The sequence below is a fragment of the Elgaria multicarinata genome, chromosome 1, assembly GCF_023053635.1.
Source record: "Elgaria multicarinata webbii isolate HBS135686 ecotype San Diego chromosome 1, rElgMul1.1.pri, whole genome shotgun sequence".
NCBI classification, from domain to species: Eukaryota; Metazoa; Chordata; class Lepidosauria; order Squamata; family Anguidae; genus Elgaria; species Elgaria multicarinata.
In genome coordinates, this window is record NC_086171.1 from 190,930,970 (window position 1) to 191,075,148 (window position 144,179).

Sequence of the window (144,179 nt, forward strand, 5' to 3'; positions counted from 1 at the left end):
AGGATATTTCTCCTTGATGGTTGTGGACACAGCAGCATGCGTGTTCATCCTTCCTGATTGCTCCCACTGTGAGCCGAAGTGGCTAAATAAACCAAGGACACTCTACCCCTGGTTGTTTCCTGTGATATGCAAACTTAAATTCTCCCTCCCTTGAAAAGCCAAAATTCCTGGTTCACACATCACAGCAAATGAGCTAGGGCCACTCACAGCGAGCGTGCATTACTAAGCATACACACTCTCCCAGGGTTTTTTTTTTAATGGATTGTTTTGATGTGCAAATCGGGCCAATGTGATGGTGTTTCTTTTATGAGTGAATACTAAATTAAGCCACTTAAGTAGTAAGGGTGCAATCCTATGCATGTTTAGATAGAAGGAAGTCATACAGTTCCTAGCAGGCAGCCATGCTGGCTGGAGAATGCCGTGTGTGTGTGTGTGTGGTGTGTAGGACTTTTTTTTCTGGCCAAACATGCATAGGATCGTGTCCTCAGCCAATAACGCACAAGAGTTATCCTGTGAAGTGTACTTTGCTCATACTATGTTTAAAACTTTTGACTGCAGCCAGGGCTGTGTGTATAGCACAAACTATGGCACCGGGGACTGAACAAGCAGTTCTGCTGGACCACCATGCCCTTGAGGTGTTTTGGACAGCCAACAGCCACCGGCAGCATGGTCAATGAGCAGAAATGCTGGGCATTTTAGTACAAAACATCTGGAGGGGCCAGGTTGGGGAAGGCTGAGTTAGGCCCATCCTGACTTTGTCCCTTCCCACTCCTTCAGGAACTTCATTCATAAGGAATATTTTTTCCTACCTAGGCGTTGCAAAAGTTCCATCTAGAGCTTCAGATTTTTCATTCATTCCGTTTTATATTAATGCCTGACTAGGTTAGATCAGGTAGCCGTTTTACTATTGAGGTACTTTTTGTCCTCATCTGATGCAGCAGTGTGCCTTCTACAAGCAGCAAGAAGAACCAAGCTAGCTGCCTTCAAGAAGAATAGGAATTCCTTTATCACCAATATCAGAAGGACAAATGGAAAGATTTCCCAGGGGTGGAGGGCAGTCTTTCAACTTCTGCCATTAGCAAAATCAGCATAAATCAGGAGAAAAAAATATTTATAAAGGTCACATTAGCTGGCTTAACAGAAGGGTGGTTTTTTTTGTAGCATACAATATGGCCAGCCTAATTGTTCCCCCCCCCCACATTTGTGATTGGTGAGAAAACACTACAGTCTAAACCAGGCTTCCTCAACATGGTGCCCTACAGAGAGGCTTGACTACAACTTCCATTCCCAGCTTACATAGCAATGCTGATTTTATTACATTGGCATTTTCACAAAGGGATGGAAAACACCTAGTATTCACTGCTGCCCCATTACTTGTCATTTCCTTTTTAAAGTTCGTAAGAAGAGCCACTTCATTCACCTCATACTGTGGCATTAGACTTCCATCACTAAGTACAAGGACTTAATGGATAATATAGCACACTGGTACAATCTTCATCCTTTTCAGTTAGAGGAAGACCAGTTTTTCCAGCTTCACGTTGACCCTGTTCAGACAACATGCTAAGCCATGGTGGTTAAGTATTTTGAGCTAAACACTATGGCTCAGTGTGTCATGTGAACCATTTCTAACCATGGTAGCTACATAACCAGTTTAAACGCAATCACTAACCATTTGCTGCAAAAGGGTTAGCAACCTAAACATGGCTGAGCATGTTGTCTGAACAGGCTCATTACTGAAATAGGTTTACACTACAAGGTGGTTCCTCAGCTATCACCATGAGCAGCCATTCTAATGGACTGGACAGAAAGAGATGGAAAGGAAAGCAAGGCCATTCCAGCAGCCCTGCTGAAATACTTCATTTTTTCCTCTTCCCTCTCCATCCCTTTTCCCTTTTGTGTTACAACTTTTCAGATTGTAAGCCTGTGGGCAGAGACTGCCTTGAGACACTGATTGCATGTAAGCTGTTGTAGAAGCCTTTTTGACTGAGGAATAAACTCACTTTAATAATACTAACACCTTGCCCTGGTAATGCATACATTGTAATTCGCATTGGATACCAGCTCAGTATTAAAGTGACAGGTACCTGCACTTTACAGTCCTTGTACATACTTTGGAGACCAGCTTTAGCCAGCAATGTTATTTGCTGCCAAGATGTAATTCAGCTATCTTCCCAAATGAAAATGTGAACTCTTTCCCATCATTTTACACATAGAAGTGAAATTTATGGGACAATTTACTTAATAGCTAAGAATTCCTAAAAACAAACAAAAAACCCGTGGTGTCTCCTTTGCAGCTCCACAAGGAATTAACAGTAAATACAATCTTGGTAATTTCTACAGGAGTAAGCATTCTGTAGAAAAAGGTGTGTATATGTGACCAAGTAAAACAAGTAGGAGAAAGTTGTTTTTAATCAGAAGAGTCATCAATTTAAAAGTAACGAGCTACTTTTATCATGCAATATAAAAACCTGTTGCAAGCGTCAGGTATGTGTGCTTGGTACATTCTATTAATGTCTGAAAAGTATTGGGTCTACTGAAGCCAGAAGTGTGGTTGCTATTGCCCTTTAGAGTGCAATCCCACGCACATTTAGACAGAAAAAAATGTCCTACAGCTCCCAGCATGGCCCAGCCAGTATGGCTGACTGGGGAGTGCTGGGAGTTGAAGGACATTTTTTCCTGTCAAAACATGCATCGGCTTGCAGTTATACAGTGGACAGTGAAGAAACACATCTAGAAAAGGACACGAGGGTTGATGAAGTGAAGCTTCAGCTCTTTATCAGGTCAACAGCAGGAACAAATAAAACATTGTTACAGGCCCCAGTAGTGTTTTATAATTAAGGCTACTAAAAATGACTAGTACTGAGAAATTAACTTTTGGAAAAAATATATAAATGGAACCATATTGTTCCACTTCATTCTCTTATTACATTGCCACAATATGTCCCCCACCTCCTAAAGTTGCTAGAAGAGCACTCATGTGAATATTATACATGTATATATTTTAAACGTAAGTACAATGTTTGTGGGAAAGAAAATTGCAATGGATCTTAAGTGCACAAAAGAAAGTGTAATTTAAATAGGGCTAGATTTTTGCATAAAGAACTGGATTATACACATAGGCAAAAGCAAAATAAATACTTTGACATTATAGAGGAAGCATTTCTGCCTTGGTGCGTCACGCTCTTCAGCAGGGTGGTCCACTTTCTTTTTTCTGCAAACACACACTTTTTAAAGCAAATGGAGAAATTAGGGTTAACTGCTGTCCTTACAAACTGTTATTGTTCTTTCTAAATTCGGGTTTTTAAGATATTGCTGATGTGTCTGTTTGCCACCTTGAGCGTCCTCCCTGGGGAATTATATTTCAAAGCATATAAATCTAAATTAGAACACCCATATAGGTATCTACCTAAACCGGGTTTCCCAACCTGTTGCCCTCCAGATGTGCTGGTCTACAACTCCCATCACCCCCAGAAAACTGGCTTGTCCTGACTGGAGCCCTCCATGTTGCACTTAGCAAATAAACAGGGTTGCAGTTGAGGAGAGCGTGCATCTAGTCCCCTGTACCCATGTTTCAGGATGCCCCCCCCCCCCAGTTCCCCTTTTCCCTCAAGATGACTAAAGCGGCTTCTATTTTTTCGAAACAGAAACAGAGAGAGAGAGAGAGAGAGAGAGTTCTTTGTCATCAAGTGGGGTGGGGATGGTAGGGTTTAGTCCACTCTTAAAAGCAAGGGCATCCCACTGGGAAGTGGATGAATTAAAACATTTCCCCCCTCCCCCATGATGGGTTGGCATGTCCTACGAATGTGCCCATTGCATTCAAAGGACATGTAACTGAAATGACCACGTGTTCTCCCTCTGCACCCATATCTCTATTCCCCCCCTTTTCGTCTGTCGTTTTTCTAGGCCTATCTTAGACCGTAAGCCCTTTGGGATAGGCAGGCGCCTATCGCACCTGTTCTCTATAAAGCACCATGTACATAGTTGGCACTATATAAACAATAATAACCACGTTATGCCCGTCCAGTTCTTCCATGCCCACCTTGGTCACTGGAGGAATGCTGCTGAGCCACTCTTACGGGATACTTCAGAGATCTGGTGCGCTTGCAGTACAGCAACCGCTTCCTCAGTCTAACAAAAACAAAACCCAAGACAAGACAGTCATTTAGTACAGCCAGATGTACCAAGATGAACTCTGCAAATCAATACAAAGCCCCATCTTCAACCCTAGAACAGTATCCTTCCTGAAAAGGATGTTTCGGAAAGCAGAGCTGCTGCACAGGCAACTTTGATTGAGGCGAACCATGCCTTTAAGTCTCTTGCCGTTTTCACATCCAACGAATCTGGCACACATTCAGGACCAAGCCGTTAAAGGAAACTTTACTTGAGATTTGCTACCTGTAGTCTATTCAGGCAATAATGTTTACCATTTTTGAGGGTTGAGGATATCCTGGTCCCTATTTTTACAGATCTGGGGAGAAGCAACAAGACTCTCGTCGCTTTACATTTCTGATTCTTCATCTCTTTGCCTGTTGGCTCCATCTTTGTTTGATCCAAAGCCTGCTTTCAGAAGCTCTCTGCTTAGCAACCTTGCTGTAAAAGTCTTGTTTGGTTTCCAAGCCAAATTTGAAGTGCTGGTTTTGACCTTTAAAGTAGGGGTGTGCACGGACCCCCCGCTCCGCTTCACTTGCAGATCCGCCATTTTTCGGAGCGGGTCGCTCCGCCCCGCCCCCGCTCCGCCCACTTCCGCTCCGCTCCGCCCGGAGCTCCGGATCGGATCCGGAGCTCCGTTTTTGCCCCCCCATAGGCTTGCATTGAAAGCTAAAAAAGTAAACAACTTTTTTTCCGTTGAAGTTAGAAACCTCACGTTTGGCACCATGACACCTCATGGGCGTATACACACACACGCCAAGTTTCAAGGCAATCCCATCATCCCCTGATTTTTGGCGAATTTTTGAAAATCGGGCACCCCATTCACACCCCTTGGGATAGCTCCGTCAATTTGCATGTTACAAACCTCAAACTCGGCACCAGGGCAGCTTATCCATGTGTCCACATGCACGCCAAGTTGCAAGCAAATCCCATCATCCCCTGATTTTTGGCGCGGCTCTACCCTCTAACGCACCTCCCATAACCCTAATTCACACCCCTTTAGATAGCTCCGTCAATTTGCACGTTAGAAACCTCAAACTCAGCACCATGATAGCTTATCCACGTGTCCACATGCACGCCAAGTTTCAAGGCAATCCCATCATCCCCTGATTTTTGGGGAATTTATGAAAATCGGGCACCCCATTCACACCCCTTGGGATAGCTCCGTCAATTTGCATGTTAGAAACCTCAAACTCGGCACCAGGAGAGCTTATCCATGTGTCCACATGCACGCCAAGTTGCAAGCAAATCCCATCATCCCCTGATTTTTGGCATGGCTTAACTCACCCCAAATTGTCCCATTCTACAACTACGTCAATTTGCACGTTAGAAACCTCAAACTCAGCACCATGATAGCTTATCCACGTGTCCACATGCACGCCAAGTTTCAAGGCAATCCCATCATCCCCTGATTTTTGGGGAATTTATGAAAATCGGGCACCCCATTCACACCCCTTGGGATAGCTCCGTCAATTTGCATGTTAGAAACCTCAAACTCGGCACCAGGAGAGCTTATCCATGTGTCCACATGCACGCCAAGTTGCAAGCAAATCCCATCATCCCCTGATTTTTGGCGCGGCTTAAACTTTTTAACTCACCCCAAATCAAGTCCCATTCTACAACTACGTCAATTTGCACGTTAGAAACCTATCCTTTGGTCCCATGACAGCTTACCCATGTGTCCCCATGGACACCAAGTTTCAAGGCAATCCCATCATCCCCTGATGTTAGGGGAACTTTTGAAATTTGAACACTCCAGTATGTCAGGGATTTAAAGTTGCAATTGCAGACAGCTCAATGGGGCCAGTTCCAAGGCAATCCCAACATGCCACGAGATAACCCTAAATCTTCTGGCACATTTGAAAAAGGGATTATTGAATTTGATAAAGTCTAAGTGAGCGCAGGAAGGACTTCTCCCCTTAGTCAAAGCAAGACACATACACCATCGCTGCAAGGCGGGAAGGGGAGAATTATTATTATTATTATTATTTATTTATATAGCACCATCAATGGAAAGCAGGCAGGCAGCATGCATTGTAGTGCCGCAAGGATGGCTTGAGCACTAACGCATAGCAAACCAACCCATAAGTGGGCGCAAAGTGAGGCAAAGATGGCTGGTTGTTTCTTTCTAAGCCAGCAGTTACGCCTTGAGGGGCACAGAGGAGGACGATTGGGAGCAAACCAGGCACCAGGCGGGCAGAGAGGCAGGCAGAGTAGGCGAGGAGTCAGTCCTGGCAGATGCCCCACCACAGCAGCACCCCGGGGGAGGCGGGCAGGCAGGCAGGCAGGCTGCGGGCATTTCTGGGGGCACAAGGAAGTGATGGCTGGTTTCTAAGCCAGCATTGCAGTTAGTCACGCATTGCAAACGCAAACCATCCCAGCGAGTCGGTCACCGAGGAGGACAGGCTAGCAGAGGGGCAGGCAGAGTGACATGTCATAGATCTAGTATTGGGGAGGAGTCAGTCCCGGCAGATGCCCCAACACAGTAGCACCCTGGGTGGGCATTGGAAAACGCCATCTTGTGGGTCAATACTTCCCCCACCCCATGTCCTGCAGGGTTGCCTGCCTAACCCTTGTGGGGATGGGAGATGGAGAGCTTAGAGTGGCAGTGCCAGCAGCAGCCTTCGGCTTTCCCCTGGAACCAGTCGCCTTGCCCGCCTCTTTCCCCAGCAAGATCGCCTGGTGCTGCCTATGAAGATGCATCTTCATGCTGCTGGTTCCATAATGCCCTGTCGATGAACCCCTGCTTAGGCTGAGTTTGCAGTGGCGACAGACAGCAAAGCGGGGATCCGCTCCCAACTCAAAGTGGTCCCACACGATGCTTGTCTTTCGTTTCTGTGGTGACACCACCAATTGCCCGCCTGAGCTCTCTGGTGTTGCCACAGAAACAGGGGTGTGGGATGAGACTGGGGAGAGAGCCTCGGCCTGCTGCTGCTCCTCCTCAGCCCCCACATCCTGGAGGCCCACCGCCTCCTCCTCCTCCCCCCCCTCCACTGTGCTGAGGACCTCGTCTAGGTCCATCAGCGGGCTCGTGGGCTGAAAGGAGAATGAAGGAGTTGGGGATACTCCTCCTCCTCTAATGGCACTGCTGCCACGTGCCTCTTGCAAACGGGCACTTTTCCCATTCCCACCCTCAAAAAGAGAACGCCGGGCACAAGTTGCAGAAGAGAGTGGCTCTGCCTGCTGCTTGTCCTGCTTCTGTTTTGGAGCAGTCAGCCAAGGAGTTGCCCGTTTGAGTTTCACAGGAGGAGAGGAAGCCCTGCTGGCAGACTGAGCCTTGCTGCTTTCAGCACGCCTGCTTTCTCTTTTCATGATGACTAACAAAATATTAATACTACTAATACTATGTATAAGGTACTACTAAGAATATGTATAAGAAGAATATAATATGTTTAAATGTAGGGAAATGGGACAAGAACAATAAAATATACTACTACTAATATGTATGAGAATATACTACTAAGAATATCTACAAGAATATAATAATATGTTTTAGAATATTACTAATAAATGTAGGGAAATGGGACAAGAAATGGGACAACCACTACTATAAGAAGAACAAAATATGAATACTACTACTAATATGTATGAGAATGTATACTAACAGACTACTAAGACTATGTCAAAGAATATAATAATAATATGTTTAAGAATAGGGAAATGGTGTGCGTATGCTTTCCCCAAAATGCTCAATCTGTGGCTGCCTGTTGAACTTGACAAAAGCAGCCCACTCCGTCGAAGTTACACAGAGAAGAAAAAGAGAATCCAATTTTTTTGGTATATTTGGTATATAGAAGATAGAAGGAAACACAATCAGGATTTAAGAGAGGGGAGGGGGAAAAAGAACCAACCACTACTATAAGAAGAACAAAATATGAATACTAATATAATATGTATGAGAATATATACTAATGGACTATGTGAAAGAATATAATAAAATATGTTTAAGAATATAAATGTAGGGAAATGGGACAAAAAGTGTGTGTATGCTTTCAAAAGAAAGCTTTCACAAAAGCAGAACAGTCAGGCTTTAATACAGGGAAGGGGGGGGGCAACCAACCCAACCACACACTCCAAAATTCAAAAATAAAGTTTATATTAAATCAAAGTAAGGGGAAAACACAGGGCAAACTAAGCTACAAGTCAGAAAGAAGCAAACAAACACACACACGCGCCAAACTAAACCTATATTAAATTAATCTATCTCCAAAGCAGGAGCACTAGCTAAGTAAGTGTTCCCTCCACGAACGCCAACCCACAAAGAGACACAAAACAGAAAGTTCTCAGGGTGGGTCTGCCTTAGTCCCCCCTCCAACGCTGGGATTGGAGGAGGATGCTTTCTGAGGAGATGAATTCTCATCAGGATTGGGAGTTGAATGTGCCTGTCATCGCTTCCAAAAAAATAATAATAATAAAAAAAAAAAACCCAAACCCCGATTTTTAAAAAAATATTGCACGTGAACCACAGCACGCAGAAAGTTGAGAGTGGTCTCAAAATGACCCCCATCCACGACTCTCTGTGCACAAGAATTTTCAGAACGATAGCTTAAACCCCCCCCCCAGTTATCCCCGATTCTTTCCCTCAATGCAATCCTATGGGCGAAAAGCCGAAACGCCGTTTGAGCCCTGCGGTTGACCCGATTTTTAAAAAAATATTGCACGTGAACCACAGCACGCAGAAAGTTGAGAGTGGTCTCAAAATGACCCCCATCCACGACTCTCTGTGCACAAGAATTTTCAGAACGATAGCTTAAACCCCCCCCCCAGTTATCCCCGATTCTTTCCCTCAATGCAATCCTATGGGCGAAAAGCCGAAACGCAGTTTGAGCCCCGCGGTTGACCCGATTTTTAAAAAAATATTGCACGTGAACCACAGCACGCAGAGAGGTGAGAGTGGTCTCAAAATGACCCCCATCCACGACTCTCTGTGCACAAGAATTTCCAGAACGATAGCTTCAAAAACAACGTAGTTATGCGCGATTATTTGCCGCAATGCAATCCTATGGCGAAATGTTTTCAAGATGGCGACCGGAGCGCTCCGACTGAACTCGGAGCTCCGAAAAATGGTCGCTTCTCTTCGCCTTGCTTCTAGGGGGTCCGCGGTCCGCTCCTACTCCGCCTCTGGGTAAGGCGGAGCAGGCCAATCCGCTACTGCTTCTACGCTCCTAATCGGAGCGGAGCACATCCCTACTTTAAAGCCTTAAAAACGGTTTGGGACCAAATTACTTGAAGGACCACCTTCGCCCATATCATCCAGCCCACATTTTAAGATCAGCCAGAGAGACCTTTCTCACTTCCTTATCTGTGAGGACAGTTAGGAGGCAGGTACATGAGAAAGGCCCCATATTTCAGGAATAAACTGCCATCGGAGGTCTACCAGGCTCCTTCATTGCAAGCTTTAGGGATGACCTTGAAAACCTACTACTTTACTCTGGCCGTCTCCTGATTATGTTTATCGGACTGGGTTGTAGTTGCAGCTGTAAGTGGTAGGTTTTATTTTTACGCTGGTGTTTGCTGTTTTTTAGGGTGTTTGCTCCTGTTGATGTTTTACTGTTTTTATTACTGTATCGTTTTTTATTATGCAAGTTGTATTATTGTATGCCATGTTGAGGGGGCTCCTGCTCTGAAAAGCAGCCAATAAATAAATGAAATTGGAGCCCCTTGAGCCCAAAGGAGTAACAATTCAACCCAGAGCCACAGAATCATTAGCATGAGCTGCTATTTAAAATGCAGTATATAAGCTTTTGTGATACACAGAACTCTTCCCCATGCCAGGGGAAGATGGGAGAGAGAAAAGAAACAGATGTTCCCCAGCTCAAACATAAGCAGCCCAAGTTTCTTTTCCCAACTGGAAAAAAATGACAGAGAAGGAAAGCTCTTGTAAAGGATTAGGTTAAGGCCAGGTCATGAGCTAAGGTGGTCCATTTTTCATTCCAGGACGCAGACCTGTAGCTTGCCGACCCCACTCTGCAACACTGATACAATAATAGTGTTGGGCTAGTTTAAAAAGAAAATGAGCGTCATCACAAGGGGAAATCGTGTTTCCTTACCGTCGCTTCTCCACCCATGCATTTCCCCCTCATTATTTCCTCATTCTCAAGGGAGAGGAAACACAGCAGGAGTTAGGGGCAAGTTCCATCTCAAAAAATAAATCGGATTTACTGGGGTGTTTTTTGTCGTGTGAAGATGCTAGAAGGGGCGGGAGGCAGACGGCATCGTGAGAGGGACCCGCGAAAATCTGTGAGTGCTCAGTAACGAGCGTGCAATAAAACACTCGTCTGATGGAGCTGAAAGACTGCAGTCAACTGCCTTAATGTGCATTTAACTGTTTCTTTGGCTTCCTACCAATTTTGAAAGCAATTTGCAATACTATCCCCTCTACACCTTCTTGCTCCCCAGTTATAGCTATTCTCCAAGAACATTGCCCTCTTTTATCACAATATCCCCACGCTCCCACTTCTTAAAACAATAACAGCAAACAAGTGTCTATATAGTTCCTCCAATATTAGAGATAAGAGGTAGAATATACATCTCGGTATCAGTTGCTGGGGAACGCTAGTGGGAGGGTGGTATTCTGCTCATGTCCCCTTGTGGGCTCCCCATAGGTATCTGGTTGGCCACTGTGGGCTGCTGGACTAGTTTGGCCATTGGTCTGATTCAGCACAGCTTATCTTATGTTCTTTTGGGATTCCGGTACCTTAGAGTGAAGAGACTCTGATGACTCCAGCATAAGCAACAGCTCAGAGTTATCTATCTCCAGCAGCATGCCCGTGATCTTCCCAGCCATGGAGGGGTGCATTGCCTGAATTAGAGGGTAGAGACGTTCACCTGGGCATAACAAAAAAGGACAAGAGCAGGCATTACCTGGAGATGGGGAATGACAACTTGTGAATAAAGTCCTCCTAAATGAGACTACACTCTATTTTAGGTCCAACGTCTCCAACCAGCACTCTTAAGCAGCTAGTGGGGTTCACCAGTGCCAGTCCCGGGCCCACTGAGCCAGATGGCTGGATCCGAGAAGCCACCTACCCTGTCCCAAAGCACCTGACATCGCATCACTGTGGGAGATTTGGGGAAATGTTAAGGGGCAGCTTCCTAGCTGTCCACTGCTGACTCCAGTTATGCTATTTTGGGCTGCATTAATAGAAGTATAGCTTCCAAATCACGTGAGGTACTGGTTCCTCTCTATTCGGCCCTGGTTAGGCCTCATCTAGAGTATTGCGTCCAGTTCTGGGCTCCACAATTCAAGAAGGACGCAGACAAGCTGGAGCGTGTTCAGAGGAGGGCAACCAGGATGATCAGGGGTCTGGAAACAAAGCCCTATGAAGAGAGACTGAAAGAACTGGGCATGTTTAGCCTGGAGAAGAGAAGATTGAGGGGAGACATGATAGCACTCTTCAAATACTTAAAAGGTTGTCACACAGAGGAGGGCCAGGATCTCTTCTCGATCCTCCCAGAGTGCAGGACACGGAATAACGGGCTCAAGTTAAAGGAAGCCAGATTCCAGCTGGACATCAGGAAAAACTTCCTGACTGTTAGAGCAGTGCGACAATGGAATCAGTTACCTAGGGAGGTTGTGGGCTCTCCCACACTAGAGGCCTTCAAAAGGCAACTCGACAACCATCTGTCGGGGATGCTTTAGGGTGGATTCCTGCATTGAGCAGGGGGTTGGACTCGATGGCCTTGTAGGCCCCTTCCAACTCTGCTGTTCTATGATTCTATATGAGAGGGGATTTCAAAAATAGCAATCCACTCCAACTACTACAAGTACTAATACTACAACAACTTAACATTCGCATTTCATTTCATTTCATTCATTTATTATATTTCTATTCCTCCTCATAGCTGAAGTTCTTTGGGCTGTTCACAAAACTTTAAAACCATTAAAATACATTATATAAAGTATATATTAAAAAATTGTGTAAGTATAGATAACAGATAGCACACACAACAACAACATAATCCTAAAACAATTTAAACCAATAGGCCAGAGGCAATCCAAGACCAGATCAAACACTCATTATTTGCTGCCAAATGCCTGAGGGAAGAGGGCAATTTTAATCTAGCGCCAAAAAAATAATAAAAATGTGGCCATAGCAATTTCAAGTGTTCAAAGCCCTTCACATGTGTTATCTAGTTACAATCCTTACAACCATCCTGTAAGAGAAGTCACTATTATTGTCCCCTATGTTGCAGATGGAGGCTGAAAGTGAGAGTGAGACTGTGTGTGTGTGTGTGTATGAGAGAGAGAGAGAGAGAGAGAGAGAGAGAGAGAGGAGGAGGAGGAGGCTTGGTTAAGACCACCTTGAAGTTCATGGCTGAATGCAGATTCAAACCGAGGATTTCCCAGTTCATTCGTTCAGTCTCTTAATCTCTATGGGCTTCCTTAGATTAAAGGAAAATCACGGTCGCTTATCGGAGCTTTGCTTCCTGCTTCTCTTGCACAATTATAATGATCTGAATTACATGGGAGGAAAGGGGCAATCACATGGTCTTAATTGAAAACTTCCCCTCCTCTCGTTGCTCACAGTATTGAATGGAACTATGCCCTCTAGTGGGTTTTTGTAGCGCACTTTTGGCTGCACATGGTAGAAATCCCGAGATATTTCAAAAGAATCGGGATATCCAAGGATTTTTTTTAAGCAGAATAACTGAGGGAAGGAGTGGAAGACATGCAGGAGGCTCATGACATCATCAAGATGACCCACAAACTTCCGTGAGTGGCCAGTCATGATTGTGGTACAAATTGCTCATTTAGAGAAGCCCTATGCCACACCTGCCCTCTTGCTAAATCAATTTCAGTGGACAACTCAAACATATGGCATCCTCCAGGAGAATTCGCTCTGTCTCTTTCCAACATATATTGCTATGGCAGAGCCCTCTTTAGCATGCCGCACACTAAAGAGGCATGATAAAGGTCGCAAAGCTATATCAAAACAGTTCCAGTCATTATTATTATTATTATTATTATTTATTTATATAGCACCATCAATGTACATGGTGCTGTACAGAGTAAAACAGTAAATAGCAAGACTCTGCCGCATAGGCTTACAATCTAATAAGCCTATGCGGCAGAGTCTTGCTATTTACTGTTTTACTCTGTACAGCACCATGTACATTGATGGTGCTATATAAATAAATAATAATAATAATAATAATAATAATAATAATAATGATGACTGGAACTGTTTTGATATAGCTTTGCGACCTTTATCATGCCTCTTTAGTGTGCGGCATGCTAAAGAGGGCTCTGCCATAGCAATATATGTTGGAAAGAGACAGAGCGAATTCTCCTGGAGGATGCCATATGTTTGAGTTGTCCACTGAAATTGATTTAGCAAGAGGGCAGGTGTGGCATAGGGCTTCTCTAAATGAGCAATTTGTACCACAATCATGACTGGCCACTCAAGGAAGTTTGTGGGTCATCTTGATGATGTCATGAGCCTCCTGCATGTCTTCCGCTCCTTCCCTCAGTTATTCTGCTTAAAAAAAAAAAAAAAAAATCCTTGGATATCCCGATTCTTTTGAAATATCTCGGGATTTCCTACCATGTAGGAAAGTCACTAGCTTTTCTCCTGATGGTGGCTGGGGTGTCTCATCTAGAAGTTCTAGGGGGGAGGGGGAGGGGTCTGACTCATCTATAAGTGCTGGGGGGGGGGGTGAAGGGAATGAGACAACCAGGCGGAGACTCCAGGATTCAGCAACGCCAAGTAGCAGCCTGGGCAAGAGTGGAAGAGAGCCAAGATTGCTGGAAGTAACCGGATAACAGTACCCACCTGTTGCAGTGGAAGAGCAATATAGGAGTACATTGTAGACCTTAAAAGGAGGCGAAATATAGCAGGGAAAAAGAAGTGCTTGGAAAATGCAATTCCCTACCGACAGGATGCCACCTCTAGGTTCAGAGGCAGACAGCATGCTTCTGTATACCAGTTACTGCCGACTATTGCCTTCATGAACTGCTTGTGAGCTTCCCAGAGGTATCGAACTGGCCACTGTAGGGTACACCAGTGTGGTGCAGTGGTCACAGTGTTGGACCGGGACTCGGGAGATCCGGATTCAAGTTGCCCCCACTCAGCCGTGAAGCTCACTGGGCGACTTTGGGCCGGCCACAGACTCCAGATTAGACCAGTCAGTAAAATAAAATATAGACATAGAGTTGTGGGGAGGGGACTGAATCAAGCTGCACAGGAGCCACGAATCCAGTTCAAAGTACTGGCTGGGGTGAAGGTGGGGGTGGGGGGATTGACCCGAATAGTTTCAAAGCCAGAAAAAAATGTTAAAAAAAGGGAGGACCCTTCTTCTATCAAAAGGCAAAAATCAAATTTGGGGCGGGGAGGGGGGGGAAGCCATCCAAAACAACAAAATCTGCTAACAAAGCTCAGAGCTGAACAACATGTAAAGATCAAGCATGAAAGAGAGGAACAAAGGTGAGTTTCTCTAGCAGGGTGCAGTTGCTTTTTGATCCACGGACACCCCTCAAGTTTTCTGCTTGGCCCATTTTTCCTTCTCCTTAGTTGCCAACTGGAAAATTCGGTTTTGGATTGGTGAACTGTTTGGGGGCAGAAACCTGCAGGGGCAGTTTTCCATTCTTTTAGAGGTTGACATAACCCTAGGCCTTAGCATACAGGGGGACACTCTAGACTCACAGAGTTGCTGGACACAGGGAGTAGCAAATGTTGCAGCAACTCATACTAGTCCATTGTTCCATTGCTTGACTACAGTTTTGTCAGTGTAACAGTCTGCATCTCAGACCCCAGGCAGCAAAACTTTCTGCCCTTAAGGAAAGCCAGACCTGCTTGTGAACCAAAGTTTTACTCCCATTCCATTCCATGTCTTCCTTATAAGTGCTTTGTTCCCAGCGGCTGAACCCAAAAAGGGACCGCAGTAACAAACAGCACTTAATATAACACTATATCAGCCATCAATGTCCTTCTCCATTACCAAGACAAGCCTTCTATAATGTTTGCTCGTAAGTAAGTTCCATTCAGTATAGATCATTTCCAATGTTAATTAGAAGCTTCTTGTTTTCAGTCCCTGCACATTTTATTATTTCTAATATGTATGTGGAGAAGGTAGGTAGCTTATGGATGTCTAAAATGCTCAAGTGTCACTAGTGAGTGGGGTGGAATGGGGATCCAGTCTGCCCCTTCTTCTAGCAACCCCTGCCTAAGAACCATAAAATAAATTAACTAGCATCCAACATCCAAAGACCAATATTGCAGCTTTCTCCAACCTGGTGTCCTCCAGATGTGTTAGACTAGACGAGGTTGGAGAAAGCTGATATATTACTTCCCCTGAAGTCTCAAGTAGTGAAGTGAACCATCCCACTGTTTGGAGAAATTTAAACTAGGCAAATATGGAGAACTTATTATTTGTTTCAGAAATTAAGCTCCAGAATCTGCCCTAAATGCCAAGGTTCAGTTCTGAAGCATAAGCAGCATCTGAATATGTACAGAATGCATTGCCAACATTACTAAATAATTACAACCAGAGACAATGAGTCTGGGAGAAACCAGGAAGGGCTTTGCAAGCTAAGGAGTGGCAACTTTAAGAAATTAAGTTGGATTGAAACTTTTGCCCAGAGATCTCCCTAGATGAACAGGGCAGCTCAGGTGGGCACAACTTACTCAAGGTGGACTGGCCACACTCACCAAGCATTTGTTTCTGCTCTTGAGGAGAGGCTGCAGCTAGTATGGATGCTGTCAGTGGCTCCTGCCCATTGATGTGAACAGCTGGTTCTACAACCTAGAGACCAAGAAACAGAACACACCAGTAGTAGCACCTCTGACCCAGTTGTTCCAAGATTAATACCTTTGATGGTACTCTGTGGAACATCTTCTATTGACCGCAACTCTTCCTACTTGGGAACGTTTCCAGTGCCGTCTATACGCCAGCAGGACCCACCACCGACACAATAGGAAGCTAGGGCTTCCTAAACCAACACTCATTTCAGGAATGGAACAAGTCAGGGAGTTCCATGGACTTGTCCCATACCAGAAACAAGCATTTTAGTTCATTCTGGGGTTGCGCTACGAAGCATTAACTTCCAGTTGTGCCGGCAGTGCGCCCTGCTGGAGCAACACAATCAGCAGAGGACGCATTGGATGTACTGACCTCGATCTGAAACTCCCGACAACTCAAGTGGCAATTTTGGCATGGGCGCAACAAAGCTCATCAAAAAGTAAGGGGTTTTCTTCCCTCTCAGCCACAATGAGGCAGAAGGAGAGAATATTGTGTCTTTAACTTCTATGTACTCCGTACTGCCTAGAGTACAAGTCAGCAATTCATATTAAGTAGCAGTAGACGAAAACGTGGAGGGGTGTAGCAGCCATGAAATAAGGGACGTAACTGGAGTTGCTGGGCTCTATTTGGTGTCTACATTGAGACCATTCCCACACCAATGACCAGAGCCCACACTCACCTTTACTACATTTGCCAAACACAACATGGCACCATCACAAAAACCTTTGGTGTCCAAGTGCAGCTGGAAGAAAACATGGCCTATTGCAAGGTTCTGTTCTCTATCGTTGTTGCTGTTTTAAGGATTTCACAATGGAAGGGTTGGTTACCTGCTGCATTGGTATGGGTGTTACTGAGCTTAAGGGCTGGATGTTCCTTACTGCTGAAGAGTATTTGTACTGCGAGATGCCACGTGAGAAGGTCGGAGAGGAGGGTGCCCGAACGCTGACCGTCTGAGTCCCTATGTTGGCTGGAATGAGAACAGGAACATTTTGGAAGGCTGGCCTTCATGCTGCACACTTTTAAAGGAGCTTCTAAAAATGGTGTCAAAAGAAGAGGGGTGAGGGTGGGGAGATAATTGCAGCCTCCAAGTGCATCCAGGATCTGGGTCATACAGGCCTGTGAAATCTACCTAAGATCTCCATTGCATGACACGTTGAAGTCAACCTAACTGGGTGGTCTAAAGATCTCATCATAAGCACAGAGGCTAAACCGGACATCAACCCTTGGTCTGCAGGAGGCAGGGTAGGAACAGGGTTTGTTCCCAAGTACTCACTTGATTCCCAAACTGCAGCCAAATGTCATTTCAGAGAAGCTTATAGGGGCCACATTCCAGAGGTAGGTAGGGCCAAAGGCAAAGGGGGACGGGGCCAATATACCCCAAATATACCAACAATGGTATGCTGGTATACCAGCATTGAGCAGGGGGTTGGACTCAATGGCCTTATAGGCCCCCTCCAACTTTACTATTCTATGATTCTATGATTTAAGTATAGAGCTCCTACTGCCAGTAACGAAACCACAGGAGAGGCATTTCAACCTTTCAGAACTGGGGTGGGGTGGGCGACTGTACAAAGTCCCAGAAATCACCGCATGATCGCTGGTTGGGGAAAAGGGGGGTTAGGGCAAGGAAAGGGGGAACCCTGGAAGGCTGGATTTCATCCCCGGGCCTGAGGGATTGCATCCCTGCTGCCAGGTACCATAGAACTCAGGGACTCCCACTAAGCCTGCTCCTAATTCCATAGCTCAGTCCCAAGTTCTATTTCCTGGGGATGCTACATTGTGACAGATCCCAAGAATGTTGTTTTTTTTCTGTAGAGAAATTATGAATAGCATATTCTCTCTGTAGTGGCACCCACCCTCTGGAAAACCCTCCCTCGTGCAGTCTGAGATGTGGAAAATGTTAAATCCGACAGGCTTTCCCTGGACTATATTTTGATTCTATATGGTATTTTTAAAATTTTAAATTTTAACGTTGCATGTCATGGTTTTAATTGCATGTCAGAGAGCCTTAGCTATTGGGCAGTATAAAAATGTAATAACAATATATTGCACGTTTGTATTACAAACTTTTAGGGTCAGTTTGCTGCCTCCATCCAAGCAGTCAGCTGTGCATTATCAAAAGCCAAGCAGAAACCACTCACGTGTGTGTGTGTGTGTGTGTGTGTGTGTGTGTGTGTTGCATCCCATTGGTGGATGAGCCATCAGCATTTCCTAACTTACCTACTCTCTGGGCATTGGGCAGTACCCTGGGGACTTGAGTAGATGCTTGCCTCATCGTGCTGACGTTGGACAGCAGGCGCCTAGGAGGTGCGCTAGTTCTCAGGATCGGGCTGGCTGAATGATAGGATGCTAAAGACATTAAATACTTTTGTCAGGAAATGTATTTATGCTGGAATTCACAGCACAAGCAAAGAAACCTGCTTAGTTCACAGTGCAGAAAGCTGACCCACAAACCAAGGGTGCTTTCAGACGAGGGTTTTAATCGTGCAATCGCTGCGCCTCATTCACAGAATGGTAAGGAGGGGCAAGACGTTTGTCGTCTTCCACTTGTAACCTTTCCTGTGTTTTCCCATGGCTTCTTCTGACTTCCCCCCCCCCTTTTCTTTCCACAAAATAATCCATTCAGGAGGAAAAAGGCAAATTAGTTGCACAACACCTTTCGATGAGTAGCACAAGGAGCCCTCTGTCTGGAAGCGATTTCAGACCACCACACATTGCTCCCACCATGATGTCTGAATTGGAAATTGGGTGCTGCTTTCAGGAAAATACTTAATCCCAACACCAGTTAACAAGAGGATGAAGCTTCACACCAAGTGCAGCATTACCCACTTCAGAATTCACATGCTGCGTAACTCACTGGGAGGCCTGGAGGGTTGAGCATTCCAACGGGGGGCAGGACGGACTGGAGCCACGGGGCTAGGACTGTAGAAAGTAGTTCTGGTTTGTGGCTATAAAAAAAAAAGAATGCAAGGCAATCTGTGTAAATTTCATGAGGTATGTGACTATTCTCTCATTTCATGGTGAAATACAGGAGACCTGCAAGTTCTGTTTTATGCAGCTTCACTGGCACCATAATGTGATAATGAGGGTGCTTCCAGATGATGCTTTTGTCATGCCATCACTCTGCAACATTCACAGAACTTTACTGGGGAGGGTGGTATTGTCTAGATGACATTGTCTCCCACTCGTAGCTAGGGATGTATAGATTGTGTAAAAACTGTTCTGTCTGCATTTTGTGGATCTATTTATTTATTTATTTATTAAATTTATATACCGCACCATAGCCGAAGCTCTCTGGGTGGTTTACAAAAGTAAACTGCCCAGAGAGATGCTTGGCATCTTTCATTCCATCATCCACTCATCCACCGAACTGTTTTTTTTAAAAAAAAAGTTTATGAATTTGCGCAAATTCCTGAATCCTCCCCAAACTAAAAACTTTTCTTTTTCTTTTTCCTAAAGCTTTAAAACTTGATGTTGTGCAGACTTCTACTGTTACTTTCTACTGTTAGTTTTTCCCTACCCTGTGCCTGCTTACCCTTCCCTGTACCTGTTGGCATTCTCTTCCCCTCCTTATTGTTTTACTATGATTTTATTAGATTGTAAGCCTATGCGGCAGAGTCTTGCTATTTACTGTTTTACTCTGTACAGCACCATGTACATTGATGGTGCTATATAAATAAATAATAATAATAATAATATTAATTATTATAATTAATAATAATAATAATAACAAATACGCAAATCTCCCCAAATGCACATTTTCATGCTTTAGCCTATGAGGGAAATTCACATTTCAGCCAGTTTTTTAAAAATTCTGCATATTTTTCTAATTCTGCATATTTTACTATTACTAAATTTTTACAAAATTCCGAAAAGTTAGAAAGATGGACCGCACATCCGCAACAATTCCTGTCATTTCCATATTTGAGGCAAGCCATAGTTCCCTGATTTATCCAAATCAGCAAACCATAGTTTACAGTGCAAGTGTAAGTCGAGACTGAAAACCAGAGCAAGTATAAACCACCATTGCCGGGGTCAGTCAAAACAGCAGACTAGGATGTGACTTAAACCAGGAAAAGGAAGGAGGGAATTCCCACCCACAGAGAGAGGAGAGAGCACTTGAACCTGAGGCTCCTTGACTGTTCATTCATGTAGCAGACCATGGTTTGGTTTCATGACTTATCCACCTCCAGATGATTACAATTGTCACACACACACACAAGCAAGTCAAGTGTTTGAACTGGGCATATTTAAGCTCCAGAAGAAGAAAATTAAACATGGGGTGGGGTATACTGACTGTTCAGAAGAAGAAGGAGGAGGAGGAGGAGAAGGAGAAGACTGAAAACAGCAAGAGGTCATTTGTGAGTTAGGACAGGGGAAGATGAGTTTCAAGTCACAAGAATGTAGATTTAGATCCAACTTTTAGAAAATGCTTCATGGCTATAATTTATTTATTTATTTATTACATTTATATACTGCCCCACAGCCAAAGCTCTCTGGGCGGTTTACAACAGTTAAAAATGGTAAACATTAAAAAGTATACAAAATTTAAAAAACATAAAAACAACAGTATAAAAACAACAATCATGAATGAATTAATGAATGAGTAAGTTGCCTATAGAAGTAGGAAATATGATACCACGAAAGATTCTCTCAGAGGAAGACTGGACACTACAAGCATTTCTCCCTATGACTCTACATGCTAAAATGTTCACAACCACAGTGCAGTGCTTACATTCAAGGCTCTTTGCCCCTCCTATTTATTAGCAATGCCATCCAGAGCACAGCAGGTCCTGACTCAGCCCATATGCTACCACTGAGCTTGGGGCAAAAGAGGGAATGACTGGATGATCAGCCAGGCAAGCAAAATGCCTCTTGAACATATGTCTGAGCAGATCAGGTGACAAAGCCAGGCCCTGTCAAAGCTTCTGAGTCAGGCTTGTTCATTGCTCCAAGCAGCATAGGGAGTCAGCTGCTGCTATCTGGCTTCTTCTTTGCAGACTGGATTGGAAGGCTACTTTCAGCCCTCGACTCCCTGAAGGCCAACCTGCGATACTATCGGGGCAGAGGTTGGGGGCAAACCCCCAGGGCCAGCCTCAGCAGACTGAAGAGGGCCCGCAAATGCAGTAGGGCCTGCACACCACATTTAGAAGGAAATCAAGTAACACACGTGAACATCTAAGGAATGCCCACCCACTCTGGCCCCAAGACCAGTATAGAGTCCAAAATTACTGACCTATGCCACTGAGGCCAATTCATACATGATGAATAGCTCATTATTCAATCAGTTAGGATAAAGTACAGACATAGAATCATAGAATAGCAGAGTTGGTAGGGGCCTACAAGGCCATCGAGTCCAACATGACAGGGGAGATCCATGTCAGAATTTACACACACACATACACACAGAGGCTGGGTTCAATGTTGTTGAACCATGGGTTATTGTGCTTTCTGAACACAGCACATTTTCCACAGGACGGGTTATTAACCATGCACCTGAACAACCCAAAAACAAACTATGGGTTGCCAAGGTGGCTTGTTTGAGAAAAACAACCCACGCTGCATGGTTAAGAAGTCACCCTGCGGAAAATGCCCTGAGTTCAAACAACATGCTAACCCACATTTCAACAAACAACTCACGGTTCAACAACAACCCACACTCAACCACTGAGTGTGGGTTAGCATGCTGTGTGAACCCACTCACTCACTTTACAGCAGCTGGGGGAGCTACACGTTTGAGTGAAGCAATGCCACTGGGGGAGGGGATGTTCAACAACCCCCCCCCCCCCACACACACACCGCCCCTGTGCTGTGTCTCCAATCCGAGGGTTAAATCCAATGTCATGCTAATGGAGGTCCACTAGTGACTCTCTCCCTCTATCCTTCTGCACCACGCAAAAAAATGCTGCGGGGGGGGGGGGATAGCCATCTCTCAGTTTCACTGATGGAAGCAGTAGAATAACCCTATTTCATCCAGCCTTAGATCACCTCTTTGGCAAACCTATTAGACCTGCAGTAAGAGAAGGGATTGGAGGTGGCAGTGAGAGAGGCAGGCAGCTGTTGAGCCTGTCTTTATTTCTGCTGTGGATCCATGAGTGGCTTTTGAAGGGGGTGGCCAGGGAGAACATCACAGAGGAAAGGGTTGAACACTTGCTTCCCCAGGACTGCTACCCCACTGAGAGCTGGAGTCATCCTGTTTCTTAATTCTTAGCATCTGCCCAGCTGCCTGAGCCATAACTTTGCACCTGGCTCCGGTTGGTGGGTCTTGGGATTCTAGTAATTAGATCCTGCAAGCCTGAAGTTTGTCTGCCCACCCATCATTTCCAGCACCTTGACTACTGTTGGTGCTACCAAAAGAATGGTTTGGGTGAAAACGGGGACCAGATTCTTGTGTGAAAGAGCTCTCGTGCTAATCTACCTATACTGAGGGACATGAGAGGGGGAAGCGGGGTCATTCCATAAGCCTTGCTGAAAAAAAACTTAGAGAGCAATCCTGCAGGCCCTAGAGAGGATCATGCAAAAGCGACCTCAAAGAGGAGATAAAGAGGCCATGCCAGTGGATGGGGAGGGGACTGGGGAAGCTGGGATACAATGTATCCCAAGGTCTCCCTAGCCTCCTTCCCTCCCGGCTCTGACACACCCCAGCTAAATGGGTGAAAAAGACCATCTAGCCAAAATGCAGGGTGCTCATCCCGCTGTGAATTGGATTCCTGGAAACATCCATGTTCAGAGGCTTAAGAGCATCATCATCATCATCATCATCATCATCATTATTATTATTATTATTATTATTATTATTATTATTATTATTACTATTTTATTGCATTTTTATACTGCCCAAGCTCCCTGGGTGGTTCACAAAAACTAATGTATTTCTTCAATTGTAAGATGCCATCGATTGTAAGACGCACACTAATTTCAGTACCACCAACAGAAAAACCTAAGACGCACCCGCGATTCTAAGACGCACCCCATTTTTAGAGATGTTTATATGGGGAAAAAAGTGCATCTTAGAATTCAAGAAATAGGGTAAAACCATTCAAAGTATAAAACATATAAAAACATGATATAAAACACACATTAAAAACTGATTAAAAACATACCATACATGATTAAAACATCTTTAAAACATTCTAAAATTTCACTGGATAGGCCTGCCGGAATAGATCCGTCTTTATTGCTTTTTTAAATTGGCATAGGATTGCGCCTGTTCCCCCCCCCCCCTTCCCTCCCCATTCCTTTTTCCTTGTACGTCATTTTAGTTTGTAAGTCTGTGAGCAGGGACTGTCTTGTTTTACTGATTGGATATAAGACACTCTTTGGCTGAAGGACAGGATAAAAATACTTTAAATTAAAATAAATTGACCTAAATGCGTAAATGTATTTAAGAGCGGCAGCCTCTGCATGGACCTTACCTGTGGAATGGAGGGTAGGAAGTAGCCGGGAGGCGGCTGGAAGGAGCAGAGGAGTGGGCCAGGCAAGGCCCTCATGGTAGCCAACCTCTGCATGTACTGGTTGGTGAGAATGGCTTTGCGTTCCTCTTTCCTCTGGGCCAGGGCGACATACAAAGGCTTGGTGCTGACTATCCTCCCATTCATTTCAGTCACAGCCTTTGTAGCCTCTTCTGGGGAGGAAAAACATACAAACCCAAAACCTTTGCTGTGTCCACCCTCCGTCATCACCTAAAATCAAAAATTAGAACAGAGGCCACTGAGTGCACAGCGCAGGAGAGAGAGGAACGGATAAGCAAAGAAGGGGACCCAAGGGCAGCTTTCCCACCACAAGGGCCTCTCGGCTTATGAAGCACCTGGTATAACCCCAAGGCCTTGCTTTCAGTTCGAGGCTATATTTATTTATTTATTTATTTATTCATTGCGTTTTTATACCGCCCAATAGCCGAAGCTCTCTGGGCGGTTCAAACAAATTAAAACCATAATAAAACAACCAACAGGTTAAAAACACAAATACAAAATACAGTAATAAAAAGCACAACCAGGATAAAAACCACACAGCAAAATTGATATAAAATTAAAATACAGAGTTAAAACAGTAAAATTTAAATTTAAGTTAAAATTAAATGTTAAAATACTGAGAGAATAAAAAGGTCTTCACTGGCGACGGAAGGAGTACAGTGTAGGCGCCAGGCGGACCTCTCTGGGGAGCTCATTCCCTTTATTTTATTTATTTATTCATTGCATTTCTGTACAATGTACAGAATGTACATTGCATTTGTACATTGCATTTCTGTACAATTTCTGTACAATAGCCGAAGCTCTCTGGGCGTTTCACAAAAATTAAAACCATGATATTTGCATTATTCCATTATTCTTCGGAATGTGTGGAGCTCATGGAAGCCCCACCACGAGTCTACGTTCAATTAATCAAAAACATAGCCTTGTTTCTTCTGATAGAAGAATCCGGCATCTGGCTGGGCTGAACTCTGTATTCATCTAAGCTGTGCAGAAAGGCCACTCATGTGGTACGCATTACTTTTTAATGATAATTTTTTATCTTCAGCCATTACTTAAAGAAAGCTTAATTTATTATCTTCTGCTATAAAAGCAGGGGAGACCTACATTGGTATATGCCCCGGGGGGCTGTACAAAGTTGTGAAACCACAAAACAATCAGTGGTTTTGGGGGAAAGGGGCGTGGCCCTCTGGACTGAGACCCCAGGAGGGCCGGATTTGGACCCTGGGCCTAAGGTTCTGTGCCCCTGGTATATGCCTTCAAAAACAACCAACCAACCACAGTACCAGAGATTGGTAACTTTGATGGCTCCCCTCCTTGTCAACTGAGTACTTGCAGAGTTTCTGCTTAACTCTATCAACAGTCACACATCTATGCAATAGCCCAATGCTTTCACCACCTCATTTCTCTGCACACTATAGTTGTTCAATTTAAAGGACAGCAGCCTGAATTCCACTCTAAGAGAGTGTCATCAGATGAGGGTTTTATAGTGTGCTCGTTACTGGGCACTCATGGATTTTCGCGGGTCCTTTTCACGATGCCATCTGCCCTCCATGTGCCTCCTGCTCCTTCTGGTTGTTTTCCCATTAAAAAAAAAAAAGACCTCCAAAATCCAGTTTTTTCTCCTACTACAAAATGTGCCACCATTTCCTGCTGTGTGCAGGGAAAGCAGCACGATGAAAACGCCCACCGAATGGGTCTTTCTTTACTTCCTCTTTCTTCAGCATGTGAAGAAAGAGGAAGCCCTTTCCTTTTGTGGGAAAGTAGCATGAGGCAAAGCGACGGGGGGGGGGATGTGATTCTCCCCATCCCCGCAACCCCAGTCTGAAGCTCCAAATTACTGCAGGGAAGGCAAGGAAGAGAGAATGGCAAATCACTGGATTATCCCGCAACAGTATCAGGGGGAATCCGCACGTCGTACCGAGACCGCTTCTAAGCGACCCCAGTGCGACCCCAAACCAATTGTCTAGCTTACCTTTGGAAGAGACGAGGAAGAGGCGTCGTTGCCAGCGCCACCACCCACCTCCCTCCTCGCCCGCCGGGACGGAGAGCTCGGCGGAAGAAGGCGGGAAGGCGGGGTGGAGAGCGGAAGCTCTCCACCCCGCCTTCTTCTGCCGAGCTCTCCGTCCCGGCGGGCGAGGAGGGAGGTGGGTGGTGGCGGCGGCACCTCTTCCTCGTCTCTTTTACAGGCAAGCTACACGATCGTTTTCGGGGTGCACTGGGGGCGGATGGAAGTGCTTTCAGTACGACGTGCGGATTCCCCCTCAGTTTCACATTAGACAGAAGAGGTGGTAAAGCTGTTTCTGGACTGCAGCATTTTAGACTTCTGGTGCACCAATTTAAAATAAATTGTACGATTCCTGTACTTTTTTTAAAAAAAAACACACACACTACACCCTCGTTTTCCAGGATGGGTGGGTGGTGCAGGCAAGAAAAGGGGACAATTCAGGGCTTTTCTGCATGAGTCTTTTAACTCACAACTTTACAGAAGCTTCTACTTCCAGATTCTTTGCGGGATTAAGATCTGCTCCTTTATATGTGTTCCCCCACCTCACCCTCTGGATTTTCTTTCTCTGCCTTTCTATATATTCCATTACACAATCACTAGGTAACACGGTGGTATAGCTGAATTGCACAATTACATGAGGCTTCTATAACACCATTGAGAAATATAGATTTTCCTCATTAGGAAAAAACGTGATAATGGTTGCAATGAAAGGGGCAGGCCCTGGAGGATGCTGACATCATGTAAAGGACCAACAAACTACTGTGAGTGAGCAATTATGAGTGCACAATAAAAGTGTGTAGAAAGGCTGCCAGAAACTTCTTCAGCTGATGGGAACAAGGGTTAAATTTCCATTATTAAATGGCACAAAGATACTCATATTTAAAATGGAAGAGCCTTACCTTGGCGCTAGTGATGGTTCCATACGGAGAGAATTCCTTCCTCAGCCGCTCATCGTCAATCCCATCATCCAGGTTCTTTACATACAAGTTGACTCCCTAGAACCAAACAGGCACAGCCAGCTTCCCTATCATTCTGGTTTATTATTTGTACACGTATCTCCTACCTTTCTATATGAAATGCCCCATAAGAGTGGCTCTAACATGCCACTACAAAGCTGGAAGGGAACCAAATGCCACCTAGACCGACAACCATACTGGCTGGGAATGATGGGGGTGTAGTTCAATACATCTGGAGGGCACCAGATTGGGGAAGGCTGATCAAGCCTGATGAAGAGCTCTAGATAAGTCAAAAGCTTGCAAACTATTTGGTGACATTTTGGTTGGTCCTAATAAAGATACTGCCCAATATGGATTTTATAAAACTTTTACATCAATGAATCAGCTCTTGACAAGTACATATCAGAACATTCAGGACATGGGGCAAGCAAGCTACACTATTTTCATAGTGCTGTTTGAAGGATCCATTGTGCTTTAAGTATAGGATGCCATATTGCCTGCTTGACCAGGTTTTACTCAGATTCTAGGTATGTCACCCATTAACTGGCCGGAATTCCTAGCTTTCATTTAAGAAATAAAAAGGAAAAACAAGTCTCTACCTCTAGTGAAACCAAAGATACGAGGCAAAATGCACAGGCATAATTCTGTGCAATCGTTTGTAATCTCGCAACCACTTTTCAGTGGTTTTAGGCAATGAGTGAAGTCACAGCTGTGATTGACATTCAGGGTATCATTGATAGTCATAGAGAAGTCAAGTGTAGGGTGAAGCAAACTTGTGGAAAAGGGACTTCCTGGTTCATTTTGAATCCCTTTCTTTTAGTCAACCATGGTGGTGAAGTGACTGCTGCCCACCAAAAAGAATGGAGAAATCCAGAATTTTAGAGCAGCTGTGATTAAGTAATAGCATATTTGGCCCAACCATGAAAAGTAGCCCAGTGTTGTACCCATATACCACGGGGGGGGGGGGGGGATGACAACCCTGCAGGATAGCCCAATGTTCTGATCCAGTTGTTTAGTGGTTGGGGGGGGGGGGATGAAGTCTTCAGCATTTGTGAAGTTGATTGTAGAAGGAGCACTAGGACAAAGGCATGAACAGTTGTTTTTTCATCCATGAGACAAAATACAGGGACTGTTCCGCATGGTGGGTTTTGATTACAAAAACATCCCAAAGAGAAAGCGCTGAATGATCCCTTCCCTCGTGTCACTTCCACAACCAACTTTGCAACACCCTCCTGGATTTCCCTTTAAAAAAATAAACAAACCTGAACATGTAGTTTGAGCTTCAGGTCATTAAACAGAGCATTAAAATACTGCAGTACGTAAGAACATAAGAAGAGCGATACCGGATCAGACCAGGACTCCATCTAGTCCAGCATTCTAATGTTCACACAGTGGCCAACCAGTTGACCATGAGAAACCCAGGAGGAGGATATGAGTACAATAGCACTCTCCTGCCCATGTTCCCCAGCAACTGGCGTACATAAGCATACTGCCTCTGATGCTGGAGGTAGCATAGAGCCATCAGGACCAGTAGCCATTGATAGCTACAAAGGAATAACGGGCTCAAGTTAAAGGAAGCCAGATTCCAGCTGGAAATCAGGAAAAACTTCCTGACTGTTAGAGCAGTACGACAATGGAATCAGTTACCTGGGGAGGTTGTGGGCTCTCCCACACTAGAGGCATTCAAGAGGCAGCTGGACAGCCATCTGTCAGGGATGCTTAGGGTGGATTCCTGCATTGAGCAGGGGGTTGGACTTGATGGCCTTGTAGGCCCCTTCCAACTCTGCTGTTCTATGATTCTCCTCCAGGAATTTGTCTAGTCCCCTTTAGTAAAAGGTACCACCACTATTCCACTATCCTGGCTGTCACTTGCTGCCAATGGCTGGTTTGTCTTTCAGCCAAAAATACCTCATCCCAACATACATCCACACCCAACACACACTGTACACCTCCAGTCACACTAACTAAAGGTCAGCTTAGTCCAACTCCCCCCCCCCCCCCAGCTCTGTCCTGCTTTGAATCTGGCTCCTGCACCCTCAAGCCCTGGTATAACAGCATATTGGAGTTCTAAGACAGCATGTGGGATTCTTAAAGTCACAGGTCCTTTATGCCCCTTGCCACACCCAATCGGCTGCCTTTTCTTTGTTTCACATTACCTGGTATCTGTTTACTCTTTCCTGCTTGATTTGCTCAAATTTGCGCTTCAGTTCACTCTGACGTTCTATCCTCTTCTGAGCTCTGCCAACATACACTATTCGGCCATTGATTTCCTTCCCATTCATGTCATCAACAGCCTGCCAGAAGAGTGGAGGTCAAGAGAGAGGCTTGCGCCCAGGAAGAAGTTGCAGTGCCAAGTCTCATCCTCAGCAAGGGAGACATCTCTCACATGAAGATGCCCTCTACTAGTTTTAATTTTTATTGCAGGCGTGTTGAACCTCTGTCAGCCCGAGGGCCGAATTCAATTTCAGAGAAGCTCTCAGGGGCCGCATGCTAGAGTGGAGTTGAAGGTAAAAGAGGTAGAGCCAGAAATACCAGAGTATTTCAGCTTAAAGCTCTTATTGCCAGTAATTAAGAGTAAGAAAAAGCATTTCACCCTTTAGGGCCTGTTCAGACAACACGCTGAGCCATGGTTAGGCCACTAACCCTTTTGCAGCAAACGGTTAGTGACCGTGTTTAAACCGTGGTTATGTAGCCACCATGGTTAGGAATGGTTCACAAGACACGCTAAGCCATTGTTCACATGACATGCTAAGCCAAAATGTTTAGTGTGTCATCTGAACAGGGTCTTAGAAAGTGGGAGGAAACCCCCCGCAAAATTTGGTAAACCATCAAAAGATCAGCAGTTGCGGCAAAGCGACTGGGACCAGAGGAAGTGGCTGTGGCCTTCTGGGGAACCCCAGAGCTCAGATTGGGCTCACCGGCTTGAGGTCCAACACCTCTGTTTTATCGCCTTTACTAAGTCCTGCCTTCCGAGATATCCCAGGCCATGAAATTCCACCCCTCACCCCTGAAGGGCAATGTACTTGGTGTTGAAGGCATCACACATTAGTTGCACATGGAACAGCTTCATCACATAATAGCTTGGTCCGTGAAGAGGCATCAGTGCACGTATCTTACGTGTACACATAGTCCCAGAGTCAAATCTCTCCCCCACCAATAAGCCTTTCATCCAGGTTTTGAGTGGTATACTACTTAGAATAAGAACAGGCAAGTATTAGGCTCAGGTAGAGAGAACAAAAAACATCTTGCCTTCTGAGCATCTTGATGCTTCTCGAAGTTGACAAACCCAAACCCTTTCGAGCGGCCTGCGTTATCCACCATGACCTTGACACTCAGCGTCTTCCCTGGAAGCAGAACAAGCAGCTTTAGGCCAGTGTGACAGTCAGCAAGGACTTTCAAAGGAGCTCAGGGGCCACAAGTTATGCGTTTCACCTCAGAGCGAGGATAATATTGATGCCAGGCAGGTGGGACTACTCTTGACCACAGGGATGGGGAACCTCCAACCAGCAGGCCTAATTCAGCCCATGGAGGTTTCTTAACTGGCCCCATAGAGGGTTATGCTCCATCCATGAGTTCCATCCTCCCCAAGCCCCATCCCCTGGCCTGGAAGCTACTGGGGAGGAGGTTGGGAGAGGAATCCCCTTGTTAGTTCCAAGCTCTGATCAGAGAGAACAAGGGGATTGTCTTGCAGCACAAAAGGCATCATCCCCTGGTTATCTCCAATCACAGAGGAGATAACAAGGAGATTCTATTGGGAGGGGGAAATGGCACACCCAGCTTGTAGGGAGACTATAATTACACAGACTTTAACTTACACATATTTGCTCTGGAATGACGCATTGTTTGCTGCCTCAAAGCAGACTCTCCATTTTATCTTCCAGTTTAGTTATAAAACTGAGCAGTCCTGACTACAAGTAAAGTTTTCTGCCCCGATAAGGCTAGCTTTCCTTTCCTGCCTTTCACACTCTGATCACATTTCATTGCCTGGAATAAGTCCCTTATCCTATATAAGCAGTAGATCTGTTAGACTAGAGAAATTAAGAGGGATAAATCAAGTAGAAGGTCTGCAATTGATCAGGCAAGTTACTCTCAACTCTGGAATCGTTAAAAAGGGGGAAACCATTCCTATTTCTAAACCGGTTTCCATGCTGAGATGTATCCTTAAGTATACTCTTATGGTTGAGGGAAGGTGAAGGGATTTATAGCCTCAGTTTACTAGAAGAGGGGTTTTGTTTGATTGGCAATATTGTCTCAGACTATCACAATGCTGGTTGTGACTTCATCTATTTGAAAAGTCAAACAATGGAAGCATCATCAAAAGCATTAAACAAAACTAGTCAATCTTCCTTGCTCAGTTTCTTCTTACTCACACAGTCTTAAGCTCAATATCCATGACTCTACGGACTGTACTTTTAAAATCTGCACTCACCAAATTCTGAAAATATTTCCTGCAGCCTCTCATCATTCATGTCGTCTCCAAAGTTCTTGATGTAGACATTGGTGAATTCCATTGCCCGGGCTCCATATTCTGCCTCCCGCTCCCGCCGAGATTTAAAGTGGCCAACAAACCTGCAAAGAGTAAACAAGGTATGTGTGAAACCACTTTATAAAGGCGTTGCATATAGAGCAAGCAAAAGGAAATCACCTGTTCTAAGTGGACAATAAAGCCTGCTCCAGACTCTTGCCTGAAAAATACTTTTCACCAAACACTAGTTACCCTGAACTGCCCACTGGTATCATACTCTGAATGAGAAATGCAGGGATAAATAGCCGAACTCTTGGATAATCTTATGTAAACCACCCAGAGAGCTTCAACTATGGGGCGGTATAGAAATGTCAAGATGATGATGATGATGATCAAAATGAGGGTGAGAAGAATTTGGAAGCTACTCTAGGAAAAAATGGAGAGAAATTCGTAATACTTCTGGCCTATATATATATATATATATATATATATATATATATATATATATATATATTTTCCCCCCCTAAATGAAAAACATTTTCTCTGAACAATGTTCAATGCATAATTTGCTCTTGAAGTATATTCGGAAAATAAAAGACCTAACGGCTAAGTTTCATCACACTGTAGAAGTCATACTCCAATCCGTCTCTGCAAAACTCCACTTACACCTTACGGTCATTGAGAAGCATCCCATTCATTATGCCAATTGCTCTGTTTGCTGCCTCATGAGTCTCAAAATGAACGAAGCCATAACCCCGGGATCCATTCTCATCACAAACAACCTTTAAGACACAGTGGAGGAGGAAAGTTAGAAGAGTAAAAAAAGCCAGAAACACTGAAACAAAAAAGGGCCAAAGATGGCCCATTATTCCCAAATTGCATGCATTTCTGTTCAATAGTTGTAAAGCCCCCATATAGGGCCGGCCTTACCATTAGGCAGAATGAGGCAGTCACCTCAGACAGGGGATGCTGGGAGGTGGCAGCAAGGTGTTGGAGAAGACAGCTGTGAAGCACGTAGCCTGCCTTAGACCTCCTGTTGTAGCCTGCTGCCTTCAGGTACAGTGATGGACATTGTCCTACTGTCAGTGTTGATAGTTCTTAGGGGGTTTGTACATGGGAGTGGGAATGAGCACCATATTATTCTTCACCTCAGGTAGAAAAGTGTCTTGGGGCATCTCTACCCTCATAACACTATAACCCAGCATTTCTCAATCTGGTGCCCTCCATATGTTTTGGACAGCAACTCCCATCACCCATGACCAGGGTCCATTCTGGAAACATCTGGAGGGCACCAGGTTGGGGGGAAGATTGCTGTAGCAAGAGATATCTCTATGCACCCACACGCAATGGGGTCAATTAGCAACGAGCAAAATTCCTAGTCACTTTAGGGAAAGGAGGTAGGTCCTTGCCATGTTTCAAAGTTGTGTGTATGTGGGGGGGGGGGGGATATTGGACTTGAATTAACTCAGTATGGGCTGAGTATTCAATATTTAAGTGCTGCTTCCTTGGGCAACTGGAGAAGTTTTGACAGCAAGGTAACCCTCTCCTCTTGCCCCATCCTAGGAAGATGCTGTTGGGTTGCAGGGAGCGAGCAGGGAGGGATCACCTAATATGTTTTGCCTAGGGGCAGAAAAAGGTTGAGGGCAAAGTAGTAAGACTGTTTGGAGAGTTCATTCCTGTGGAACCCAATAAGTGCAGCTAGACTACATTTTAAATTGTTGCTCCCCAAAAGATATTAAGAAAGAGTGACGTTCAGATGCCTACGTTTTTAAGACCACTGGTTAAAAATGACACCTGTCACAACGAGAGAATCCTAACGTTGGCAGAAGTACAACACTTGACATAACTACCTTACAAGAAAGGATATTCCCAAAAGCTGAAAATGTGTCATACAGGGCTTTGTTATCAATGGAATCATCCAGATTCTTGATGAAGATGTTTCCAACACCCGATTTTCTGAGTCCTGGGTCTCGCTGGGACCACATAATGCGAATGGGCCGACCTTTGATCACTTCAAAATTCATGGTATCCAAGGCCCGCTCAGCTGGTAGGAAGAAAAGCACATTGACTTACACAAAAAAACTGGGAGGAAAGGGGGAACTGAGGCGCAGTCTAGCATCTAAGCTTTCAAAAAACTGTACACACATACATCCAGTTCACTACTATCAACAGAGATAATACTCTTCAAATCTTGCAACAGGGTGGGAATTAAGAAACTGGTGTAAGAAGAGAAGCTGGAAGCTTTTGGTACAAATAATTTCCTATGGAATAACCGTGTCTGTAAATGGGACCACAGTGCATGAATTTAGTGATAATATAAGCAAAGTCAGATGTGCTGCTGCTGGATCTTCTCTGTAGGGTCACAGATCAAAGGTAACAGTCAAGATTACGGGGGGGGGGCAATTAGAGGCCAAGCCCCGCCCCCTGGAACAATCCCTGAAGCTACTGCAAGCTGGATGGGGAACCTGCGCTCCCATAGTACATTTACAATGGCTAGCCTTAACCAGAGCAGTCTAGCAAGGTGGAACCAGGGGGTGGGGTGGGGAGTCGAGACTTCCTTTCTCTCCGGATTAGCTCCCCAGAGAGGTCCGCCTGGCGCCTACACTGTATTCCTTTCGTCGCCAGCTGAAGACCTTTTTATTCACTCAGTATTTTAACTCTTAATTTTAACTTAAATTTAAATTTTACTGTTTTAACTCTGTATTTTAATCTTATATCAATTTTGCTGCGTGGTTTTATCCTGGTTGCGCTTTTTATACTATATTTCGTAATTGTGCTTTTAACCTGTTGGTTGTTTTATTGTGGTTTTAATTTTTGTGAACCACCCAGAGAGCTTCGGCTATTGGGCGGTATACGACATTAGAACAGGAATCAATACATCTTAAACATTCTTGATTTTACATTGATCTGGATAGGCCTGCCGGAAAAGGCTAGTCTTTAAAGCTGCCTTAAAATCACACAGAGAGTTAATTTTACGAATCTCCTCCGGCAGGCCATTCCACAATCCGGGGGCGACAGAAGAAAAGGTCCTCTGAGAAACTGATGTCGTCCTAGTTTTAGCTGTCTGAAGTAAGTTCTCCCCAGAGGACCTGAGTGTGCGGGGCGGACTGTATGTTACTCCACTTCTGAAATCTCTTCATTGGCTTCCAATTCACTCCAGAATCCAATATAAACTTCTCCTGTTGACCTACAAAGCTTTTCACTGTCTAGCTCCTTCCTATCTCTCCTCTCTCATCTCACACTATTGCCCCGCTCGTGCTCTTCGCTCCTCTAATGCCATGTTTCTCACCTGCCCAAGGGTCTCTCCTTCCCTTGCTCGGCTTCGTCCATTTTCTTCCGCTGCCCCTTACGCCTGGAATGCTCTTCCAGAACATTTGCGAACTACAAGTTCAGTTGCCGCTTTTAAAGCTCAGCTAAAAACTTTTCTTTTTCCTAACGCTTTTAAAACTTGATTTTGTTCTGACTTTTATACTGTTAGTTTTACCCTACCCTGTGCCTGTTTGGTGCCTTCTCTTCCCCTTCTTATTGTTTTATTATGATTTTATTAGAATGTAAGCCTATGCGGCAGGGTTTTGCTATTTTATTGTTTTACTCTGTACAGCACCATGTACATTGATGGTGCTATATAAATAAATAATAATAATAATAATAATAAAAAAATGTAATAAATAAATAAAATAAATAAATAAAGTTCATCAGCTACCTTGCAGATATCAAAAATCGTTTAGAATGCAAAAAGTAGCTTGCTGCTTAATTTCCAAATTGGAGAGCTCACCATGGGAGATCAAAGTGGCGATTACAGTGCCAAAGTGACCATGTAGCAGCCTTTCAGCAGGGTTCTAGTTATGTTTTTCTCAATGTAGGGGACGGGCACAGACTCCGTTCTTTCCCCAAGGAAAAGCTTAAATAAGGCAAAGCAAATTCTCCAATATGGATTCAATGCAATATTTGAGGGGTTAGATGTTATCTTGCTGGGAAACAATGAAAGAGTCAAAAACTAGGAAGGACAACAAATTCAATTTGGACTAATTTAAGGAATTATTACAAACTGATTAATTGCTGGTATTTGGCACCACTAAGAATAATGCAATCCATAAGGACAACTGTGTGTTGGCATTGTGGATTTCAAACAGTAGATTACATGCACAGGTGATGGTTGTTCTCCAAATATCTACATTTTCTGGAAACAAGCTAAGGGAGACATAAACAGGTTGGCTTGATATGGCTTAACTTTTGACCTGAAAACAATGTTACTGAAACTTTTCCATTCTTACATCAAACAATGATATCTAACTTCCTAACAGCAGCAAAGACAATAATTGCTAAGAATTGGAAAAATGCACACACAAAAATATTTATGTCTAAACAATGGATAAAGTTTGGCAATTAGTGCCATTATAAAAAATTAGCGACACAAATGATAGACAGCTGAACCCAAAATTTGTGAAACACTAGAGCTCTTTGAATGAATATTGAAAAATAAATTATGAGGTGTAAATTGATAGGTATGCATCAATATAATAATCTAAGTAGTTTCAATGATATTTTTGTATAAATCATATATGAATGACTGCAGAATGATCTTTGTGTTTTATAACGCTAATAGGGTGCAGATTATTGTATTTGTATACCAATATAGGAAAGAAAGAAAGAAAGAAAGAAAGAAAGAAAGAAAGAAAGAAAGAAAGAAAGAAAGAAAGACAGGTTCTCACTTACCATCAGCAGGCTGCTGAAAATTTATATATGCGTAACCCAGAGATCGGCGTGTGGCAACATCTCGACAAACTCTGATAGACATGATGGGTCCAGCAGGCGAAAATTTCTCATACAACATGGCTTCAGTCACATCTGGATGTAAATCGCCAACATAGAGAGAGGCTAACGGATATCCTGGGCCACTAGCGTTCATGGTCAATGATGCAGTGTAACTTTGGAAATGAAGCAAAACCTACTTACTCCCATGGAATGCAAAAGGGATTTTTGAGATACAAAAACAGCAGAGCTTTGGATCAGATATGGCAGCCTCCATCGAATCCTCACAGTCACCAGTGCAGAAACTGACTGTAGTACAGTGAACAAAACCCACATGGTATCAGTGGAGAATTCTTAAGGCTGAACTGCCTCCCAGCAAATGCATTTTCACCCAGATGTGCCTGTATGCCACATGTACATGTAACCCTGCTAAAGTTGCTTCCATGTCATCACCTGTAAAGGTGGGTGGGAAGGAAATACCTGTCAGCCCAGCCTGCGGGAGAAGGCCTGAGGCCTACTGACTGAGACTTGTCCCTAATTTCACTATGTGGGGTCCCAAATCAGTAATCTCCTTGATAGGAACTATTATTAGTGATGTTGTAGAGAAGGGTTTTATAACCGTGTTATAAAAGTGCAAATACATGAGAAGAAACCCTACGCAAGGGAGGCCTGCAGCCTGGAATTTATGTACTGAGACTTGTCCCTAATTTTACAGATTACAGGTCCAAGATGCAGTACTAGCAAGAAGAGGCCTCTTCTGCATCTCCGTGAGAGAAGAGGGCTAATACTGGGGATCTTTAAAGCGTTTAGTGGATTTTTGCTTTGTTGCACTGGTGGATTCCACACCCTTAATTTGTATGTAGTGTACTCTCTTGAAGGGGTACTGAAGAAACTGCAACTGACATTGCAGGTTATTTAGTTTTACAAATTTGTGACAAAATACCTCTTTGAATATTAGATCTGTCTAATTTTATTCCCTTGAAGCAACTTTATGATTTGAGAGGCACACAGGATAAAATATTTGAACTAAACTGTGATCTGTGTTAACCAGTTGGCAGGGTTACATATGCACATATACTTCACTACATCTCCTTTGCCCACTTGACCCCCCCACATCCCCATTCCATAATACACATGTTGCAGTAATACCAGAAGAGAGAGTAGTGTATCTCAGCTCCCTGTACACAGAATACAAACAATTATCATGTACACAGAATACAAGCAATGTCCACCAGCAGGTCACATAGACCAGCAGTAGATGCTCAATAGAGAGGAGCATAAATGCTTTGGACCATACATTATAATTTCTTGGATTCTATGTACAGGGAGCCAGTTTCTGTAACTCCTTTTTCTGGTATGCCTTCATCAGATTAATCTCAAAACGTTTTTCCGTCCAAAGGTGTTAAGGAGACCTATAAAGACCTAAGGTATTAAGAGACTCAGAGACCATCAGAATAGTCCATAGAATTTGGAAATCAGTTGTAGAGAGTCACGCTTGTGCCTCTACTTCCACAAGTTCACTTTTTAGTTCCTTCTGTTTCAGCTATTCTATATGGCCACCTCTCTTCCACTTCCCAGCAAAACAAGAGCACAGAATGTCCCAAAAAGTAGTCATTGCAGTGTTTTTTTAAAAAATGAGAGATGCAATGCAAGACCAGTTTCTTATTTGCTTTACTGTCCAAAACCACATCAGAATTATAACTGACAATGTATTTAACCCATCCAGGAAAGATATGCAAAAGCAGCTTCAGATTCTGAGCATTTTCAAAAGGATTGAGTTCAATGGTTACTTTTTCCAAAAGAACTATACATGTGCAATTTTGTAGTAGAAACAAACCATAAAAGCATTCCTTTTCAACTCCCATCATTCCTGACCATGTAGGCTGGGGCTGATGGGGGTTGTAGTCCAAAATACCTAGAGGGATGTAGGCTGGGAAAAGCTGCTTTACACCCTCAGCTGAATATTTGCTTTCAGATGGAAGCCATTTTGATAGAAGCTCTTGCTGTTTTAACCCTCTACTGTCCAAATTAATTAACCCAGAAGGGACCCTATGAAAAAGAGCCTAAAGTGCTCATAGAATGAAAACCCACACATACCAGTTCTCACGATACCTCAAACCAGATATGTTCCATTACTGCTAAAAACAATTGTAGAGAGAGAGGCCAAAAGCAAATAACACAACCCTCTTGCAATGTACTTCTAACTTTCCCAATAAGAAACTATTCTCTTTGGGAGGCATGAGTGATGTGGTGCTTTGTTGCTGACACCAATACTTGATCTGTTCAATTAAAGGAAACATTTAATTCTTTTTGAGGCTTAAAACACACAAACACACCAGTTTACCTGGAAAGGATAAAGATAAAAGATAGGAAAGCAAGTATATGCCTTTCCCACACTCAACCTATTTGAAACATCATTATAATTAAATAAGTTTTCCTATCCTACCCTTCAAGTTATTTTCACAACAACCCTGTGAAGTAGGCTAACTTGAAAGATAGGCCAAGGTTACATAGCGAGCTTTGCAGCCGAGCAGGAATTTCAACCAGTGCCTCCCTCCAGAGGGGACAACTTGTGGCCTTCCAGGTATTTTGGCCTACAACTCCCATCAGCCTGCATCATCAATGATGAAAGATGGTGGGAGATGAAGGCAAAAACAAAACATCTGGAAGGCCACAAATAACTCACCCCTTTCCTAGCCACTGCACCACAATGATGTTAACTGAAGAGACAGGCACATCGCAGGAGGAGTAGAACTCTACCAAGGTAGGAAAAACAAATATTCACAACCCTAACTCCAAATATGACCTTGAGTTAGACCACTGTTGGAGCACTACTACACCAGCCCATCATGCCTCTCTCCTTCTGACTACACTCCTATGCACACTTACTTGAAAATAGGTTTCCACCACCACTATGACCACCAAAGTGGGAGGGCTGTCTGAGTAAATATGCTTAGGACCCAGGCTACACCTGGAAGAAAATACTCCCTTAATAATATCCCAATCCCTGCCATCAGCCAGCTTTCCCCCAACCCATCAAAGACTCACATGTGGCTGCATACAAGACCACCAGCAAAAGCTCACTTTTGGCCCAGGCGCTCTCTGATACGGGAGTAGCTCTCAGAATGCCATAGCCCCGCCCCTTCCCCTCACAGAGCAACAGGTGTGGCCACCCAGTTTCCTGTTCCCACCACCAGCTGCTCTTTCAGCATTTTAGCCATGCTGACAGTTCAGCCTTCTCCAACCGGGTGCCCTCCAGATGTTTTAGACTTCAACTCCCATCAGCCCCAGCTATCATGGCCAATGGTCAGGAATGTTGGGAGTTCTAGTCCAAAACATCTGGAGGGCACCTGGTTTGGAAAGTCTATGCCAAGTGAAATGTGCAAGAGAAGACAATCAACCCAGCTCCTTTTCTCAACGACAGAAGGATAGAAAACATTTTGGAATATCCCTAAACTAGCTGGAAGCTAGTTTAATCACTGTTGCCAGTTAGGTCACGGTCCCTCGTTGCATAAATATAAACACGAAGAGCTTAGGTTTGTCATCCACTGATTTCTGAGACAATTTATGAACTCCATAAAACTCTGCAAAACGTAGACACCTATCCTTAGCACTGGGCCTGCTCCTACATTTACTCTGCAGGGGATTAATTTTTAAAGAAGGTTCTGGAATTCAACTCTGGGCCACAAACATCACTTCTAATACTTTTTTTGGGAATCAGTAGCTGTGGCTGTCCTAACCCTGGTAGTCTGCACACACTTACAGCCACACTCTTCTTTGGTACTACTTTACATTGAGTAGTATGGGTACTGGGGGCTGAGTCTGGCTTAAACTAAACAATGTTAAAACCTGTATACCAGGGCTGTTGAACCTCTTTCCGCCCCAGGGCCAATTTTCATTTCAGAGATGCTCTCGGGGATTGCATTCCAGTGGTGCCTGGGGCAAAATACCAAAAATGACCACTCCACCACCAAACCCCACGATATCGCTGGTGCAGGGTGGCGGCGAGCAATACATACCGAGGAGACAGTGCAGGCTTTCCAGCAACCATTAGGCTTGCTGGGTCCACCCCCTGCCCTCTGTCCAGGTGGACGACGACCATCCTCCTGGCCACGCCTCTGTTGAGACTCCGCAGTGAGGATACACAGCAGATGCACCATACTCACCTTGCTCCAGAGAAAAAAGTCAGGGTAAGTCCCCAGCATTTTTCCTTCGCAGCTTTGCCGGAAAGCCCTGGGGTAGGTGCGTGGTGGCTGCTGCATCGCATAATCAACGCAGCAGCACCGCGCACCTGCTCTGGGGCTTTCTGTGCATTTAGACAGCCCCCAGCGTATTTTAGCTTAAAGCTTGTACTGCTAGTAACGAAGCTTTAGGAGAGGCATTTCAAACTTTTAGAATTTGGGAAAAATGATTCCCAAAATCTGGGTAACTACCAACTGATTGGTAGTTGGGGGCAAGGTTCATGGCTATTTGGGGAACTTGCACCTCTAATAGCAAACTCATTCTCCAAGTGCTTGTTCTTAGCCAGTATTGCAGCATCCACACACAAGAGTGAGGTATCAGCAGGCTTGAGGGAACCCCAGGTTTTGGAGAAGTACAGAAAAACTTGGAAAAGGGGGATGGGGGAACGAAACAGCTAATTGGAGACGGAAGATGCGCAATGGACAGAGAGTGCTCATCCACTGTTTGAGTGGGTGGGAACAAGAGTACGTGAAATGGAATGGGGTGTGCTAGCATCCTGAAAAGGAGTACTCCAAGATGGCAATACTATTTGGAGCAAGTCCTACTTGCTAAACTAGATTTCCCAACTCTACCTACTGAATATGTAAAAACCCTTCTCCTTCACTAGGTGTAGCAGACAATGTCATGCAACTAGTAAAGTATATAGAGAGCAATGGCAATTTAAAAATTCTGATATTTGGGGACTTGTTTTGGTTTGTGGTATTAAAATAGCTACACATTTTCTAGGAGTTAGGGACATGCACAATATGGATGTTAAAAGTGGAAATAAAAAGAAATCTCTGGATAAACATTTCAGTCTACCTAGGACTCTAGAGAGGTCTACCCATGGGGCAGGCGATTCTGCCCTCCACTCCCAGGGAATGGACTACAGAAAATTCAAAAGGGTGTTTTGGGATGTCGTATGTGAAATTCATATGTGTGTGCTTGTGTAATGGAAAGTTAAAATAAAACTATGGAAAGTGTACTGATGAAATTAGAGACAAGAATAGCTGTGGATCTTAAAAAGACGTTCCTGTTAAAATTTTAAGTTTCTGCTACTCACTGAGCCCTGCAACCCACCCCTGACCCCACCTACCAAGAGCTCTCCACTCAGCAAGAACTGGCTGGAATGCTATTATATCAAATATTCTCCTCTTCTACCAATAGTATTCAAGGGCTGGATGTGTTTTAGGCTGCAGACACAGCCAACGAGAAACTCCAATGGTGTCTCTGCCTGATGAGCTGCCCTCACTTAGGTATCATCAGCTAGCTCAGAGGCTGACTTTTCATCTACCACCTTGAGAACATGCTTAATAATTTCATACTGAAAAAACACCCCACAATTTTCTTTTAATAATTGCCAATATATTTCAGGGGTGGGGGGACTTGCGTCCCTCTAGATGGTACTACAAATCCCACCATGCTTGACCATTGACTATGCTGGCTGGGGTTGGAGTCTCACATCTGGTGGGCCACAAGTTCATTACACCTGTATTACATTATCTTTTATTCCCATCTAGAATTCCTGTTATGTCCAGGAAATATGCCCCTATCACCCAACCCTTATTATATAAATGTGTTTCCCTGCACATTCTAATCCCAACCCCACCCCACCTCAGTGAGAGATATTGAGAGAGCAATGTGTGAAGACTTCTTATACTTTTCAAAGGGAGTTTGCCTCTTCACTGTTGAGATCACGAGGGGTGCTACCTCCAGTAGCAGAGGCAGTAAGCCTATGTACAGTAGTTGCTGGGGAACATGGGTGGGAGGGTACTGTTACACTCATGAACTGCTTGTGGGTTCCTGGTCAAGAGCTGGTTGCCCATTGTGTGAATATAATGCTGGACTAGATGGACCCTTGGTCTGTTCCAGCATGGCTGTTATGTTCGAATACTTAGGTATACAATTTATAGAGGGTAAATGTCAAAGGAACTGTCCATCATCTTCACAGTCCACTTTGTGCATCTGGTGGCCCATGCTACATACGTATATGTACTTCATGCCACAATACATTTGAAAGTGTTACCTTTCAAGGGGCATGGATCTTGTTGCTGCAAGACTAATCTAGGCGCCTTTTCAGAATTTAACTCCATGGACTTGTCTGACCCACTGTTTCAGCATACCTTTGGTGCTATATGAAGCCACTAACCCTATCCTTTGTGTCCACCAGTCTAATTGCTCTTATAGGCAGGCACACAAGTAGGGCCTGCAGTTCTAATCTCAGCATGCAGACAGGTTAGTATGGGTTAGATACCTATAGCACTTTTAAAAACCTGTTGTATTTTGTACAATCAATTATTCCTCCCTCCCTCCCTCCTGAAATACATGTTTACGGATCTGAAAAACATGGGGATAATTTTACATGCTGGCTTCCCACACCAGCCTAGTAACATCTGTAAGAATCAATCATCTGCATCAGGGAACTGCTACTGACTTCATAGGAAGTAGTCGCATCAGCCCCTCAACTCACACAGCTGCATTTTACAGAAAGTGCTAGAGCAACAGGGAAGAATAAGTAGCCACATAGAAGCATTGTTGCAGGTCCCCAATAATGCACACATTTGTCTGGTCTGTCAAGCCCACACAAGAATGGATCTTTCTCCAGCTTCCAGGGTGCTGCTGGAGCACAACCCATGCAGAGCCCTTTAAGACATCAAAATGTTTTTGTTTGTTTGCTGTTGTGGAACTTAAGCAAGAAGCTCTTCTTTGGATCCATAAGAAGGGAATATTACATCCATGTTTCAACAGAAGCTCAAGAAAGATTTTGCTTGCTGCCCAGTGTCACTGGTAGTACTCCAAGTAAATATTTTTTCTGGGTAATGCCTTATTAGACCTAACACTCATGTAAAAGGCCAGTCTGGTGATTTTTTTCTGAGCTGCAGAATTTATTCAGTTGTAAGGCTGTTTGCTTTTTAACTCCTTTCATAAGACAAACACTGTGGTGCACCTTAGTTTTATACCATCTATTTTTTGTTATGTGGTACCAATGATATTTCCAGAGAGACTTAAGGGTACAAAACTCAGTAGCAGCAGCACTTTGGTTACAGAGTAGTAGCAAAAGTTGAATTAACTGTCAGAATGATATAAACATCTCTACCTTCCCTTCAGTGAAAACCAATTTAAAGACATAGCCTAGATACTGAAAACGATTTCATCTATTACAGACTGTTCTAGTAGTTAGTACAGATATGGGACATAAAATAGCACGGCCATTCTGCCACCACAGTATTCAGCCATTGCAATAATATAAAAAACAGACCACAAACTGATAAAATTCTTTATTGTTTTGAATTGTTTTACACTTTCCTGATTGTGTAAGGTGAAACTAGAACTGCTTAAAAGACATACACAAATCTAGTACATCGATAACCAGGTATTTCTTTTTGCTATACTATTCTCACAACCACGTGTGTGCTAGGCAATACAACCGTCACAGAAGCAAACTTTAGGCAAAATACTGGTCAGTAGAAACAAAGCAAAAAGAGCTACCAGATATACAGACAGGCTCGGTTCCACATTCACTACTGCATTTATCAAGCGCCAAGTATAACTGCACAATTTGTTCAGCTAGTAGAGGGGAATTTTGAAGTCAGTGCATGAATTTCTCTCTTCAGCAGACAGAAGAACAGACAAAAAGATGGATTCTATGAGCTAAGTGGAATGTTATAGGCAAAGGAATGATAATGAAAAGACTGGTATAGGGTGAATATTCAAATCTTTCCACTGCATTATTCATGCAACTCCTATTGAATTCTAATCTTTGATTGGACAATGTTTATAAACAACTGAACATTTGGAATTTTAGTACCTCATGTTAACAATTAATACACATGCTTATGATCTGAATTCCTAAGGCAGTTATGGGGAATCTTGAATAGAAGCCCGATCTTGGTTATGACCAAGTGGCAGATACTGTGAGCAGAGAACTACAGCAGCACTGGCAACTCTTCATCATCTAAGTGAGACCTGTCCTCCAGCATATTTAAGCCTCTCCCATCACCACAGATAAACACCACACACAAAGGAGCCCAGACTTCAAATTGAAGCAGGAATGGAGGGTAGGATAAACACAATCCATACAAAGAAGAGCTCTGATATTCAGAGGTACAGGCCTCCCCACTAAAGGGAGGGGAAGATTTTAACATTTTAAATCGGGGGGGGAGTTCTATTTAGCATGACTAGCAACTAATAAGGCCATAAAAAGTAGAAATCCTGTTGAAATTCCATGTTAGTGCACTGAAAATTCACTACTAAGGAAAGCCCACATTGTAAATATTCAACTTATTGCTGTGGGAAGGGGCTCAATGATACCCATGGTAAGAGCACTGAACTATTTGTCCAGAGATAAAGGCCCAGTTTTCTGCCACTGTTAAGAGTCTGGAAGTTAGGCTGTCATTTCCCCCATCTTAAATTGACGCCTCAGAAAAGGTTTACATTTACATGAGCATTTGGCTGAAAAGCAGTGTGTCCAGCATCATTATTTCAAAAAACAAAACAAAAAATGTCTGAATGAATGTGCCTATTAAATTCACAGAAGTGAGCTACTGAACTGGAATGCCACACAACAGATTGTTTCCCTTCCATGTTGCAGTGTCACAATATAATCTTTATAATTTTCTGTACAACTTTACAGCAGAATTGTACTTCGACAATGTTGATACCAGATTATAATCCTTCCAAGGATTTACATGATTTGTGTCTACTCTTCCATCATTTAGAGTTTTGTAGAGTCAACTGCAATTGCAAAACCCATAATCACAGTGTTCAGTTTAAAAAAAATATAAACACGGTAATCATAACTGCAAGTGTTCATAATAGGAAAGGTTTAGAATGCCATTGCTCAACTGATTTCCATTTTACGTACACAAAACACCAACCAATTGTTTTTACCCCACAGACAGTTTGCTACGTTGAGGTTGTGAAGTCGATGTACTATTCTTTTTGCTTGTCGCACAAAGGGATATAATGTGTAGGATACAGAGTGACATTGAACATATAGTGAAGCGTGACAGCCATTAGTTCTCGCCCTCCCCAGCTTCCCCTTCATCTCCCTGGTTTTCCGATGTCCATAGCTGTAAGAAAATACAAACATGTTTACACTGAAAACATGCAGTTAATTACATTGGTCTAGAAAGGGGAGGTGGGGCAATTTATTTTAATAGTACAATTCTCTTTAGTAGAGCAATATGATTTTATCTGAATGGGAAAGATAATGAATGATGAACTAAAGACTGGAGATTAGATGAAGTTAAACAATGAGTACACAAAGGCTGCAGGCAGCACGTAAAGATTTGTTAGCAGACCAATAAGGGCGTTTGTTAAGTTTTCCACTACAAGTATGACTTTTTCACACACGGGAGCTATCATTATTTTTTATGGAACATCTGATGGAAACAGCAATCTTTTGGACTGTAAAGCTGTGAATGAACCCTCCTCTTAGGCTCAGCTTGTATATCTGCATGAATAAACTTGTGTAAATAGGTTTTTTTTGGCTGATTGGCTTATTGCTCAACCTGTCTTTAGATATATGTTGTCTCTGTGTATATCGTCTGTATTTTTTATGTTTTTAAATTTTGCATATTGCATTTTTAATGTTTTTAACATCTGTAAACCATCCAGAGGCTATGGGGCAGTATGGAAATATTGTTGTTGTTGTTAAATAACAACAACAACAGACTCAGAACAGTTTGTGAGGATGCAATTATTTATCATTTATATTATAGTAAGATTTAAAACCTCAAACACTGCATTATATAAAGAACCTTCATTCTAAAAAATACTTACAGTAAGGTTATCTCTAAGTAGCTGCATAATCAGAGTGCTATCTTTGTAAGATTCTTCATTCAATGTGTCCAGTTCAGCTATTGCTTCATCAAATGCCTAAAACAAATTAAAATAATTAAATGTTTCATCCATTTGTATCACTCTATTTGGATTCCAAAAACTATGGCCAGCTGAGTGGGAAAACCCCCCACCCCTCCTTAACAGTATTCAGAAGACTTGCATCTAGGTTAGCATCATCCGTTATTTTTGACACTGAAGTGGTATTTCTTTAGAATTCAAAAGTTTGTGGACTTTAGACAAATGCAGTCTAGTTTCCCCAGAGAACATATTTAATATTCAGTTAGTTATTTTAGCTTAGCAACCTTTCCACTGAAAGGATGCAATTGAAACTACAACGCTCAATCACCATACACTGAACCATAAATGTCAACTTTCAGAGCAACAGCTTATTTTCTCAACTGTTTAATGCATATCTCCCAATTTGTTTTCCCATAACCATTTTTGATAATATTAAGACTGCTTACTGTCTTTGCCAGACTACAGGCTTTCTCTGGCGAGTTTAGTATCTCATAATAGAACACAGAGAAGTTGAGTGCCAGACCAAGTCGAATAGGATGTGTTGGCTGCATCTCTTTCTTGCTGATTTCAAATGCTTCTTGATATGCCTGCTGAGAATTTGCTACTGTTGCTGCAAAAATAGATGGCAATAAGTTTATTTTAATAGCTTCTTGACATAAGCAATTAAAAAAGGAAGCATTTACAAAAGGTATTCTTTTAAATTAGGGTTGAGCAATGTTCTCCAGCAAGTAATTTGGCAGAAAAAATGAACACCAGAACATTTCCCCAAAGACTCAATATTTTACCATTTTTGTACCTGCTGCTTCGGGTCCATTCTGCTTTATGACTGGCTATCTTCTACCTAGTAACAGGGATATCCATTATGCAGCAAGATTTGGCTGCACAACATCACTGACAGCAAACAAAGCTCTGGGTTAGAGCAATTCCTACTCAGGAAGAGGCCTGATCTGAAGAAAAAAAATGTGCCAAAGTGACAGCCTATTAGACTGTGAAGAAACTCACAACGGAGCACTACTGCGTATATGTCAAATACCACACAGGCATGGGCTGTGTGTACTTAAAAAAGAAAAAGTCCCATACAAGGATGTTTGTTTTGAAGTGGAGGAAGAAATTCTGCAAAAGGTATCCCCTCCATTTCAATTCAGTCCGACTTTAAAGAATTACTCATACAAGAATTACTCAACCAGTGCTTGGGCACGGTAATGGACTGGATGAGGGCTAACAAACTGAGACTCAATCCAGACAAGACGGAGGTACTGTTAGGGGTGGTTCATCTGTCCGGCAAGGTGGTGTTTGCCCTGTCCTGGACGGGGTTGCACTCTCCCTAAAGGATCGGGTCCGTAGTTTGGGGGTGCTCTTGGATCCAGAACTGTCACTTGAGGCACAGGTGAACTCAGTGACAAAGAGCACCTTTTATCAGCTTACGCTGATATACCAACTACACCCATAACTGGACAGAGATAGCCTAGCTACAGTTATCCATGCTCTGATAACCTCTCGTTTGGATTACTGCAATGCATTATACGTGGAGCTGCCTTTGAAAATGGTCCAGAAACTTCAGCTGGTACAAAACAGGGCAGCCTGTTTACTAACAGGGACTGGCCGGCGAGACCACATCATGCCAGTCCTTTTACAACTTCACTGCCTGCCAGTCCAAGTCTGGGCCCGATTCAAAGTGCTGGTACTAACATACAAAGCCCTAAATAGCTTGGGGCTAGGATATTTGAAGGAACGCCTCCTCCCATATGTACCCGCCTGGACATTACGATCATCCACAGGGGTCCTTCTCCGTGAGCCCCTGCCAAAGGAAGTGAGGCAGGTGGCTACTAGGAGGAGGGCTTTCTCCGCTGTGGCACCCCAGCTGTGGCACAAGCTCCCCAGAGAGGTCCGCCTGGCGCCTACACTGTATTCTTTTCGTCGCCAGCTGACCACCTTTTTATTTTCTCAGTATTTTAATACCTAAATTTAAACTTTGCTGTTTTAATTCTGTATTTTAATCCTATATCAATTTCTGCTGTGTGGTTTTATCCTGGTTGTGCTTTTTATATTGTATTTTGTATTTGGGTTTTTAGATTGTTGGATGTTTTTTTTTTTTAATGGTTTTAATTTCTGTGAACCGCCCAGAGAGCTTTGGCTATTGGGCGGTATAAAAATGTAATAAATAAATAATAAATAAGTGTATTTCCTAAGCTAACTGTGGGTATGAGCCAACTGTACATCTGACGTACTGCAATGTATACAAAAGTGTGGCACAATTTAAAATTATTTATTTTAAAAGTAGCATGGCATAAACAATGTGTGCTAATACTGCACGATCCTAGCTGCAGAATATTCCCTATTCCACCATCATAAGATATTTTATCCAGAGCCAAATTCCATGGTCTCTTGAACAGCACTGTAGTACAGTAAATTGTGCCACACATTACTATTGTGATCAAGTAATGACATTTGAACTAAATTCCTGTATCTAAGGTTTCCATTTGGTTTTGCATTTGCTGACATTCCAAACGTATCACACAGTTTGCAGGGGAGGGTGAGTAGAAAAATCTCTACAGAGGTTAGAATTCAATAGTGCTGTGCCATTCTGCTTGCAGAGTGGCTTTTGGTTCATCAAATGCCTCCACTAATGGAAGAGAGGGGGCTATTTTTGCTGACTCCCCTTCTCCATTCAGGTCTGTCCTAGGAAGTGGGGAGACTTCCAGAACAGTATAGATGTTGGCATGGGGGCTGCAGGGGGGCGTTTAGCAAAACTCCCACCTTCCATCAGCTGAGGCATCTGCTGGATCAAAATCTACTCTGAACACAATGGCACCACTGGATTCCACCCAGTAAATGTGGGCTAAGTGATAAAATGTCACTAGCTTGGTATCATGTGCAGGCAAATTCTTTTCATGAACAAATTAATACCACATCCTAAGGATTTAAGGTGCATGAGAGATCAGACTACAATTACAGATTGTAAGTACATTTTATTTCTTAAATCTTTGACTTTACAGGGTCAGAACAGGAAGTACAAGCAACTCATGCTTTCTGTTTCCTACACATCTGGTAATATATGAAGTGGAACTTTCACATCTTTTCTTGTGGCCAGATGCTCAAGCTCTCCCTGCATTGGGAGCTTATGTATTTGCATATGGGGAGATGTGAATGCAACAGGAAGTAAATTGTTCCTGTTCCCCTCCTATTTTGAAAATCTGAAGTCACCGACACATATGTAACTCAAAATCTAGGAATAACCTTTTCTAAGATGTTACACATAGTTCTTTTATGGTATCATTAAGAAAGGCATGTAATCAAAAGTAAGTTAATCACCTACTTTGCTTGTTGTCTCCAGATGCCACCTCTGAAAGGTATCTGTAGTAATCTCCTTTCATTTTCAAATAGAAGACTTTGCTTTCTGGTTGTGTGGCATTAGCAATAAGGTACTTATCCAGCAGTTCCTGAAATAGGTATCATAAAAAAATTACACACTACTTTCAAATTCCTCACTATGTTGTATAAATCTATAGGAACATATACTCAAGTATTGTGAACTTTAGCAGACAAGAAAATCATTAAAACACAGTCCTTTATTTTGGACACTTAAAAAAAAATTAATCAGATTAGTTCTGTGCAACAGGTAAGGAGGCTTTTTATGGTGTGGCAGAAGCTAGTCCATACTGCAGCCAACACTAGAGTTTTTCAATTTCTGTTCGGCTCATGCCTAAGCTAGTTTTCTGTTAGGATCCAAGTCTCATTAATTCCCAAGGTCTTAAGAAGATGACAATCAGCCAATTGCTTTTTAAAAGTGTGAAGGATGTGGATTAACATCTTCACCGAGAAATTAAACTGAGCCCACATGGTAAAAATCAGGTGGCTCACAAAAAAATTGGGCATTTAAAGAATGTGAATACTAAAGGAACACTGTTTAATAGTGAAGGGAATACTCCTAATGTCACCACTGATGGAGCCTCCCCCTTCTGAAGATAATTAGTCAATATGCACCCCATGTCAAATACATAGGCAAACCAGGACAACTTCCTGACTATTCATGAGAAGAAAACACACATTCATGAAGAATAGGGCCAAAGAAAGAACTACCAGGAATACTGTACCTCGTTTCTGCAGTCATTGTGTAGCTATGTGGCAACCATAAAAACACTGGGGCGTAATAAAACTCCCTTATGCAGACTAGGAAGCGGGAAACACAAAGCTCTTCTAACTTTAAGGATGGAAGGCTAGTCATTACATCATACTAGATAATATAAGTAGGCTGTTTCTTTCTGTTGGATAACAAGTAAACACTTCCAATGGTCTTTTATGTTCAACTATGACAAACAACTTTTTTTAGATTTGGTCCATACAAGTATACAGTCACATACTATAAAACTTCAAGGGATTTTTTTTTTAAAAAAATCTACAATTCTTACAAGCAAACTAATTACAAATACAAGATAAACTCTTTGGTTGCTGGACCAAACTAGATCTGTTAACTAGGGATGAAAATTATATCTCTGCCTTAATTTTGCAAGTTTCCTCACAGACCGAGCTCCTTAGCAAGCACTGCTATATAAATTGCTGGTAGACTCTTACCAGAACATCATTGCAAATGTCCTGCAGTTCAACCTCAATCTTCTCACGATATTCTCTTCCCATCTGCTGTTTCTTCTCATTCCGTTCTGTCTTCTGTTCAATGCTGGAAATGACGCGCCAGGAAGAGCGACGGGCACCAACCACATTCTTGTAAGCGACAGAGAGTAGATTCCTTTCTTCATTGGACAGCTCATGTCCCTGCTCGGTGACAGCCTTCATGGCAGCAGCCATATCATCATAGCGCTCTGCCTGCTCAGCTAGTTTGGCTTTCTGTACCAACTCACTTTTATCCATGGTTATTCCTAAAAGAAAAAAAAAGTATGTGTACTTCCTGTTCAATTTTCCTTCAACGGAACAGAACCATAATTGGAATAGTAAGGGTAAAATGTGACAATACTGAGGATATGGTTCTCCTACCTACCCCAAAGGAAGGTTTGCTCATCAATATGGCTCTGCAAATTTTGACTTTGCTTACTAGCTAGTTAAAATTTGTGGTCACTACTGACTCCTGCTTACTAAGTTAACAACATCCCTGAGAGCCAGTGTGGTGTAGTGCCTAAAGTGTTGTACTGGGAGTTGGGAGATCTGGGTTCTAGTCCTCACCCAGCCATGGAAACCCACTGGGTGACTTTGGGCCATTCACAGACTCTCAGCCCAACTTACCTCACAGGGTTGTTGTTGTGAGGATAAAATGGAGAGGATGGTTCCTTAGAGGAAAAAAGGCGGGATATAAATGCAATAATTAATAAATAAACATCCCTGGAATCTGACTGCAACTCTCACAAAGATGCGCTGGGAATGCCAGATCCAAGCAACCCCCGCCCCCCAAAGGAGAGAGCTGCATGCAGTCCCATTCTGGGAAGGAAGACAGCTACACTCAAAAACCAAACCAAGTACTGGGGACATGCTATTGTCCCCCAGTCTAGAACACTCAGGGTGATCTTGAGGTGGAAAATGAAATCAGGGAGGTATCGAAATAAGGATTTGTTGTAATAATAGGTGACTTCAGTTACCCCCTCATTGATTGAGAAATTCTTGATGCTCTAAATGACTGTGCCCTGGAACAGTGAGTCATGGAACCAACCAGAAGGGAGGGTAACTCTGTATTTAATCCCAAGTAATGCCACCCAGGACCTAGTACAAGATGTGTATTAAAACAGTGACCACAGTGCTGCCAAGGAAGTCCAATAAAGTTACATTTGACTTCAAAGAAGGAATCTTCTCTAAAATAACATAACTGTTAAAATAGAACTTGAAAGGGGGAGTCAAGAGTGTTAAATCTCTTCAAAATGCTTCGAGGTTACTCTAAACCACAATAATAGAAGCTCAGCTAGAATGCATACCATAGATTAGTAAAGGTAGTATGGAGTCCAAGAGGTCACCAGCACAGTTAATGAGCAGCACTGAGGAAACCATTAGAGAAAAGAAGACTTCCTTCAGAGAATGGAAGTCTTGCCTAAATGAGAATAAAAAGGAACCCGAACTTGCACAAAAGAACTGCAAGCAGAGAATAAACGATGCAAAAAAGCACTTTATTTATAATACTTCTGTACTGCTTAACGTATTATATTGCTAACAACATAAACACCAACAATAAATATATCAGAAGCAAGAAACCAGCTAGGGAGGAGTTGGACTGTTGGATGACAAAAAGTTAAAGGAGTACGAAAGGAATCAGAGAATAGTAGAGATGGAAGGGGCCTATAAGGCCATCGATTCCAGCCCCCTACTCAATACAGGAATCTACCTTAAAGCATACTTGACAGATGGTTGTCCAGCTGCCTCTTGAATGCCTCTAGTGTGGGAGAGCCCACGACCTCCCTAGGTAATTGGAGAAGAAGATTGTGGAGAAACTGAATTATTTTCTTCACTGCATAAGATATTGGACATACCTGTACCTCAACTGATGTTTTCAGGAACTGAATTAGAGGAACTGAGGCAAATAGTTCTGACAAAAGATGAAGTTCTTGATCTTATTGACAAATTGAAAGCTAATAAAATATGAAATTGCCGAAATTCTAACAAAAATACATAACATATCCCTAAGATCAGCCTCTGTACCAGAGGACTAGAAAATGGATGATGTAACATTAATTTGAGTCACAGTTATCCGGGAAATTACAGACTAGTTAACCTAATATCTGTTCCAGGTAAATTGATGGAAAACATTAAAGATAAAATTAGTAAGCTCTTCTTAAGTTGGCTTCTATACAAATTTAACGTGACTTGCCAAGCAACCTTAAGTGTTACTAAAAAATGATTAACTATAGACTTCCTTGAGCCAACCACCACCACCAATATTTATAGTGTCCACAAATATGCATGCTGACAATCCAACTTATTGCTACTCAGCTGAACTTTGCTCTCATATTACTTGGGCGAGTGAGAGGACTGTCCCAGCTTCTGAGGCATAGTGGGCTTCCAAGCAGCAGAAAGCGAACATCAAACCTTTTAAATCAGCAATGATGATTTTAAAAATAGCAGGTTTTCTAGTGTTTAATTTTTCCACTGAATTTTTTACTGCTTTGTAAGTTGATTCATAACAAATGGAAGCCAATTGCAAATACAGTATTAGACAAGCATAGCAGTTCCAAATTTGCAATTAAAGGTTTTGGGGTGATTATCCTTAGGAAGTATATGAGAAAATACATATATATATATATAATTGAAATACATGTACATCTCAGTGTGACATTTATTTTTTATTTTTATTTATTTAAGGATTTTTATGCTGCCATTCAGCCAAAAAAGGCTCTCACGGCGGCTTACAAAAGTATTTCTTGACAGTCCCTGCCCACAGGCTTACAATCTAAAAGACAGGACACAAAAGGAAAGGGGATTGGGAGGGAGGAGGAGGAGGAGGGGGAAAAGGAAAGCAAATTCAGGCACTACAATCTTAGTTGGAAAGTTCAGCAGTTACAGGTGATAGCAGGAGGGAGGGGGCTTTCAGCTGGAGCTGGACCCAGGCACGGTGGAGAGGTGCCTGGCTGCTGCTTCCTCCCTCACTGGTGGCCTCTGCAGAGACAGTTGGTAGCAGGAGGGAAGGGGCTCTCAGCTGGAGCTGGACCCAGGCACGGTGGAGAGGTGCCTGGCTGCTGCTTCCTCCCTCACTGGTGGCCTCTGCAGAGACAGTTGGTAGCAGGAGGGAGGGGGCTCTCAGCTGGAGCTGGACCCAGGCACGGTGGAGAGGTGCCTGGCTGCTGCTTCCTCCCTCACTGGACATACAGCTAATAGACAGTGAAACTGAATGTGACTCAACCATCTAAGTGCAAAAGAGCTAAAATGGATGAGTGGTTGTCAGCATATCATGCACAGTTCTTTGGGTTGCAAAAATTAAGTAATGCAGCTTTTCCCAACCTGATACCCTCCAGATGTATTAGACCACAACTCTCATCATCACCAGCAAGCCATGCTGACTGGGGATGCCAAGAGTTGTAGTCGAACACATCTGGAGAGCACCAGGTTAGGGAAGGCTCAATTAGGGCACAATTCTATGCATGTTTAGACAGTAATAAATCATACAATTCCCAGCATCTCCCAGCCAGCCATGCTGGCTGAGGAATACTGAGAGTCCTAGGACTTCTTTCTGTCTACATGTGCATAGGATTGTGCCCTTAGTGTGCAACAGTTTTCAGTACCTATACCTTTTTCTTACATTTTAATGACATAAAGGAAGTATATACTATTGTCTTTAAATTCTACATAATAGAATATTTAAATCACATAAAATGTGATTTAATTTCCCCCCTCAAATATTTCAGGTCAAATCCCTATGGTGTATTGAGACAAAATATTAACATAGGGTACTTCTTTTTTTAGTTTTGTTGTTTACAAAATACAAATAAAATAAACAAGCTAAATTAGATCACTCTCTAGGCCATCAGAAAATTTTGAGGCAAACTGAAAATTTCCCATGGCAAATGGTCCTATGCAAATCAGCCTACTCTGCATAGGAATTTTTTTTCCAAATCAACATTTTCTAGAAATCCCACATCTCTGAAAATCAGTGTATAACATCATGGAAAACTTCACAGTGACAGCAGCAGAAGTACAGAAATATCCTGGCTCTACTAACACTAACTACTGTGGCTGTTCTCAGGAGATAAAGTGGCTTTCAGACCTTGAGATTTGGACTAATCAAGCAATACCAAAGGAACTATACACTAGGGGTCTACAAAAACAGCTGCCAATTCATCAGCATCAACCAGAAGTGCAATTCTGGAGACCAGGAGGGAAAGCCTCCATTACTCTGCCACAGGAGTTAACAGGTTTCTAGAAATCTGGCAACAGCACAGGCAGAGTGTGAATCTTTCAAAACAGCAAAAGGGTGAATCTTGTGCTGGGATGCACCAACGTTATTGGGCTGGATGAGGAAAAACAAACTGAAGCTGAATACAGACAAGACGGAGGTGTTTGCTGTCAAAGGCCGCAACCTGGGCTTGGAGGTGTGTCAACCGGTTCTGGATGGGGTTACACTCCCCCTGAAAGACTGTGTTCGCAGCTTGGGGGTGCTTCTGGATCTGTCGCTCCAAATAACAGCCCAGGTTGATGCAACGGCCAGAAGTGCCTACTATCAGCTTTGGCTGATACGCCAGCTGCACCCCTTCCTAGAGTTGTAAGACCTAAAGACGGTAGTGCATGCACTGGTAACTTTGAGGCTTGACTTCTGCAATGTGCTCTACATGGGGCTACCTTTGTACCTAGTCCAGAAACTTCAATCAGTCTAAAATATGGCAGCCAGGCTGGTCACTGGTACACCTAGGGGTGACCACATTATACCAGTTTAAAAATCTCTTCACTGGCTGTCAATTAGTTTCCGGGTGAAGTACAAAGTGTTGGTTATTACCTTTAAAGCCCTACATGGTTTGGGTCCAGGCTACCTGCGAGATCGCCTTCTCTCATACAATCCGCCCTGCACACTCAGGTCCTCTGGGAAGAATCTACTTCAGTCAACCAAAACTAGATTGACAACTGTTACCCAGAGGACCTTCTCTTCTGCTGCTCCCAGACTGTGAAATGGCCTGCTGGAGGAGATTCAGTAACTTGACAGTCTTTTAGAATTTAAAAAAGCAATAAAGACCGATCTATTCCAGCAGGCCTACCCAGTGAAATTTTAGAATGTTTTTAGGATGTTTTAATCATGTATGTTATGTTTTAATCAGTTTTTAATGTGTTTTATATTCATTGTTGTTCCCCGCCTTGATCTAAGTGGAGAGGTGGGTAAGAAATAAATTATTATTATTTTAGGAAAGGGTTGCTAAAAACACACACCCTGCTTGGCACTTGCACCCTGTAAAAACCCTTCACAAAGCATTGGGTACAACACACTTTAATTCTGTGGAACTTCACTGCTGCATGCACAAAGACCATCTATAATTCAAAGGCATTTTAAAAGTAAACAACAAAAAACTTAGTAGTTTGAATAGCAGCAACTTCTAGAACAGTGGTCTTTAACTGGTGGGTCGTGACCCAAAAGTGGGTCCTGAGATCAGTCCAGATGGGTCACAGCAAAGCTATTGCTGCCATATTGGGCATGGAGAAAATTGTGAAAGTGGGTCCCATGTTGCAGGTGGGGAGGCGGGGTGGGTCTTTGGTCTAGACCAGTTGAAGACCACAGATCTAGAATGCCTGCTTACTCCATCTTGTTCTGGGATAGCCATCCTTGACAGCTTCAGCTTCTGATTAGCTTACATGTTCAAAGAATGAAGTCAGAGACCGAAACAAAGAGACAGACAATCGGAGAAAGTACCTTCCCTCCCTTTTATAATGGGAAATGTAATATAATGGTTAAAATTGTTGACTAGGTGGAGCTCCCAGTTCTTAGGAAAAGCAATTTAAAATGTGAATGACCCCAGAGAAGCAGGAAAGGTGCTGTGAAGCTTGACAAATTCCTTGCTTGTGTAGACAGAAGTTGCCACTTGCAAATAATGATCTCTGAATCTGGACTATATTAACAACCCCAAAGTCACTCTCTTCTCATTCTATTCCTTCAGTTTGCAGTGAACTGGTGCATACCAAATTTAAACGGCAACCAGGTTACGCACAACGGCTATACTAAACTATAGCCATTTCAATCTCAGCAAAGGGTTGTGTGATAACAGTTACAGATGCAGCTTGCATGTGGCAAGTTATACTCAACTAAATAGAAGGTTGCTAGTTACTTGTCACATCAGCAATAGAATAAGGCACAAGGAACGGCTTGCAGATTTGCTCTCTTTTCATCTCCAACCTGAAAGTAACCCTTTCAGAGAATTATTGTAGCTACTTGTTACTTTAGGGCAGGCAACAAGGCTGTTTTCCAGCACTAGAGCAAAATGATGATGACAAGCTGGTCCTGGGGAGCTCAGTACAGTATATCCTGCTCCAGGAACAAACTTGCAAGTTTCTTTTGCAGTCATCAATGTTTAGCACCAGTTCATACATCGTCACTGCAAAGTTTTCTCCTAGTTCATATATGGGCACAATACTATATGTATATATTTATCAGCAAGAATTCAATGGCACTTACTTCTCAGTAAACATGTAAACAATTGCACTGTACGATACAAATGATTACAAATTGCAGTAACATTTCCAGCAATTTCCCCATGTCATCATAAACTTTCTCCCCCATTTTTAGTGCTGATTTTGGAGCTTTATTCCCCACTTTATCTATATGCCTATTCATTGTTTTATTGAGTTGGAAGCAAAAACTGTCTCTTTTTGATGATGTCATATGCCCGCCTCCACCTTTAGAAGTATCTCTCCTGGGGCTAATAACTTTGGGGAATTTTCAGCAGGACTACAGTGACAAGTACGTTATCCCCACCCCTTGAACCATAGTGACAATCCTGCTCAGGAGGGCTTGCAGCAATTAGTTTTTTTTAAAAAATATGCGCTTTTTCAAATTGCTTACATGCACTATATTTAGTTAGGCCTTTAAGAGCCATGTGGTTGAATCCCTCCTTCCTATCTAAAAGGTACAGAATATTCACCATGACCTTAAATACAATATATATGTATATGGTTGAATATGTGGGTATTTGTTTTCACACCAGAAGATAATTTCTCACATATCCAAAGAATCATGCTGCCTACATTGATAGCCATTGCTTTACACAATTAGTAAACATTAAAATTGTTCTTAAAACACCAGGTTTCTTTCACAATGGTCTGAAATACCGTGAGTGTGATGTATCAACACAAACACTCTTTTATTATCAGATCTCAAATCAAACAAATTCCTTTTAAAGCGTTTGATCTAATTTTACTTCTTATAGAACATCTAACACAAAAGCTTTCACATTTTTATTTAGCTTTATAAATTTGCCTTGATTGAAAATGTGCTACCAAAGTATTTACATCTAACAAGATACAGGTAGGCGACCTGGCACCTTCCAGATACTTTGTACATACTACAACTCCCATAATCTCTATTGACCATGCTGGCTGGGGCTGAAAGATGTAGCTCAAAACATCTAGAGGGCACAGGTTTCCTACTCCTCTAACAGGGCATGTTAATTGTCTTGGAATTGAGTTTATTCTTCTTTCAAGAGGAAGCCTTTTTTCTCTACAATGTGAGCAATCTGTCTGGGTCTAGATGTACTTAGGAGCAGTTTGGATACTCTTATTTTTTATTTGTCAAAAAATATTTGTGTAAGCCGCCGTGAGAGCCTTTTTTGGCTGAATGGCGGGATAAAAATGCTTAAATAAATAAACAAACAAATAAATACTCTCCATTGCTTATCTTGTTAAGACAAGAGTTCAATGGATCTGTGCTTATTATGAGGGTATTTGGAAAGGAGCGGGGTGGAAATGATAGGGGAGGGATCTCTGAACAAAAGATTCAAAGCCATTGCAGAAACAGCATCTCCCAAGAAGAGCTAGCAAGCTCAGCATCATTTTTCAACATGCACCCATGGGAAGCTGGTCGTTACGTACAGGAGAACAAGACATGCATTTTGGATTTAAGCATTTTCTAGTAACCCACGATTTTCAAATGTTTCCCACAGAGAAAAGTCAGAGAAAGCCACAGGGACATGCAAGCAAAACCAGAAGCTGTTCCAAGGATTATGACATTTGTATTCTTTGCCTGACTATAGGATCCTTTGATGTAAGTCACAGTTTGGATTCATCATTTTTTTAGACTGTTACTTCTCATTTCTACAAACTACATAAGACATTCAGAACAGATAAAAATGATACTTAAAATATTGTAGAATAGGAAAATTGGCACTGAAACGCCAGACAAAATATAGCTGGTAAAAAAACAACACTTTGATTACCTGGGTGTGCATTTTTAATGAAGAAAATAGATCCAGTTTTGGTCCATTTCTAACACATTAGAATTAACCCTCTTAAGGGAAAATTGCTGAAAATTTTCCATAGCACCAATTAAAAAGCTAGAGTGAAATGGGATAATGCTGAATTTTCTTCTCTAAACTTAAATAATAAGAGATCTGGAGATCTCGCTTCAACAGACATACTGTGTAACCTCATTACACAACAGGTGATTATAAAAATGGGTGCTAAGACTAACATCAAGATAGGTATTTTGAAAAAATTGTTTCCATTTGCTAGGATTAAAAAAAAAGGGGGGGGGAATACCCCAGTTCTACAACTTTCATATTAATGAACACTCAGGAAACCAGCAGCTTTCTGAAAGGCGGGGGGGGGGGGAGCTTTCTTTATAATTCAGTCACAGATATGCTGACGCAAGAGCAGCTACAGTATTGACAGATATTGTGGATTATGTGAATGCTCTCCCAGCAGGCAGCACAGCTGGTGGTTACTTTTCAGAGGGCACAAGAACAGAATGTCCTTGAAGCCCCTTCTAATAGCATGGCAATAACTCAATTTTCTTTTCACAATAGCAGGTTCCTTGCATGTAACTGCTGTGTATCCTTTTATGTTGACCATAGCCAAATGATGAGCACTAGCCACTAACATTATATTGGTTATTCATAACATATGATAATATAGACACTACTTCACAGAAACATATGACACCATGAATCTGTTACACCACTTCATAATTGACATCAGCATCAATCATCTCCATTCCATGTATGCCAAACCATCCTATTGAAAATAAGAATAATATTCACTCATACAGATACAAACATCATGCAAGGACTGTGCAATCTTTCTGTATTCATCCTAATAACTGCAAGTTGCAGAAGTTCTTCTCAAAACGTGAAGGGTTCTCGGGGGACAGATATAAACACCTGAAAGAGGTGTGTGTGTGAAGTTCCAGGGACGACTAGGATCCTGAAGAAGGTGGCACCTTTGTCCCTTCACTAACCAAGATTTGAGGGTGAAGGATTGAATGCCCTCTGAAAATGGTGCCTTACTGCTTCATATTGGATTTGTGTGGGTGATTATTCCCCAAGTGCTCTCTCATCCCAACCTGATTTGGAAAAGGGTATACTGTTCTAAAGATTTATGCGTCATTTTAGGAGTAGTCAGATGTCTTGTTCTACTTTCCTGTCTAATGGGAGTCTTGGATTATTAACCCAAATTCACAGACTTTCACACACAGCAACAAGCTGCATATCTACAACTGCATGCCAAGATATCTGCTATGGAATGGACAGTTGGTGCCAGATGGAAGCAAACTCAAACCTAGAAAATACTGATTAGAGGCATATAAACCTAAATGGATCAATTCATACAAAAAAGAAAAATGTATGAAAAATTCTGCTCAGTATTTATTCAAAAGTATGATGCATAATTCTTTTGAACAAAAATGTTTATGTGGGTCACATATTACCATTTCAATTATGTGCTTACAAGTGCTCTGGTTTAAAGAGGCTGTGCCAAATTACAGTCAATTCCCATTTCCTAACATAGGTTGCATTAACGTTTGTGAACGGTTAACCAGTAAGAACTACTCCCCATGACAAGCCCTGGTGTTAACCTGCCATTTGGCTTCTGGAATGCTCTCACAATTCCCCCATTACTAAGAAACAATTAACGTAAAAGTCTGAAATGCAAGTGCTATGCTTCAAATGCGATCTGCTCTGTGTCTTTAAAAATAAAATACATGGGGCTGTATCCAATGTTAGTCCTAATAGAATAGACCCACTGAAATGAATGGGATTTAAGGCAGACTAACATTGGATACAACCCCATAGATTGTAGAGAAGTAAACTTTTTTAACCAGAGATTGAGCGTACTACAAGGGTGGTGGACCAACAAGTAGATAAAGAAAGGGTGGGGGAACCAAGGCTAAAATCCTAAGCAATGGAGGTCTATGGGATTCGCTTCCCGCTAAAAGGGGACCGGACTGTTCAGAATCCCCTTTCTTCGTCTTTCTAGGTGGGCAAGGCGTCAAGGGGCGGATTGGAGGTGGGGGCGCTGCGATAGGAGGCAGGCCCACCCCTTGCAAGTGCAAACCAACGGAGCCGAAAGGCCTTTTGCCCAAAGCGTGGCAGAGAAAAGAGAGCCCCGGCTCCGGTTTGTTCCGCACAGGTGAGCACGCTCAGCCCCGGGCAAAAGAAGAAGGCGGTGACTCAGCCAGGGCGGGGCCGTTTCCAGGCGAGGTGACGCCGCCAGCTGAGACCCGGGGCGGGGAGCCGGACAAGGGCGAGCGTACGAGAGCAGAGACAGGGAGCGGTAGGCAGGCAGGCAGGCAGGCAGGCACCCCGTTGCAAAGGCGGGTCCGCCCGCGCCCGTTAGTCTCAGGGCGTCGTCGGGGGAGTCTCAGGGCGGTTAGGCGGCGGCAGCTTTGCGGCCTTCCTGAGGCCTCTCAGGAAGAAGCGCTCCCGAGACGGCAGCGCTCTCGCCTCCCAAAGCCCTAGGGAAGGGAGGACGCCCGAGCGGAGAAGGCCGCGGCTCCTCTCTTTCCGCGTCCTGTCCGTTACGAGGGGGAAGGGCAAGGGAGCTGCACACGGAGCCGCAGCCGTTACGCTGTGAAGGGCGGCGCGGGAGGGGGAGAGGATTTTGGCGGGAAAGCCGCTCACCTGGCGCGGGTAGGACTAAGGCAAGGGATAAGGCGGCTCAGGCCTCAAAGGCTCGGTCCCGGGCGGAGCAAGCGTCTCGGCGCGCGGCAGCCCGCTTCACGATTACCACACATACACACCCTGCGGCTCCTGCAGCCACTTCCGGTCCCAGGAACACGCCCTTTCCGGCAGGGACACGCCTCTCCTCTTCCCCCCGCCCCCTTTCCTCTCCCGCTTCCCCCATTGGACTAGCAGGGCCGCGGAGAGGAGTGGGCCGGCTGCAGGTTGGGAGAATGCCGCTCGGTAGCCATGGTAACAGGGCACGGTGGTCTGGGCCACTGCGGGGTGGCGGGGCGGGTGAGGAAGACCGCTTGGGCCTTCCTCCTCCTCCTCTAGTTCGCCTCACAGCGCAAGTGCTCTCCGCGGCCGCATAGTTCCCCGTTTATTTGGCACCACCCAGCCCCGTCTCCATTGTGCCATATTGTCAGCCAGGTGTGGGGGGACGGGGAGCGGGGGCTGTTCTCGGAGGCAAATGGCCACGGCCTAGCTCAGAGGCAGAGCAACTGCGTGAGGAACAAAGAGGAGATGTATTCCCGCCTTTTCCAGGGAATGGTAGCTGCCGCCTTGGTGTGTCCTTTGCTTGATCTTGCAGCCGATTGAGGGGATGAGCGAAAGGTTTTGGGCAAGTCCCTGCAGCAGTCTATAGCTGGGCTCGACAACCCGGTGCCCTCCAGAGAGTTTAAACTACAAATCCTATAATGCCTGACTGTTGGCCTTGCTGCTGGTGGAAGGCTTACGGGACTTGTAGTCCAAAACATCTGGAGGGCACAAGGTCTATAGAGCCCATTCCTCCCACTTTAAGGGAGAGGGCATGACTTCCACGCACAAGGTCCTAGCATCAATCCCTGGCATGTTCAGTAAGAAGGGCCCGTTACGATGCAAAAGGCCAGGGTCAGACAATTGGAGAACGTCCAAAATGACCAGGTGTGAGAGATAATGTCTCAAGATGTAAGGTTTTATTCCTCGAAGTAGTCCATTGCATTTAAGTCCTGTACCATGTATTTTGGGCCTTCTTTACGGGGTTAAAACTTACAGATTGCCTGCATAGATCTCTGAAAAGAGATGTCTCCGAGATGAATCCTCAGACTGGTCATCGTGGATTCATTTTGAAGTCATATGAGAGCTAGTGTAGTGTAGTGGCTAAAGTGTTGGACTGGGAGTTGGGAGATCCAGGTTCTAGTCCCCACTCGGCCATGGAAATTCACTGGGTGACTTTGGACTAGTCACAGACTGCTCAACCACCTTGCAGGGTTGTGAGGATAAGATGGAGAAGAGGAGGTTTATGTACACCACCTTGGGTTCCTTAAAAGGAAAAAAGTTAGGATATAAATGCAATAATTAATAAATATCTTTTCAGAGATGTCTCTTTGTGGGCAATTACAAAAAAAAATAACGCCTGAAAAAGGCCTAAAATATATAGTACAGGGATGAAACGCATTGAGCTACTTCGTGGAATAAAACACATCTTGAGCCTTTGACCGTTTTTTCTGTCAGATCCTTTTCTGTCATATCCTTACAGTCCCAAGCCAGTCATGGTCAGTAGTCGTTATTCCCCATTATTTTTCTCTTTCAATTTGTATGTTTAATAAAATTTTCTTAAGGCAAACCTTAAAAGTAACACAATATCAAAACAGAATGGAGCAATATAAACCATTTGATTTTATTGATATCTTTGTGACCTAATTTCCTCCTGCCCTTGATCCATTCCTTGCTTTATTTGTAACTTGCATGGATTTCAATGGAGCCCAGTAATTTCAGCTGTCCTTTGCAGCTTCTGTTATTTCCCATGGACCTTCCACCAGCTCTCTTTGTTTCCAATGGACATTCTTGTCCTTTGTTTTGGTTTATCCCAATTGGTATATCCCATTATCTCATCTTGTATGCCGGCTTCCTATGTTTCAATACGTTTTAATGATTACTCTTCAGTAAATGGTATGTGACCTGCTTCCTCTTTCCCTATATAAACTACAGTACATATGCATAAGCTAGGAGTGCGACTTCCCTGGGTGGATGGAAGGCCTTTGGGCCTTCACCTGTTACACAAACAGCAGAAATTCAAAAGATTATTTTTTTTATTGTCATGAGCATGCAGTAATAAGGAAAGCTGCAGCAGTTTGTTTTCTGTGGCAGCTGTGAAAAGAAAAGGGAAGATGGCAATCCTGCTTTGAACTCTGTCGATTTCCTCAGTGTGTGTATGTACCTCAGTGGACTAAATTTGAACCAATTGCCATAAAAAATCTGCCAAGCTTTGTTGTTGGGTTAACTCTGGGTTGATTAACCCTTAAACAACCCAAAGTTTCCAGGTTTGATTATATGTCACACTAAATGACCTACGAACAGGGCAATAATAGGTTGTTAATTGAAAGAAGAAATGAGAGTGCCTGAGGCAGTGCGCTTGCTTCCAGTAATTTCTGGTTAATTAACCCATGATTGTGCATTAAATGTGAACTGGGCCACACTGTTAGAGTAGTGTTTGCTGCAATCATAAAACCCTATCTTGCTTGCAAAACCATGAGTCAGATTGTAGCGACTTGGCCGGACTCCACATACCTCTGTGGGGGAGTTGGTGTCAGCAGCAGCCATCCAGTGAACAGTCAGCAGTGAGTCTAGGCGTCTCCCAGATAGTGCTGGCTCTCAAGCTCTCCCAGATAGTGCTGGCTGTCAAGCTATTCCTGGAATCCTTGAGTGCTGCTTCTCAAAATGCAGTAAAAACATAGGAGCAGCCTCTGATAAGTTCCTTCTTCATACCTCCGCAAAGTACCAGGATTAGAAGTAGAAAGGGGAGACCTGGTGAAGTTATTCCCCAGTTAGAAGCTGGAGTTGTCATTTACAAAACTACAACCCATCTTCTCCCTCCCCCTCCCCTCACTCTGGCATTTTACTTATACAGAGAGCTTGGGAGAAGGGAAAGCATCAATTTTAGTTGACACACTGTCTGTGTCTCTTTTGTCTTTCGGAAACACTCCTGAAGCTTCAGGTTGACCCAAATTCATTTTGCAGCAATTCAGAGGACCTTTGCTTCGCTTTGGATGAATTCCATATTGGACACCATGTGCTTACCAAAAACAGTGTGGGTGTGCCCAGGTCTGTGCAAGCCAGATGCACATTTTAATACTAATTCCAAAGGTCTAATGTGGCAGTGGCCCACATGAGCAGATGGGCAGTCCGTGGCTCAAACTGAGGAAAAGGAAACATGCCTAAGATCAATCTATTTTTAGGGCTAATACTTTAGGTGAAGGCATTTCAGGTTCACTGATATAAAGTAGTTATTTTGTGTGTAGTTATAGTATTTTGTGTGTTTTTCCTTAGGGACAAAAAGTCCATTTTGGGGGCATAGCTAAGTTCCCCCTTGTCTGATCTCCCCCAAATTTTGCTCATAGATAGCTATGGTAATTTGCTAGTGGATTACCTAGGTTTGGTGCACAACAAAGCTTATTATGGGACGTTATAGGGAAAAAGGATTAGCCCCCCCGTGTAGGTCCTTAGGGATGGAAGTTAGCGATGCCCTTTGAGACAAAGGTCTATGGGGAGTTCTTCTAGTGCATAGGCTATGGTAGAATTTTTAACTCTGAAAAACAGTGAAAAGGCACAATCAACCTTCTGTTGTGTGTAATATGGATGGAAAGCCACAACATTTGCCAGGCTGGGAGATAATGGACCAACTAGCAACAAGGCTAAAATCCAGTAAGATCATTCAAGAATTTGAGGAGATACGCCACATTTGTTTGCATTTGAGGGAAATCAGTTGGAGGTTTCAGAATGTTTGCACTGAGCTGCAGCATGTGGTCACAGGGGGAGAATTTAAAGGGGCCCACTGGGCAGAGCAGCTTGCTCCAGGTTATTCAATCAAGGTTCAAGGCATGGAGTGGGAATTAAAGGGGCTGTGCACTATCCCTGCAGAAAGGGTGGTTAATTTGCATTTTTGGTTTACTAAAGGGTGATGGTTCATAGAGCAGTTAGGGGAACTTCTGTTTGGGTCTGAATGGTGAGTGCTTGGACGGAGGGGGGAATGCCAGGGGGTCGGAAGCCAAGCATTCCCCAAATGCCATGAACTTCCCAAACCACTGCCCCCAGCCTGGAGCCCCCACCTCCAGACCCCCATCCCAGGCATGGGCCCTTATCCCCAGGCACCCATTCCCAGCATGAACTAGGCCCTGGAGGTAGAATCTATTGCAGTGAGTGCTCGGGGGTGTGTGTCCTTCACTTGAGGATGCAAGAAGTGTTTAAAAGATTAGGCAGTGTCCTGTTGGGAGACAAGAGTGCTGTGCTATTTGGAGACGATGCAGCTCACTCCTGTCAAAGGAAACCCTGTGCTTAAAACCATCACAAGTTCAGAGGCCAGGTAAGTGCTAGTTATAGGCAACATCAAATTATGGCACCATTTTAACTACAGGAAAATTAGCTTAAATGTGTGTGCCAGGCCAATGACCAGCTCAGCTGTTGAATGCGCTTTGAGTAGGGGAACTTACAAAGAGCCATGTTGACATGCTCCCAAGGAGGGAGCATTACTCGGCACCAATGCTCAGTGTTCTGCTTTCAACCAGCAGCTGTTAAACAGTGAAGGACAGGTGATTTTCAGTTTCCCAGCTAGCGATTGTGTGCAGTGCTCTAAATTTCAAAAAAAAGATTTTAAGTGAAATCAACAGGAAGCTGTGTCCAGTTCATCATGATGTGAGCATGACTGCGGGAGAGAAATCTGCAGCTGTGCATTAATGCTCTGGTCATGTTACAGCGAAACACCTCGGTGGTGGAACTGGGCTTGTGAATGGAACCATTGGCAGAGTACTGTCCTTTGAAGACAGTGTAAGTGGCCGTGGCATAGAGCGGATCAGTGTGCTGCCTGCATCCTCTGGCACTGGGCACAGTATTGACAGGGTGTAAGCCAAGTTCTAAGTTTTCAGAGATGTCTACATTGGGCGGCAACAGTTTTCCTTGGATTTAACATATGCCATCAAGTCTCAGGAGTTGAGCTTGGACTGTGTGCAATATCAGGTCACACATTTTTAAGGAAGGTATGGTGTATGTTGCTCTATCAAGGGTCTGTTCATTGGCTGACATCCACATGTATGACTTTGATGAATCTAAAGCAGCGGCAGATTTAAGCTGCATACAGAAAAACAACCACCCCAGGAAACAACATGCTGCACACATGGGACAGATTCCAACAAGTAGCTGCAAAGGACAATGAGATGAGTAACTCCTTCTTGCTCTATCCGACTAGCTTGTTTCCCAAACATGAACGGGTGCATCTGAGATTCACCAGATCAGGAGAGAGTGCAACGGCTTTAAGGACAGACCCCACTTAGTGATAGATTTACAAATCTTTACTGAGTGTTTTGGGCTTCAAGAATTAATTTATAAAGACTGTGGTCTCTGAAAACCCTCTCAAGCCAAGTAACACAAAGTGGCACCACAAAATATATATCTCAAACAGTATTAGAGAACAATAAAACTACAATGGTAAAACAAGCAAAACGCATTACTATACTACATACAATGCAATTAGCATGACTAGAAGCGTAATGGAAATCATGGCTAGCATATTTCTTAGCAAAAATTAAAGTTCTATCCTTCTCAACCAACAAAGCTGTCATTAAGATCTTATAGTTTTGTTTATTAAATTTATATACCGCCCCATAGCTGAAGCTCTCTGGGTGGTTTACAAAAGTTAAAAACAGTGAACATTAAAAAAGTATACAAAATTTAAAACCATCAAAAATATGGTTTTACCTATCCAGCAAGCATGGTTTGCAGAGCTTTAGTAATCATATTTGGCTTTGGTAGGCTTCTTGTTCTCAGTGTAGTCAGGTTTGCCACTGACACCAGTAGCACCTAGATGAAGGCATCCCTGCTATAGTAAAAAGCTTTCTGTGGCAATGTGCTCCATTTCCAAGAATGCTTTCCCTTATTTCCAAGAACACATTCCATTACAGTTATTTCACAACACATACAGAACTAATCACATCTTACTGATCACTTACAGTCAGCACACACAAATTATTAAAAATAGTACTCCTATGAAATACAATGAATTCTTATCAACAAAACATGGTACATTCATGCTGTGACAACAGTAGCTGGTATGAATCGAGCTATGGTGGCTAACAAAATTGGTGGGGATGCATCAGCAGCCAAGCACAACGAGACTATATGTGTGCCTTCATGTACTTCCAGTGCTGCAAATTTAGGTAGCAAAAAAGCTTGCCAAAAGACTAAATCTTGCCCCTTCAGAAATTGTATGTCTTCTCTAATACAGCTGGAGTCGACTGCTACAGTAATCCAGTACTTCAGGCAATGTGGATGCGTCCCTGCCTGGTACAACTGCTCCTTATTCCTTCACCTCTACTGCAAAGCCTTGAGGTGGTGATCACGGCTTTTGCAAACACTGTGTCAACAATATTGTCATCAACCAGTTTTGGACAGCTGGTGGACAGCTGTTTAGTCCAACAACTGTTTTCTCTGCCTGAGCAACAAGATGCTTTCCAGTTTTTTCTTGTCCTGATGGAAAGTTTGAAAAGCCAAAACTGCGATATGGAACCACTCATCCAATGCAACGCAGCATGGGTGAAGACATGTGCCTCTTGCCCAAATGTCCACCAGCCAAACCTGCAAAAATAACACCTATTTTCTGTCAGTACCTTAATTGTGTTCAGCCACTTGTATCATGCAACATCATTTGTGGATAGATGCACACCACATTCAATTTTGGGGAAACAGCCACATCTGGTCACTGTGTTACCAGTGTAAGCGACCAGATGGGTGCTGGCTTCTGTGTAATGACACCCACCTATCTGAGCACAAGTGATACATCTAAAACATTCATGCATTCTGTTTCTGGCTAAGAAATAATAGACTTGCTGCATGTTGCTTTGCATGAAGTAGTGATGGGAAGAGCGACCAGGTAGGTTTTAATCAGTACAATAATTTGATGATACCGGAAAACTTACTACTCACAGACTTGGCTTCTCAAAAGTCTTTGGTTGCCAGTGACAGATGTTCTTCTTGGGCTATCACTTGTGCCCAACTTCCCTGCTCCTAGACTTCATAGCTTCTCCGGCCTTCTGAATTGTGGCTGGTGCCTGGTATTTCAGGGTGAGCTACAACAAATGTGTCTTCCTGCCACTTCTGGCATACCGGAGGCCAGGCACTGGAAAGGGCTGAGCAACTGTGAACACCTCACACCCAGCTGCCATGATCTTCTCCTGCCCACCACAGACTTCTTCTGACTACCACTTGGGCCCAAATTCCCTGCCCCCAGACTTTTAGACTGCCAGTTTTCTTAGCCACTGTACACTACAGATCACACATAAAATGTAGAGATGCTCTAAATGTGGGGAAATCTTCTCTTACAACTCCAGTGTTAATAAGCACCAGAGTCTCCAGATCCCTTTCTGCTCTTACATCCATGTTGCAATACTTGTGAGGAGGCAGCAGTGATGCAGGAGGGAGGCATCAAGGACATGTCTTAAACTCTTTCCTAACAAAGCCTCTGATCTCAATGGCAAAACCTACAGAGATTCATGAGTTATGCCAAGTCATAATTGCCTGCTCATTTCATGTTGAATAAGTATCTCTTGGTGTCTGCTTTTATAGCCTTCTCCCTACCTGAAGATTACTTGCCACTGTTTCCTTTGCCCAAGGTGCATTGTGGTTTGAATCAGGGCTGCCACTAGGGTTGAAAAAATGATTTCCCTTTTTGTTTGCTCAGTTCAACCATAACTCACAAGCCACCGAAGGTTTTGCCACTGATAAAACAGTGTGTTGTGGTCCATGGAGTTTTAAACATAACTCATACTTAACTTGTAGCTGATAACATCCTATCAAAAGCATGCCTTCTGAAAACACCCTTAAATATTGTTTTGCACAGGATGTTTCCTGTGGTTCAGTGTGTATTTAAGGCATCGGTAACGTGTGTTTGATCTGCCCAGGTTTGCAGCATAACAGCTTTATGATTGGCATCTGCCCTGTGAACATAGCAATCTGTGTAGTGTCAGATTACTTTGCTCCCACTCGCACAAGGCTGAAATGGAAGAAAAATTATGCTTGAGAAAAAGGATTATCTAAGACAGCAGGATACTGAAAGTAAACAGGAAGCATCCACAGTGCTTGTTCATGGCTGAATCACTGCAGCTCCATGTTCTTCCAGTAGATGGCAGGAAAGCCTAAACAGTGAGAAAGTACCCTATTTCTTCGATTCTAAGACACACTCCCCCCCCCCCCCATATAAACACATCTAAAAATGGGGTGCATCTTAGAATCGCGGGTGTGTCTTAGGTTTTTTTTTCTGTTGGTGGTACTGAAATTAGTGTGCGTCTTACAATCGAAGAAATATGGTATATGTATTATGAAGCTGCCCAGTCCCTGCAAAAGCTGTACATATTTTAAATTCATTACTTATTTATTCTATTTTGTTTACAGCATTTATATACCCTTCCACATCTGAACAGATTTTGGAGCAGTGAAATGTTATCATGAGTTGGCTGGTGGAACCCTGATCCATAGAATCCAATGGCAAGTTAACTTAAGGTGCAATCCTATGGTTAGATGGGGGACGACGACTCATACTACTCCCAGCATTCCCCAGCCAGCCAATTGCCTGTTTGTTCAAGTTTGGGAAAAGTCTGATGTCCTGGAGTGCTTTGTCCCTGAGTCTCCCCACTATGAGCACCAGTATGCGTGAACTAATTGCTGTGATGAGTATTTGGATTAAATGCTCCTGCGGCCAAAGTTAGGCAAATGTGGTCATGCAATTGATTCACCTGGCATCAGTCCTGTGACTATACCTGCATATACCTCACCATTGCAAAGGTGTGATGGATGGGGCATACAATTGGCTGTTATCCATGATTGCTAAGTGTGCATGTTTGGCAAGCCATCCAAATTGGTAGCCATCACTACGTCTTGTGTTAGCGACTTCCATAGTTTAACCGTGCGCTGTGTGAAGAAGTACTTCCTTTTATTCCCAGAGTTGTGAGCTGGACCCATGGTGAATGAAAGCAATCTCCCAAGCTTTTTTAGTTTTTGCCAACTCCTTGAAGGAAGTACTTCCTTCTTTAAAGAGTTTTTTTTCTTTACGAGGAGCTTTAAAAGGGGGTTAGACAAATGAAGAACATAAGAAGAGTCCTGCTGGATCAGACCAAGGGCCCATCTAGTCCAGCACTCTGTTCACACAGTGACCAACCAGGACATGATGCAACAGCAGCCTCCCACCCATATTTCCCAGCAACTGGTGCACACAGGCTTATTGCCTTGAATACTGGAGGTAGCACATAGCCATCAGTAGCCATTGATAGTCTCCTCCTCCAGGAATTTATCCAAACTCCTTTTAAAGCCATCCAAATTGGTGGCCATCACCACATCTTGTGGTAATGAATTCCATAGTTGAACCATGCACTGTGTGAAGAAGTATTTCCTTTTGTTTGTCCTGAATCTCCCAACAAACAGTTTCATGGGATGACCCCAGGTTCTAGTATTATGGGAGAAGGAGAAAAATATCTCCCTTTTCACATTCTCCATACCTTGCATAATTTTGTACACCTCTACCATGTCTCCCCTTAGCTTCCTTTTTTCCAAGCTAAACAATCACAGCTGTTGTAACCTTCCCTCATAGGGGAGATGCTCCAGTCCCTTGATCGTTTTAGTTGCCCTTTTCTGCTTGAGGAGAAGGCTATCAATGGCTACCAATCCTGATGTCTATGTGCTACCTCCAGTATCAGAGACAGTATGCCTAGACATATAAACCAGTTGTTGGGGAACATTGGTGGGAGGGGGCTGTTGCACTCATGTCCTGCTTATGGGTTCCCAGTCACCAGCTGGCTGGCCTCTGAACAGAGTGGAGGACTAGATGGTGTTGTGTCTGATTCAGCATGGCTCTTCTTATGTTCTTAACTTCTGCAAAGATCCACTCAGTCAACATTCGTAGCAAATCTGGACTTCTGAACAGAGATTATGTTGCTTCTTTTATTTCAAGTTTGGGAGATGAGAGGTGTGCAAATGGATGGCTAATGTAATTATTTCCTTTGCAAATTCCACTTGTTGTCTGATGCCATTTCTCCCTACAATGTGTTGTGTCATCTTAATCAAGAGTCTGTATGAGAACCTTGTTAAAGCAAGGAGTGTGTGAGCATTTGCTATTGAGAAGGGCCGTGCAGCCTAAATTTTGCTATCTTCTCAATATTATATGATCTGTCAAAGTAAATTATTCAGAGTGGAGCCTGTAGACTCGAGCCGGATCTCAGACCTATTACGATGTAATTAGATTTGGAGGACAGGTACTCAATTTGGTCCCAAATAACAGCCATTCAGCCTTCACAGTCAAGTATATTGAATTGCATAGAGACAGCAGAGAAGAACTTTGTCTTGGCTCCTCTGACAGGCCTGGTGCCGGCTCATGCAATGACGACTGGCAAGTGAAGATGGAGAGGAACAAAGATTTAATTCATTTCCAAATAAGTCTTCACAAGCTGCTTTGGGGAAACTTCCTCTGGTTCAACAGATGCTGTGAGACAAAAAACTGGGAACATGAACAATGATGCTCGCCAAAGTTATTAATGCTCCCCCAAACCTTCCCAAAACAGCTTGTGGGTTGACACATTGATATAATTACAGATTAAAAACCTTCACTTCTCCTTGTACAAAGATCAGACTATTCTCAGGTGCCAGCCAGAAAGCCAAGCAAAACAAGCCTATTGTGATCATCAGAAGATCCCATTAGTACAGATGAAAATGAGAATGGTAAATAATTGAAGGCTAATGATCTTCACCTAGAAATTACTTTCAAGTCATCAAGAGCCACATAAAAAGGAGAGCTGGGAGATACATAGGAAAATGTGTCAGTCGAAAAGGAGGGCTTAATGGGTGTTTTTGAACTTTGGCTACATGGGGAAAATTGGGAGTTGGTCATTCCATATTGCTGATTATTACATAGGGAAAATTAATCTGTTCACATTGCAGGCAGAGTTTAGACTAAATGAGGCTAATTATGGAAAGGTTATGCTGACATTGTGTTAAGGGAATGTAAAAGAATTGCCTTGCCAGACATAAGAACATAGGAAGAGTCCCTGATAGTTCAGACCAAAGGCCTCTCTTGTCCAGTTTCCTGTTCCTACAACGGCCAACCACATGCCCAGAAGCACCACATGAGCACAACAACATGCTCCCACTTATCTTCCCCAGCAACTGGTATTTAGTGGCATACTGGCTCTGATACTGGAAGTAGCATACAGCCATCATGTCTAGTAGCCATTGATGGACTTACCCTCCAGGAATTTGTCCAAACTCCTTTTAAAGCTGTCTAAGCTACATCTCGTGGCAGCGAATTCCATTGTTTATGCATTGTCGACCTGGTCTAGCATTCTATTTTCAACAGAATATTAAAAGAGAGTTTTTTTAAAAAATCGATAGTCACATTTGAAAAAAGTAAATCTTGCCACAAATTACTGAAGTGATAACAACAACAACAACAACAACAACAATTTGTGCCATCTTCTTCCAAGGAGCAACATTTTACGCATCATTTTGGGTAAAATGATGTTCTGGGACAGAGTTATGTGCTTTAAGAATTCAGTCAAGCTGGGTTTGCACTCAGTGGTGGACTTTCCCCAGAGCAGTCACTAATACCTACTGCTCCATTAAATTAGGGTTGTTGAGCCTCTCTTAGCCTGAGGGCCAAAGTCCATTTTGGAGAAGCATTCTAAAGGTGGGTAAGGCCAAAGACAAACAGGATGGTGCCAAAATACCCACATATTTTAGCTTAAAGCTCTTGCTGTCAATAGTCCTGTTCAGATGCATCTTGGGGAAGAGTGCTTAGGCTAAGCATGGTGGTGCATGGTGGTTACTACTAACCACACTGATTGCTCCTGCCACACATGCACGGAACCATGGCCTTAAGCATGCCTACCTTAACCACTGTTTAACTGCCCCTCCCCCAGCTTTTTGAGCGCATATAGCTTCTCCTTGCACTTCTGCAGGGTGCAGGAGTAGCCACTTTTCTTCAACTGCTTGGAGAACCATGGGAAGAGGTTCAAGGGATGTCACAGTCTGACAGACTTTCCCCCCTATCCACCCAACATCGTCCATGAACTGCTGCCACTTACCTCCCCTGTTCTGCTTCCTGGGTGAGCTGCTCAACCATCCACGGGTGTCCAATGAGCAGGTGTGGGCGCCCCACTCCTCAGTGACCCACCATTTTGCATAGAAACGATAGCTTGTAGTTGTCCATAGAAGTCAACTTATGCAAATGTAAAACAGCCATGTATGCAAAAATTTCAGGCATCGGGTGACCATATGGAAAGAAGGACAGGGCTCCTGTATCTTTAACAGTTGTATTGAAAAGAGAATTTCAGCCAGTGTCATTTGTATGCCTGCAGCACCGGGTGAAATTCCCTCTTCATCATAACAGTTAAAGCTGCAGGCGCCCTGCCCTCTTTTGTATCTGGTCATGCTAGGCAGGGCGCCTGCAGCTTTAACTGTTGTGAAGAGGGAATTTCATTAGGTGCTACAGGCATACAAATAATACCAGTTGAAATTCACTTTTCTCTACAGCTGTTAAAGATACAGGAGCCCTGTCCTCCTTTCCATATGGTCACCCTATGGAACAGGGGCAGGTAAGTGGCAGCAGTTCAGCAAGCTGTGCGCAGGTGAGGCATGATTGCATTCTTTATTCGCGGTGCACTTGTCCAAGCGCATGGTGTGGGTGGGGAGGAATGAACGAGGGGCTGGCAGCCAGCTGCAGCATCATATGCTGCTAGGCAGATCTCAACCATGGAGATCTTGTGCACTGGCAGGAGTGGCACCAGCATTTTTGGCTGCTCTTGCCACAGACCTCTATGGCAGCACTTCCTTAACCATGTTAGCCTGTTCAGACAACATGCTAAGCCATGGTTTAGGCTGCTAAGCCTTTTACAGCAAGTGTTTAGTGAACATCGTTAAACCATGCTTAGGAAAAGCACTGTTTACACAACATGCTAAGCCATCATAGTTAGCTCAAAATGCTTAGCCATCATGACTTAGCATGTTATCTGAACAGGGCCAATAACGAAGGCTTAGAAGAGACATTTCAACCTTAGAATGAGGGGGGGGGTTTGCAAAAAGCTGTGAAACCACCAAAAGATCAGTGATGGGAGGGAAGGAGGTAGGGCCAGGGGAATAGGGCATGGCCCCCGGGGGAAATCTGTAGGGCCACATTGGGATCTTAGCAGGGTTGGATTTGTTCCCCGCGTGCCTGACATTCTACACCCCTGGATTAAAGTATCTAATTCAGTAATAATTTAAAAATACATCCTTGGCTCAGGCAATGCTTCATTACTAATACACATGTGCCACATGCCACAGATCTTTCCAAGTTGTCAGCCCACTGTAGCACTGCCACTATCTGGAAAGATGAGACTGTCACATATAGATTTGCCATCACAATTTGGGCAGCTATGGCTGTGGGGTCTTTAAAATACAGTGTCTTTAAAAGTTTTATTGAGTTTGCCATTTTACTATCAAATAATCACCATACAATACTACTACTATATTACTACTGCTGCTACTACTACTTTTATTTATATGCCTCTTTTCCACAAGGATGTGTTCAAAGCTCACAACACGTGAACAGGAATACAGTTTGAAGCCAGGGGTAATTACTTGCCCACTTTGCTCTCTGGGATAGCGAGGACAGACCCCTCCCTTGGGGGGCCACAGGGGTGCACCATGGCAGGCCCCTGCCCAGGGCTGCCAACAGGCATGGCTTCATTCACTCGGGACCATTCCAAAACCTGCTGTGCTTTCAACAAATCTGCTGACAAGGCAAAATGATCAGGATTCATGTATTCTTGCGCTGTTTGCATTCTTGTGATATTCCATCTTTTCTTCTACCAAGCTATTTGCATTCTTGGGATATTTTAATCTTTTTCGCATGAAACAATCTGTATAGTTGTGATTTGTCTTTTGTGCCAAGCCATATTAATTCTCTCAATCTTCCCCCACCCTGCCTCCTAAAGTGCGAGAGCCAACCCATTTCATCGGAACAACATCTCTATCGGAACAACATCTGTGCTACCCATGGAGCTATCCCAGGTGCTGAATTCTCCAGTGTTTAGACTCTTCAGTATAACATCATCTCAGAACTAAAACATGAAGTGCAGGTGGCCTCAGCCATTCACAATATAGACAGTGACAGACATCATGCAAAAATGAGCTGGCAATGCAGACATACACTAATTGTGTCCATTGGAATTTGGTGTTATTTTAATTCTGATAGCTTAAAAGAGAAGCGCAGGCTGGGCCAGGCTGCTCTATATTCTATCTGGGTCAATAAAGCTCTGCACTAGAAATTGATCCAGGCAGAGGACCAGAAGTAAAAATAACTACAGGAAAATTCTAGCTGTCTTTGAGCAGGCTAAGCAGGTTTCTACACAGTTTCTTGACTTGCCCAATAAATTGGTCTTGGTTCCCTTTTTGTTGTACCCACTCTACACATCTTTTCTCAAGGTAGCACTTTTGTTGTGCATCACAGCCTTTCCCAAGGTGCCATGTTTTGTACCACGACAAATGTGCTATTTCCCCCGAGCTGCCATATCCATTTCTGTAGTTGCAGCAGAGGGTAATGCAGTTGCCGAAGAATAAGGGGGCAGCTACTGTGTATTATTGGCAAGAATTCTTTTATTCTTCTTCTATTATGGTTTTGCATTTTCTTTACTTTTATTTTGCAGACTATCCTGGAAATATTCAAAGATATCATATCCATTTCTAAAAGAAAGAAAAAGAAAGAAATGTTGATGTGTAGCACCACTATGGTTATAATCACCTGGGCCCAATGCAGGCCCATCAACCGTAACCAACATAGCCAATCGTAAGGGGAGTTGGTCAAAACATCTGGAGGTCCAAAAGTTGTCCACTCCTGCAGTGCAGTATATCAATTGCTTTAAAAGCCTGCATTGACCCTTCTTGAATGAAGTGGTCTTTGCCTGCTGGTGTGAAGATAACTGAGAGGGAGCAAACCTAGCCTCCCTTGAGAGGGAGTTCCACAGACTGGGAGTGGCCACTGAAAAGGTCCTCTCTCAGTCAGGTTGCCACCAAACATGCCTCTGAAGGCACTGGTCTCGAAAGAAGAGCCTCTCCAGATATACAGCCACATCCTTTAATGTGGCCAGGAGAATGCCATCTTTAATGAAACATTTATTACCACCCGAGCCCAGCTGGTTCCCTCCCCAGTTTGATATTATCAGCTAACATAGGCCTGGCTTCAGGTTTGTAGGGGCCTCAGCAAGTTGCCCATGGTGCCCCTCCCCCGTGGCATGGTGGGCTTCCATGTCACTGGATGGTGGGGAGGGGCTGCAGAGTCAAGTGGAGCTCCAGGCCCACTTGGGGGGGTATAGTGGCTGGCACTGCCCTTTTAATGACACCATAGTGGTCTCATTATGTTGTGTGGGGCTGACATCCATTACAAGACAGCAGCAGCCATTACATATATGCCAAATGGGCCTGGATTCCTGTTGGCACAGCCATTATCCAGTTGAGCTGAATCTGCTGTGATAAACTGGTGGTAGTGGTGGTAGGCCTTGCTGGAACACTGGGCCCCAGCATTTGCCCCACCATGCTGGTTACTAGAGCTAGGCCTCAATTAAGAAGGACAAGGCTCAAGTGGCCATGTAGTAGGCTGCCCCCACCACCAACAAGCATTTTATCTGTCCTGACTGCCTTTCTCCTACCCCTCTTTACCTCCCCTTTGTCTTCAAGGTACCCAGTTGGTCCTGGTCTCTGTTGCCATGGGCCTCCTGGGAAGAATAATAATAATAATAATAATAATAATAATAATAATAATAATAATAATAATATATTTCTTACCCGCCTCTCCACTTGGATCGAGGCGGGGAACAACAGTGAATATAAAACACATTAAAACACAGGTGGATGGCTATCTCTCGCTGCATTCCTTTATTGAGAACACATTGGCCCCATTCAGACGACATGCTAAAACATGCTGCTTAACCGCAAAATGGTTAACAGAATGTTTATCCAGGTTTATGGTGTCGTCTGACACGTTTTCCCTGACTATCTGCATTGTTAAGGAAAACGTGGCCTCCAGCACCCTGTCCCCCAGGGCTGAAGAAAAGGAAGGAGAAGAGGAAGAGGGGGGAGAAGAAGAAGGGGGAGGAGGAGGAGGAGGAGGAGGAGGAGGAGGAGGAGGAGGAGGAGGAGGAGGAAGGTGGTAAGACTAAGGTGTGTGTGTCTGTGTGAGAGTGAGTGTATGGGTGAGGGTACCTGGTTGTTTGAGTGTGCTTTGGAATGGGTGATCCTGTGTGTGTGGCTGTGTGTGTGTGTGTGTGTGTGTGTGTGTGAGTGAGTGAGTGCTGGCAGTGTGTGTATTGATGTGATGATGTCTGAATGGGATGCCTGGTTGTTTGACTATGAATGGATGCATGTTTGCAGTGTGTGAGTGTGGGGGAGGGCTGTAGTTTGTTGCAATTTGTGGGGGATGATATGGAGGTGATAGTCCTATTAAATAATGCATTTTGACCCATAGACCTTCCTCCAATTTGTTTGATATAATTGGCATGATGTATATTTTGTAACAATGGCTGATAATTGTCTATCGTTCTTAAAAATCTTTAAAATTAACAGGGTTGCCATTATTATTATCAACATTATTAATTATCTCCCTTTTCTTGCTCATGGTGTTTTTTTTAGATGAACATGATGGGCTTTGCCAAGTCATGCTGTCTTTTACTGATTCAGAAATTTCCTGACTATTGAACATGTTTCAAGTATGACTGATTTCTGGATGTTGGCATGCATGGAGCTTTTCTCTTAAAATAATGCTGCTGATGATGATGATGATGATGATGTGATGCTGGTGACTGATGTGACTAACTTAAAAATTGTAACTTTTTCCTGTTGCCATAGTTCTTTAATTTATATAGCCAGTGGTGTTTCCTCTTCCTTTTCTGCAACATTTTTGTCATTAGGTATTGCTATGTCAATGAGGTGAGTGTGGTTTTTTTTGGTTGTTTTTGACTGTTATGTCTGGTTGAAGTTGAAACAGGCTAAGAGGTGCTAGCCTTTAGTCCATTTTGTTCCATGTCTAATGTTTGCAGGGTAATAGTAGTTTATTCTTTTTCTGAATGCTTGGTTGCTTGTTTGTTGTACTAGATTTTTCTGTACTTGTCAACTGCTTCATTTGTTCAGTGGTAGCAGTATGCTGAATGTGTGAGTATGGATATGAGGAAGGTGATGGGGAAAGAGTGTTAAATGTTAGGAAACGTGAGACTATGGTCATCCAGTGAAGGATTTGCAGTCAGAAAATATATTTGAGGGAAGGGGAGACTGTATCACACAGAGTATAGCAAAAGCTTCAAAGTACAGTAAAAGCTACAGAAGTAGAAATGAGTGAAGTTAATTTCAGATACATTGAATGTCTTATTTGTTCTTTGTTCCAGTGATTTTAACATTAAGATGTTATGTAGAACAAGTTTGTCTTAATTGTGTGCTGTGAAATCAGACCTGTGCCCAAGGCCATGTTTGGGTGGGCACACCCCCTTGGGGGCTGGGCATGTTGGTGACCACACCCATTGGGGGTTGGGCCTGTTGGTGAGCACACCCCTTGGGGGTGGGCCTATTGGTGGGCACACCTCCTTAGGGGCGGCCATGTTGTCCTCCTTTTTGGTTTCCAAAATATGGTCACCCTTGTAATAGTTTCCTTGCGGGTCTTCCTCTTTCCTCTCTCCACCCTTTGATCCTGGTCCAAAACAGTGCTGTTAGGACTGTTCTGGGCCTCCCTCACTTTGCCCATACCTCCTTCCATTGTAGGGTCTTGCATTTCCTTCCATTGAAGGCCAGGGCCAATTTAAGATCTTACTCCTAGCCTTTAAGGTACTTTGGTTGCACCACCCAGCTTACCTTTGCTCCCTTTTGTCCTGGTATGTTCCAGGCCAGGCCACCAGTTCCATGGGTCAGGCCCTCCTGACCCATTCTACTGCACGGGTCATGCATTCCAGGACCTTGACCCTCAGCTGTGGAATTCACTCTCCCTGCCACTGTGGTTGACTGAGAGTTTGGAGGTGTTTAAGAAAGGTTTGAAAACCATTCTTTTTGAATAGAGAGGGTTGGCTGGTTGTTACTAAGATAAAACATGCTGATGGCTTTTGTGATGGCCATGACACGTTTTAAATGGTTTTTTAAGGTTTTATTATTATATTATTTTAATTTCAGTTAAGGTCTTTTATTAGAATCATTGTATTTATTCCATTTTTGTAAACGCCTGACCTATTTTATCTCATGTACAGCACTTCATTAGAAAGCGCTATATAAATACATTTTATTATGATTATGATTATGATTATGATTATTATCCACATCCTTAGGCTGTAATAAGTGAAACTCATCCAAGCAACCATGATCAGACAGCTCTCTCAAAACATCCACAGGGTCCTTCTGGATTTCTTGTCTAAGATGGGGAAACGTCAATGGGTGATCAAACATAGATATATGAGACCAAGCTAAAAGCCCTGCTCAACCGCAAAGTTTATCTAGCTTAGCAAGTCATTCACTCTTAGCCTAACCTTCCTCGCAGGGTTGTTGTGAAGCTAACTTGGGAGAAAGAATGTCTAGCTATCTGCGCTCAAACTTTGGGATAAAGTGGAAAGGAAATATAAACAAATAGAAAAGGATGCACTACATAGATCATCCACCAGATGTCCCAGATTCAAACAGGGCAGCCGTGTTAAAAGAAAAAGTCTGTGGCACCGTAAAGATTAATGGTGTTTTATTATTAAGGCATGAACATTTGTGGACCAAACTTACTTGGTCAAATGCAGGAATGGATAAAAACAAGATGGAAAAATCAGTTACAGACAGATAGAAAGCAAACATTCCATTTACAGATGCAGATGTCCCAGTAATTAAGCCCTTGAAACTATTAGCAATACTAGGGGGGCTGTTTATACGTGGCCAAAGCCCCACAGTGGCTGCAAATCTGTGCTGCATCAGTTACATGATGCAGCGACAAATTCACAGCCACTGTTGGGCTTTCCCACAAAGCTGTGCTTTGAAAAAGTCAGGGATTTACCCTGACGTTTTTGGTGGGAGTGAGGTCAGTAAGACTCTTCTGCCAGGGCCAGGTCAGGTCTGGCAGAAGAACTGAGCACAGGTTTTCTGGTGTTCGCCGGAAACCAGGAAGGAGGGGGGGGCTCTGGTACCCAGATGACCACCAGAAAACCTGTGCTCAGTCCTTGGTGTTGGGATTACCCGACGCCACCCTAAGAAGGGAAACCATGAGGTTTTGGGGGAAGTGGCACCAGCACGGCACTGTGAAGACAGCCCCCAAAGGATATTTGTACAAAGAGCAAATAAACACATCTCTCAACCTAACCTACTTCACAGGGTTGTTGTGAGGGTAAAATGGGGAGCTCTATGTTTCATCCTGAGGTCTCTGAAGTAAGGGGATGATGATGACGACGTAGTATGAAACGTGCAGCCAGATACTTAGAGTATGTTCTCTGGATAACTCTCCCAGTTCAGCTGTGAAGGATAATGTGGAGAACAAATCTATGACATTCTTCCAAGAGACTGTTATGGCAAATCAGAATTGCTGGTCTAGGAAACCTTTCTCCACTGCTAGACTCCATGATGGAGCCCACAGGATTGTATTGATTGCATTGTCAAAGAGGCATATAGGCAAAGGCATATGACTCACAAGGTACCAGTAGTAAACAATACAAGAACTGCCTATAGTGTAAGGGCATTTGCTTTCTTAACGATGCCATCATTCCATTCTAGTCCTTCACATTTGACTCTGTACTAGGAAAATATTTCCCAGAGATAGGGTGGCCAGGTGTCCTACTTTATAGAGAACAGGCCTCAATTTGAAGAGTTGTCGGAGGGCAGTCCTCAATTTGAAGGTGTCCTCTATTTGAAGGGCTGTTCTGTCCAAGTCTGGTTTAAAGATAAAGAACCATCAGAAGGAAGAACCCAGGGGCTTTGAAGTTGCCCGTCATCAGTGAGCACCTGGAGAGCAGACTGAGCAGGAGACACACAGGACACCTGGCTACATTCTTCCTCACTCTGGTGAGATGTATTTCTATGTAACTGATGTTCTTTATTTCTAAACTTGCATTTTTACATATAAATTCATATATGCAAATATGCAAATGTTATGCAAATTGGCACTCTCTCTTATCCTCCTTTTTGGTGATGCATTTCCTCTTTTTTGGTGATGCGTGAGTGAACACATGGCCTTTGATCCGCTATTATCTTCACAGATATCTGGGTATTGGCTCCCCCCCACCTCTTCATAATGCTGCTCATGCCCAGGAGATATGCCAACGTCCAAAATCCACCTTTGGAAAATGCAAATCTGACCACGGATATCGATTACACAAATTCAGAATGAAAATGTATTTTAAAATCAGGGGCAATGCATATTACTTTTTTTAAAAATAATAATTTTTATTTGAATTTTATTACACATACAATAATCACGTTACATCAACTTAATATACCACAATAATAAAATTAAAAAAACTAATTAAAATAATATAAAACCATCTCGTGCACACACACACGGATCCTTATTCTCCCCCCCTTTTTTTTTTTTTTAAAAAAAGATTTTTGTTCAAATCAGGGATAGGTCCCAATAATCAGGGATACTTGTGGGATGCCATGAGTGGAACATTTCAAAGAGTGCACATTATTGTATGAGAGGAACACCTTCAGCATTCTGTAAGCAGAATATTTTATTTATTGCATTTATATCCCGCCTTTTTTCCTCCAAGGAACCCAAGGTGGCGGACATAATCCTCATCCTCTCCATTTTATCCTCATGACAACAACCCTGTGAGGTAGGTTGGGCTGAGAGTTTGTGACTGGCCAGAAAGTCACCCAGTGGGTTTCCATGGCCGAGTGGGGACTAGAACCCGAATCTCCTGACTCCCAGTCCAACTCTTTAGCCACTACACCACACTGTATGAGTGATCAGAACAGTAGCAAGCCCATCAGTAAGGCACCATTTATCAATGCTTTCCTTGGCAGGAGCATTGATCACTCCTTCACATCGGTGTCATTTCCACCTTGCCTACCATTCAATCACACTTAGCAACAATTTTATAGCTTAATCATATATATTTTTTTCCCCAGGCCTGAGAAATAAATCAGTGCTCCCTGAATGCAAGAGAGTGAAGCAACATTTGTAATGGCTTTAGGGCTAATGAAATATTAATTGCATGGTCCTTTTAATAGGAATAGACAGAACTCTACGCCCACTGGCGGGAGCTAATCTATCCAGGCCAAGCAGATGGACGGATGCAGCATTTGGAGAAGGTTTAGTTTCAGATTTCTCTGATCTCAGAAGACAAGGGCGTCAAATTCATTTGGAGGAAAGGAGCTCGGCTCAGGCTTAATTACGGTCCCTAAGCGACACTACATCTATTCAAGGCCTTATATTTTGTATGCCAGGCTGCAAAATGTCTATTGATATTGAGTATCACATCTGCAGGCAGATCAAGGGAAAACATGACGTTTATTTGTGTAATAACTTGGCAAACTTCAGGCCTGAGCATCTTTTGAAAATGTTCTAAGGCTGCTTACAGACATATCTGAAATTAGGAATCTTAGTACATTCCTGCCTGACCCCCACCCATGGAGTGAGCATACTAGACTCTTAACAATACAAATGACACAGGTGTGTATCAGTGATTCAAATGCTGATAAGTGTGTTGGTCTTGCACCTCTCCTCTTAGTTAAATCATATAAGTAAGCAAATAAGATAACTAAATGCCTCAGAGGGCCTGACCCCTTTTGTATTTCTTGAAGTGCTGCAGGACCATTCAACGCCGTATTTAACACATGGGTGCGCAATGCAAACACTTTTTAAAATGTTGAAACACACAGCTCTGGGAATGGGTAGCAAGTGATCTGATGACATCATAGGTAGGGCTGTGTAGTGACCCCCCCCCCAAATCTGCTTCGGAGACTGCTTCGGATATCTGGACATCTGGATGGGGTCGGATGTTATGGTTTCCAAGACGCAAGGTCAACCAGGAGTCCATTGGATTCCCCATCCGTGCTCACCTACAGAACCTTCGCCCACTTGCAGGACTTTACTTGACCCATCTTCTCACGCACGGCAGCCACCGGTCCTCCCTGAGAGCCAACATTTTTAAGGAAGATGGCAGCTCTTTCTTTTCCTAAATCTAATGTTGAAAACTATGGTGACTGATCTGACCTGGCCCCCGTCTTGGCGGCCTCAGGTCTGTGCCCTGAGGCCCCAGGGTCCGAATTGGTGCTCCTTCCCAGCACCTGCATGGGAAGGAGTGCAAACTTGGAGTTACCACTGCTGCCGCTGGCAGAACCAAGTAGAGGACAGGAACGAGGCAGCCGTCTCTCTTCCCTCGCTCTGGCTGCCCCGTTTCTCTCTCTCTCCCCCCCCATTTTTTATTTTTAGGTTTGCATCTACAGATTAAAGGTTTGCATCTACAGATTAAAAATAAAAATGGGGGGAACGGGGCAGCCACAGCAAGCTCAGAGGGAGGAGAGCCAACTGCCCTGTTCCTCCCCCTCCCCGGTGCTTGTCCAGGCAGCGACGGCTGACTCCCGGCTTCCCCATTCCTCTCCTCCCACCCCCCGTTTCTTTAAAATGTATTTATTTATTTACAGTGTGAAGCCTAAAGCTAGGGTGACCAACTGTCAGGATTTCCCCGGATTTGTCCTGGTTTTTGTTCTTTCCATGGTGTCAGGGGGGATTTTCTATAATTTTCAATAATGTCCTGGAATGACACACCTTCCCCTTTAAGGCTGCTATTAGGATGACAGGAGTGAATGACATGCTTTCTTGAGGCACATCATTCCCCCACCCCGAGCTCCAATTGAGGTCTTAAAGGGGAAAGTGGGTCATTCGTGGACATTATAGAAAAGGCCCCAATTGGAGTGGATGGTGGTGGTACAGAATGAAATCCTTTCCCCTCCTCCACTCCAATCGGGTTCTTTAAGGTGGCGGGGGAATAACGTACTTTCTGCAGGACTCAGAAAACTGCTTCACCACACACACACTAGGTGTCCTCTTTTTTGGTTTCCAAAATATGGTCACCCTACTAAAGCTCCCTGTCTGCCCCCTTCCAACACCCCCTTTAAATTTTAATTTATTTTTCTTAAAAAGGCTCCACAGAGATGCGGAGCCTGGCTCCAAGCTAAAAAAAAGTTGGGGTAAGTACCTGACTTTTTTTTAGCACAGAGCTTTGGGGCTTTGCCCCTGGATCCCTTCAGAGTGGCAGCTGCATCATGTAGATCACCTGCTGCCACTCCGAAGCTACCCCATCGTAAAGCGCCCATGTAGACGAGCCCCTGCTCTGGACCACTTCAGCCTGATCCAGCCCCAATCTGGATTCAGACTGAAGCCTAATAATAGGGGCCATTCTACAGGAGCAGCTTCTGCTGTCAACGGGAAGAATGACTTTATACCAGTCTGGATCCTGAAAAAGGTTGTACATCTGTACAAAACATTGGGGCAAGTGTTTCCCCAGTTAGCTCAGTTTATGTACATCTGGACACAGTCTAAACCCCATCTATTTAGGCTGAATTTCCTAGTCAAGGTAGAGAGTAAGACATTTTATCAGTTTTCATTAAAATATGCTGGGTTTTCTTCCTTTTGGAGGAATTTTTTAATTGTTACCCATCTCAAGCCTTCACATTGGGCCAGGTCATTAGATTCTAAACAACCAAGGATGTGATCCTACAAGCTGCACTCATGATAGATTACAGTTTCCAAACTTGGAGTGCCAGAGGCAATTTTTTCTTCTCTATCCTCCTGTTAGAACAGTACGACAATGGAACCAATTGCCCAAGGAGTTCGTGGGCTCTCCCACAGTAGAGGCATTCAAGAGGCAGCTGGACAACTATCTGTCAGGTATGCTTTAAGGTGGATTCCTGCATTAAGTGTCAGTGTAGTGCTAGGCCATTTTGTTCTTTTTCTGAAATGACCAGCTTATTTTAAAATATGGCCTATATATATATGCCTAACCAAGCCTTATCATCTTTTGAGGCTCTACTCAAACGAAGCCCCTGCCAAATGAAGTGAGACAGGTTGGCCATTTATGAATCATGAAAAAAGAGGAAATTCATCACCAAGAAAGGGGGCAAAAGAGGACATACATTTACATGTCCTAATTTATATGTATAGATACAAATTTAGAAATTATTATTATAATTGAAATAGAAATGTAGTACATTTCACCATAGTGTGGAAGAGTGACCAGGTGACCAGTCTGTTGTCCAGGTGCTGATGGCAGGCCACATGAAGGCCCAGCTCTTCCTTCTGCTGGTATTTTATCTTTAAACTAGAGTTGGACTGGACAGTCCTACAAATAAACAATGCTTTCAAAATAGAGGATAGTCCTCTACCAGTCCTTCAAACAGAGGACTGGCTGCTGTAAAAGAGGAAACATAGTCTCCCTACAACTGGGAGAGGGCCTTCTCAGTGGTAGCATCCCAACTTTGGAATCACCTCCTCAGAAAGGGTCACCTGGTGCCTTCTTTTTATTCACCCAGAAGCTTTTAAAGGCTGAGCTATAAATCTGACTTATTTTCTGCTGTGATAAAGTTTTTTAGGCTGCATTTTACTTTTTTTGTTATATTGTATTTTATTCTCAGTTGTATATGGTGCACAGTGAACATAGATTGATGGGTGGTCACATAAATATTGTCAATAGAGAAATAAATATAAGCCTATCCAGTGGAATTTTAAGATGTTTTTAGAATGTTTTTAGGGTGTTTTTTAGGATGCTTTTAACAATGTATATTATGTTTTAATTCAGTTTTATGTATTTTATCATTTATTGTTGTTCCCTGCCTCGATCAAAATGGAGAGGCAGGTAAGAAATAATAATAATAATAATAATAATAATAATAATAATAATAATAATAATAATATAAATTTTGTTCTTTCACTTACAGCTGTTGACATGGCAGTCTTCATATCCATGCTTTATGTAGTTTGCATTTGCCATCCATGAAGGGTAATATTCCAGCCACCATAATAGGGAGAAGTTCATTCACTCTTACTCTTCAGAATCACCACAGCCTAAGAGTGCCATCCTATGCATGTTTAGACATGCTGGGAGTTGTAGGACTGTTTCCTGTCTAAACATACATAGCATTGTGCCCTAAATGGCTGAACATGTCTGTCCTGCACTCACGTAACTTGACCGTTACGTTACAACACATGCATCGCAATGTTCCTCTTGGATCCTTCCTCCCTTGGAGTGATTGCTCACCTTCTCACCCCTTCATGCCATTCTTTTCCTGCACCATAAAAAATCCATCTGGAGGTCTCTTTTGCCCAGGTGAAAGTATCCATTGTTTCTGTCCCTTTTAATTCCTGAGCTAATGATAGAACTGGTGAGCCCAATTATTCAGAAAACGATTTCGACAAAAACAACAAAAGGGCTTAAAACAATCAGAGCTGATAGCATGTTCCAAGACTGCTTGCTTTCTGTATTTTTGCCTTCTCTCCTTCAAGTGTTATGGAGAAAATTATGGGCCTTTTAGAAAGAAGAGCACTTTGCTACGGCTGAATGAGGGTGTGTACTGTGAGCAATGTTCCCCATTATCACAGCAATTTCCATTCCATTACTGAATTCTACATTTCCACGAGGTAATTTGCATCCGAGAGAATCACCAGGACTTCATCTGGATCAGGATGTCAAATGTAAAGCTGTGGTCTGGTTGCCCCATGTGATGACCAGATGGATTTTTTTGACCATGTAATGAGAGGAGTGGATATTTGTCCATGCAATCCGCAGTGTATCTGTTTCCCTTGGGCATATATCTTGTCCAGCATTATATCACCCCAATGCCAGTGCCAGACTTTTGGATGTCTAACAACTTGTAGCTAACAGTGCCCACTCCAGGTTTTGGAGGTCCCTTGGGAAAGACACTCTCCATGGGCCACCCTTCCCCAGTGAGTCTACCTTCTCACTGCCATTGCCATCAGCTGCTCTTGCTCCTCATCCTCTCTCTCATCATTGCTATCACTTGCTTGTTCAACAGGTAGTGAGCATGTAGGCAGTGGCATCTACTGCTCCATCATCTCACCATCATCTTTGCCTAGGTCAGATCAAGAGGCAGGTGAACAAGCTGGTTGCAATGGTTAAGATGAAGAGCGTGTCTAGGAGGCTCTTGTTGGTGGCCCCCTGCTGGGGTGTGGGTCCTCAGCAGGTGCCTGATCATGCCTAGTTTTGATGCCAGCCTCTACAGGACTGGAGAAATAGAAGCCTGCCTAATTCTGGAATCTGGTCAATTTCACTTGTTCTATCAAAAAGCAGGCAGTGAAATTCTGGGCAAAACTACTTGTGATTTTAAATGTGCGAATTGAAGCTTCCCTCTTGGGGCTAATAACTGTTTGTTTGTGGGTGGGCTGGGGGAGAGGGGGATATGGTTTTTGGCTTAGATGTATGGAGAAAAGTTCTCCTCTTCTACTCCCAATCCTGCTCCTCCTGCTGCAGTTGCTACTTAAAGAATGAACACATTAGCACATTAGCAGCTGTAGGGGGAGGAGCAGAATTGGGACCATGGCACTTGGGGAGGAAAATTTAACTCTTTCTCCATGAGTCATACTCCTGATGAAAACTGTGTTTTTCCCACCAGTCCACAAGCTGCTAATGTCACATTTAGTTTGGCCCTGTGGAGGCTGGTGGCTCTGATGTCAGTGGGGTAGTAAATCCGCTCCAGGTTTCAGTCAGAGCTTTAAAGGGCTTATCCAAGGTGCAAAAAGCACCCTGGATAGCTTCACACCTTGGATGATTATGATGATGATATATTTATTTCTTACCCACATCTTAAAAATTCTTGATTTCACATTCATCTGGGTCTGGGTAGGCCTGCCAGAAAAGGCTAGTTTTCAAAGCTGTCTTAAAATCACAGAGAGAGTTAATTTTACGAATCTCCTCCAGCAGGCCATTTCACAATCCGGGGGTGACAGAAGAAAAGGTCCTCTGGGTCAGCCTAGTTTTGGATGACTGAAGTAAGTTCTCCCCAGAGGACCTGAGTGTGTGGGGCAGACTGTATGGGAGAAGGTGATCCTGCCGGTAACCTGGACCCAAACCATGTAGGGCTTTGAAGGTAATGACCAACACTTTGTACTTTGCCCGGAAACTAATTGGCAGCCAGTGGAGTGATTTTAATGTTGGTGTAATATGCTCAACCCTAGATGTACTGGCTCCTTTAGAGTTCTGCATGGTTCTGACTAAAACCTGGAGCAGATTCAGAACCCCACTGACATCGGAGCCACCAGCCTCCACTCATTTTTGCCCTTATATGTCTTTGCCCTTATATTTGAAGGAACGCCTCCTTCCATATGTACCTGCCCGGACCTTAAGATCATCTACAGGGGCCCTTCTCTGTGAGCCCCTGCCAAAGGAAGTGAGGCAGGTGGCTACTAGGAGGAGGGCTTTCTCTGCTGTGGCACCCCGGCTGTGGAATGAGCTCCCCAGAGAGGTCTGCCTGGCACCTGCACTGTACTCCTTTCATCGCCAGCTGAAGACCCTTTTATTCTCTCAGTATTTTAACACTTAATTTTAACTTAAATTTAAATTTTACTGTTCTCACTCTGTATTTTAATCTTATATCAATTTTTGCTGCGTGGTTTTATCCTGGTTGTGCTTTTTAAACTGTATTTTGTAATTGTGCTTTTAAACTGTTGGTTGTTTTATTATGGTTTTAATTTTGGTGAACCGCCCGGAGAGCTTTGGCTATGGGGCGATATAAAAATGAAATAAATAAATAAATGGAGAGAAGTAGTGCCGAAAGGCTAAATAAAAGGAGTGCAGAACCTGTGCAATGGTAAGCATATTGCTGTGAGCAAAGAAGGTGACTTTACTGGTGTTTTCTAATTTTTTGTGGGATTATAGGAGTAGCTGAGTGTTCCTGTACCTAAGTGCTACATGCAGCAGCCTTAAACCCCCCTAAATACTGAAATACATAGGTGAATATATATATATATATATATATATATATATATATATATATATATATATATTAGTGCAAACACAGAAGTGAGAAATTGTTCAGGCATCATTACTAATGAAACAGACACTGTTCCATAAATGTCTGTGACATTCCCACAACCAAAAACCACACAGCCTTCAGGACTTCTGTAGAAACATTAGCTCAGGGGACAGGGAAGATTGCATCTAAACACTGTGGTAGTCTGAATGTTATGGAAATGCTATTTCCCTACAATAGTATAACTCACTTAAGGAAGCCATCTGGATTCCTGCATTTATTTATTTACTTCATACATTTTTAACCTGCCCAATAACAAATGTTTGCTAGGTGGATTACAACCAGTTAAAAAACTAAAACGCCATTTTAAAGCACAGTTAAACATATATAGTACAATACAAATATTTAAAAGAATAAAATACAATAAACGATAAGCAAAGGAATTTAAAAAAAACAGCTGCAATAACCTAGAACTAGGGCTCAGAAATGCCTGGGTTAAATTTATTTATTATTTATTTATTTAAAGCATTTTTATAGTGCCGCCTCACCATTTCTGGTATCGTGGCGCTTTACAATCCCATATAAAACAATTCCATTAAATGATATATATTTAAATGAAAGGTCTTTTCCTGGTCCTCAAAAGATAACGATGTAGGTGCCTGGTGACCCTCTTTGGGGAATTTATTCCATAAGTGGGGTGCCATCACTGAGAAGGCTCTCTCTCTCTTGTAGGCACCCACCTGGATTCCTTTGGCAAGGACTCCCGGTGGAGATTCTCTGAAGAAGAATCAAGGGTCCAAACAGGTATATGCAGGAGGAGACATGCCTTTAGATACTCTGGTCCCAAGCTGATTAGGGTTTTAAAGGTGAACACCAACACTTTGAAATGGACTGGAAGCCAGTGCAACTGATGAAGTACTGGTATCCCATGTTCAAATCAGCCAGTCCCAGTTAGTAACCTAGCAGCTTTGTTTTTGACCCATCTTCAAAGGTTGTCCCATGTACAACACATTGCAGTAATCGAGCCACAAAGTTGCCAGAGCATGGATAACTGTTGCCAGGCTATCTGTGTTCAGGTAGAGTTGCAGCTGGTATATCAACCTAAGTTGATAAAAGGTGCTCCCGGCCACTGAAGCCAATTGGGCCTCAAGTGACAGTGATGAATCCAGGAGTGCCCTTAAGCTGATCTTTCAAGGAGAAGGCAACCCCATCCAAGGCAGGTTAAAATACTACTCAACCAGGCAGACAAACCATCTGCGAACAACAGTACCCCTGTTTTGTCCGGCGTGAAGTTCAGTTTATTGGCCCTCATCTAGTCCATTAACCAGAAAGTAATGGTGCTACTTTGAGGGAAAACATTTGGATGATCTGTAGCAGCCTTCCCCAATCTGACACTTCAGTTCCCACCATCCCCAACCAGCCAGCATAACCATGGCAGTTGGGGATAATGGGACGTGTAGGCTGTTGTGTTTGGGAAGGCAGCCTTGCAGCAGGTGAATTAAGGCTGTGCTTCCATGCCGCATCCAATAAAACACAAACAAAAGGTCCTGAGCTAAAATAAACCACTACCATTTTACTGAGTGGCCAATGTGATACACATTGGATTCATTGTACAGCTTGGGTCAATACTGACTACTGTGAGTTGGCTCTAAATTTAATGTCATCAAGACTTCCAAGGCAGTGTTTACTTCTTTACACAGATGCTGTATCTGTCAGAATGCTATTCGCCTCCACCATCAGCTGTTTCATTCAGCCAGTGCCAGGTATTGGATGAAATGGAGACGGGAAACAGATATTCTGATTGATGAATTCACGTACCTAGAGAAACATGATTAGTACTTTCTTGAAGCAATTGCAGCAGCGAATATCTGCCACACTTCTCCTTTAGCTAAAATGACAAATGGGCCTTGTTTAAACAATTTCTGCTTTGCATGTCGCAACATCTCCATGATGATACTGCTCCCAACTGCTTCTCAGGCTGGAGATAGAAAACCTTTTCCCCTAAGAAAGTTTACAGGCTTGCCATTGGAATGTGGAACCCTTGGGCAGCTGTTTTGGAGACCCCAATGCCTGGGCAGAGACCACTGCTCCTCAGATGTCTGCCCTCTGGCTTCCATGTTAGGCAGCTGGGGTTGAGCAGCCATTTGAATTTCCAACAAGGCTACCAATGTAATGTTACACCAGGGAATTGTGGGAAATTTTAATGGTGGCTCAGGCTCAGCTGATCTCAATGCTGCTGCTGCTTCCAGGTCAGCCCACCATTAGGGATGTATGGATTTCGTAAAATCCGTCTGCACTTTGTGGATTATCATGTGCGTTTTGTTCCACCGCCTGCTCATTTCCCCCAATTTCCTGAATTTGCACAAGTTTGCATTTGCACAAACCCACACTTGCAAAAATGTGCACATCCCCCTCACAATGTGCAAATGCCCCCCCCCCCAATGCAGGATTCCTGCATTGAGCCGGACTCGATGGCTTTATAGGCCCCTTCCAACTCTACTCTTCTATGATTCTATGATTCTAAAATGCTCATTTTCATGCTTTAGCCTATGGGGGAAATGCACATTTTTTACTTTTTATATGTGTGTGTTTCTATAACTAAATTTGTGTAAATTTCCAGAAAGTAAAACAAAAACAAAAAACAAAACCAGTCTGCAAGTCTTCGGAATCCATGTGAGGAAAAGACAGTTGACTGTGGAATCTGTGGGTCAGATTCAGAGAAATCTGAACTCATTTGATTTCTTGGTGGATTTTTTCCACATTCCTACCCACCGGTGACCCACCAGTGGAGGGGGAGGCCACGAATGTAGAAAGAAGCCTACCAGATGGCAATCTGCATAGGGGTCACTCAAACGTACAAATTTGAAAGAGAGACTGCTGATCATGGTACATACACTTTTCCTACTTATAAACAGGTTTCACAGGATTTTGGTATAGTGACAACAGGTGACAGTGCTATTGTCCTCCTCCAGCTCATTTTGCCCAATATTACCTGTAGCACAAACACTGAGGCAGACTGGGCCACATGGAGCAGAAGGCACAGGCTGAATAAGTATTGGGATGCATTGTATTCACACAGGTTTCAAATCCACCTGGTCTAGGAACAGAACAATTTAAGATCTCGGTCCTGGCCTTTAAGGCCCTATGTTTGCACTACCCAGTTTACCTTTTCTCCTGGGATGTCCCAGGCTGGGCCTCCAGATCCTGACCCATTCTATGTCACGGATCATGGTTTCCCAGAATTGGGCATTCCAAGACGTTGTCCCACAGTTGTGGAATTCACTCCCCCTGCCACTGCAGTTAACCGAAAGCTTGGAGATATTCAAGAAAGGTTGTTGTGGTGGTTTCCATATATATTGTATGGGTTTTTTAAAAAAATATTTTAAGCTTTTATTGTTATATTCTTTTAATTCAGTCAAGGTTTCTTATTAGGATTACTGCATTTATTATATTATTGTCAACTGCTGACCTATTTTATTTTATGTACAGAGCTTTGTAATAAAGCACTATATTATCATCATCATCATCATCATCATCATCTCAAAATTTACAGCATTTTAAGGAATGGGAAATAGGTGCTCCCTACTGAGCAATGTCTTTCATCCCAGGCTCCATTTGTGGAGACCCACAACTCTGTTGCCTTCCTCCTGCTGTGCATTTCCAAGTGAAAATAGGATCTGGCTTTTAGGTGAGGGCTGGGGAAGAGGGGGTGGGAAATCATTCAAACTTCCTACAGGGCATCTTTTATTGCTATTTAAACCGCCATTGGGGGTTCTGCACTTCAGCTTGCCCTTTGCTAAAGAGCACACGCTAGGCTGATAAATAATTAGCAACTTTGCCATGCTCAATGTCGTTCGATGAAGTCTATGAATGCCATCCCCTGGATCCCCACCACACTAAGTGTGGAGGCTAGCAGCACGTTGATGGTGCTGGAAGATGGGGGGCTGCTCAGCTCTAAAAGGCAACATGGCCAGAAGCAGCAGTGGCTGCCACTTTTATTTTCAGCTTTTCCTTTTCAGAGACGGAGGCAGCTGCCTTAGACTGAGAGCATCATCACACAGGGGAAAATCACATTTGCTTACCGTCGCTTCTCTGCCTGTGCATTTGTCCCCCATTACTTTCTGTTTTGAAAGAGGAAGCAAACAACGTGCATGTGGCCCACTCAGTGGCCGTTTTGATTGCGCTGCTCCTCCTGCACACAGCCGGAGATAGCGGCAACTTCCATCTTTAAAAATAAGTCAGATTTACTGGGGTGTTTTTTGTCATGCAAAAAAAAGCTAGAAGGGGCGGGAGGTGCATGGGAGGCAGCCGCCACCATGAGAGGGACTTGCAAAAATCCATGAGTGCCCAGTAACAAGCGTGCAATAAAACGCTCATCTGATGGAGTTCTGAGTCAGACCCTGGGTCCCATATTGTTAATTGGAAGTGATGGCTCTCCAGGGTTTTAGGCAGATTTTCCCCCCTAGCCCTACTTGGAGAAGCCGGGGATCCATCCTGGGACCTTCTACGTGCAAAGTGGCTGCTATCTCACAGAGCTATGGCTCCTCCCCAGGTTTTATTTTACTCCCATAATGAATCACATGTCGGCTGAAAAACATTAATGCACACCCTAAACACTTAATTCACATGGCTTCATTTGAAGAAGGAGATATTTCTTCAGATACAGGCCACAGCTAGACCTAAGGTTTATCCTGAAATCATCCAGGGTTCGCCCCTGCCTGAGCACTGGATCCCCTGTGTGTCACCTAGATGAACAGGTTTGACCCCTGGACAATCCAGGGATAAACCTTAGGTCTAGCTATGGCCACAGTGCTGCAAATAGTGTAACCACACCAGGATGTGGAGTGGGGGGTGGGAGCGCTTTTTAATTTTTTTGAAATTTACTTACCATGGGCAGTATCCAGGTCTGCTCAAACACCAGTAGGACCCACTGCTAGAGCAATGGGGAGTTAGGGGTTAAAAAAGCAACCAGAAAGTAGCGGAAATGCTCATTAATAGCACAGCACTCTGCTGACATGTTTCCAGGGTTGCTTTTCGAACTGCTAACTTTCTGTTGTGCGAGCAAGGGAATGAGCGGAAAACAGCGACAACATTGGATACTGCCCTGTAGTTATGTAAGTCCACCCAATAACATTGTTCTCTGGGCAGTTCACAATCATAAAATGCGAAAATATAATTAAAATACAGCATAATAAAATGCAATTAAAATGCAGCATAATAAACTACAAAGAAAACAACAATCAGTTTAAAAAAATTCCAGTAAACAAAAGAATACTACCAAATGGTTGAAAAAATTGACAACACCAAAGCAGTAGTTTAAAACAGTAATCACCCATTTTTAAGAGGACTGGATGAATAAAACAAGCTTCACCTGGCATCAGTATGATCATGAAGCACCAGGTGAGCCTCTCTAAGGTCCAATGCATGTGTGTAAGCCTACATAATAAGTTTATGTGGCTATCAGTGTCACAAAAAATCATATAATGGGTCCCTTTATTGGGTGAAGGGGTTCCAGGGGTCTGGTTGAAAGAAAGTTATCAGGAGAAATCTGCAGTAAAGGCCAGAGAATTAGAACAAACAAGGTGTGTGTGTGCATGCAAAGCTGACTAGGAAATGTGAACAACAAGGTACAGTCAATCAGTGGACTTTGAAAGAAGGAAACAATGGATAAAGAGACTTCCAAGATAAGCCTGGAGCCTAAAGCAGAGATTATATGAACACCAACAGGTAAAGTGGTGGTCAAGACCTTGGGGAAAAGGTGATGTCCTTAAGCTTTGATAAGAAGAGCCCAATTAATGTACAAGCAGGACATGTAGTAAAAAGGTGTGTTTTTTCACATCATGCAAAGACTTGGGAAAGAAGACGATTTAAGATACTCCTACATCAACAGAACTCTGAGGAACATCAAAGAAGCAGATGCTTGCACCTTCTGCTTCTGAGTATACAAATGACGGGTCATCAAGCTGTTGCTCCAACATGGGTTACTATCTGAATGAATATAGAAAGTGTGAATGGACTGAATTGAACTCCATTCTTTCTAAAAAAAGAAAGAAAGCTGCATTTGGGTTTTAAGTCTCAGTATGGACTTCATTTTATAATAATCCCAACTACATATTCATAAGAACTTAAGAAGAGTCCTGCTGGATCAGACTGATGGTCCATCTAGTCCAGCACTCTGTTCACTCAGTGGCCAACCAGCTGTTGACCAAGAACCAACAAAGCCAGACATGGTGTAACAGCACCCTCCCACCCATGTTCCCCAGCAAAGTCTTCTCCTTTGCTTGAAATACATCAATGATATCTTCATTGCCTAAGAAATCCCATTAGGAGTTCAATAATGTCCATCCCAATATCAGCCTGGGAAGGGCTATAGCTCAGTGTGATAGAGCACCTGCGTTGCATGCAGAAGGTCCCAGGTTCAATCTCCAGCTCCTCCAGGTAAGGTGAGGAAAAGAATCCTGCCTGAAACCCTGGAGAGTTGTTGCCAGTCAGTGTCGACAATACTGGGCTGGATAGACCAAAGGTCTAACTCAGTATAAAACAGCTTCCTTTGTTCCTTTAAACAGGCCAACTTTCTGTACACTAAAGTTCAAACACCAGCCCTGTTTTTTCCCCCAGCAGCATGAAAACGGAAGTGTGCTGATCTGGTAACACCTTTACATTTGCTGTGAGAGAGGCACACAGTGGAAAGCAATGGAAAAATCAAGTCAGAGTGGGTGAGGTGGGGGCACAGTTGCTGCTCTATAAAGACATGAATAGAAATCTTGTAAGCATAGGCACTCTGAAGATAACACCAGTTTCATTTTAGTTAAGCCCATGCCTGTTTGACCTCATCCTTTGTCTTGTTCTAAGGGCTGATAATAACTATTCTAGTTTTAATAATACTTAAGTACCATTGTTGCTTCCTGATCCATGCCGTCAAGAAAGATCAATACATTCATGCCATGCTTTGCATGTAATCATGTGGTCCCATGTTTTTCCCTATGTGGAGATTATCTCTCTTATGTTAGAAAAATATCATATGCGAAATAGCCCTATGACCCAAACAGACATTACTTTAAATTGTAGGTACTAGTTACATCTTCCTTTTATTTTTTATTCTAAAGTAGGCAGGGGTGTGGTGCGGTGTTCCATACCCTAGCATGGGACGAAAGGGTTAAAGTCCCCAAGCACTTAGGGTAGGGTTGTTCCCCCAGCTGCACCTACTCTAGAGGGGAAATAAAACAACGTCTGTTTTGGCTCTCAGAAGCTGTGTGACCTGTGTTCTCCCATGTTTTCTAAACACCTGGATTCAAAATGTGTTTCTAGCGGTGGAAGCAAACCCAGACCCCACCTCCATGCTGAATACTTAGGAGGCTTTGAGACATATATAGAATTCACAGGATGCACCAGTGGAGGCTGGTGGCTCCAATCCCAACAGAGTGGTGAATCTGCTCCCAGTTTCAGTCAGAACCAGTCAGAACTCTAAAGGAACTATCCAAGATGCTTCTTGGATAGATCCTTTAGAGTTCTGACAGGTTCTGACACTGACATCAGAGCCACCAGCCTCCACTGGGATGCACCACATGGAATGAATTGGCATAGAAATGTAGGGTGCTGCTTTACACCAGGTCCGATAATTTGTCCAGTATTGTCTATTGACAGCAGCTCTCCAGGGTCTCAGGTAGAAGACTTTCCCATCACCTGCTACCTAATCCTTCTTTTAAACTAGAAATGCCAGTCAAAGCCTGAGACAGATTGCAAATCATGTGTTCTACCACTGAGCCTCGTTTCCTTCCAAGGAACCATGCCAGGTCCTAAGAGCTTCTAGACTCATGTTGGCCAAGTAGTTAACAAATAAATGTCTTTGGATTGTCACCTATTGTCCTAGTTCACACAACACAACAACCTACACTCAACTATTCAAGGTTGAGTATCCGTTGAGTGTGGGTTGTCATTAAAGTGTGGGCTGTTGTGTTGTGTGAACCCAGCCATGTGAACAAAACATGTTTTGTTAACCAAAACAAACCATGTAAAGAACCCATGGTTTGTTGTTGGGTTGTGAACTGTGGGTTGTTTGTCATTAAAAAACCATGGTTTGCTAGCGGGGCTGGATTCACACAAAATAAGAATCCATGTTTCAACAACAGGCTATAATTTAACAACTCACACTCAACCCATACTCAACCTTGAATATGGGTTGAGTGTGGGTTGTTGTGTTGTGTGAACCCAGCCATTGTTCCATTCCTACCAACACTGAGCTCCATGGTTTGGAGTTTCCCATCTTACATAGCAAAACCAGGGAGCTGTCCAGCAGGGCAATGAATAGGTCCATAGCAAAGTTGCTGAAACAGCAGGGGAGCTGTCCAGCCAAAAAGTCAAGAGACCTGGTTCACACAACATGACAAACCACCATAGGTCATCCCACGAAGCTGACTGGTGGGAGATTCAGGACAGATGAAAGGAAATACTTTATCACAGAGTTGAACTATGGAATTCACTAACACAAGATGTCATGATGGCTATCAAATTAGACAGCTTTTGCAAATTCATGGAGGATAAAGATATTTATGGCTACTAGTCCTGATGCCTATTTACTACCTCCAATATCAAAGACAGTATGAATCTGTACACTAAGAGAGTGCTGCTTGTTGGTTTACGACAGGCAGCTGGTTAGCCATTGTGTGTAGTGGTCAACCAGCTGCCTGTGTTCTAGATCGGCCTTTGCTGGACTAGATAAGCCTTTGGTCTGATTCAGCCTGGCTTTTATGACTAAGAATGCACAGCAATTTGGGAGAGAAGAATCCATGTAGACACTTCTTACCTGTGCCTCCAGGGTAGCACACAAGCAATGCAGTGGGGCTGCAGTCCGCCCTTGACTATGAGAATCAATTATTGCATAGCACCACAGCCATCATTCCCTCTCAAATATCTTTTAAAACAATGCCATTTGTGCCAGTGAGCTTCTATGATATTTTTTTTAAAGGGGGAGAGTTTCTTTTAAAATCAATTGAAGGAACATCATGCAGTGTAATATAGATTTAATTTTTTTTAAAAAAAATACATTTAATTACATCTCAGAGATTAATTTTACATGCTGAATTCTTTCTGTCTTGCCAAACTCTTAAATAGTTCAGAATCCCATTAAAAAATAATCCACCTATTGCCTGACCACATTCTTTCTATATTAAGCCCTGCCTTGTGAGTTTTATGCCTCTGACTGATAGATAGCCAAGGAGGGAAAAGTCAGTGCAGACATATTCTTAAAATATAATGGGGATATTATTATTTTTTTTAAAAAAGCAATGTATGATTGATTAGAACCAATCAATCATAAATAGGGAGCATTTCTTTTTAATTTTGGATGACTTCAGTGGAGCTAATCAGGCTTAAATCCAAGTATTCTGGCTTAAGTGGTTTTTGGTTTGGGGGTTTTAGGACTTTTGAATGGTTGAAATTCTCCTTCTGTTATTTAAAATGTATGCATTCTTTTGCACTGGGGAGGGGAGGGGAGGGGAGGGGAGGGAGGAAGGAACTTTGGAAAAAAGACCCAGCTGTGTGACTCATGCAAACTTTCAGAATCTGTTTCACTCCTCAAAACAAATAATTCATCTTCCAAAAGAGCAACACATTACAAATTTGGAAGCTAAGGCCCAAATTGGCTCACTCATCCATCCAACAACCAGCTGTCAATCTCTGCCTTCTCTATGGGAAATATAAGTTCATTTTCCAAGTAGCTTACCAGGCTCAGCCTCTGAACCACAAGACAGTTCAAGTCCATAACAAAATTCTACTAATTTAGTTATATTTATTCTTTGAGCTAATTTAGTTATATTTATTCATTTGTCACATTTATTCCATGTTTCCTCCAAGAGCCCAAGGTAGCACACATGATTCTCCTCCTCTCCATTTTATCCTCACATCAACCCTGCAAGGTAGGTTAGGCTGAGAGTCAGTGACTGGTCTGAAGCCACCCAGTGAGCTTCATGGATGGGTGGGGATTAGAACCTGGGTCTTCCAAGTCCCAGTCCAACACTCTATTGCACCACACTGGCTCTTAATAGTATGAGTGTGCTGTATGCCAGGGGTGGGCAGAAGGAAGTTGTCTGGATGATTTGCACTGCATTGGCAAGAATTTCTGACTCAAAGTGTTTTTGCAATAGGAATCCAACACCCTACCGCAAGCCCAGGCTGTTAAAGTGCTTAATTTGTAATAACACATGCATAGATTTGTACTTGTATATGCATCTCATCCCAGTATGTGACTTGTGCTATGCAGTATGTGATTGGCTCTACCTTTTGAGACATCTTTTTGCATCTTGTAACAATTGGGGTTCTAGTAAAAAAAGAAAGTAGATCCTGCAGGCCTGCTGCTCTGAGCCATGATCCTCAGCAGTTGTAGGACAAGGAACAGAAAGTGACAGGACTTTGGGCATAATCCAGTACACAGAAAGAACCACCAGCTGGTATGGTAGCCAGGTGTCTTTCTTTACAGAGGATAGTCCTCTCTTTGAAGAGCTATCAGAGGACAGTCCTGTATTGGAAGAGCTGTCCAGTGCAAGTCCCGTTTAAAGATAAAGAAACCTATGAAAGAGCAGGGTCCTTGAAGTTACCCATCAACAGTTAGCACCTGAACAGGAGATTGAACTGGCACACACTGGTCACAGTCTTCCTCACTAGGTTGGGATATATTGTATATACAGTATGCACCTACCTGGACCCTAGATCATCTTCAGGGGTCCTTCTCCATGAGCCGCTGCCAAAGGAAGTGAGGTGGATGGCTAGCAGCAGGAGGGCCTTTCCTGCTGTGGCACCCTAGCTGTGGAATGAGCTCATTTGCCTGACATCTATGTTGTGCTCTTTCTGGTGCCAGGTGAAGACCTTTTTATTTTCCCAGCACTTTAGCAGTCTACTATCATAATCTTTTAACTCTGCTATTTTAAATCTGTATTTTAAATCTCTGCATTGCTACTTGGCTTTATATTCTGGTTGCACTTTTTATTCTGGTTTTATATTGTGGTTTTAAACGTTCATATTATTTTATGCTGTGCTTGTGGCTGTGGGGCAGTATAGCAATGAAATATGCTATATTATGGTTTTAATTTTTGTGAACTGCCCAGAGAGCTTCGGCTATTGGGTGGTATAAAAACGCAACAAACAAACAAACAAACAAATAAATATTCCCATTCAAATTGCAGTTATTTTTAATTGCATCTGTACAAATAAAATGAGCATAAACAAATGTTATGCAAACTGGTGTCCTTTTTTGTCCTATAACAAACATTTTGGTGATGCATTTCCCCCTCTTATTTATTTATTTATTTATTTATTTATTACATTTTTATACCGCCCAATAGCCGAAGCTCTCTGGGCGGTTCACAAAAATTAAAATCATCATAAAACAACCAACAAGTTAAAAATACAAATACAAAATACAATATAAAAAGCACAACCAGGATAAAACCACGCAGCAAAATTGATATAAGGTTAAAATACAGAGTTAAAACAGTATAATTTAAATTTAAGTTAAAATTAAGTGTTAAAATACTGAGTGAATAAAAAGGTCTTCAGCTGGCGACGAAAGGAGTACAGTGTAGGCGCCAGGCGGACCTCTCTGGGGAGCTCATTCCACAACCGGGGTGCCACAGCGGAGAAAGCCCTCTTTTGGCAATGCATAAGTGGTAACCCTACCAGCTGGGCCTCAGCTGAGGATGCTGAGGCCTAACAAGACTTCCGTTTGCTCACTTTTCCTTCTGTTGAAAAACATGAAGCTTGAGCTCTACATAATCTCTCCTTTTGCTGGTGGAGAGGTGGTGGTGGGATATGTGCTGATTTTTTACATCTCCTATGCAGACTTTTCAGGAACTGTTTGAAGCGTTACTACCGCCAGTCCCTGCTTTTCAAAGTTAATTAGGGCTGCTGTGATATAAATAGACTTTGGACCAGATGGAAACTTTGCTGTGATTTATAACTAGCTGAGCCATCACATGTTCCATTTGTACTCTGAGCAAGGGCACCATTAATTATTACTCGACCCAAGCAGATAGCACTGGAAGTTATAACAATGCTGTAGATCATGAAGATGATGATGATGATGATGATGATGATGATGATGAAGAAGAAGAGGAGGAGGAGGAGGAGGAGGAGGAGGAGGAGGAAAGCTTAAATATAGCTTGGTTGCAAACATTTTTATGAATATGCTAGACACAGGGCTGGCTTGTTGTTTAAGGTAAGGTGACCGTATGAAAAGGAGGACAGATCTCCTGTATCTTTAATAGTTGCATAGAAAAGGGCATTTCAGCTGAATGGCAATCAGATGTGGCAACTTGATGAAATCACATCACCTATCTCCAAAAACAGAAAAAAGAAAAGAAAAAGGAGATAGATTTTCCTCCAGAGCAAAGGTACCATACACACACACACACACACACACACACACACACACACACACACACACACACACATATATATATATATATATATATATATATATATATATATTTTCCACTACCTCCTGCCTGGGGCAATCTGGGAATTATAAACCTTTCTCTCTATATAAACGTGCATAGGATTGAGCCTTCAGTTATATTTTGTTTGCTGCATTCAGTTCTATAACCCAATCCCCAGAACATAGTGATTGGCACGAAAATTTGTACCATTTGTACTCCTGGTCCCTGAAGAGTCTCTATTTGCATTTATACAAAGAAATGCTGGAGAACCACTTCCATTCTCTCCTGGTTTTTGTGCCACCAAGACATAATATACCTGAATATACTTTCAGGTTCTTTACTTCAGGTGTGATCTTGCATTAGGGTGACCATATGAAAAGGAGAACAGGGCTTCTGTATCTTTAATAGTGACATAGAAAAGGAAATGTCAGCAGGTGTCATTTGTATGCATGCAGCACCTGGTGAAATTCCCTCTTCATCACAATAGTTAAAGCTGCAGGAGCCCTTCCTAGCATGACCAGATACAAAAGAGGAAATTCATCAGCAAAAAAAGGGGGACAAAAGAGGACACTAGTCTGCGTAAAATTTGCATATGCTAATTTATAGGTATAGATGCAAATTTAGAAATAATTATTATAATTTTAGTAGATATACAATACAGCACAATGTGGAACACTGTGACCAAGTGACCTGTTGCAGATGGGCAACAGTTGTTATGATTCTTTTTCTTTAAAACACAATGGAACAGGGGCAGCATTTAGAAGAAAGGACGCCTTCAAAGAGAGGGTGATTCTCTGCCTCAACTCCCTAGAAAGGCCATTTGATTTCCCAAGAGAACGTTTTCTTGCACACCAAGGGTTGGATTCCAGATTTATGGGGGATGAACTGCACTTGTGGAAGTGGTCTTCTCTGTCGTCTCCATCCCACAGCTCTTCTGGCATCATGACAATGCTACACAAAGAGTCAGGAAACCCTTATGAATGGGGTGAACTGTGGTGTGAGCAGGAACCCCCGCCTTTGGGAAAAAAATCAAGCAGGGACCATGAATGAGTTGAGCCCTTCCTCACCTGGAAGGTCTCTTCTTGCGGAAGGCAAGCTGTTTAGTCTGGAGTGGCCATCCTTTGTCCTGTAACATTTTACAATGAATGGGGAAGGTTGCCATCCCTGCTTAGAGCAGAAGGAGCATTACTGATGGATGGTCTCTTAATTCCCTTCCCTTTAATTCACCTGCTTTTGTTTCCTACAGAAGGGAATGATTAACTTACGTCCCATTCATTCCAGGGGGTGTGCAGTAAGCATGACTTAATGTAGATCCAATCCTTTGTGTCCTGTGCTGCTGCAGTACTGGGAGGCTGATGATGGACACACGAAGCGAAGTCTGACTTCAAGTATATCATAACTAGAAGGCAGAGACCAGCTGGATACAAAGGGAGAAGATGCGAGGGCAGGAGGCCGTCATTTCTCCTCTGGGTTCATCCAGTGTAGTAGCAGGAGATTTCAGGAGACATTTCCAACTGACTCACAAATACACCATTAATTGACTGGAAGTTATACGTAAAGTATAAATAGACCCTTTAAGCTGAAGAATAGACAACGGAAGCAGAGTGGGTGGGTGGGGGAAGTACCCTAAAATGTGGATTTCTGGAGTAACTTCCGGCAGAAGGACAGCTGGAGAGATTTAGCTCGTGTAATTAATGCCTCTTTTACTGACTTCCCATCTCCAGCAATTGTACACTCTTCAATTGTAGCGGAGTCCAATTATGTCAAGGCACTTAACAGAGCTGCCCACAGGATGTTAATGCCAAGCCGTGCGAAGACGCTATCCCTGCTTTATAACCCTTGCTCACTGGCAGGCATGGCTGGGCACCTGCTGAGGGCCCATGACCTAGAAGGGCCCCACTAACAAAAGCCCCCTGGATATGCTCCTCCTCTTTACCATTGCAACCAGCTCGTTCACTTGCCTCTTGGTCTGGCCCAGCGGTACATAGAATCATAGAATCATAGAATAGCAGAGTTGGAAGGGTCTTACAAGGCCATCTAGTACAACCCCCTGCTCAATGCAGGAATCCACCCTAAAGCATCCCTGACAGGTGGTTGTCCAGCTGCCTCTTGAATGCCTCTAGTGTGGGAGAGCCCACAACCTCCCTAGGTAACTGATTCCACCGTCGCACTGCTCTAACAGTCAGGAAGTTTTTCCTGATGTCCAGCCGGAATCTGGCTTCCTTTAACGTGAGCCCGTTATTCTGTGTCCTGTACTCTGGGAGGATCGAGAAGAGATCCTGGCCCTCCTCTGTGTGACAACCTTTTAAGTATTTGAAGAGTGCTATCCTGTCTCCCCTCAATCTTCTCTTCTCCAGGCTAAACATGCCCAGTTGTTTCAGTCTCTCTTCATAGGGCTTTGTTTCCAGACCTCTGATCATCCTGGTTGCCCTCCTCTGAACATGCTCCAGCTTGTCTGCATCCTTCTTGAATCGTGGAGCCCAGAACTGGACGCAATACTCTAGATGAGGCCTAACCAGGGCCGAATAGAGAGGAACCAGTACCTCACGTGATTTGGAAGCTATACTTCTACTAATGCAGCCCAAAATAGCATTTGCCTTTCTTGCAGCCATATCGCACTGTTGGCTCATATTCAGCTTGCAATCTACAATCTACATGGCATGGCCTTCTTGCTCTCTGCCTGTCAAGCAAGCAAGTGGGAGCAATGATGAGAAAAATGAGGAGCGAGAGCATCTGGTGACAATGGTGGTGAGAAGGGAGACTCACTGAGGGAAGGGGGCCACTGAAAGTGCCTTCCCCAAAGCCTAGAGCTGGCAGCGTTAGCTACAAGTTCCTAGACCAACCAGGGAAATACTACACTTTGGGCCAATTCAGAAGACACCATGGTGGTTGAGCCAGAAAGCCAGGCCTTGTTCAGAAGACACCTTAAACTATGGCTTTAACAATGGTGAATAAGGCTTTTTGCTTTATTCACCATGGTTAAAGCTGTGGTTTAAGGTGTCTTCTGAACACAGCTGGGTGTTCTGGCTTAACCACCATGGTTAAAGCCATGGATTAAGGTGTCTTGTGAATGGGGCCCTTATCTTCGTCAAAAGGCTGAGAAGCAATTGCCTAGATGATAGAGGAATGAGCTGTTTCATTCCCTGGCAGTCCAGTATTGTCAGGGCTAAACTTTAGATCGTAGTCAAAAGGGAGCCAAGCCGGTGCTGTGTCAGGACTGAGGTGCCAAGCCAGGAGTCAAAAGCAAAGAATAGACCCAAGAAGACCATTGTTGCTCAGGCAAAGTCCCTGCTTAACCTGGAAGCCCTTTCTTGACTTTCCAACCCGGGAAAGCTCAATGGACAGCCTGGGTGGGTGAGGTCACAAAGATGCTCCACTCTGCAGTTCTGGTGACTCACCACAAGACTCCAGGCAAGTTACCCAAGACAGCATTCAGCTCACACACAGTGTGGCCAGGTGGCCTACTTTACAGAGGACAGTCCTCTGTTTGAAGGGCTGTCCAGTCGAACTTTATTTTTTGCAGACCATAAGTGTCCACCATGTCTTGGGATAAAATATTACACAATGTTGTCTGTTGGAATGTTATCTTGTGGTGGGGAGAACCTACCTTCTACTATGGATACCCTTCCTTGGGAACTTCCAATCTCCTTCTCATGCATGCACTGGAAGAAGAGAGGGGGAGAGGGAACCCTCACATCTGAGTATTGAACAAACTAATTCCCATAAGACTAAATTCTAGTATAGCATAACACTCCTCAATCTGTGCTATCCAGATGTTTTGGACTACAACTCCTAGAATTTCCGATGTTTAGCCATGTTTGCTGAGGCTTTCGCTTCTTAATGGCTTTATTTATTTGTTTCTTTTGTGGAAAGAAAAAGGAAGAAGAAATTGTGGGGAAAATGGGGGAGGGTTATGAGTGAAAGACAATGTAAGGTTGCAAAATCCATCCATTCTATGGCACAGGAGAAAAGTTAGAGGCTGCAGGGATTAAAACTATGAGAACCCACTGCCATTAGAGCCATCAGGTTCCAGTGACTGTAGTGAGGGGAAACTCAGTCCCCCACAGGTCCTCCATGAGGAATAGGCTTCATTCCATCCTCAGTTTCCCCCTTGCAATCTCCCCCCCCCCCCAATTGAATGTAATGCAGCCCTCTCTCTCCATTACATGCAGTAGGAGAAAATTAAGAAAGTAAGAAGTGGGTTATATTCCAGGCCTTGGGTTTGTTAGGAAAAATTACCCATAAATATCATTTTTCACTGCCAACCCCAGAAAAATCTCAAATCATTCCTGAGTTGAGACAAACATGGGAGAGATCACCCCTCTCTAGCCCTAAAACCATTCAAATGTTATTTTGGATTCTTAAGCATTCTCTCATGATTCATTTAAGCTTGCACCATGTTCCTAATCTTTTATTTAGTGTTGAAAGCATCAGTCCCATTAATTGATTCATCATCACAGGCTTGTTACTGAATGTCCTTCTTCACATGAACTCACATGTACCAGACAAACCCAGAACACAGCAATCATTTACAGAGGTGTGGCTTGCAGTGAGCTTGTTCTAAAAAAAAGAAAAGGGTCTTAAGCTTTTGGATGCATAACAGAGGATAAGAAGGTGAGATAAGCCTATTCAGGCATCTCGGCATGGACCCAACTTAACAGACACTCCAGGGGGCACCGTGGAGCTACATTGGAATATAGGAGTTTGTCTAGCATGACCAGATACAAAAGAGGGCAGGGCTCCTGCAGCTTTAACTGTTGTGATGAAGAGGGAATTTCACCAGGTGCAGCATGCATACAAATTACACCTGCTGAAATTCTCTTTTCTATACAACTGTTAAAGATCCAGGAGCCCTGTCCTCCTTTCCATACGGTCACCCTAGGAGCGTCATCACACGGGGGAAATCACGTTTCCTCACTGTTGCTTCTCCGCCCACATGTTTGTCCCTCATTACTTCCTCTTTTGAAAGAGGAAGTAAACAACATGCATGTGGCCCATTCAGTGGGTTGTTTTGATCCTTCTGCTGCATACAGCAGGAGATAGTGGCAACTTCTGTCTTTAAGAACAAGATGGACTTACTGGGGTGATTTTTGTGGCATGAAGAAGGCTAGAAGGGGTGGGAGGCACACAGGAGGCAGACAACGTCATGAGGCGGACCCACAAAAGGCCAGGAGTGCCCAGTAACGAGTGTGCAATAAAATGCTCGTCTGATGGAACTCTAGGTTTGTCACAATCATGGATCCTAGGAAACTCACAGTGGCCACAGGCTACCCCCTGGTCTCCAGGTTTTAGGGCCCAAATCCATGCGGTTGCAAAACCAGATTTTGGAATAGAGAGTCCAAAAGCAAGGTCTCTCTTTGGACCCTGACTAACTTGAGGAAAATAACAAAAATGGAGAGAGGCTGGACTATGGTAGGGGGGTAAGGAAGGGCAAGCTAGTGTGTAGATGTGGTAGTATCCAAAGCTAGTCCTACGTAGAGTAGGCCGGTTCAAATGAATGAGACTGTTAATTCAATCCCATTCGTTTCAATGGGTCTACTCGACATTGGGAAAGGCTGTTTTAGGGTGCAATCCTACGCATAAGGACATAAGACGTGCCATGCTGGATCAGACAGACCAAGGGTCCATCTAGCACTGATGGTGCTATATAAATAAATTATTATTATTATTATTATTATTAATAATAATAATAGTCCAGCACTGTTCACACAGTGGCCAACCAGCCATTGACCAGGGATGAACAAGCAGGACATGGTGCAACAGCACCCTCCCACCCATGTTCCCCAGCAACTGGGGTACACAGGCTTGCTGCCTGTGTTCAGACAGCTACACGTGCATAAGCTATTATCATTTGATTTTATCCTACCCTTCAGCAGCCACATCGACTACCACAGCCATCATTCCTGAGAGTCTTGGCCTTGGCGGCTGGGGCTTGTGGGAGCTGGGAGTCCAACGACATCTGAAGGATCACCCTTGCTAGAGCTCATCGTCTCCTGTTGCAGAGAAAGCATCAAAGAATCTGTGGCACCATAAAGACAAACACCTTTATTCTGGCATAATGAGCTTTCATGGACTACACCATTCACACCTCCCTGAAATCTAGAAACTAGAAAATTTGCTTTGTTTACTTATGTATTATCCTTCTGGAACGCCTGAGGGATTTAGGAATTGGGGGCGCTGTGCTGCAGTGGTTCCGGTCCTACCTTTCAGGTAGATTCCAGATGGTGATGCTTGGGGATAGTTGCTCCTCAAAAAAGGAGCTGTTGTATGGCGTACCACAAGGTGCCATCCTATCCCCAATGCTGTTTAACATCTACATGAAACCGCTGGGAGAGATCATCCGGAGGCATGGGGCGGGGTGCTATCAGTATGCTGATGACACCCAAATATATTTCTCTATGCCTTCAATAACAGCATCAGCTAAGGATAGTGTGTCTCCTCTGAATGAATGCTTGGAGGCGGTAATGGGCTGGATGAGGAAAAACAAACTGAAGCTGAATCCAGACAAAACAGAGGTGCTTGCTGTCAAGGGCTCTGACCTATTTATTTATTTATTTATTTATTACATTTCTATACCGCCCAATAGCCAGAGCTCTCTGGGCGGTTCACAAAAATTAAAAACTAGGTTTGGAGGTGTGTCAACCAGTTCTGGATGGGGCTACACTCCCCCTGAAAGCCTGTGTTCGCAGTTTGGGGGTGCTCCTGGATCCGTCGCTCCAAATGACAGCCCAGATAGGTGCAACGGCCAGGAGTGCCTACTATCAGCTTCAGCTGATACGCCAGCTGTGCCCCTTCTTAGAGTCAGAAGACCTAAAGACGGTAGTGCATGCACTGGTAACCTAAAGGCTTGACTTCTGCAATGTGCTCTACATAGGGCTACCATTGTACCTAGTTTGGAAACATTAACTAGTTCAAAATATGGTAGCCAGTTTGGTCACCGGTACCTCTAGGGGTGAGCATATTACCCCAATATTAAAATCACTCCACTGGCTGCCAATTAGTTTCCGGGCAAAGTACAAAGTGTTGGTCATTGCCTTTAAAGCTCTACAAGGTTTGGGTCCAGGTTACCTGCAGGATCGCCTTCTCCCATATTGTCCACCTGCACACTCAGGTCCTCTGGGGTGAACTTACTTCAGTCAACTAAACTAGGCTGACATCAGTTTCCCAGAGGACCTTTTCTTCTGTCGCCCCCAGATTGTGGAATGGCCTGCCATTGGAGATTTGTAAAATTAACTCTGTGTGTGATTTTAAGGCAGCCTTAAAGACTAGCCTTTTCCGGCAGGCCTATCCAGATCAATGTAAAATCAAGAATTTTTAAGATGTATTGATTCCTGTTCTAATGTTGTTCCCCGCCTCGATCCAAAGGGAGAGGCGGGTAAGAAATAAATAAATAAATTATTATTATTATTATTTACTTATTTATGTTGGGATGTATACACAGCCTTGACTGCTAAAAAGCCATCAAGACTCTCTCTCTTGCTAGCATATTGTTTTAAATATCCTGTTAGGGAAATTCCCCTAACCTGCTAGGGAAGGGACGACTTCACAACCGGTCCAGAAACAGAGACTTTATTTACTGTGCACCCAGGAGAAAAGCCCCATACCTCATACAGATCGACGGCAGGGACTCTCTAACCATTAGCCACATCAGCATACATTTATACTTCATCCAAGCTGCTCTTACATAATTCTTACATAAACAATGCCATATTTTCGCAGCCTATGGCTGGTACAAAACGTTGCATTCTGTTCCTTGATAAGCATCACAAAGGGATTCCAGAGTACGCTCTAACCTTTCAGAAATCCCTGGTCAGAGGGCTTTCAATGGTAAATAGATTAAACAATGGTCAGCCTTGGAGATCTCTGTATCTTAGCTGTTTTAAAAGGCACGAAGGTGGGGGGCTAGAGGGAAAGTGTCACCTCAAATTGAGGGGCTTCAAACAGATAAGACCCCCATGCAAGGGCAGGCAAAGCTAACAAGCACAAGTGCACCAGGGTGTCTTAGTAAAAGACAACTTGGGTCCAGGGTCCAAGCCTCAGAAGCTGGGGTGTCGTAAGTTGCCACATTTGTCCAGGCAGATTAGGCCTTTGCTTGTGTTCTTGAGAAGTACAGGGCAACCTCAGGCGACGTGCTGATTACGTTTCTGATGACTCTTGGAAAGGGGAAGAGGGAGGGTTGAGCATGGAGTGCTTGGTGTACACTTTTCCCCAGGAAGGGGGTCTTTGGTGGGGGTCTTTTGGCCCATCCTAACCTAGGGTGACCATATGAAAAGGAAGACAGGGCTCCTGTATCTTTAAGAGTTGAATTGAAAAGGGAATTTCAGCAGGTGTCCTTTGTATACATGGAGAACCTGGTGAAATTTCTTCTTCATCACAACAGTTAAAGCTGCAGGAACTATGCTAGAGTGACCAGATTTAAAAGAGGGCAGGGCACCTGCAGCTTTAACTGTTGTGATGAAGAGAACATTTCACCAGTTGCTCCATATATACAAATGACACCTGCTTTTCAGTGCAACTGTTAAAGGTGCAGGAGCCCTGGCCTCCTTTTCATATGGTCACCTTTCCTAACAGCTCTAATAGGCAGCAGCTGAGTCTGGGTGTGGCTCAGCAACCTTTATTAGGAAAAGCCCAGCAGTCAGCATTCACCAGCTTCTGGCAACAATCTCTCCCCAACTTCTCCTGGTTTCTTCGCCCATCTTGAACCCATGTGCTATGAACTTGGACTACGGCTTGACCCTGCTACTGGATTGTGTATGTATTGGGCTGCCTAACTCTGTTTGACCACTTCTGCTTTGCCTGAATCTTATGGCCCTGTGCAGAAGATACCTTAAACCACAGGCTTAGGCACTGTGGTTAAAGCCATGGTTTAACGTGTCTTCTGAACAGGGCCATTATCTTGGCTTGCTTGCCTGTGTCTTGACCCTGGGCCTGTTATCTGGATCCCTCCTGCATTTGCCAGAGCTTCTGAAACTTGTCTTCTGGGACATTGGCCTGGGTTATAACTTGTCCCTTCCATCAGACCTATAACTAAGACTGCTACCACCACAGGACTGCTAAAATCAAATGTTAAAGTGTGAGATACGGTGTCTCTGGCCTGGTTCAGACAACACGCTAAACCATGCTGCTTAACCACAAAATGGTTAAGGGAATGCATGTATTTTGTGGTCAAGCAGCATGGTTTAGCATGTGGTCTGAGCCACGCCAGTGAAGGGGAAGGAAAATGTGTCTCTCTCTGTGTGTGGCCTGATTAGAAGAGGCAAGACACCCACTAATGGCACTTTGCTTTGGCAAGCAAGAAGCCTAGTGCTTTCAGCAGGAGCCTTTCCTCTGGGAAGAGAGTCTCAGTGACTTCAGCAGCGGTGTTGCACCTTGCCCTGGGGAGTGGGGGGGGGGGGTAAGGCACGCTGTCTTGTTTTCATTTGATTTTACTGTTTTAAAATTTCATATTGGTTTTAACATGTCAATGTTTTAATTTGTTTTAGGATTGTATATTTATTCTATTTTATATGTATGGTTTTATCTGTACGCCACCCTGAGATCCTTGTGGTATAGGGTGGGATGTAAATGTTTTCATAAATAAATAAAATGCCTCTGGGAAGAAGAGGAGTCTGGACTCTCCCAAATGCGAGGGTACTTACACAGTTCAGAGAAGGGCAGTGCCATGGGTCCTAAGCCCTGGAAAAGATGCTACTTGATATGGGAGAAAGACTGGGTTGCCTTTCCATCCCGTCTAACCAAAGGGAATAATTGCTGTAGTTGCCAGAAACCTGCTTTTAACAAAAGATGGCTTTACATGCTAATGGCTGCCTTAAAAGACAGGTGTGCAGACTGACCAGGTGTGTCACTAACGATCACTCTGGCTATCCAGTATTTCATATTCTGCTCAGGTTTAAAATAAAACAACACACTTTTGCCTTTGGAGAATACATTTTTAAGAGGTCTGTTAGGGACTGAATTGCTTGGTCCAGCCTTCGCTGATTCCTCTCAGCCCTGTTCCCTGGGCTTTTCTCCCAAGGGGGGACGGCGACGCCTTGGCTTTTGGGCTGCCTCAAAATGGAGCCGCTACTTCTCGCTTGCAAAAGAGCTGCTTTGGAACAAGAGAGCTCCTTAAGCCCTGAAATAAGAGTAGGGTGACCATAGGAAAAGGAGGACAGGGCTCCTGTAGCTTTAGCAGTTGTATTGAAAAGGAAATTTTAGCATGAGTCATTTGTATATATGGAGAACCTGGTGAAATTCCCCTCTTCATCACCACAGTGAAAGCTGCAGGAGCCCGGCCCTCTTTTAAATCTGGTCACTCTAGTATAGCTCCTGCAGCTTTCACTGTGGTGATGAAGAGAGAATTTCACCAGGTTCTCCATATATACAAATGACACCTGCTGAAATTCCCTTTTCTATGCAACTGTTAAAGATGCAAGAGCCCTGTCCTCCTTTTCATATGGTCACCCTAAATAAGAGGCATTTGCCACGAATAAGAAACCCCAGCGCTGAGGAGAGAAAAAAATCCCCTCAGAAGGAACAACTCCCAGCAGGGCAGTTTGTAAATAGCTCAGAATGCAATTAATAACAGCTGGCTGCAGTCTCACAAATGCTGGGAGCCAGAGAAAGACGAGGTGGACCTGCGTGAGGGTGAAGGTTGAGGGAATATGGCCTGAGGTAAAAAAGAAAGAAAGAAGCATTAAGAGGCTTGTAGGGTGGATTTGATTTAAATCACTACTCAGAAAGACTTTGAGGTGACCCCCCCCCAAAAAAAGTGCACTCTTCCTTGCTAAATTTTACACAACTCAGAGTTACCAAAGACTCATTCTTGCTGGTATAAGCTTAATATTTGCAACCAGATGAAGGTTTCAGTTTTAGAATAGCAACTTTTCAGATTAGTTTTAGTTCTATCAAAAAATAATAATAATACTGATTTGGTTATACTATTAGAAACACATCATAGATAATTATGAAATTATTGTGAGGTGAACTATCTCCAGTTTAATAAGTTAATCATTCATATTTGGACAGTGGTGTACTTTATTGGAAGGAGAAAAATAATCTTACAGAAACCACTGGAAGAGCATGACATTGTGAATGGATTAATGGAATTTATTTACCAAAAAAATTAAACAGCCTCATGCTACATAGTTAAAAACTAATCTTTATTTCATGATGAATAGCTTTTGGGAATAACTTTTGGGCTTTAATGTATCTTAAATAGAAAACTATCTTTAGAAAGATTTTTTCCTCAAAAAGCATTTTATCAAAAAAAAAATCCATTTTAAAAAAATCCAATTTTTAAATTATTTTTTTAAAAAACCATTGGTTTTTATCCACCCTGTTTGAAATCCCCAAAGTAAATGTTAGGGTCCCCTCAGGTCTGGAGGCCTTGCTGTCTCCCTCCCTCTCCACTCTTCAGTCCTTAATCTCTCTCAGGGACCCCCAAAACTTCCATGTCCCCTTTTAAGACAAATCACCCATTCAAAATCACACACTCCAGAGTAAAGGTGTTGTTGTTGTTGTTTTTAAACTTTTGGTGTTTTAAATTTTGTATATCTGTTTTTAATGTTCATTGTGCTTAACTTTTGTAAGCCACCCAGAGAGCTTTGGCTATGGGGCAGTATAGAAATGAAATGAAATAATAAAGTTAACAGAAAAGAAGCACAAGTCCTGGGTTCCCTCAGTCTAAAGCCTTCAGCTACAGAAGGGGCCCAATTCCCCCCCCCCTTCCCAAACACAGGGGTTTGTAAAGAGGTTTAAGGACTAGGGGCATTGCTTCAGTAGTAAAAGCACCTAGTTTGTGTGAGAAAATCAGCTTTGGAAAAACCAGTTCCAAATATATATATATATATATATATATATATATATATATATGCCACTTTGTAGCATTACAGACCACACAAAGACTCAAGGCTGAACATTTCTACTCAGGAGCAAACGCCTGCTCATGAGGAGAAAGAACCAGTCCTTTTAAAGTTTCTTTTCCCCTTCTTTTTTTAATAGCTGCTTTCAGTGCTGCAAAGCATGGAACGGGAGGAGACTGGAGGGGTCTACTCAAGAGAAGGAAGGACTAGCTGTGAATGCTAATGAGCCAGGCTCCGTTCAGCTGCAGCAACAGAGCCAGAGCGCACATAAACTCTCCGTCTTCCCCAGGACCTCAGTTAGGTGGAGAGTTTGCGCAGGGGAGAGACTCAAACGAAGAACCAGCCCTGCCATGGCGTGCCTTCCCAGGAGCAGCGCAAAGGCCCAGCTGGCCCTGTGGGGCTGACTGGGCCACAGTAAACACCCAGCCCTGGGCCTCACCTGCATTTTACCTGCCTTCTTGCTCAGCCTGCCTGCTCACCTGGACTGTTTCAATCTGCAACTTTGCAAGTAAAGGTTTTTCCGCCTTGTGGGGGGTGCATAGCCGCCTTGTGGGGGGGCATAGCTGCCTTGTGGGGGGCACAGCTGGGCACAGCCGCCACGAGGGGGCACAGCTGGGCACAGTCGCACGAGGGGGCATAGCCGGGCACAGCCACCACATGGGGGCATAGCGCCTTCTCGCTTGGCCTGCCTGCTTACCAGGACTGTTTCAACTTGCAGCTGGCCGCTAATGGTTTGCTGTTGGGGACTACCTCTTCTTCAGCTGCATTTTACCTGCTAGCAAGACTGCCTTCTCGCTTGGCCTGCCTGCTGATCTGCAGCTTTGCTGGTAAGGGTTTGCTTCTGGGGACTGTGTGGTGGGGGGATTGGGCCGGAGCCTCACCTGGAAGAGGCTCATTCAAAAAACAACAACTAGCCTTGCCTTGGGGCAAGCTGCCACTTGGGGGCAAGCCTCAACACACAGGCGACATTTACGATCATCAGAGGAGGCCCCTGCTTGTCCTTCCAAGGTGAACAAACTGTCGTCACAAAGATCCTTGACGGCGGGGCCTTCTCTGTAGCAGCACCCACCCTCTGGAAAACTCTCCCTTGTGCTGTTTGGGAGGTGGAAAATGTAACATCCTTCAAACGCCTCCTGAAGACATACCTGTTTTAAACAAGCTTTCCCTAGACTGTGACTTACTTTGGTTTTATATGACATTTTTAAATTGTTATTCTTGATTTTTGTGTATTATGATTTTAATTGTGAGCTGCCCAGAGAGCCTTGGGGTTTGGGTAGTATAAATATATAATAAATGAATAAAATAGGGTTCTGTTCTCTTGGCTAGTCTGCTGTAGTTATGGCCCGGGTGGTCAAAGAGCTACTTGAGCCACTGGCTTTGCTTCCCTTCTCCTCCTGGCTGTACCGAACAGCAAAGGAGCCAACAAGCGCTATTGAAATGCAGCTTCTGTTTGAGGGACATCTGGAAACTAAAGATGTCTCTTTGGATATTGCAATTAGTTTAGTTTGTATTAGTCTTAAGTGTTTTATTTGTTCTTGTGTGTAATTGTACATTTTCACTTCTCTTCTCAGCTTGTCTGTCTGCTTGATCTACGTGCGTCAAAGAAAGTTAAGTGCCTGGGATTTCATTTTATAATGTTTCTTGTGTTTTGCATTGTTGTGGGTTGCATTTAATTTTTTCTGATGCATTTGGGGTTGGAATTGTTGTGGGTTGCATTTTATTTTCTGATGCATTTGGGGTTGGTTATTATTGTGAGAGTTGGGTTGCGTAACTTTTTTAGCGTTTATCACACATTTTGTGGTTTGTATTGTTGCATTTTTTGTTATGGCTTTTGTGGTTTTAACTGTGTATTGCGTGTTATTTGATCATGCATTTTGGAGGTTCAGTTGTTGTGTGGTTTTGATTGTTGTGAATTCCTCAAAGGGCTTCCTTGGCAGTGACAGGGCTGGACACCGCTTACCAAGATTGGTTCCTAATTGCAATATAAAATGTAAACTCAAGATTCCTTCCTTGCTTCCTAATTGCAATATAATATGTAAAAGCGCATTTTACTACATATTTTGTGGTTTTAATTGTTGTGTATTGCATTTTTTAATGCATTTTGGTGGTTAAATTGTTGTGTATTGTGTTTGATTTTACTATGCAAATTGGGGTGGGTGGGTTAATTTTTGTGTGTTGCATTTTATTGTATTTTATTTCCTTTCTTAAATTTCTATACTGTCCCTTAGCTGGGGCTCTCTGGGCGGTTCACAGGCTCTATTCAATAATAATAATAATAATAATAATAATAATAATAAATAATTTATTAACCGCCTCTCCCTCTGGATCGAGGCGGGAAACAATATACAACAATACAGATAGTGGTATAATTGTAAACAGTGAGGTCAAAATAAAATTAACTGCAAAAAGCTGCAACTGCATTTTAATCAGTGATCAGTAAACAAGGTAAATGATAACACCATGGCCCTGACACCAGGATACAATCAGACAGCTGATGTTAATTGGCTTAATTGCCAGAGGTGTCAATGTATTTGACATAACTATGCATGGGGGTTAATGGTTGTGAATTGCCCAAAGAGCCTGGTTGTAAGAGTTTGTGCCCACAGGTTTTCTGCAAGGTAAGTGTGCATAGGAATGACGCATCTCATCAGGATCATTAACATCAGTTGAAGACTTTGAGGACTTCTGACAAGGTGAGTGCAAGATCTGTACATGTGTGAGAGCAGAATTATAAAAACTCAGCTTAGCTTAGTACTATGTACATCTTTTCTCAGAGACACTGTTAGTCCTGTTGCTTCTTTACTGGTAATTGCTTAAATATCTAGTCATGTTTTATTGGGTTGTGTGGGGTGGCACAGTTTTTGGGAATGCTTCAGGCAGCAAAATACCTTGGGCCAGACCTGGACTTAGGACTGTGTTACACACAGGTATCGTCCCCTTTATGGCGATGTCCCAGGTTAGCAATGGTCTTCATGGATTTTGGAGGTTTTAATTGTTGTGTATTGCATTTACTGTACACATTTAACATTAGTCATTAGGCAGATTTAAAATATAATAAATTAGAGGATATTAAATCAAAAGAAATGTGTTTATTATGAATTTTAATTTTTTTTCTCCTGAGAAATTAATGTAACCATAACCTAATAAAGGCATCTGAAACCTGAGTTGGTGTATTTATTTTGTCTGTGTGCATTCATTTTGCTTATGTGTATGTAATAAAAGCATTCTGTTGCAAAAGTGACATTTTCCTTTTGTTGTCTTAATACTCTAAAAAGTTTATTAAGTTTCTCTGAAAGTGTCATTTCTCATGCTATAATGTATCTTATGTTGAAATGCTTTGCATCCTTCCAAAATTTGTTTATGTGCATTTGGCTATCTGCATTTTATTTTACAAAGTATTTTGTGGTTTTAATTGTTGTGTACTGCCCAAAGAGATTAGTTGTAAGAGTTGATTTGTGTCATTTTTTTAGGGTTTATTGTGAAGTCCTATTTGTGTTTATTCAGAGGTAAATCCCCATGCATTTAACTGTGAAATGCGAGGACTCCAGATTGGTGAAGGTTGGTTTAGAGGTTGAATGGTTGTCAGTGATAGGGTTACACACCCCTTACCAGGACTTCTTCCTTGCTTCCTAACTGCGCTTTTACATTTTATATTGCAAAACATTTTGTGGGTTTAATTCTGGTGTATTGCATTTTATTTTGCAATGTATTTTGAGGGTTTTAATTGTTGTGAATTGCCCAAAGAACATTGTTGTAAGAGTTAGTTTGTCATTTTTTTTAGGGTTTATTGCAAAGTCAACAGAAGTAAATCTTAATGTGTTTAATTGTGAAATGGGGAGGGGGGGGAACCAGCTTGGGGAAAGGTGGTTTAGAGGAAGAACTGTTGGCAGTGATTGGGTTAAATATACCTTACCAAGATTACTTACTTGTTTCCTAATTGCATGTTTTCATTTCGCAGTTTAAATTGTGTATTGAATTTTATTATTTTATTATAAACTTAAATATCACCATAATACAGAAACCTTAAAAGCAAGGAATAAGTAATAAATTGCTATATATATTTAAAAGAAAGAGTCCGACACTATAAATACACACTAGGAATTTAACATTAGCTATTAGGCAGGTTTAAAATAAGATGAATTCATGGGAGGATAGGTATCAAATAGAAAGGAAAGACTGTTTTTTATTATTATGTACTTTTATTTTTCTCTCCTGAGAAACTATTGAAACCATAACCTAATAAAGGCATCTGAAACCTGTGTTGGTACTTTTATTTTGTTTGTGTGTATGTAATAAAACACTGGCATTCTGTTGCAAAAGCGTCTCCTCCTTTTGCTTTCTTAATAGTCTAAAATGTTGAGTATGTTTCTCTGTAAGTGCTATTTCCCATACTGTATTGTACCGTCGTCTTAGGTTTAAACCCTTTTGCATCCTTCCAACAGTTGGCAAATGCTATTTCTCATGCTGTTTTGTACCGTCGTCCTTAGTTTAAACCTTTTGCGCCCTTCCAACATTTGGCTATCTGCATTTTATTTCAAAATGCATTTTGTGCTTTTAATTGTTGTCAGTAGACCAAAGAGCTTGATTGTAAAGAGTTTGTGCTCACTTTGTGATAAATCCTAACAGTGTTCAGTTCCCAATCAGGCTTTCTGCAAGTTAAGTATGCAATGGAATGACACATCCCATTACTTCTGTCAAGGTAAGTGTATAATTTGTACATGTGTGAGAGCAGAATTATTAAAAAAACAACTCAGTCCTATGTATATCTTTTCTCAGAGACAGTGTTAGTTCTCTTGCTACTTTACTGGTAATTGTTTCATTACCTAGTCAGGTTTTATTGGGTTGTGTGGGGTGGACCCAGTTTTTGGGATTGCTTCTGGCAGCAAAATACCTTGGGCCAGACCTGGACTTAGAACTGTGTTACACACAGCCAGGATTCCCTTCATGGGATGTCTGAGGTTAGCCATGGTGCCCTTCCAAGTGCAAGGACTTAGCTGACTGCTTTGCCCCCTCTTCATGAAGATGGTTAACTTAGAGGGCTCTGTTTCACACAGCCAGCGTCCCCTTTATGGGAATGCCTCAGGTCAGCGAAGTTGCCCTAGAAAGTATGGCCTGCTCCGCCTTCATGCATTTTGTGGTTTTAACTGTTAAGAATTGCCCAAAGTGCTTCCCTGTAAAGAGTTGGTTTGTGCCCTTTGTTAGTATTTATCACACAACCCTACGTGTGTTTAATTAGAAGTAAATCCCAGTGTGTTTAACGGTGAAATGGAAGGGCACCAGGTTGGGGAAGGGTGGTTTAGAGGAGCAACGGTTGGCAGTGATAGGGTTAACCACTGCTTAACAAGATTCCTTCCTAGCTTCCCGGCTTGCAGATTTTGAGGACCAGGCCTGCTCCCATCAGTCCTGATCAGGTAAGACATGGTGAGTTCTCTTGCTTCTTTACTAGTAATTGTTTCAATATCTAGTCATGCTTTATTGGGTTGTGTGGGGTGGCACAGATCAGCTGGTGCCCTTCCAAGCCCGGCCAGCCCCTCCTTTATGGAGAACGTTGCGCTCTAAGTGGAGGAAGTTAGCGGACGTCTTTGCCCCCTCTCCATGAGGATGGCTGACTTAGAGGGCTGTGTTACACAGAGCTAGCGTCCCCTTTATGAGAATGCCTCAGGTCAGTGAAGGTGCCCTAGCAAACATGGCCAGCTCTTCCTTCATGCATTATGAAGGTTTTAAATGATGGCTCACTGTGAAGAATACTAAGAATGGTATTCTTGCGTAAAACTACATGTGAGCACAGTTGTGGTCTTCATCACTCTTGATTCCTCTACTGAGGATATGCTCAGGGGCGCCCGATTCCTAAATTCTTAGTGTAACTCGACTGGCGTCCTATTGGAAGTCCCACAAACCCTTAAAGGAGTGGATTTCCTGATAACGCACACCCCTAGCCAGGAAGCATACATCTAACGAGGAGATGTACGGCTGCTTCCAGGCGTTTGAAAATGCCTGAGAGAAGGGTGGGTCACACTTGGGTCGAACTGTGCCAGGAGGAGGACTGGACCTGCAACCCCGTGGGCTCCCTTGGACTTCTCATGCCACCCTTCTGGGAAGGCTGCCTTGAGTCGGGATGTGTAGTCATTATTGCGATGGTCCCGCTCCTGCCAAGAATCCTGAAGGTGGTGGTGTTCGGGGATGATGGGTCTGTCCTACGGCAGTCTTACTACAGGGTGCCTCAGGGCTTGATTTGACCCCTAAGCTTTTCAACAACTACACGAAACCGCTGGGAGACGTTTACCAGGGGTGTGGGCTGAGGCATCACCCATGACACCCAGCTTCACCTCCCCTTCTCAGCTAACAGAGGTGGGACAGTTGGAGCTCTGAACCAGCGCGCGGGCAGGAGAATGGACTGGATGAGGACCCAATAAACTGAGATTCAATCCAGCCGAGACAGACATACTGTTTGCAGGTGGTTCATCATTCCAGTTTAGTGACATTCACCCTGTTCTGGCGGGGGTTACAGACTTCCCATTCGGTGACGTTTGTAGTTTGGGGATGGTCTTGGATCCGTTGTTGCCCGTAGAGGCACAGGCTCCCTCCGTGGCTCAGAGTAGCTTTCCATCAGCTTAGGCCAGGGAGAAACAGCTGCAGTTGTTTTGTCCTAAAACGCCCATGATCCCCTGCCATCAGCGACGCTGGCTGGAGCTGATGGGGGTTGTAGTCCAAAACAACTGAGGTCACCATTTTTTAAATTTCCATTTGTATTTTAGTTGTATTTTATTTTACTTTAGTTCATTTTTTTTTCTTTACTGCACCTAATCCCAAAGTTCTTCAAGCATTTAAAATAATAAAAAATTAATACAGAATAAAAGTAGCCGAGATTCAAACCATAGAAATAAATATACTAAACTTAAAATCAGCAGGATAGAAAATCACTAAAATCACTGAGTGTCTAATATTTAAAATAACTAAAAAGAAGAACTAAAACATCCCCTTAACAGGAGGTACTCTCAGCTCCCGAGGGAGCCTGTGCCTCTACGGACGATGACGGATCCATCATCATCCCCAACCTGCAGACCTCACCCTATAGGAAGTCTGTAACCCCCTTCCAGAACAGGGTGACTGACACTTAACCGGATAGATGAGACACCCACAAACAGTATTTCTGTCTTGTCTCGATTGAATCTCAGTTTATTGGGCCCTCATCCAGCCCACTCCTCTGCCCCTGCGCTGGTTCAGAACTTCAACTGCCCCACCTCTGTTTAGCTGAGAAGGAGAGGTGGAGCTAGGTGTCATGGGTCATGCCTCAGCCCACGCTCCTGGTTAACGTCTCTTGGTGGTTTCATGTAGATGTTGAGAAGCATGGGGGTCAACTACAGCCCTGAGGCACCCTGTAGCAAGACCGCCATAGGACAGACCCATTATCCCCTGCCACCACTTTCTCTAAAGAGCATTCTAGGCAGGAGCGGAATGGTTGCAATACGTGACTTCACATCCCAACCCAAGGCAGCCTTCCCAGAAGGATAGCCTAAGAGGTCCAAGAGAGTCCACGGGGTTGCAGGTCCTTCTCCCAGCAAAGGACGCAAGCAACAAGCAGGCTTGCACGTCCCTCACCTGGCACAGGTCAACCTAATTGTTTCATAGCCTAGTCATGTTTTATTGGGTTGTGCCAGGTGGCACAATTTTGGGGATTGCTTCTGGCAGCAAAATACCTTGGGCCAGACCTGGACTTAGAACTGTTTTACACACAGCCAGGATTCCCTTCATGGGATGTTAGCCATGGTGCCCTTCCAAGTGCAAGGACTTAGCTGACTGCTTTGCCCCCTCTTCATGAAGATGGTTAACTTAGAGGGCTCTGTTTCACACAGCCAGCGTCCCCTTTATGGGAATGCCTCAGGTCAGCGAAGTTGCCCTAGAAAGTATGGCCTGCTCCGCCTTCATGCATTTTGTGGTTTTAACTGTTAAGAATTGCCCAAAGTGCTTCCCTGTAAAGAGTTGGTTTGTGCCCTTTATTAGGATTTATCACACAACCCTACGTGTGTTTAATTAGAAGTAAATCCCAGTGTGTTTAACGGTGAAATGGAAGGGCACCAGGTTGGGGAAGGGTGGTTTAGAGGAGCAACGGTTGGCAGTGATAGGGTTAACCACTGCTTAACAAGATTCCTTCCTAGCTTCCCGGCTTGCAGATTTTGAGGACCAGGCCTGCTCCCATCAGTCCTGACCAGGTAAGACATGGTGAGTTCTCTTGCTTCTTTACTAGTAATTGTTTCAATATCTAGTCATGCTTTATTGGGTTGTGTGGGGTGGCACAGGTCAGCTGGTGCCCTTCCAAGCCCGGCCAGCCCCTCCTTTATGGAGAACGTTGCGCTCTAAGTGGAGGAAGTTAGCGGACGTCTTTGCCCCCTCTCCATGAGGATGGCTGACTTAGAGGGCTGTGTTACACAGAGCCAGCGTCCCCTTTATGAGAATGCCTCAGGTCAGTGAAGGTGCCCTAGCAAACATGGCCAGCTCTTCCTTCATGCATTATGAAGGTTTTAAATGATGGCTCACTGTGAAGAATACTAAGAATGGTATTCTTGCGTAAAACTACATGTGAGCACAGTTGTGGTCTTCATCACTCTTGATTCCTCTACTGAGGATATGCTCAGGGGCGCCCGATTCCTAAATTCTTAGTGTAACTCGACTGGCGTCCTATTGGAAGTCCCACAAACCCTTAAAGGAGTGGATTTCCTGATAACGCACACCCCTAGCCAGGAAGCATACATCTAACGAGGAGATGTACGGCTGCTTCCAGGCGTTTGAAAATGCCTGAGAGAAGGGTGGGTCACACTTGGGTCGAACTGTGCCAGGAGGAGGACTGGACCTGCAACCCCGTGGGCTCCCTTGGACTTCTCATGCCACCCTTCTGGGAAGGCTGCCTTGAGTCGGGATGTGTAGTCATTATTGCGATGGTCCCGCTCCTGCCAAGAATCCTGAAGGTGGTGGTGTTCGGGGATGATGGGTCTGTCCTACGGCAGTCTTACTACAGGGTGCCTCAGGGCTTGATTTGACCCCTAAGCTTTTCAACAACTACACGAAACCGCTGGGAGACGTTTACCAGGGGTGTGGGCTGAGGCATCACCCATGACACCCAGCTTCACCTCCCCTTCTCAGCTAACAGAGGTGGGACAGTTGGAGCTCTGAACCAGCGCGCGGGCAGGAGAATGGACTGGATGAGGACCCAATAAACTGAGATTCAATCCAGCCGAGACAGACATACTGTTTGCAGGTGGTTCATCATTCCAGTTTAGTGACATTCACCCTGTTCTGGCGGGGGTTACAGACTTCCCATTCGGTGACGTTTGTAGTTTGGGGATGGTCTTGGATCCGTTGTTGCCCGTAGAGGCACAGGCTCCCTCCGTGGCTCAGAGTAGCTTTCCATCAGCTTAGGCCAGGGAGAAACAGCTGCAGTTGTTTTGTCCTAAAACGCCCATGATCCCCTGCCATCAGCGACGCTGGCTGGAGCTGATGGGGGTTGTAGTCCAAAACAACTGAGGTCACCATTTTTTAAATTTCCATTTGTATTTTAGTTGTATTTTATTTTACTTTAGTTCATTTTTTTTTCTTTACTGCACCTAATCCCAAAGTTCTTCAAGCATTTAAAATAATAAAAAATTAATACAGAATAAAAGTAGCCGAGATTCAAACCATAGAAATAAATATACTAAACTTAAAATCAGCAGGATAGAAAATCACTAAAATCACTGAGTGTCTAATATTTAAAATAACTAAAAAGAAGAACTAAAACATCCCCTTAACAGGAGGTACTCTCAGCTCCCGAGGGAGCCTGTGCCTCTACGGACGATGACGGATCCATCATCATCCCCAACCTGCAGACCTCACCCTATAGGAAGTCTGTAACCCCCTTCCAGAACAGGGTGACTGACACTTAACCGGATAGATGAGACACCCACAAACAGTATTTCTGTCTTGTCTCGATTGAATCTCAGTTTATTGGGCCCTCATCCAGCCCACTCCTCTGCCCCTGCGCTGGTTCAGAACTTCAACTGCCCCACCTCTGTTTAGCTGAGAAGGAGAGGTGGAGCTAGGTGTCATGGGTCATGCCTCAGCCCACGCTCCTGGTTAACGTCTCTTGGTGGTTTCATGTAGATGTTGAGAAGCATGGGGGTCAACTACAGCCCTGAGGCACCCTGTAGCAAGACCGCCATAGGACAGACCCATTATCCCCTGCCACCACTTTCTCTAAAGAGCATTCTAGGCAGGAGCGGAATGGTTGCAATACGTGACTTCACATCCCAACCCAAGGCAGCCTTCCCAGAAGGATAGCCTAAGAGGTCCAAGAGAGTCCACGGGGTTGCAGGTCCTTCTCCCAGCAAAGGACGCAAGCAACAAGCAGGCTTGCACGTCCCTCACCTGGCACAGGTCAACCTAATTGTTTCATAGCCTAGTCATGTTTTATTGGGTTGTGCCAGGTGGCACAATTTTGGGGATTGCTTCTGGCAGCAAAATACCTTGGGCCAGACCTGGACTTAGAACTGTTTTACACACAGCCAGGATTCCCTTCATGGGATGTTAGCCATGGTGCCCTTCCAAGTGCAAGGACTTAGCTGACTGCTTTGCCCCCTCTTCATGAAGATGGTTAACTTAGAGGGCTCTGTTTCACACAGCCAGCGTCCCCTTTATGGGAATGCCTCAGGTCAGCGAAGTTGCCCTAGAAAGTATGGCCTGCTCCGCCTTCATGCATTTTGTGGTTTTAACTGTTAAGAATTGCCCAAAGTGCTTCCCTGTAAAGAGTTGGTTTGTGCCCTTTATTAGGATTTATCACACAACCCTACGTGTGTTTAATTAGAAGTAAATCCCAGTGTGTTTAACGGTGAAATGGAAGGGCACCAGGTTGGGGAAGGGTGGTTTAGAGGAGCAACGGTTGGCAGTGATAGGGTTAACCACTGCTTAACAAGATTCCTTCCTAGCTTCCCGGCTTGCAGATTTTGAGGACCAGGCCTGCTCCCATCAGTCCTGACCAGGTAAGACATGGTGAGTTCTCTTGCTTCTTTACTAGTAATTGTTTCAATATCTAGTCATGCTTTATTGGGTTGTGTGGGGTGGCACAGGTCAGCTGGTGCCCTTCCAAGCCCGGCCAGCCCCTCCTTTATGGAGAACGTTGCGCTCTAAGTGGAGGAAGTTAGCGGACGTCTTTGCCCCCTCTCCATGAGGATGGCTGACTTAGAGGGCTGTGTTACACAGAGCCAGCGTCCCCTTTATGAGAATGCCTCAGGTCAGTGAAGGTGCCCTAGCAAACATGGCCAGCTCTTCCTTCATGCATTATGAAGGTTTTAAATGATGGCTCACTGTGAAGAATACTAAGAATGGTATTCTTGCGTAAAACTACATGTGAGCACAGTTGTGGTCTTCATCACTCTTGATTCCTCTACTGAGGATATGCTCAGGGGCGCCCGATTCCTAAATTCTTAGTGTAACTCGACTGGCGTCCTATTGGAAGTCCCACAAACCCTTAAAGGAGTGGATTTCCTGATAACGCACACCCCTAGCCAGGAAGCATACATCTAACGAGGAGATGTACGGCTGCTTCCAGGCGTTTGAAAATGCCTGAGAGAAGGGTGGGTCACACTTGGGTCGAACTGTGCCAGGAGGAGGACTGGACCTGCAACCCCGTGGGCTCCCTTGGACTTCTCATGCCACCCTTCTGGGAAGGCTGCCTTGAGTCGGGATGTGTAGTCATTATTGCGATGGTCCCGCTCCTGCCAAGAATCCTGAAGGTGGTGGTGTTCGGGGATGATGGGTCTGTCCTACGGCAGTCTTACTACAGGGTGCCTCAGGGCTTGATTTGACCCCTAAGCTTTTCAACAACTACACGAAACCGCTGGGAGACGTTTACCAGGGGTGTGGGCTGAGGCATCACCCATGACACCCAGCTTCACCTCCCCTTCTCAGCTAACAGAGGTGGGACAGTTGGAGCTCTGAACCAGCGCGCGGGCAGGAGAATGGACTGGATGAGGACCCAATAAACTGAGATTCAATCCAGCCGAGACAGACATACTGTTTGCAGGTGGTTCATCATTCCAGTTTAGTGACATTCACCCTGTTCTGGCGGGGGTTACAGACTTCCCATTCGGTGACGTTTGTAGTTTGGGGATGGTCTTGGATCCGTTGTTGCCCGTAGAGGCACAGGCTCCCTCCGTGGCTCAGAGTAGCTTTCCATCAGCTTAGGCCAGGGAGAAACAGCTGCAGTTGTTTTGTCCTAAAACGCCCATGATCCCCTGCCATCAGCGACGCTGGCTGGAGCTGATGGGGGTTGTAGTCCAAAACAACTGAGGTCACCATTTTTTAAATTTCCATTTGTATTTTAGTTGTATTTTATTTTACTTTAGTTCATTTTTTTTTCTTTACTGCACCTAATCCCAAAGTTCTTCAAGCATTTAAAATAATAAAAAATTAATACAGAATAAAAGTAGCCGAGATTCAAACCATAGAAATAAATATACTAAACTTAAAATCAGCAGGATAGAAAATCACTAAAATCACTGAGTGTCTAATATTTAAAATAACTAAAAAGAAGAACTAAAACATCCCCTTAACAGGAGGTACTCTCAGCTCCCGAGGGAGCCTGTGCCTCTACGGACGATGACGGATCCATCATCATCCCCAACCTGCAGACCTCACCCTATAGGAAGTCTGTAACCCCCTTCCAGAACAGGGTGACTGACACTTAACCGGATAGATGAGACACCCACAAACAGTATTTCTGTCTTGTCTCGATTGAATCTCAGTTTATTGGGCCCTCATCCAGCCCACTCCTCTGCCCCTGCGCTGGTTCAGAACTTCAACTGCCCCACCTCTGTTTAGCTGAGAAGGAGAGGTGGAGCTAGGTGTCATGGGTCATGCCTCAGCCCACGCTCCTGGTTAACGTCTCTTGGTGGTTTCATGTAGATGTTGAGAAGCATGGGGGTCAACTACAGCCCTGAGGCACCCTGTAGCAAGACCGCCATAGGACAGACCCATTATCCCCTGCCACCACTTTCTCTAAAGAGCATTCTAGGCAGGAGCGGAATGGTTGCAATACGTGACTTCACATCCCAACCCAAGGCAGCCTTCCCAGAAGGATAGCCTAAGAGGTCCAAGAGAGTCCACGGGGTTGCAGGTCCTTCTCCCAGCAAAGGACGCAAGCAACAAGCAGGCTTGCACGTCCCTCACCTGGCACAGGTCAACCTAATTGTTTCATAGCCTAGTCATGTTTTATTGGGTTGTGCCAGGTGGCACAATTTTGGGGGTTGCTTCTGGCAGCAAAATACCTTGGGCCAGACCTGGACTTAGAACTGTTTTACACACAGCCAGGATTCCCTTCATGGGATGTTAGCCATGGTGCCCTTCCAAGTGCAAGGACTTAGCTGACTGCTTTGCCCCCTCTTCATGAAGATGGTTAACTTAGAGGGCTCTGTTTCACACAGCCAGCGTCCCCTTTATGGGAATGCCTCAGGTCAGCGAAGTTGCCCTAGAAAGTATGGCCTGCTCCGCCTTCATGCATTTTGTGGTTTTAACTGTTAAGAATTGCCCAAAGTGCTTCCCTGTAAAGAGTTGGTTTGTGCCCTTTATTAGGATTTATCACACAACCCTACGTGTGTTTAATTAGAAGTAAATCCCAGTGTGTTTAACGGTGAAATGGAAGGGCACCAGGTTGGGGAAGGGTGGTTTAGAGGAGCAACGGTTGGCAGTGATAGGGTTAACCACTGCTTAACAAGATTCCTTCCTAGCTTCCCGGCTTGCAGATTTTGAGGACCAGGCCTGCTCCCATCAGTCCTGACCAGGTAAGACATGGTGAGTTCTCTTGCTTCTTTACTAGTAATTGTTTCAATATCTAGTCATGCTTTATTGGGTTGTGTGGGGTGGCACAGGTCAGCTGGTGCCCTTCCAAGCCCGGCCAGCCCCTCCTTTATGGAGAACGTTGCGCTCTAAGTGGAGGAAGTTAGCGGACGTCTTTGCCCCCTCTCCATGAGGATGGCTGACTTAGAGGGCTGTGTTACACAGAGCTAGCGTCCCCTTTATGAGAATGCCTCAGGTCAGTGAAGGTGCCCTAGCAAACATGGCCAGCTCTTCCTTCATGCATTATGAAGGTTTTAAATGATGGCTCACTGTGAAGAATACTAAGAATGGTATTCTTGCGTAAAACTACATGTGAGCACAGTTGTGGTCTTCATCACTCTTGATTCCTCTACTGAGGATATGCTCAGGGGCGCCCGATTCCTAAATTCTTAGTGTAACTCGACTGGCGTCCTATTGGAAGTCCCACAAACCCTTAAAGGAGTGGATTTCCTGATAACGCACACCCCTAGCCAGGAAGCATACATCTAACGAGGAGATGTACGGCTGCTTCCAGGCGTTTGAAAATGCCTGAGAGAAGGGTGGGTCACACTTGGGTCGAACTGTGCCAGGAGGAGGACTGGACCTGCAACCCCGTGGGCTCCCTTGGACTTCTCATGCCACCCTTCTGGGAAGGCTGCCTTGAGTCGGGATGTGTAGTCATTATTGCGATGGTCCCGCTCCTGCCAAGAATCCTGAAGGTGGTGGTGTTCGGGGATGATGGGTCTGTCCTACGGCAGTCTTACTACAGGGTGCCTCAGGGCTTGATTTGACCCCTAAGCTTTTCAACAACTACACGAAACCGCTGGGAGACGTTTACCAGGGGTGTGGGCTGAGGCATCACCCATGACACCCAGCTTCACCTCCCCTTCTCAGCTAACAGAGGTGGGACAGTTGGAGCTCTGAACCAGCGCGCGGGCAGGAGAATGGACTGGATGAGGACCCAATAAACTGAGATTCAATCCAGCCGAGACAGACATACTGTTTGCAGGTGGTTCATCATTCCAGTTTAGTGACATTCACCCTGTTCTGGCGGGGGTTACAGACTTCCCATTCGGTGACGTTTGTAGTTTGGGGATGGTCTTGGATCCGTTGTTGCCCGTAGAGGCACAGGCTCCCTCCGTGGCTCAGAGTAGCTTTCCATCAGCTTAGGCCAGTGAGAAACAGCTGCAGTTGTTTTGTCCTAAAACGCCCATGATCCCCTGCCATCAGCGACGCTGGCTGGAGCTGATGGGGGTTGTAGTCCAAAACAACTGAGGTCACCATTTTTTAAATTTCCATTTGTATTTTAGTTGTATTTTATTTTACTTTAGTTCATTTTTTTTTCTTTACTGCACCTAATCCCAAAGTTCTTCAAGCATTTAAAATAATAAAAAATTAATACAGAATAAAAGTAGCCGAGATTCAAACCATAGAAATAAATATACTAAACTTAAAATCAGCAGGATAGAAAATCACTAAAATCACTGAGTGTCTAATATTTAAAATAACTAAAAAGAAGAACTAAAACATCCCCTTAACAGGAGGTACTCTCAGCTCCCGAGGGAGCCTGTGCCTCTACGGACGATGACGGATCCATCATCATCCCCAACCTGCAGACCTCACCCTATAGGAAGTCTGTAACCCCCTTCCAGAACAGGGTGACTGACACTTAACCGGATAGATGAGACACCCACAAACAGTATTTCTGTCTTGTCTCGATTGAATCTCAGTTTATTGGGCCCTCATCCAGCCCACTCCTCTGCCCCTGCGCTGGTTCAGAACTTCAACTGCCCCACCTCTGTTTAGCTGAGAAGGAGAGGTGGAGCTAGGTGTCATGGGTCATGCCTCAGCCCACGCTCCTGGTTAACGTCTCTTGGTGGTTTCATGTAGATGTTGAGAAGCATGGGGGTCAACTACAGCCCTGAGGCACCCTGTAGCAAGACCGCCATAGGACAGACCCATTATCCCCTGCCACCACTTTCTCTAAAGAGCATTCTAGGCAGGAGCGGAATGGTTGCAATACGTGACTTCACATCCCAACCCAAGGCAGCCTTCCCAGAAGGATAGCCTAAGAGGTCCAAGAGAGTCCACGGGGTTGCAGGTCCTTCTCCCAGCAAAGGACGCAAGCAACAAGCAGGCTTGCACGTCCCTCACCTGGCACAGGTCAACCTAATTGTTTCATAGCCTAGTCATGTTTTATTGGGTTGTGCCAGGTGGCACAATTTTGGGGATTGCTTCTGGCAGCAAAATACCTTGGGCCAGACCTGGACTTAGAACTGTTTTACACACAGCCAGGATTCCCTTCATGGGATGTCTGAGGTTAGCCATGGTGCCCTTCCAAGTGCAAGGACTTAGCTGACTGCTTTGCCCCCTCTTCATGAAGATGGTTAACTTAGAGGGCTCTGTTTCACACAGCCAGCGTCCCCTTTATGGGAATGCCTCAGGTCAGCGAAGTTGCCCTAGAAAGTATGGCCTGCTCCGCCTTCATGCATTTTGTGGTTTTAACTGTTAAGAATTGCCCAAAGTGCTTCCCTGTAAAGAGTTGGTTTGTGCCCTTTGTTAGTATTTATCACACAACCCTACGTGTGTTTAATTAGAAGTAAATCCCAGTGTGTTTAACGGTGAAATGGAAGGGCACCAGGTTGGGGAAGGGTGGTTTAGAGGAGCAACGGTTGGCAGTGATAGGGTTAACCACTGCTTAACAAGATTCCTTCCTAGCTTCCCGGCTTGCAGATTTTGAGGACCAGGCCTGCTCCCATCAGTCCTGACCAGGTAAGACATGGTGAGTTCTCTTGCTTCTTTACTAGTAATTGTTTCAATATCTAGTCATGCTTTATTGGGTTGTGTGGGGTGGCACAGGTCAGCTGGTGCCCTTCCAAGCCCGGCCAGCCCCTCCTTTATGGAGAACGTTGCGCTCTAAGTGGAGGAAGTTAGCGGACGTCTTTGCCCCCTCTCCATGAGGATGGCTGACTTAGAGGGCTGTGTTACACAGAGCCAGCGTCCCCTTTATGAGAATGCCTCAGGTCAGTGAAGGTGCCCTAGCAAACATGGCCAGCTCTTCCTTCATGCATTATGAAGGTTTTAAATGATGGCTCACTGTGAAGAATACTAAGAATGGTATTCTTGCGTAAAACTACATGTGAGCACAGTTGTGGTCTTCATCACTCTTGATTCCTCTACTGAGGATATGCTCAGGGGCGCCCGATTCCTAAATTCTTAGTGTAACTCGACTGGCGTCCTATTGGAAGTCCCACAAACCCTTAAAGGAGTGGATTTCCTGATAACGCACACCCCTAGCCAGGAAGCATACATCTAACGAGGAGATGTACGGCTGCTTCCAGGCGTTTGAAAATGCCTGAGAGAAGGGTGGGTCACACTTGGGTCGAACTGTGCCAGGAGGAGGACTGGACCTGCAACCCCGTGGGCTCCCTTGGACTTCTCATGCCACCCTTCTGGGAAGGCTGCCTTGAGTCGGGATGTGTAGTCATTATTGCGATGGTCCCGCTCCTGCCAAGAATCCTGAAGGTGGTGGTGTTCGGGGATGATGGGTCTGTCCTACGGCAGTCTTACTACAGGGTGCCTCAGGGCTTGATTTGACCCCTAAGCTTTTCAACAACTACACGAAACCGCTGGGAGACGTTTACCAGGGGTGTGGGCTGAGGCATCACCCATGACACCCAGCTTCACCTCCCCTTCTCAGCTAACAGAGGTGGGACAGTTGGAGCTCTGAACCAGCGCGCGGGCAGGAGAATGGACTGGATGAGGACCCAATAAACTGAGATTCAATCCAGCCGAGACAGACATACTGTTTGCAGGTGGTTCATCATTCCAGTTTAGTGACATTCACCCTGTTCTGGCGGGGGTTACAGACTTCCCATTCGGTGACGTTTGTAGTTTGGGGATGGTCTTGGATCCGTTGTTGCCCGTAGAGGCACAGGCTCCCTCCGTGGCTCAGAGTAGCTTTCCATCAGCTTAGGCCAGGGAGAAACAGCTGCAGTTGTTTTGTCCTAAAACGCCCATGATCCCCTGCCATCAGCGACGCTGGCTGGAGCTGATGGGGGTTGTAGTCCAAAACAACTGAGGTCACCATTTTTTAAATTTCCATTTGTATTTTAGTTGTATTTTATTTTACTTTAGTTCATTTTTTTTTCTTTACTGCACCTAATCCCAAAGTTCTTCAAGCATTTAAAATAATAAAAAATTAATACAGAATAAAAGTAGCCGAGATTCAAACCATAGAAATAAATATACTAAACTTAAAATCAGCAGGATAGAAAATCACTAAAATCACTGAGTGTCTAATATTTAAAATAACTAAAAAGAAGAACTAAAACATCCCCTTAACAGGAGGTACTCTCAGCTCCCGAGGGAGCCTGTGCCTCTACGGACGATGACGGATCCATCATCATCCCCAACCTGCAGACCTCACCCTATAGGAAGTCTGTAACCCCCTTCCAGAACAGGGTGACTGACACTTAACCGGATAGATGAGACACCCACAAACAGTATTTCTGTCTTGTCTCGATTGAATCTCAGTTTATTGGGCCCTCATCCAGCCCACTCCTCTGCCCCTGCGCTGGTTCAGAACTTCAACTGCCCCACCTCTGTTTAGCTGAGAAGGAGAGGTGGAGCTAGGTGTCATGGGTCATGCCTCAGCCCACGCTCCTGGTTAACGTCTCTTGGTGGTTTCATGTAGATGTTGAGAAGCATGGGGGTCAACTACAGCCCTGAGGCACCCTGTAGCAAGACCGCCATAGGACAGACCCATTATCCCCTGCCACCACTTTCTCTAAAGAGCATTCTAGGCAGGAGCGGAATGGTTGCAATACGTGACTTCACATCCCAACCCAAGGCAGCCTTCCCAGAAGGATAGCCTAAGAGGTCCAAGAGAGTCCACGGGGTTGCAGGTCCTTCTCCCAGCAAAGGACGCAAGCAACAAGCAGGCTTGCACGTCCCTCACCTGGCACAGGTCAACCTAATTGTTTCATAGCCTAGTCATGTTTTATTGGGTTGTGCCAGGTGGCACAATTTTGGGGATTGCTTCTGGCAGCAAAATACCTTGGGCCAGACCTGGACTTAGAACTGTTTTACACACAGCCAGGATTCCCTTCATGGGATGTCTGAGGTTAGCCATGGTGCCCTTCCAAGTGCAAGGACTTAGCTGACTGCTTTGCCCCCTCTTCATGAAGATGGTTAACTTAGAGGGCTCTGTTTCACACAGCCAGCGTCCCCTTTATGGGAATGCCTCAGGTCAGCGAAGTTGCCCTAGAAAGTATGGCCTGCTCCGCCTTCATGCATTTTGTGGTTTTAACTGTTAAGAATTGCCCAAAGTGCTTCCCTGTAAAGAGTTGGTTTGTGCCCTTTGTTAGTATTTATCACACAACCCTACGTGTGTTTAATTAGAAGTAAATCCCAGTGTGTTTAACGGTGAAATGGAAGGGCACCAGGTTGGGGAAGGGTGGTTTAGAGGAGCAACGGTTGGCAGTGATAGGGTTAACCACTGCTTAACAAGATTCCTTCCTAGCTTCCCGGCTTGCAGATTTTGAGGACCAGGCCTGCTCCCATCAGTCCTGACCAGGTAAGACATGGTGAGTTCTCTTGCTTCTTTACTAGTAATTGTTTCAATATCTAGTCATGCTTTATTGGGTTGTGTGGGGTGGCACAGGTCAGCTGGTGCCCTTCCAAGCCCGGCCAGCCCCTCCTTTATGGAGAACGTTGCGCTCTAAGTGGAGGAAGTTAGCGGACGTCTTTGCCCCCTCTCCATGAGGATGGCTGACTTAGAGGGCTGTGTTACACAGAGCCAGCGTCCCCTTTATGAGAATGCCTCAGGTCAGTGAAGGTGCCCTAGCAAACATGGCCAGCTCTTCCTTCATGCATTATGAAGGTTTTAAATGATGGCTCACTGTGAAGAATACTAAGAATGGTATTCTTGCGTAAAACTACATGTGAGCACAGTTGTGGTCTTCATCACTCTTGATTCCTCTACTGAGGATATGCTCAGGGGCGCCCGATTCCTAAATTCTTAGTGTAACTCGACTGGCGTCCTATTGGAAGTCCCACAAACCCTTAAAGGAGTGGATTTCCTGATAACGCACACCCCTAACCAGGAAGCATACATCTAACGAGGAGATGTACGGCTGCTTCCAGGCGTTTGAAAATGCCTGAGAGAAGGGTGGGTCACACTTGGGTCGAACTGTGCCAGGAGGAGGACTGGACCTGCAACCCTGTGGGCTCCCTTGGACTTCTCATGCCACCCTTCTGGGAAGGCTGCCTTGAGTCGGGATGTGTAGTCATTATTGCGATGGTCCCGCTCCTGCCAAGAATCCTGAAGGTGGTGGTGTTCGGGGATGATGGGTCTGTCCTACGGCAGTCTTACTACAGGGTGCCTCAGGGCTTGATTTGACCCCCAAGCTTTTCAACAACTACACGAAACCGCTGGGAGACGTTTACCAGGGGTGTGGGCTGAGGCATCACCCATGACACCCAGCTTCACCTCCCCTTCTCAGCTAACAGAGGTGGGGCAGTTGGAGCTCTGAACCAGCGCGCGGGCAGGAGAATGGACTGGATGAGGACCCAATAAACTGAGATTCAATCCAGCCGAGACAGACATACTGTTTGCAGGTGGTTCATCATTCCAGTTTAGTGACATTCACCCTGTTCTGGCGGGGGTTACAGACTTCCCATTCGGTGACGTTTGTAGTTTGGGGATGGTCTTGGATCCGTTGTTGCCCGTAGAGGCACAGGCTCCCTCCGTGGCTCAGAGTAGCTTTCCATCAGCTTAGGCCAGGGAGAAACAGCTGCAGTTGTTTTGTCCTAAAACGCCCATGATCCCCTGCCATCAGCGACGCTGGCTGGAGCTGATGGGGGTTGTAGTCCAAAACAACTGAGGTCACCATTTTTTAAATTTCCATTTGTATTTTAGTTGTATTTTATTTTACTTTAGTTCATTTTTTTTCTTTACTGCACCTAATCCCAAAGTTCTTCAAGCATTTAAAATAATAAAAAATTAATACAGAATAAAAGTAGCCGAGATTCAAACCATAGAAATAAATATACTAAACTTAAAATCAGCAGGATAGAAAATCACTAAAATCACTGAGTGTCTAATATTTAAAATAACTAAAAAGAAGAACTAAAACATCCCCTTAACAGGAGGTACTCTCAGCTCCCGAGGGAGCCTGTGCCTCTACGGACGATGACGGATCCATCATCATCCCCAACCTGCAGACCTCACCCTATAGGAAGTCTGTAACCCCCTTCCAGAACAGGGTGACTGACACTTAACCGGATAGATGAGACACCCACAAACAGTATTTCTGTCTTGTCTCGATTGAATCTCAGTTTATTGGGCCCTCATCCAGCCCACTCCTCTGCCCCTGCGCTGGTTCAGAACTTCAACTGCCCCACCTCTGTTTAGCTGAGAAGGAGAGGTGGAGCTAGGTGTCATGGGTCATGCCTCAGCCCACGCTCCTGGTTAACGTCTCTTGGTGGTTTCATGTAGATGTTGAGAAGCATGGGGGTCAACTACAGCCCTGAGGCACCCTGTAGCAAGACCGCCATAGGACAGACCCATTATCCCCTGCCACCACTTTCTCTAAAGAGCATTCTAGGCAGGAGCGGAATGGTTGCAATACGTGACTTCACATCCCAACCCAAGGCAGCCTTCCCAGAAGGATAGCCTAAGAGGTCCAAGAGAGTCCACGGGGTTGCAGGTCCTTCTCCCAGCAAAGGACGCAAGCAACAAGCAGGCTTGCACGTCCCTCACCTGGCACAGGTCAACCTAATTGTTTCATAGCCTAGTCATGTTTTATTGGGTTGTGCCAGGTGGCACAATTTTGGGGATTGCTTCTGGCAGCAAAATACCTTGGGCCAGACCTGGACTTAGAACTGTTTTACACACAGCCAGGATTCCCTTCATGGGATGTTAGCCATGGTGCCCTTCCAAGTGCAAGGACTTAGCTGACTGCTTTGCCCCCTCTTCATGAAGATGGTTAACTTAGAGGGCTCTGTTTCACACAGCCAGCGTCCCCTTTATGGGAATGCCTCAGGTCAGCGAAGTTGCCCTAGAAAGTATGGCCTGCTCCGCCTTCATGCATTTTGTGGTTTTAACTGTTAAGAATTGCCCAAAGTGCTTCCCTGTAAAGAGTTGGTTTGTGCCCTTTATTAGGGTTTATCACACAACCCTACGTGTGTTTAATTATAAGTAAATCCCAGTGTGTTTAACGGTGAAATGGAAGGGCACCAGGTTGGGGAAGGGTGGTTTAGAGGAGCAACGGTTGGCAGTGATAGGGTTAACCACTGCTTAACAAGATTCCTTCCTAGCTTCCCGGCTTGCAGATTTTGAGGACCAGGCCTGCTCCCATCAGTCCTGACCAGGTAAGACATGGTGAGTTCTCTTGCTTCTTTACTAGTAATTGTTTCAATATCTAGTCATGCTTTATTGGGTTGTGTGGGGTGGCACAGGTCAGCTGGTGCCCTTCCAAGCCCGGCCAGCCCCTCCTTTATGGAGAACGTTGCGCTCTAAGTGGAGGAAGTTAGCGGACGTCTTTGCCCCCTCTCCATGAGGATGGCTGACTTAGAGGGCTGTGTTACACAGAGCCAGCGTCCCCTTTATGAGAATGCCTCAGGTCAGTGAAGGTGCCCTAGCAAACATGGCCAGCTCTTCCTTCATGCATTATGAAGGTTTTAAATAATGGCTCACTGTGAAGAATACTAAGAATGGTATTCTTGCGTAAAACTACATGTGAGCACAGTTGTGGTCTTCATCACTCTTGATTCCTCTACTGAGGATATGCTCAGGGGCGCCCGATTCCTAAATTCTTAGTGTAACTCGACTGGCGTCCTATTGGAAGTCCCACAAACCCTTAAAGGAGTGGATTTCCTGATAACGCACACCCCTAGCCAGGAAGCATACATCTAACGAGGAGATGTACGGCTGCTTCCAGGCGTTTGAAAATGCCTGAGAGAAGGGTGGGTCACACTTGGGTCGAACTGTGCCAGGAGGAGGACTGGACCTGCAACCCCGTGGGCTCCCTTGGACTTCTCATGCCACCCTTCTGGGAAGGCTGCCTTGAGTCGGGATGTGTAGTCATTATTGCGATGGTCCCGCTCCTGCCAAGAATCCTGAAGGTGGTGGTGTTCGGGGATGATGGGTCTGTCCTACGGCAGTCTTACTACAGGGTGCCTCAGGGCTTGATTTGACCCCCAAGCTTTTCAACAACTACACGAAACCGCTGGGAGACGTTTACCAGGGGTGTGGGCTGAGGCATCACCCATGACACCCAGCTTCACCTCCCCTTCTCAGCTAACAGAGGTGGGGCAGTTGGAGCTCTGAACCAGCGCGCGGGCAGGAGAATGGACTGGATGAGGACCCAATAAACTGAGATTCAATCCAGCCGAGACAGACATACTGTTTGCAGGTGGTTCATCACTCCAGTTTAGTGACATTCACCCTGTTCTGGCGGGGGGTTACAGACTTCCCATTCGGTGACGTTTGTAGTTTGGGGATGGTCATGGATCCATTGTTGCCCATAGAGGCACAGGCTCCCTCCGTGGCTCAGAGTAGTTTCTCATCAGCTTAGGCAATGGAGGAACAGCTGCAGTTGTTTTGTCCTAAAACGCCCATGATCCCCTGCCATCAGTGACACTGGCTGGAACTGATGGGTGTTGTAGTCTAAAACAACTGAGGTCACAATTTTTTTAATTTCCATTTGTATTTTAGTTGTGTTTTATTTTACTTTAGTTCATTTTTTTTTCTTTACTGCACCCAATCCCAAAGTTCTTCAAGCATTTAAAATAATAAAAAAATAAAACAGAATAAAAGTAGCTGAGATTCAAACCATAGAAATAAATATACTAAACTTAAAACCAGCAGGATAGAAAATCACTAAAATCACTGAGGGTCTAATAATATTTAAAATAACTAAAAAGAAGAACTAAAACATCCCTTTAACAGGAGGTGCTCTGAGCCCTTGAGGGAGCCTGTGCCTCTGTGGACGATGACGGATCCATCATCGTCCCCAACCTGCAGACCTCACCCTTTAGGAAGTCTGTAACCCCATTCCAGAACAGGGTGACAGTCACTTAACCGGACAGATGAGCCACCCACAAACAGTATTTCTGTCTTGTCTCGATTGAATCTCAGTTTATTGGGCCCTCATCCAGCCCACTCCTCTGCCCATGCGCTGGTTCTGAGCTTCAACTGCCTCACCTCTGTTTAGCTGAGAAGGAGAGATGGAGCTACGTGTCATTGGTGATGCCTCAGCCCACACCCCTGGTTAACGTCTCCCGGCAGCTTCATGTAGAAGTTGGAAAGCATGGGGGTCAACTACAGCCCTGAGGCACCCTGTAGCAAGACCGCCATAGGACAGACCCATTATCCCCTTGCCACCATCTTCTCTAAGGGACATTCTAGGCAGGAATGGAACATTTGCAATATGTGACTTCACATCCCAACCCAGGATAGCCTTCCCAGAAGGATAACCTAAGAAGTCCAAGGGAGTCCACGGGGTTGCAGGTCCTTCTCCTGGCAAAGGACACAAGCAGGCTTGCACGTCCCTCACCTGGCTCAGGTCGACCTAATTGTTCCATGACGTAGTCGTGTTTTATTGGGTTGTCTGGCACAGTTTTGGGGATTGCTTCAGGCAGCAAAACACCTTGGGCCAGACCTGGACTTAGAACTGTGTTAGACACAGCCTGCATCCCCTTTATGGGATACCTCAGGTTAGTCATGGTGCCCTTCCAAGCACGGGCGGTCCCTCCTTTATGGAGAACGTTATGGTCTAAGTGCTGTAACTTAGCGGATTTCTTTGCCTCCTCTTCACGAGGACCGCTGACTTGGGACTGTGTTACACACAGGCAGCGTTCCCTTCATGGGAATGTCTCAGGTTAGTGAAGATGCCCTAGGAAGCATGACAGCTTTTCCTTCATGGAGAATGCTACACTTGAAGTTCAGGGATTTAGCTGTCTGGCCCACCTCTTCATGGGGATGGCTGACTTAACTGACAGGCACGTTCACGAACATGTTATTTGGAATTAACAGGACACAGGCTTCTAATATGGAAGGCTGAGTTCAGAATGTATTTAAATAGTTCTCACAGAAAAGAGACATTTGCACTGAGATTGTTTATTTGTCGGTATAAAATGGCTGCGGTAACTGTTCTCTGGGTGTTCCCTCTCCTGTTGGGGTCCAGCCCACTGCTGTGCTAACTCTCTTTTGCTGTGGGAAATAATTCTGTTGCTAGTGTCTCACTGGTCTCTTTGTCCATGTCTTTCAAATCCACAATACCTGGGGGAGCCTTGTCTGGGATTTGACAGCGCTTGTCAGAACCACACCGGCAGAAGCTCTCTGGGGACCATCATTCCAGCGCGCACCCAAGGTAAGGGACCTTTTGAAATCCCTATTGGCTTAGCCTCCTCTTTCAGGTGACAGCGTGGGTCTGGATCACACTGGACTCCCAGCCCAAGACTTCTGTGAGACCCAGCAAAACAGACTTAGAAAAGTGGGCCTGGTCCATTGGAGGGGCAGATGAGGTTTGACATGGCTGGGCCCAGCGCAAAAGACAGGTCAGTAAAACAGGTACCTGAGGAAGCAAGTGAGCAGAGCTGTTGCTGACACCCATAGTGTATATGTACAAAACTTATGGGCCAGGACCTGCAAATTCCAGAATGTTTAAAACGTTCAGATTCTGTTTAAGATAACTAGGAAGAAGTTGAGTGATTTGTGGCTTAGAGACAGGTAGAAGAAGAGTTTAAATTTGGCACATAGCAAAAGGTGTTGTGGAGCCTAGAGACAAGAACTGTGAAAGAAAGGGGGAGGGAGTTTTCTCCTGCCAAAGAAAGAAAGAATTTTTAGGCTGTTGTATATTTAAGCTTCTAACATGATTATTTTTAATGCATCACTAGTATTGAATTGTAGAAGGAGTAGAAATGTCCGTCTCTGAAGAGTTAAATTGCATTTAGAGTTCAAGCAATTAAGAAAGAATCTCATTTTTTAAAAAGCCCACAAAGCAATAACAATGCAGAATCCATGGTAGATTCAAGGGCAGAGGCAATGGATGAGAACATGGTGTGAGCAAAAAGCAAAATCACCCTAGAATATGCCACTATTGTGGTCAAATTGGTCATTAGAAAATGAGTGTCCTAATAAGCCTGGCCAGCTTATGCAGACACCTCATAAAGCTAGCTGATCTAGACTAAATTTTCAAGATTTTCTTACAGCTACACTGTCTGCTAAAAAAATTACAACTGTTGTAGGCATGTTTCTTAACTAACTGCCTCACTATCCAGACCAACATGCGTTGGTTAAGTCCTTCCTCCTTAAGCAGAAAGCTATTTTGTAATAAAGATTTACTCACCACATGAAGCATTTCTTGATGCCCTAAATACGTTGTGACCTTGCTGCAAAGCATGGGGGGGGGGGGTGTTCTCCTGATTCCTCTTCATGAAATCCAAACTTCCAGCCTGATCACCTGGGGGTCTTGGAATTTGATGAAATCCCTTTTTTGCAATTAAGAAAAGGAGTATCAAGGATATCAGGGCACACCATGTTTCCAAGGAAGGGCAAGCTCATACCTTGTGTATGGTCTGAGCTATATGCAGTTGATAATGCATAATTACTCTAGTTGGCAATCTTTATGATGTGTGGCTGGCCTCTGGCACTTATGAACAAGAGTTTAGTCCTTATGGAACCCTCACGGGTAAACCAGTGACTCTCCCCTTAATAAAATTCAGGCCACCAAACTCCAACTAACAGATGATCAAGTGTTAAGACTATGGGCGTGCATTAATGAGGTAGTTTACGGTTCTCATTCGCAGTTTAAAGACACCCAGACGAGCCCTGCCACGACCACCGGCCAAAGTCTGCATCTGCATCAAGGTTCTTCAGTGGACAAGAGGACCCTGGCGCCCAGGTGGAAAGGTCCCTACCAGATCTTCCCGGATCCACACATCACGCTGCAAGAGGGCCGTTGACCCAGACTTCGCCAGTCAAGTGTAGACAGCAACCGAGGCGGCGCTCTCAAGGACAACGCAGGCGATTTCTCCCCGAAGCCGCCAAAAGCAGGTGTTGACTGCTTCTCCCAAGACCCAGCGGATCATGCCCCTCTACAAATATTTAAGGGCCATAATAATGCCCAGCCACTCGCCAGAAACCAAAAAGGTTTCATCCTACTGGTAGAGTTGGCAAAAGTCCAGCAAGAGCCAAATGCCAGCTGCACGAAGACAGACTTAGCCAGGCAGCCAATGATGACTGAGATGGCCGCCCTGTTCCAGTATGGTGGTCTTGTTCTTTTTGAACTGTGCTTTATGGGAAATAAAGGAGGGTATAGTACAACTAAGTTTAACTGTAGCAGAAATAGGTAAACTTACCAAACTGTTAGATATGTGCTTTAATTGTTTTCAACGTTAGCTGTTTTTATGCTGCACCCCCAGAACTCACCCCTTGCACCCCCGTTACACCTCTGCAACCCTAACACACACCCATTCTGGCCCCAGAACCTGTTTTCAACCCCAGCAAACGTGTGGTGTAGAAGTAATGATGAGAGTGCCTCTGAGCATCTGCAGAGTGCTTTCAACACCCACCCTGTATACGCTTGGGAAGCAGCATTCTTCGGCAGACTTCACTTCTCAGTGCCTTTGCAGGGGACTGAGCGGCTCCCTTCCTCAACTATAGGCAGCGTTAGCTCAGCTGCAGAGCATAACCTTTGTCCGCACAAGATCCCAAGTTCGATTCCTGTCCAGTCCAATTCAAAGGGTCTGGTAGCAAGCCAGAGGAAAGATGAGAACTTGCCAGTCAAAAGAGATGGCACTGTGCTAAAGTGGATGGACTAAAAAGGCAGTTTCATATGCCTGCATGTTCATTTATTTAGGGTGACCATATGAAAAGGAGGACAGGGCTCCTGTAGCTTTAATAGCTGTATTGAAAAGGAAATTTCAGCAGGTGTCATTTGTATATATGGGGAACCTGGAGAAATTCCCTCTTCATCACAACAGTTAAAGCTGCAGGTAATTATTAATACAGGTGCCCTGCCTGCTTTTAAATCTAGTATAGCTCCTGCACCTTTAACTGTGGTGATGAAGAGGGAATCTCACCAGGTCCTCCTTTTCATATGGTCACCCTAAAATAGTACATAATCATAGAATCATAGAATAGCAGAGTTGGAAGGGGCCTACAAGGCCATCAAGTCCAACCCACCCACCCCCTGCTCAATGCAGGAATCCACCCTAAAGCATCCCTGACAGATGGTTGTCCAACTGGTCATTTTAGGGTGACCATATGCTACGGGGTTTGGCAGTGCTAAATGGCATTACCCCCATATCCCTGGGTTAAACCAGGAAATGGGTCACTTTAGGAATACTAAACAAGGCATTATTAAAAGAAAACCTTTTACATTATTATGGACAACAGAACAGTGGAAAAAATTGGGTTCACTTTGAATACAACAGCAATGGTTGAGTTAGTTGGTTGTAGGGTTATACTGCTGGTTGATAACTTACATTTTTACATTATTGTAATTATTAGTTTACCTTTATTGTTACATTGTCAGTGTTTTTATTTATTGAGATATCAAGATGTATTCTATTCAAATAATGTGACCAGGCCCCAGTGAAAACTGTTCTAATCTCACCACTAAGGCCATATTGTGGGTGCTCTCCAAATAGTGTACACATAAAAATCTGCAAACGGCTATGCCCGGAGTAAGACCTTCAATAGAAATTGACTTGTGAAAATCTAGTTTTATTTATTTATTTATTTATTGCATTTCTATACCGCCCAATAGCCGAAGCTCTCTGGGCGGTTTACAAATTTAAGGCAATTCAAAACAAAACAATAGTATAAAACCATAATATAAAATACAATATAAAAGCACAACCAAGATAAAAACAGCAGCAATGCAAAAATACAAATTTAAAAGAGCAAAGTTAAAATTAATTTATAGACTGTTAAAATACTGGTAGAATAAAGAGGTCTTCACCTGGCACCTAAAAGAATATAAAGTAGGTGCCAAGCGAACCTCCTTAGGGAGCTCATTCCACAGCCGGGGTGCCACACCAGAGAAGGCCCTGCTCTTGGTAGCCACCTTATATTACATCTCAAGTGTTACAATGTTTTAAAGAGAGCTGCATTTTCTTGCTTAATATTAAATCTCACTGAATAGGCCTGAGAAAAGATTGCTTCAGTAACCCAATCATTCCTCTCTTCTTTCTCCACCCTTACCTGGGAGTAACTCCTATTATTAAAAGATGCCATTTTTAATGGTTCCTCCCTCCCTCCCCCTTCCTCCCAATCCCCTTTCCTTTTGTGTCCTGTCTTTTAGATTGTAAGCCTGTGGGCAGGGACTGTTAAAAAATACTTCTGTAAGCCGCCATGAGAGCCTTTTTTGGCTGAATGGCAGCATAAAAATATTAAATAAATAAATAATGGTGTGCTGCTTTTAATGATGTACTAGTTTTAAATGTTTGAATTAGTTGTATGTATTTTAATGGTGTTTTTATTTGTGTGGTGCCCCGCCTCGATCCAGAAGGAGAGGCGGGTAAATAATAATAATAATCTCAGTGAGGCTTGCTTCTGGCTAGGGCACGATCCTATGCTGGCAGTTGTAGGACTTTTTTCTGTCTAGAGAATTGCACCTTTTGCCTCCCTGTCTAATCTTTCTTTACTGCATATTTCCCATTTTCTGTTTAGTCTAGCACTAAACATTTGGATAGGAGCATTTCCCCTCCTATCTACAGTGTTCTTTAGCCATTTGTTTTTAACTGTGTATATTTATTGTTTTATACTGTATGTTTTTATCTGTACGCCGCCCTGACATCTTAGTGATATAGAGCGGGATGTAAATATTATAAATAAATAAATAAATAAATAATAAAAAAAATTTTTTTTTTCTAATCCAGGACCTTTTCCTTTTGAAACAATGGAAAATAATAATTGTCTTTTCTACTGGTCTTGCATGAGGACAGCAAAAAGAACTACCATAAAGAAATTGGTACAGCAACTAAAAATACATGTTGAATTCAGATACATTGAATGTCTCACTTGTTCTTTATTTCAGCGATTTTAACATTAATGTATTTTGTAGAACAGGTTGGTGTTACTTGTGAGCTGTAGAACCAGACATGTGACCAAGGCCACGCCCCCTTGGGGGGCAGTTGGGGCCACCCCTTTGGCGGGCGGGCATGTCTCCTTGAGAGCAGCCCTATCGTCCTCCTTTTCGGTTTCCAAAATATGGTCAGCCTAGTTGCACTTGGTCAAGATCCTGAAATGCCTTTGCGCAATGCCCTAGGCTCCTGGCTTGTCTACCAAATGAGTAAACAACTGGGCTTAAAGTCAGCAATTCATAAGTACTGACACAACCCAATAGGCTTTGAAACTAAAATGTCCTTCATGAAACAATATCAATCCAGGTTTGCACTAATGATTTTTTCCTGAAACAACGAGTTGCCTTATTTAGTTAAAACAACAACAATGCCCATTACCTTTATTCAGTAGCCTTAAAAATATATTGAATTAAGAGGCTATTGATTTATTTATTTTTAAATGAATCAGACAATTAGCAGCTTGATCTATAGAACTATTGGGGAAAAGTTGCAGGAGAAAGACTGAATAGAGTCAGGAAAATGACTCATTGCAGACAATAAGTACATGAGTTAAAAAGGTATAGAAATCTTGCCACACAAAGGATATTTTGCAAATCTGTCTATATACAGAGATGTGGTAGGAAACAGGAAAGAGATTCCATGCATGTCTGTTGAATGTACCAATACTTATTTTGCCAGCCAGTACATCTGAGATTTAGGCTGAAATCCTATACTAGCTTGCCTGGGAGCAAGACCCACTGAACTCAATAAGCCTTACTTCTGAGGAGACATGCACAGGATTGTGTCGTTCTCATTAGCCTATGCATTTTTTACTT

General features: G+C 44.0%; 2 protein-coding genes across 3 annotated transcripts; both read right to left on the reverse strand.

Moving 5' to 3' along the window:
• Nucleotides 1-2,609: 2,609 nt before the first annotated feature.
• Nucleotides 2,610-35,698, reverse strand: PABPC1L (poly(A) binding protein cytoplasmic 1 like). The gene is made up of 15 exons (XM_063145591.1): nt 35,506-35,698; nt 32,640-32,833; nt 31,456-31,571; nt 30,754-30,893; nt 29,574-29,668; nt 28,481-28,618; nt 26,268-26,363; nt 23,307-23,573; nt 18,749-18,839; nt 18,112-18,240; nt 16,719-16,858; nt 15,801-15,894; nt 10,847-10,977; nt 4,040-4,128; nt 2,610-3,211 (listed from the first exon to the last, which is right to left on the reverse strand). The coding sequence occupies exons 1-14, from the start codon at nt 35,696-35,698 to the stop codon at nt 4,045-4,047; spliced, it is 1,908 nt and encodes a 635-aa protein (XP_063001661.1). The 3' UTR covers nt 2,610-3,211; nt 4,040-4,044.
• Nucleotides 35,699-43,025: 7,327 nt separating this feature from the next.
• On the reverse strand, nt 43,026-61,292 carry YWHAB (tyrosine 3-monooxygenase/tryptophan 5-monooxygenase activation protein beta). 2 transcript variants are annotated; one of them, XM_063145603.1, is made up of 6 exons: nt 61,140-61,292; nt 50,197-50,498; nt 48,941-49,064; nt 46,071-46,234; nt 45,547-45,642; nt 43,026-44,834 (listed from the first exon to the last, which is right to left on the reverse strand). In XM_063145603.1, exons 2-6 carry the CDS (start codon nt 50,488-50,490, stop codon nt 44,778-44,780), a joined length of 735 nt encoding a protein of 244 aa, XP_063001673.1. In that variant the 5' UTR covers nt 50,491-50,498; nt 61,140-61,292; the 3' UTR covers nt 43,026-44,777. The 2 variants fall into 2 exon arrangements, with proteins under 2 accessions (XP_063001673.1, XP_063001681.1); XM_063145611.1 differs by having other exon boundaries at nt 61,259-61,280.
• Between the last annotated feature and the right edge of the window lie 82,887 nt (nt 61,293-144,179).

Coding starts and splice junctions, on each gene's coding strand:
- PABPC1L (XM_063145591.1), bottom strand. CDS start 35,698: ATGAACGCTAGTGGCCCAGGATATCCGTTAGCCTCTCTCTATGTTGGC. Junction 23,574..26,267: donor GAACCATCACTAGCGCCAAG/GTAAGGCTCTTC, acceptor TTTTGATTTTAG/GTGATGACGGAGGGTGGACA. Junction 15,895..16,718: donor CACCCATACCAATGCAGCAG/GTAACCAACCCT, acceptor CTTGGTCTCTAG/GTTGTAGAACCAGCTGTTCA.
- YWHAB (XM_063145603.1), bottom strand. CDS start 50,490: ATGGATAAAAGTGAGTTGGTACAGAAAGCCAAACTAGCTGAGCAGGCA. Junction 49,065..50,196: donor ACATTTGCAATGATGTTCTG/GTAAGAGTCTAC, acceptor TACCTATTTCAG/GAACTGCTGGATAAGTACCT. Junction 46,235..48,940: donor ATCTGGAGACAACAAGCAAA/GTAGGTGATTAA, acceptor CTATTTTTGCAG/CAACAGTAGCAAATTCTCAG.